The 115272-nt window shown below is 41.6% G+C and overlaps 1 protein-coding gene across 1 annotated transcript; it reads right to left on the bottom strand.

The window, feature by feature from the left end:
• Window positions 1–4030: 4030 nt before the first annotated feature.
• AGPAT4 (1-acylglycerol-3-phosphate O-acyltransferase 4) lies at window positions 4031–85397 on the bottom strand (the record flags this gene model as incomplete). Its single annotated transcript, XM_080616305.1, has 9 exons — window positions 85392–85397; window positions 75569–75799; window positions 38994–39163; window positions 28397–28558; window positions 26029–26182; window positions 19288–19390; window positions 17071–17146; window positions 11994–12192; window positions 4031–4122 (listed from the first exon to the last, which is right to left on the bottom strand). Exons 2-9 carry the CDS (start codon window positions 75744–75746, stop codon window positions 4031–4033), a joined length of 1134 nt encoding a protein of 377 aa, XP_080472431.1. The 5' UTR covers window positions 75747–75799; window positions 85392–85397.
• Window positions 85398–115272: the final 29875 nt, after the last annotated feature.

The following is a 115272-nucleotide window of genomic DNA, read 5'->3' as shown; positions in this document are numbered from 1 at the left end:
CTCTTTAGGTTCAGAAAAAAGCTGTAGTGTTATCAGGCGTTATGGACCTTGTTTTTTAATCTGTTTGTTGAGTGCACTGACTGTGAACTTTTACTGGGATTTTTGTTTATTTGTTTTTTGGCAAGCTTCAGATTTGTTATGCAAAAGGCTGATTAATGAAATTTTAAAAGAGGTTTTTTCTCAATAAATGGTTTATTTTAGGAGTTGTTGGTGAAGGGGTTTTCTTCTGAAAATAAGCATGTGGGGTTGTGTCACATTTTACACTTATTTTTTAACGCCTGTTTGAGACTGCTAAGCTAACCCAACTGGAATAAGCTTCTTTTATATTGCAGTGGTCACGTTTTGTCAAGTTCAAAATATGCTTCTTACATAGGTGATAACAGAATTAAGGTGTTGTGTCCCCACCCCTTTGTCCTCTTCTGAGGAAATAAGGTGATGTACAATTCCTGATACTATGTAGTATCTAAGGGGAAGGGTCATGGTCTGAAGTAACTTTCTTCTGGAATGAAAGTACTGTGAAGAGAGCATTTCTGTGGCCAAGGAATCAGTTAAGGTTATTCCTGTGGTTCGTGTGGCAAAACCAAGAACTTACTGTTAGCTTTTTAAAACTGATTTCTGATCCTGGACTTTGGCCCCACCATCCCCCAGCTGTTATTGGTGTGAGAAAATGCAGAGAGGTTAGAAGTGGTTAACAACTGGAAGAAACAGTCTGTAACACTGGATCTAGTTAGATTATTTTGTTTGACTTGCTAGTACAGACAGATGACTTACTTAAAACTTACTTGTTACTTGTAAGTATTAGTGTAAGTTTCCATATTCCTGTTCAGTTTTAGACCTTAAAATGGGTAACGTGCTTATAAAACAGAGAACTTACTTCCTTGGCTTTATTCTAAAGTCCTGTTTCTCCTCTTAACCCACAGCACCTTGGTTTGTTTCAGGTGTGCAGTAGTTTTTAGCAGGTGGGTGACCTGTTGCTAAGGTACTGTGAAATCTGACATTTAAATCTATAAAAGGATTAGTCTCACTGTGCAGGTCACCACTGAGGTAAAGACTCTCCCTTCCCTTCAGGTCTCTGTTTTCAGTTATGACGGGAGAAAGTACGTTGTCATCCTCAGCAACAGACTATGACCAGAGGTAAAAGTCACCTCTCCCGCCTGCTGTGTGCTTCCCTCTGCGGTGTATCAGAAGTGACCAAGTGGTTTGTGTCCTTATCTGCCTTGTTTCAGGTGCCCCTGTACAGAAATAGGAACTGTGGCTAGCTCTCAGGAGTCAAGAGAAAGGTGAAAAGTAAACTCTTAACTAGTTCCTTGTTGCCAACCAAAAGAAAACTCATTCACGCCACTGAAAAGTTAGCTTTTTATACTTTTATTTTTGTATAAACAAATGTTAAGACTACTTTTGTTAAGGCAGTTGTAGAACATATAGTTGCTTGTGGGGACATGGGGCAAACACTGCTTTCTGATGACATACGTCATTCTTCTAATACAGTGAACTGGACTAGTAACTACTTTGGCAAGTTCCAGTACTCTTGCTCTGTTTGCCAGTGGACGCTGGCAGGGCCCAATGCTGCAGTCCTCAGGTGCTGGGACTGCCACAAGTGCTTAGGAGGACGGATCCAGGAGCGACATGTCCCAGGGAACTGAATAAGGAATAGCCTAAATACTTTCTCAGAAGTATTTACATGGTTGGTATTTTCCTCTGGGAGAAGTGGCACTACATGTGGTTGGAGAGGAAGGGACTAAGAGTCATAAGGAATGTTCAATGTCACCCTGCCAGCATGTTTCACCAGTGGCTCTTGAAAAAGGCAAAAAAGCTAGTCTCTGTCACTGCATGAATATGTATTTGCTGCTCAGAATTACTCGCCCTGCATACAGGGTCATTCTTTAACCCTGATCCAAGTCCACTGTATCTGCCAGGTAAGAGTTATAGTAAAACACTAGCTTGGAGAATGCTCTTCTCTCCCATCCCACCCATGTTCAGTGTCTTGTGTACGGTGTCTTCAGGCCTGGCTCTGTAACATGGCCTGCTGTATTACTGTGGGATAAATGGATTGTCAGACACTACTACAGGCTGTAATACTCAGTTTTCCACTGTTAGGATTAGAAGAACAGCTTTATAAGCATGGCAGTATTTTCTGATTTTGGGCTCTATCGCCTGTGTTGGAAAAACTACACTAAAGCCCATGTTTATGTTCGTGACCTCATACACTTCTTCCAGAAAGCTTCAGAGCATAGGGGACAGGTGTGTACACAAGACGGGGAAAAAGCCCCCAGAACGAGTCCCTCACATGTCCCAAGGCCTGTTCCTTCCTTCACATTATACTTTTTATTGCCTCCACTATCAAAAATCTTTACTTTCTGCCCCATGCTAAAAGCACTACTGCACCTGCTCTTTAGGTGCTGCGTATTAAAGACAGTAGTTTCAAGATGGTCTGACATCTGAAGAGCAAATGCGTATTTCATGGAATGATTCATATGCTGTTGTATTAGCCCCCATTTCTTCTGGCCTGAGTTTTACTGTAGGGAAAGACAAATGGTTTTAGTATCAGCTCCTAGAACTAAGACTTTCTTCTCTGGACTCACACAGGCTGTTCACTTCTAGTCTATCACGGTTTAGTCCTATGCACAATGAAAATGTACCATCATTGAAAGTGCCAATCCTAACTGTCCCTGCTCAGCATCTGTATCTTTAGATTTCAGAGATATGGGGGGTTTTAAATCATAATTGCCAGTAGCTGAAGTCTGCTCTTTTCCTTTTTTCTTTTTTTTTAAATGAGTTCTTTTTAGTAACTTGTATACCCTTGACTCCTAAAGTTCAAAAACAGGAGAAGGCTGCCCTGGGATGTCAGAGCAACACAGGTTTCCCAAGGAGCTCGATTATAGTTTTACTTAATTGAGAAGGGTGTCAAAGTCCAGACAGCCATAAAAAGTCCCAAGCACTGCCATTGTCCTAGGTCTGTCTCCTACTTCCCCTCTTCTCTCAAAAAGAAAAGCAGAAGATAATTTAGTTATTACCTCAGGCTGACTGTTATGAGGCACTGTGTAAGCTAACTTACCAGAAATGACAGACAAGCAGATTAATTGGGATCACAACAGTAGTAGGGGTGTGGGGCATAACTTTTAATGTGCTTTGCATTACTTAGTTACAGCATACTCAGTTGTTCTGTTTCCACCACTGTTAAAAAGGCCTAGAATTTTAATCAGTGTTTAAAGATGAAAAGAATTTTAGTACCTCTGTTTTTCCAAACTATAAATGGCATTTATTTACTCGCAAAAGAATTACAGGTTTCAGCTGTCCCTCTGATGTATCGCCTGGGGAAAGATGTGGCAGTAGGTAACTCTTAGCTCTGCAAATGGCCCCAAGGCTAAATGCCACTCCAGGTTATGCCACTGCAGGACTCTGATGTTGGGATGTCTGGAGTCTGGCTGAGGTTTCAAAGGCCCCGTGTAGTGCCCACTATGGGAGTAAGTTCTAGATGCAGAAAAACCTCTACTTGCAATTCTTTCAGTTCAGTAGAGCTGCTTCAGTCCAGTACTGGTATAACCAAGCAGAGCCTCTTACTGTATTTAAACACTGACAGATTATGGTTGTTAAACTGTTAACGTGTGATCTAGACAACTACCAATTTTAATCATCTTGTAACAATCTTCTGACATTTGTCCATTCCTTAGAGCAAGTTAGGAAAGATAAAGCCTGCACCTCTGGTTAGTTTCCAGGTAATCTCTCATCATACAAGTACACTGGAATTACTTTTGTTTCTTCTTCTTCAAAACTTATGACAGTTTATAGGGAAACAAACCAACCAAACAAATGCAAACTCACTGTGACAAGTAGACAAAGGAGTGCATCTTTCAAGTGTGTCATCCAGCCCAAACCCCCAGAGAAAAATAACACGAGCACAAATTCAGATATGCATGGCAATTGCTCATCCTACCCTTCCTCTGCTCTCACTTGAAGGACCATGATACACACTTAAGAGTTTTCAGAAGTTGGATTTGTCCCCTTTGGATTGAAGCAGTCTCTGAAGATACTACTTTCGTTTCTGCTTGTTGTCATTGTTGCCATAGGTGGAACCCCTGTTAATTTCTGTAACGCCTATCATCCATCTGACACCGACAGAAGCTGCAAAAGAAGTAACAAAAAATTAGAAGCTGCTTGCAGACAAAGACTGAAGACCTGAACACATGTAGCATTTTGAACAAGACTGTTAGTGTTCTAAGCCTTACAGCAGCACAGCATTAAAGGTAACTACCCCTACTTGACCTTTGATGAAAGGTACAGCGCCACTCCTCACCGTCAAGTAGTTTGCCTACAGTATTTCATTAAGGAAGGTCCTAGGTTCCTACACACATCCTCTCCCCCAGCAGAGAAGAGGCTACATGGACCAACATGGGTGTGAGAGGCACACGCATGGTATGCTCAGCCCTGTTAAACCCTGGACAAGGCTGGCTGTGAAATGGGGCTGTTGCAGTTACCTGGCTCCTCAGTCAAGTGTCAAAATGTACTAATGTGTCTGCATGCGAGGTGTGACGGGGAAGGGAACTCTTGCTTGCCTTCAACAGCCCTCATGCCTGGAAGAGTAGGAGCAAGTGCAAGGATGCTTCAGATCTTGATGAACAAAAGAATTGTTGCAATTTTAGCTACAGCTCATGAAACAGTCCATTATAAGAGGCCAGGCTAATTTATAGTCCATTTAGTGATCGCTGAAAAGACAGAGGTGCAGTGGGGAAGCGGGGCTGCCCGCGGGGCTGCCCTCGGGTCTTCTGGATGCCAGACAACAGGAAAGCAGGGCCCTCTCAGAGGCAGACCAGAGAGTGTAAACAGAAAGAGAGATGGCACTCTCACACTCCACTGTTAGTCCATGAATGGAGATACACACAGCTGGGACAAGTGAAGGGTTTCACTCTTAAAAATAGACTAGAAAAAAACATTCCTGACATTTAACTGGCCATGAGTTAAGGAAGACAAGAGGAAGATCCAAAATGACCTGCAGTCTGGGATCATAGCATAATAGTAAGCATGAAATCATTAAGATTTTAACCACAAGGGATAGAAACAGCATCTGGATATGGACACAGAGCATAAATAAAGAGCAGCTGTTACAGCAACCACACAGCACATTGGGGATTTCATCCACTTCCAAGAATGCCACTGCCTGGACACCAAAAAATACATGGTTCAACAATTCAGATGTATTGTTTTTTATTTCTCCTTTGCTCCCCAATAGAAGCTGCTACCGCCTCTCTGTACTCATTTCACCCTGAGCCCTCAGTGGTTTCTCCCTGCACTGCTAGCCTCCTCTTCACAGCTATCCTGGAGCCTTAGAGCATACCCATGTGATACTGTTGCGATTAAGGTATCTTAAGCACACAAAACAGCAGTTCAAGGACGTTTAACTGCTCCACAGCAAACCACAGAAGGTAACTGAGCTCCTGCCATCTTTCTGCCCACCATTACCCACCAGCCAAAAGAAGCAGGAGGCTGGACCTGCTCTGCCTGCCAGAGTGCTGGGGCTGAGGGAGGGATGAGCTAACACAAATTGACAGAGCCAGTAATGCTCCAAGAAAACCACCATATCCACAGATAGTACCACATTCCTCAGCAAAACCAGGTCTCAGAGCAGAGGATTTCCACCTTTTCTCTCAGTCCTCAGGACTTCTCATCTGTAACCTGGGGTTTGCACCACACAGCAAGTGCTATAAACAGCACAGCAGGTAGGGGCATAAGAATTTTCTCTATATAGTCTGCTGTACACCTGATTTATATAAGTGACACACTGAAATGCAGATTTGTACAACTAAGGCTTATATGAATGGTTGAAATTTCCATTGAGACCCTATTTTGCCTACTATGATGGAGAAGAAACAAGCAAGTAACAAAAAACAAATAAATGGTTTAAGCACCAGGTTGAAAGGCCAACAGGCAGAATCAACACAGCAGGGTCCTGCTCACTGTTTGTATCCAGCTGTACAACTAAAATGCTGCTGGCTCATGCTCTCTTCACCTTCCACTCAGCCTACAGGCATCAACAGCCTTAGAATCACAGAATCAGCTAGGTTGGAAAAGACCTTTAAGATCACTAGCAACCATTACCCCGGGACTGCCAAGACCACCACTAAATCACATCACTAAGGGCCTTGTCTATGCATTTTTTGAACACCTCCAGGGACAGTGATTCCACCACTTTCCCGGGCAGCCTGTTCCAATACCTGACCATGCTCTCCATGAACAGATTTTTCCTAATATCCAGTCTAAAACTCCCCTGGCACACCCAGATACCTCTTGTCCAGCCTTGCTACCCGGATCACACCATGCTCCAACCCATCAGTCCACACTAGGCACTTGGACGCTGTCAAGTCACCAAGGACTCACACCTTGCATTGTGATCCATGGAAACAGTTTTTCTAATAGCACCGTGCACACACTGTATAGCAGACACACAACTCCTGCAGAATCAAAGCTGGCTCATTACTACTTACACTTGGTTCAAATGAAATACTTCTCTCGCCTATAACTGACACTTAATGGCTGGCCCCATGCCATAAGCCCAGATGCCATTATGCTTTTAGCATTAGATGCATAAGAGCTACTTTTAAAAGCCAAGAGAAGCCCTCTCATCTTTTGCACGCAGAGCCAACATTTCCCTTTTAACTGCTGCTGACAGCTCTATAATAAAATACTTCTGGAGCATGAAGGTTGTCCTCTTTCACACACATTACCAAAACATGAAAGGCAACTTAACACTGGGTTCTTTGAAGCTGAATGAAACTGAGGAACAGGAGGGGGAAAAAACACAGAAGCTGCTGTCAAGTACTGGCATTTGACAGACTCGCTCACTACTTCAACACCAAAATATCAGCCCCAAGTTTTAAACAGCAGTTGTGAGCTAAGTACATAAATGTCTTGCCATGCATTCTATGAAACCAAAGCCAGTTTTCAAAAGAGACTTTTGGCCCTCAAACTACTTCAGTATTTCTCCTCTGGAGCAAGGATGGCCTTGTGTTGGTTCAAGGAGTATCATAAAGGGCTCCTGGTTCCAGACCAGTAGTTCGATATTTGCACAATGCGGTGATTATTAGGAGTATAAATAGCCAAACTGCTGCATGGCAAAGCAAGAGAGGATGGCTCAGCATTCTCAGTATAAAGAGGAGACATCGTTTATTTAGGTCTGATAGTGTTTGAGCTGAACAAGCAGAGCTATATATACATTGGTTATTCATTCCTTGGATCCAAGAGTTAGGGTCTGAGGGATCACAGTGCTTTCACTCCAGCTTGACCACCATCAGGCATTCCTCTTACAGCTCCTTCCACCTCAACAGCCAGTTACTTACAAGTAACAGTATTTTACTGGAGTCCAGTATTTTGCAAGTCCAGTGTTTTATTGGAGAGCACAATTGGCAGACACTCTCCAAAAGACAAATGTCACTTTCGAAACAAAGTAGAGGGTACCAGATAAAAGGACTTCCTAGTTTTTCCCCTCTTCACTATCACAGGAGGTGTACGCATATCTTGTGCTGTAACAAAGTTTATCAGGTACTAAAATCTGCTCCTAGAAACAGCCGCTTACTTATAATAGGCTGTTAGGGACTGCAGTAAGCTTCCTGATTCTGGAGTAATCAGGTGAGCTGTCAAATTACCATATAAAAAGCAACATCCCAAACACTACCTGTGCTGCTTCAGTTAAACTGCAGGAAGAAGTCTGCTAAGAACAATGTGAAACAGCATTTTCATCATCTGACCCCGATGCTAAATAAATCCCTCTGGTTCACAGAAAAAACTTCCTTTTGCACTGTTAAGCCACCAGGTACCAATTACTGCTCACCCTGCAAAAGACCGTGAGTATAGTGCTCCCTGCTTTGCTACAAACCAGCTCTGCCAGAGAGACAGATCCAGCTGGCACCAAGACTCACAACCTCCAAGGTATGTTTGTGTTCACATACCACTACTGCCCAGCCACTGCAGAATTCACTTCTGAGACCTTGCCTAAAGCTGGAGATGAACTGCAAAATAACATACCGGTTACTCCTCTGTCAGCAGGTGGCTGCATCTGGTCCAAGACATCCATGACAGAGATACGCCTTGGGATATAAAACACAGTCTGGGGAGAATGGCCTTGCTACAGAAACTCAGCTATAGGCTAGAAATGTCAATGTGGCAGCTTGGGTTAAGTTTTGAGATGTTTCCACAGAAAGAGAGCAATGATTCCCAACCATGTCATGGTTTAAGCCCAGCCGGTAACTCAGAACCATGCATTAGGATTGCTTTTAAAGGGATACAGTAAAACAGAAACAGGCTATAACATACAAAGTGAACTGTTGCTCTTTTGGCAAGTTATGACACATCCACTTTTAAGTGACCAGGACAAACCAGCTCTGCTTTCTGTTTGTTTTTACTGAAGGCTGAGCTTCCTTCCACTCACACAGATTTTCCTCCTTCCACAGCTTCACAGTGGCTGCTCTCTGCTAATAAGTGACAACAGCATCTTTCTTTTTAATCTGCTTGTAAGCAAGAGGTGGCTGGCTGAGTCTGATCAGGCGACAAGCCTCTACTACAAGCCGTGCAGTGTCTTCCACTGTGCTGCAAATCCTGGCCAGTTACAAGCACTTTGGGTTGATCACACCAGGTATTCAGAGTGAGAACAGAGCTATTGCTAAGCACAGAGGTTTTCCAAAGGTTATGGAGGACTGCAACCTGCACCATCCCACAAATGTGGCAGGTATGTATGGGGCAGCAATGCACATCACACAGTGGGCCATTAATTTCACCATTCTTAATGCATTCTTCAGCTGTGCTTTTGCAGCCTGAGAGCTCATATGTTCATTCTGGCAGCAGACTGCTTGCTGCTGTAGTTCTCTGTTAGCTCCACCGTTACTGATAACCTGCAAACTAGTCCTTTGGATTATCACTGCATTCAAAGAAGATTCATAGCAGCTTGCTTACTAATCTTTCCTTGTGTCTAGAAGCAGAAAAAATCTAAGTGGGGAGTAATACAGCAAGGAAATAATAGAGGTTCTTTCCCTCACTTCCTGATAGAGAAGATGTGACCTAGTTGTAAGGGTCCTTAGCAGCAAGATGGTATTGGACTTGGTGGGGGGGGGTGGTGAGGGTTGTGGTGTCACTTAAATTAATAAGGACTATATCCAAAGACATCACAGATGCCACAATGCCAAGCATTAAAGCATCCAGCTCTAAGGTTTAAATCCAGAAACATGAATTATGCAGCAAGGCTCCCTGTGGAGGGTACACAAGGCATAAGACACTTTGGAACAGCACCCAGACAACCAGCCCACTGAGTGGAGAAACTGAATTAAGAAGAAAATGCTGAAGGAAGGATGAGAAAATAAAAATAAATTTGCAGTGGCTAAGCTTCAGTGCCCCATTAGGCCATCGTTTCATAGCCAAGTACCAAACATAGACTATGCCGGTATTTCTTCCAAAGGCAGAACAAATGCCCTATTTGCCAGTTTGTATTTATAATTTGTAATTTGTATTTATATATAATTTGTATTAATATTTTGTATATATAATATATATATAATTTGTATTTATATTTGTCATATGAGTGCTATTGCCAGGGACGTAGTATTTGCAGTGGTGTCGTACCTCATCCTGCCCACTGCTGTGTACCCATTTTGACCTAGAGCACAGGGGAGACCAACTGACCTTTCTCTGCAACTGAAGGGGATCTGAACCTAACATCGCCCGTTCCTGAGGGGCACACCACAACCATGGTGCTTACTCTTCACTTCCACCCTATTCACTGGTCAGAGAAGGGGAGGGGAGAGCACAAGTGGGTGATTCACTGCTCCAAGAAATTCTTACACATTTGAGCAACCTGGTCTTGTGGAAGGTGTCCCTGCCCATGGCAGGGGGATTAGAACTAGGTGATCTTTAAGGTCCCCCCTAACCCAAACCAGTTTGTGATTCTATGATTTTACATAAAACATCGCCAGGGTAAAAAGCACCAACAATTTCTCCAGGTGTGAAGAGCAGCACAGGATTCCCCTCCTTTTCCCTCTACTTTGCCCATATTAAAGTACCAACTACTATGTTACTTGCTCTTGTTTTCCTTCCTCTGGTCCAAAGCATCATGGAGCAAACTGCCTGTGTGTGTCTATACACATACAAATTCTTCCTTCTCCAATTATTTTATAAACAGCTTCCACAGCATCTTATGTAGAGTTTGATCTGGTGGGCACCTTCTGAAAAAGAATACCATGTGCCTACCATACCAAGCTCTTCACTGAAACAAAGGGGGCCATAAAATCATAAAATAGAATATATAAACTTTTAGAATTAGTTTTAAGTAATGCTAAGTGTAATGGCTTTGTAACAGTAGCAGTGGAAAATTACTGAGGGACATGATATGTAGAGGGAAAAATAAGAGTACAGCTAGAGAAAACACTGAGAATTCTTGTGCAAGATAAGTTGTTATAGTTGACATAGTTTTAAGAAAAATAGTCTAGAATAATGAGACATAGGGATAAGGAGTATCCGGGAATGGCAGGTGTCCAGGATGGGCTACAGTTAAACTAACTGATAAGTAGGAAGCTAGAAGGATTATTATGTCTTTGGTGTTAACGATCCAATTAAGCTGGTATGAGCATTTACTGCGCATGCGTCAAAGGCAGCCAGAAGTGATGAAGATTGCTGGAAGAAGTAAACGACCCTTGCAGACCCCTACCACAATTTTGTACGCATGCGGGGAACTCTCTGGAAAATTATGTAATCCATACGTAACCTCATGAATATGTATGTATGCCCAACATATATATATAAGGCAGCGTATGGAGCAATAGAGGGAGACACACGTTAGGAGGAGCTATCCCCCGTGTCTCCCGGCGCCGCAATAAAGAATACCTGCTTGTCAGCTTGAAAACTTTGTTGGCAAGTTTGTTCCTGGAGTTTCCTCCGAATCATCACAGATGGACAAAAGGACAGTAGGTAATTCACCCTGAGCAGACTAGCATGGGACCTGCTCAAGATTCAGACTTCTGAGAATGCAAAGAAATATAATGTGTTAGGAGCAATCTCCTAGGTAGAGAGCAAAGGATGCATTCCTGAGACAAGAAAATGTGCAATGTTTTCCTATTTCCTTTGTGTTGCTATTTCAGACATGGCTTTTTAAGCCATCTCTAATATCTCTGCATCCAAGTTCACCCAGAACCAGAAGGCTAGTGAAGTTCTGTTTCTTTTTCAAAGGATGTTTGCAGTACCCATAGGCATTAAGATGGTGAAGCCATAAATACATGTGATGGTCAGTGCAGCCATAGAAAATATCTGCTTTATAAATATATGGGTTATTCTGGAAGTTACTCTTCAAACAGCACCCAATATACCAAAAAGCACAGACACCCAGATACGATGAAATTTGCCAAACTGACCTGGTTCCTGCTTCTGTGAAAGACACCAAATAAGACCTTCTTCACTTTCTGCTGGTCAGCTCCTCATTTTGTTTTCCTTCCACCTCTTAAAGAACATACTAGTTTAAACCCAAACCAAGGCAGTCCAGAACTACCACAGGAACTGTAGGAGTCACCTGTGATAGTCTATGTCCTGCTGCTGCATAAAGTCAGAGTAGATGGCCGTAACAGCTTGTCCTTAAATCACAAATTCATGGATTTCCAGTGGACAACACATCAGACTATGATTAGCTGAAGGAATTCTCAACAGAATAAATTATCAATGAGCACCTCTTCTAGGCATTCAAAGTGCAACTCAGCAACACACAACACAAAAAAAGAAAGCCTTTTGTAGGCAACCCACTGGAAAGTTACTGGTTTGATTTCTACAGGAAGACAAAATTTTGTATGCAGCTCCTACAAAAAACAATACAACTATTCAAAAGCAAAGAAACAACCAAAAATAATCTATTTAACCTATTCCAAGCTAAAGTGGATGTAGTATCAGCTGGTTTATTGAATTCACATGTTTATATTTAGTAAGCCTCAACAGTTACTCTGGAAGTAATCTTTCTCTCTCAGAAAACTTACCCATTACAATGACAAATGCAAAACTAGCCAGTGTCAGTGATGATCCACTGCTGATCATGTTGATGAGTAGCTTGAATAAGGGATATAGCAGCAATAAGGCCCAGAAAAGCCAGTTCAAAAGTGTCCATGGTCGTCGAGGTGGTACTATAGGGACTGCTGGGTAGGCTCCTGTTCGGTAGTATTCTTCCTGGAATGCATCCTAGTAGGACAAAGGAAGGCAACAATTAAATCCCCATTTTCCAACAAAACTAGCCGTTCCTGACTTTGATGTTCCTCTTTTTGCAGGCTTGTAACTATAGGGGACAGATCAAAGACCAAATCATGGCTGGAAAGCTTGTACTTTGAAGTCAATGAACATACAGTCAAAATAAAAGAGCTTACATTGATGTGCGCATCCTTTCCTTCTCTTACACAAAGAAGACTGAAAAGTAGTGTGCCTGGAGAGTATAACAAGACCAGTAAAACATGAAGGGTGAGGGATGTACATTCCTGCAGCAATGCAGACATCACCCTTGAACCTCCTGCAAGAGCCACAGCCACTGGCCAAATACTGTCAGTAAGACAGAAAGGCTTTCTGGCTACATGTTCTGCAGCCGACCCTCTGTTCTATGATGTTTTCTCCAACCACTGCCCTAAAATAGCATCCACACCCCTGTCAGAAAAGTGAGCACACACCATCTTGTCCCATACTCCGAAGAACACCACTCTCTCCTGTCTGCTTTGTCCCATAGATGCAGTCTCGTTCATCTTGTTCCCATGAAGCTTACGGGAAGAAAGTGTGGGGGCTGCACCTCTCTACAGACACTTGAGCATGCAAACAGGTTAGAATCTCTCACTGTTTTTGACCAAAGGACTATCCTTTTTGATATAATATGAGGAAGATAATGGGGCATGGTTTGGAGTTTTTTTGTATTGTGGTGTGTGTTCTTTAAAGCACAGAACTGAGTATCCTCCTCTAGAGGGCATATGGGTGAACAGCAATGCCTTCAGTGATGTGACCAATACAAGATACCAGAGTAGGTGGGGAAAAAAACTTCCTACTGGTTCAAAAGCAAACATTAATCTGTGTTATCAAATAAAACTGGTTAATTAATGAATTCAGAATTAGATAGACATAAAAAGGAGCCTCGATTTAGTCAGAATGAAGTATTACATTTCTTCAAAGAAAGGAATATTTCACAACGGTTTCCAAAAATTCTGGTAAAGCCAAGATTCCCTTAATCAACCATAAGATTATTTCTACTGTGCTATGATTTTACATTTACTTACACTCCAGCTGACAATTCTTTACTTATTTAATGGCAACTTGAGCAATTACAGGCTGCTACCATTTTATCTATTTCAAAGGGAACATTCAGCTTTTAAGAGATTACACAGTAATTAAAGCATTGCACTGTGTTTTTTGAGATTAGAAAGATTATGAGTGTTTTGCACATGTGAGCTAGACTATAGTGGGATCACTATGGCACATTAATTAGCTGTCTTCAACAAATCACTGTGTATGAAGTTTTCTTTACAGTGTCTCGAGGATTTTGTTCTATGACTGGTTTAACACAGAGCTACTAATCATCAGTAAATTGAATTCTACTATATACAATTAGGTTTCTAAACACCAGTATTACCCAGGAAAGTTAAGAACTACCAACTATTATTGGTATCACCATTAGGGGGCCTCTTACTACAGAGAGCAAGGCAACCTAGCTTCAAACAAGCAGCAGTTTTCTTTGTTGGCTCTGCACAGCATTAGAAGCAACAAAACAATTGACCACATCTCACCAAGAGGTTTAAGCCAGGAGCAAAATAATGTCAGTGCCATCACCTCCTCTACATGTTTTACATTGTGGGGAATAGCTCTTCAATTCAGTTATGATTCCTTACCCTTAAAAACATTCCTATTTTTCTCAGAAGAGATCTGTGAGTTGATCAGTCTTCTAAGCTTTTGCAAGAATGCCTATGGTTCCCATCAACAGCTCAAGTCAGCATTTAAACTCATGATGGATCTCAAAATTTCCCTTGGCCACCTTGCTCACATCAAGTTCATTTAATTTCGGCACACAGAACTTGTTTTGAGTTTGTAATAAATCCCAACCAACCAAGTATCATATCTGGACATCAAAACATGCTCACTCTAATGCCCCCACCAAATCTGTGTTACTTCAGACAGGTGTGTAAGGCAGGTGTGCGGAAACTGGGAAACATACATCACCTTGTGAGAAGCTATCTGGATTCTTCCTCCCTCCTCCCACCAGGGAGGTCTGACTGCAGAGGTATGCCACTGCTCTTTCATAAGGAAGCCCATGAAGAATGTAGTATCCAAAAATACATCCTTTGTTCCCAAACACAGGCATTCTGTGCACTTCCCCTCTTCAGTTGTGCTTTGCTAGTTCCCTGGGGCATTTCAGCATATATTTTCATGCCCTGCTTTCTATGCTTCTTTTACAAGTGACATGAGTTTAGAAGCTCGATTTCTTTCTAATGGAAATTAAGGTTCTCAAGCAGAACTTCTATTTCAGGTGCTGAGGTTGAAAGGAGGTGAAAAAAAGAAAACAAACATGCAAGGGCTTGCCAGGTTTTGGCTATTATACAGTACCTCTTCAGAGGAGGCACTAAGATGCTCAGCCTGGTCCTTGTTACAAAGGGAATCTTTCTAACAATGGCAGCTCAAAAAAACAACATTAAAAGAAATAAAACCCCAAGAAAAGGCAATGTGCAACTCAAATCGCACCTCTGTCATAATCTGGCATTAACTGATACAGCGCTGGCCATCTGTGGAAGGTTAAATTACAAAATTCACCCAAGGTGAGGAAGAAGTACGTGGACATGTTTGGTTTAGAGCAGCACAGTGCCATTGTTACCCGGCAAAGCCCTTGTTCACTACATTTTCATCAGTGGCTAAAGCAGAAGAAAGTGAAGGTAAGTAGCAAGGACATAAACACACCAGATTCCCACAGAGCAGCATCTCAGATTGAGGTACATGCAACTAAGATCAGGCAATGAGGTAAAACCAACCGAACAAGGTTTTCTCAGACTCTCACTCCTTTAGTCATGCTAGTTTAAAAAAAAAATAAAAGTAATGTCCCTTCATGTCCACTAAACTGCTGATTTCATTACTCATTCAAACAGCACTGTGGCCCTGTCACCACAAGTACACAGCACTCCAGCCTTGACCTCCCTACCTTTGGCACAATCCTGCTACTAAACCATGGTACTAGAGCATAACTCAGCACACAGTATGTAAGTCTTGAGAAGGTACTGGAAAATTATAAAAACTACTGAGAATAAGCAGTGGTACATGCAACCATAATGCAAGATAAAACAGGGGCTGTTTTTTCAGTAGTGTGCATACTTGTCTTTGAGACAAGAAAATGGAGTGTTACAACCAAAACACACAAAGCAGGGGATGAGGGTGTATGTTGTAATTAATTACTGCCCTTTGAAGACAGCTTTGTTACATTTTATCACAAATATTTACTGACTCTGAAGACATTAGCCTGAAACAGATTTCATTTTTGGAAACAACACGTAGGTGGCAATGCTGCTTGCTATCCAACCTAAGACCAATTATCTTTTTAGAGATGCATTGCAGAAAGGTGAAACAGAACTGCAGTATTACCCTGCAGATGGGCTTTCATAATCTTGGAACTCTTGATGAAGTTGTCCCTGCTCTATATTCTCCCAGTCTGATTTTATAGAGACATGGGCTTGCATAGAGTGGGAATGACTGCAATGAAATAACAGTTTCACTAATGTAAAACAGCTGAAGAGGAACATACCACCTTCAGAAAGAAAAAAAAACCAAAACCATCAAACAAAAAAACCCCAAGCATTAAAAAAAATGCCACATCTAAAAAGGTTTTAATGGAGAGGAAAACTGAACACACATTCCTTCCTCCTATACTAAATAGGAAATTACAGATTTAACCAACCAGCAAACACAATTGGTATGAAGAAAGCAGGACAGTTGTACCCTCTGTACTAGGAATAACTGAGTGTTCACCAAAAAGGGAATAACAGAAAAAACTTGAAAGTAATTACTGCAAACTATGTAATAGGAGACTCAGGAAAACAATCACTGCATTCTCATTTGATATGTTCTTGTCTTGCAAAGGTCTAAACAGCCCTCTGGAAAATGAAGCAGGGTTACAGATCAAGTCACAGTAGCAGAAAGTGGACATTTTGCAACATCCAGCCACGTTCCGGGTAGAGTACAGCAAACGGCACAGCAGAAACCTTGCCACCCCACTGAGAGGAAACCAGAGTAGCTATATTCTATCACTTCTAAATCCAAAGCACTGCTATATTCCAGTCTGAATACATAAGTTAGATCAATTTATTGAAACAAATGGAGCTGCCAGGCCCTCATGCCTTGCATACCCATGACTCCCACTGACTGAAATGGGAGTGCTGCATGTAGTCAGTTGCATCCCCCAACCATTATCTCCCATGTTCATAAAAACAAAAGTCAAGAGAAACAGATTCTGAAAGTCTGAAGGATGCATATGGAAGTATTTGGAAAATAAAAATCAAAATCAGCAGCATCTACAAACACACAGTCATTATTATTCTGCCTCCATCTTATGTAATTAGGAATCTTAGATGCATGCCTTCTATGCACACAATGTGAAAGCAATTTATCAGCCTGTCCTATTACTGTTGAAGCTTTGCTTTGGTAAAAGGGCAGGGAAAAACAAGGGACAAAAATTCTAATACACTCAAGCAAAATACACCTCATTTATCCCACAAATTACTTCTTGATTTAGGAGGTGCCTTTCAGTGGAAGGGAGGCCTTCTATCAACCAGGAGGTAGTTGTGGTTTTATGTATCCTAATGCAACTTTCTAAATAAGAGTTTTAAAACTATTCTATCAAGGCTTGCTTAAGTTTTCTTTTTATTGCAAAATAAAAGCAATCACAACCGACAGTGCAACACCAGTTTGCCTGGAGAAACAGAGCACTTCTCCTGAAAGACAAACAAACCAGCCCCAACCCCCTAAAGCAGGACCACCACACATGTACACCAGCAGTACAAACAACTGAACACTAGTGGCTCACAAGTGCTGTCTAGACAAAAAACCAACCTTTTCTTGATACAGTTTGTGAAGCCAGTTAGAACATTCCTGCTCGTCTTCTGGGACTTCCTCTAGCGGAATCCGCCTGCCAATGGTAAACAAGAGAAATTGAATACTTCGGCTCCCACAAACAGCACTTACATTACACAGATTATCCATCTGACAGGAGACTCAACTCCATATTCCACCTTTTTTCAGTCTGTGGTAACAGCTTCCACATCAGCAAAGCACAGTTTGCTTCTAGAAACCTTCAGTTTTCAGACGTATCTGAAATTGAGAGATTTAGATTTCTGAAACAGTAATGCATATGTCTGTGCTCACTAGAGCCACTTTCCAGATAAAGGTTTGCAATTTTCTGCTTCCAAACAAAGGTTTTGAATTAATTAATTTCTTACCCCACCTGTGGAGTTCAAGGCTGTGTTTAATCAGCTAGACATCAGAGATTAAAACCAAACTATTCTTATACCTAGGGTAAAGCAATCTAGTACTAACATTTCCCGTTCCTATAATTTTTGTTACGTACAGCTTGGTCGGAAAATTTCCAGCAAAACAGCTCCTATCACTGAAAAACCCTCTCTTAACAAAACGATTTCATTACATTACATGAATTTTGGTCACTAATCCTGCAACAGAAAAAAAAAAAATCCCCTTGTCATCCTCATTTAGGTATGCTAATAGCAATACTTAACAATTTCACATTTTTCAATATAGCATATATGGTAACTAATATCCATTATCCAATTAAGAGCAACATCAAATTAACCTCCTTCAGCACAGGAGAGAGCACTTTTACAGTCAGGACACTCCTGTTTGCAGTTAATAAATTAAGAGGTATAATAATACTGGTTTCTTCCTTTATTTAAGAAAGTCATAAGATTACAAACATTAGACATCAACACAATTTAAGCAGAGACTAACAAGAGCATCCAAATTTTGCCAACTTCTCCTGAGTGCAACACCTGCAGAACTTCAAAAACCAAATATGGAGGACTGTGGGCCCCAATTAATTGCCAAAACAAATTTTGCCATGAGGTTTACCATTTACCATGTCTGTAAGAGCTTTTCAGGAAGCTCAGAAGGACAGAAGAGCAAATAGCTGACCTGAGTTGTGAACAGCCATTTCCATGCTCTGCCAGACTGACTTGCAGCAGGCTGCAAGGGCGTAAAGGGAGACATAGTAAGATGCACACCTCTGCAATGTTGGAGGAATGGCCCAGGCAGGTAGGGCCAGTTACTTCTCCATGAACACATGGCCAGCCAGGCCATGTACACCAAACAAAAGGCTACTAGGCTGATCTACCTATGAGACCCAAGTGTGGATGCAACTTCATGTTGCATCCATGAGGAGTCAAAAGAAAATTTCCTTTAATTGTTGGGCAAAATAGTTCTGAAGAAAATGGGTTTTTTTCAAACAGGCAGAAGAACAAAAGGTCACCCTACTCCACTTGATGTTGGCACCCAAGATAAAACAGTTGGACTAGCCAATTACAGCTATAAAGTAGTTATGATGAACTTATGGGATCACTTCTAGGCTCCTATGCTCCAACCCTAAACCATCACATACCCTTGAGTGCCTTCAGCATGGGTGCTGCTGGTAGAACCTAGCATGGGAATAAGGGCTTTGGAACTGGCCCTTTTCCATGAGGATTATGGGAAACTGTTGGGGTATTCATCACTTATAGAAACATTTATGATACAGAATCCAGGTAATTTTCTTTTCATTAAAAAAACCCCTTCTTGGCAGGGAGGAAACAGCAGTCAAATACATTAATAACTACATCAAGCAGAGATAGGAACAGTCCTGAGCCTGACCTCCACCTGAGTGGGAACTGTTGTGGCAGACAGCTGTAAAGCCACTCCATCTGAACACTTAGTAGGTATTTGGTATTCTGGCTAAGTGAGTGAAAAGCGGCCCCACTGTTGCTGCTGAGCTGACAAAAAGACACAAAAGTGAATAAAAAAATAACAAAAAAATCTTGTATACATTCACAGGGTATGACATATTTATAGTCATATTGTCATACAAATACGACATATTTATAGTCACAGAACTCTACAGGAAACCCTTCCCATCCCATATGAGTTTTTATCTGCAGTTGTGTGAAGCCAGGTTGGTAGAGATTTGCTATCCATTACCTACTCAAAAATACTTCCTTATTTGTGCAATTGTGATTGCAAGTACACACTCCTGTATGGCAAAAAGGAATTAAAATACGGATTACTTGCCTTACATATAAATCTGCATGATATTTCTTTCCATTTAGAACTCCCAGCAATGTTGGATTCTCATTATTTCTAAAATTGAGGGTAGAATCATAGACTGCAGAAACTACAAGAAGAGAAACAGGTTATGTTATTACTGTAGAATGGAAATAAGTCATTCTCTCTCAGACAAGAAGCATATTTCAATATGAAGTCATTAACAATAGCACCATAGTTTGAGCTGTCAGCAAAGCAATGACAATGGAATATTCAACATTGCAGTTTTTATGAAGCCAAATAATCAGCGACCCTTTCAGGAACTGCACCAATAGAATACAATGGTTTGCTCTCCACCCTTCTCTACCATCAGGTGCAGGATGTTGGGAAACAGGAAGCACAGGTACAGTTTCTGCAGTTAATATACCTAGGACATCCTACGAACCAAATGGCTTAAAAACTATTAAGCATTCTCAACTTACTGTGAATGACACAACTCCCCTCCAAATCTGCGTAAATAATCAGGCACACACACACTTTAATGTTGACTAAGAATGCATAAAGTGCAGGAGGCACATCCCACAGCAAGAGTGCTTAATGCAACTATGAATCACAGTGGCTCAAAACAACCTCCCCTTCATGTTCATTACTTGATAACTGAGGCACTTGCTATACAGCAAAGGCAGAGACACAGTAACAGATCACATCCTGTGTGAGCTGGGCTGCTGCTATGAAGACACACAGCAGTGAGGGATATAACATACAAGTTCCACAGAACAAAACTACAACCAAGCTTTAAGTCTTGAGAAAACACTTTCTGCAGTTCAGGACTGCGTGTAACAGTGAAAGTATTTGCAATGGTTGTTCAGAGTTTAACTAGACAACATTAACAAGTAGTTTCTACAGAAAAGTGTTCACTGTTTTAAACCACATAAAGTGTTTCAAAAAAGTTTCTCTGAAGACATCCTGAGAGATACGGTTTTCCTGATGTCACAAAATTACTAGATAGCAATTCATTCTCTTGACACTGAAACCAATTGCATATCATGGTATGAACACTACGAACAATGCCAGCCACAAAACTTTGATTTATTTGTTTTTTGATCATAAAAGTGACTAACATACACTTCACATGTAGCCTGCTACATTTTAGGTTTTCTGCCCTGAAGTTTTGCAGTAACAAACACTGAGATAGATGAACTATTGTGAGAGCTCTTGACCCACCTAGGAAAGCCTTTTATTAGACAGAACAGATTTGCTTTTCATTTTGAAACCTCTTTAGCTACAAGAGATAAATATAGCTTGGTCACAACATTCACCCCCAGAAACTCACCACATCATTTGTTATTGCAAAACAGAATTCATAGCGCAAAACAGAATAGCCTGGCTTCAATTTTGCATGGAAATCCTGAAAGCAGAGGCCAAAACACTGTCGCTGATGCAGAATGTATCCTTCATTAACAATTCTACTCTCTTTCTACTACAGTTGGGTTTTTAGCCCAAACTCAAAACTACAACACATAAGTGAAAATCTGCTTCAGGCACACTACTCTTGCTGTGCAATACAAGTAGTAAACTGTATTTTGAATAAACTACTCCCACCATTTTTAAGCTGCTTAATGTAGAAGGATTTTACTAATCTACTCTAATTTACTAATCCTATGTAATTGAAAGAAGATGAGCTTAATTTGACTTACACAGGGTAAGCTTCTCAGTTTATTCTTTAATAGCCTGAGTTTATTCTAATGACAAAAGGAACGCGATAAAGGAAAATATGATGTACACAGCACTTGTAAGACGTCTGCATTTGAATTTTTATGTAGATTGGGTGCTTGTTCAGACATACTGGAAGATGCTTCTCTTGTTCTGAAAAAACTTCTGCAGAATTGGTCAGGAACATCTGTATGTGCTGATGACTTAATACAAGAGTTTTTCTTCACTCCAAGGCAAAAAAAAAACCCCAAAATCCAATCCAGTTTTTAACCAGTCTGTAGTTTGATATTCAGTCCAGTTCTTTTTTAATATCACACTGAAATCTTTTGGTGCGGAGCAGTGCTAAATCCAAGACTATAATAGCATATGCAGGAGTAAACAGACTTCTGTCATATCCAGACAGAAAACAAATTAAGACTTAAGCTTTTTCATTTTGAAAGTGCAGAAGAACAACAGTAGAAGTGTCAAAGAAAAAGACTGCACGGAATTAAAACCTGCCAGAAAGCTTCCACAGCCAAAGCAGCACTAGCATGCTGTGTGACACACTGGGGTTGTTTTTCATTAAATGTGTATTTCGTAATTACATAATTAGAACTGCGTATCTCATGACTGTCTCATCCAAAAGCTGAAGAGTCCAGAAACTTCACGCTCTAAACCAAGTAAAAAACCCAACTCTACAGTACCTTGACAGCATCACAACTGTCTCACTCTCAGACTAATTTAGGCCATGTTGGAGAAGTTTTGCTTCAATTGCAAAATCAAATGTTTTCTCAAAGAAGTTATCTTGAAACATCTTTTTAATTAAAACCCAAACACAGTTCAGTATTTGGAAGCCTTTTCAAAGGCTCAGAACAGATCCTAACTGAAAACAACATTTTTCCAGCTAAACTGCTATTTTCTGACAAAAAAGGCTGGGGCTTTTGTTCTGTTTTCTAATATCTGACCAGCTTTTTTTTTTTTTAATATATCTTCAACTTTTGGTTCCTCGTACAGCATTCTGACAGAGAGCTATGTATCTGAGAATTTAAGATTTAATTTCTTAATTTCAACCCAAGAAATTAACTCTCTGGAGAGGATTTTTCTTACTTCATCTGTCCTCTTGAATTTCATACATTATTTTGTGGGCATGGTGGATTATGCCAGAACAATCATCTGACAAATGGGCAACAAGTATGCCCACAGATTCATACTAGCCCCTCATTATCTGAAGTGAAGACTGCTCGGAAAGGGAGAGGAAGAGACAGTGGAATTCACTGTGCTGCTGGTTCAACAGCCACCTTGACACAATCTTTCAACATTTAATTGCTCTTGGTCAAAAAAAATCACTCATCCTCTTAAACTTGGTACCTTGCTCAGGAGGATGACCAGGAACCTCAGTAAACACTGAAAAAAATTCAGGACTAAAGTGCAGTTCACAGGGAAAAATCCCCATCATTGCAAAACCCCCAAACACTGTCATATTGAACTACATGAGCACATCATCCTGGAATTTATTCTCACACCTTGCCTCTTGGACAGTAGTTCCCAGCAGACACAATTGGAGGAAAAGGTTGGCAACTTGGAGTTATCTACAACCCATCATGAGGCATATTTTTAAATACACGTCTTAACTAAATAAAAACAGCTGAAAGGAACTGCCTGATATACAGCGAGGCAATAAAAGTAACACTTAAATATATCTTCTGCAATATTTATGACATTTATTTTTAATGTAAATAATGGATGAGAGTTTTAGAAACAGATCCGTATTTTCCTTTGCTTCCATGAACAGTATAGACAGCAAACTCTGAAACCTAACACCAAGTTATTAAGACAGCAAACGGCTTCTAGAAATGAAGTTCCTGGGGACGCTATCTGTACTAACAAACTGGTAGAGACAGTCACTGATAAAAATATCAAAACAAGTTAAAAAAAAATATCAAGAGCACTCCTTTCAGAATCAAACTGTGTGAAGAGATCTGAATTTGTGAAAGTAAGTCTCTGAAGAGAAAATAACTCCATTATCACTTATAAAAGAAGCTAGTTAGGAGGGAAGGTTCTTTTCTTGTTATTTTGTGTGAAAGATATTTTTATCTTGTGCTTATTCTGACAATATGGAAGCAGTTTCCCATGTATGCACATTAAACTCCTTCTGAAGCTAAGTTTTTCAAAACAGATGGACTTGTCAGATTGTCACCAATGCCTGTTTCCAACATACAGAACTAGTCCATCAGGTAGCATCAAGAGTTGACACAAAGTTTTGAAAAGAACCATTCTGTGCTTAAATTACAGCTACTGCCACAGGAACCAGCATTCATCCATCCTGTAGTACTAAAGCCTCACAGGTAGAATCACACCCTTGTCAGAAAGGAGGAACAAATAACAGAGGAAAACGAAAAGCTGACCTCTTTGTCACACCCAGCTTGGAACTGGATCCAAACCATTTGGTTTGCCTTCAATGCTATGTCACGCTGCAGCTACCTCCCTTAGTGAGGCATTCCAGCCAGGCCCACCACCCCTTGTGGAAGAGCAGAAGTGCATTAGCCTAAGTGGGAGGCCCCAAAATAGGCTCAGGCAGCACTCAGCACCAGTCTCTCACTTTCAGAGACATGTAGGAATACCCCATTGCAGACATGGCCACCAAAATGGGTGTGAATAGTGTCACAAGGGCTAGGTCAGCCTGCAAGAGTCATTCTTGTAGGTCATTACTGATGTCACTGAAGTTATGAACATCTGCTTGTTGCCATTGCTGCTTCTGCAGAACAGGAATTCAGCAGTCACACCAATGCTGTTTGTTAGAAGTAATTTGAGGCTGTAATAGAGGGACACAGTCACTGGTAGGTCTGCATTATAAGGCACAGCATAACAATAAAACTTAGGGGATTTGCAGTGAACAAGTCAAAGAGTACTTTGTACAAGGAAATATTCAAAACAAAAATCTGCCCAAATTATTACAGCACACAGCCTCTGCATATATTGATACCTGCATGTAACTGCTTATAATGTGGGTATCAAATGTTCATGCAGGTTAACGGAGATAAGTGGTCAAACCCTATCAGTATACATGCAAGAAAGGAGCAATTTCTAGACAGAACTTACATTTCTAGATTATGGACTTTCAAAACAGACTTTCATCACATTCTCTATTCAAAAAACATTTCTGGACTTCCTTGTTACCTGTACATATGAATGTTACAAGGAGCTCTGTTTACAAAGGCCTTTCAAATACTCTTCACATGTACCCCTTGTCTCTAAAGAAGACAAACATTATTGTAACCCACACAGTAGCTCTTATTATCTCACTCTCATTGCAAAAAGTGACAAGGCAAATAAAGCAACATACTTAGTAGATTCTGCAACACCAATCTGGGGTCATCATCTGTTTCCCTCAGGTATGTTTTTTCAACAAAAACTATGAGAAGCTATGACTCTGTGCTTCTCCTTGAACCCTCACAGGGAAATATTACCTTCTTATTAGCTGTACCCTGTCTGGTCTAGCAAGTCACAGCTTCTGGACTGATAGCAACATACACTTCTCTAAGTATGTAAGTAATCCAGAAATCTCAGGCTTCTTTTTCTGAAGGTATTTCAAATACTCAGGATCCTAAGAAGCCCATGAATGCCCAAAACTTTTTATAAAGGTCACTCGTGTTCCCTAAAAATGTTTCCTTTTGAGACATTTTCCCATGAATCAACTACTTGTCCACAATCATACCATGTTTTGCTTGCTTTACTAACAGTAGTGAAAAGAAAAAAAGTACCAAAATAACCTGTCCCTGATTCCCAGCTCAGGCATTGAAGGTCACAGAGTTTTGACTCAGCTGTTCTTCAGTGTCTCAAGTCTACCTCCCCCCCACCCTCAGCAAAAGAGTCGCCTATATTCAAAAGGGAAGGTTAAACTGTGCCTCTAAGGGCATTGCTGGATGCTGCAAATAACTTACCTCTTTTCCACATATCAGAAAAGATCCAACCTATACTATCCATTCTAGGGACGGGAAGTTGTGGATGCCTGACAAGCTACAATAGTGATACCATCTACCTGACTTGCAAGAGGACATGTAGAATCAAAATAACAGAGAGCAAGACAGCTGACTTCAAAGCCTTTTTTTTTTTTTAAAGCAGCTATCCCAGATATGCCACATGAAAACATGCCTTCAAAGACAAAAGAGGTTTTGACATTAACTTCTGTCAAACTAGAACATTCTCTTCTAAACCACTAATCACTTTGTCTTTCTTACATATCAGCCTTCTAAACAACACACAAATCTACCAAAGATACTGTAGCACTATGGCTAATTAGCATTGTCTTTCCTTTGCCCATGAAGTATACAGCAGAAGACTGGTGGATTTTATTAGTCAAAGAAAATCACTTCAAAGGTATGTGTGCCATGTTCTTACTGATGTGACTTTACAGCTGGCAAATGCAAGTACTCTTACCCAGCTCCACAAATAAACTAAAGAGTACATCTACACAGAAATTTAAAGCAGAATAGGTTTTGATTTTAAAATGGTGCTGAGGCAGACATTTACCAGAAGAGAATATTTAAGACACACTGCCTCAGATTCTCTAATGATGGGTTAGCTTCATTTAGAACAGGATTGCTTAATAAATACTAAGAAATACTGCCCTTTGACAAGAGGTACAAAATATGCAACCTGAGGTCCCCTGATACAGAGTCACAGTAACATAAACCAAAACAAAAACAGGGAAAAAAAATCCCAAACCAAAGCAAAAAAACCCCAAAACCCTAACAAAAAACCAAAACCCCAACAAAAAACCAACATACACACACAAAAAACCCCAACCAAACAAACAGAAAAACAAACCACCAAACCACAACAACAACAAAAGCCACACACAAAAAAACCCCAACACAACAACCAAAGAAACCACCAAGGTGCCCCAGGACTTTGTTAGTAAAACCTAATCTTTAATTTTTGCAGGCTACTGGAAGAAAAGTCAGAGAGGCTTCCAGGGCTTTTCTGTTATGACACACGCTACAGGGAAAAGAAGAGCAAAGTGACAGCAGTTACATGAAATAACCATTTAGCATTGTTCCGTGTGACTTTCCTTACCTACATTTCTCAAACACTGCACGGTGACTGCAAATCCTTTCGTTCGTGGCAGTAGGTGGTATTTGAGCTTGGGCAGGCCTTTGGCTTCAGCTACCTGCATGCTAATCTGGTGCTTCTGTTCTGTGAACCTTGTGCCCTCGCAATGAATTAGGAACTAAAACCAAGAGAGAACTACAGTTAGACAGCAGCTCACATCTTCTGCACCTGTGTGACCAGAGGAGCCTCTAATTCCCACCAACACAGCCCAAATGAACACTGCTATCAGCGACACTTCTAGCCAAAAACACAGTTAGCCAATTTAATTGCCCTGGAGTCTCAACTGCCCTCACCCACTCAACTTGCCATCCTCTGGTTTAAACTCTAGCCTTTAGGCTTTATCATCTGCTCTGCTACTTGCTCTCAGAATGACTTGATTTCTCTAAATGAGTCATTCCATCTTTAATAAGAGATTAGAAAACACTCAAAACATACCTCCTGTTGCAAATCTCTCACTGATGGTGTAGTGTTTGAGTGTCATGGTATCTAAAACTTGGTAACTGCCTAAACCAAACATATTTCTAAGAAATGCTTTGTGCTCAGCTTGCTTCCCATCACTTCAACCTGCTTGCTGTCACTATGGCATCAGGACTGCTGACAATTGCAGACAGTAACTATGATGCCAGTGACAGAACTGGTAAGAGATGCATGGCAGTAGATGCAGGACAACTGAAAGCCTTATCCCCTTATGAGTGGAAGTGCTCAGACATGAACAATTATAATTTTGCCACTGGCAGGCAAGGGAGAAGAACAGACAGATCTTTGGAGATTTACCACTTGTTCATCTGTTTTCTGCCAAGCCTGAATGTAAACTAACATGTCAGACAGCACTGCCAAATTGCACAAGCTAAGTCTTCATAACCCACAGCAAAGATTTAGCCAACAAAGAAAGACTTAAGAAAACTAGCCAAGCAGCCAGCTTCAGTTCCAGCTCATCAGTAAAAGAACAGTTTTACTCATGTATCACATGCATAATGTTGAATAGGTAGATGAAACATACAGAAACTGATGAGACAACCCTTCTGCTCTGTCTTTCTACCTTCCCAGGTGCTATTGCTGTGCATTTTGACATGATGTCACCATACAAAGGCAAATTATATCTCCACACTGCAGTAATGCCAGATGTACATTAACAACTGTTATGTCTCTCATTACAGATATAGATCCTTCTTAGTAATCCCTCTACAACAGTATAGAAAGAATGACGGTAGTTTGTGCTCACCAATTAAAACTGAACTGCCTAGGTGTGCAGAAGGGCATTCACACCGTCGAAGAGTCACAGAACACCGGCTTTGTGAGTTCTCTCCCTATGAGACAGATTGGAACTAGAAACTAAGAATCGTCCCTTTGCTGAACAGCCTCCTGCCTGGAAGTCACTTAATCGTTATGGAAGCACAGAGCTGTGTTTCGGTTGCTTAGTGCTCATCTAAATCAATGACAATTAAAAAGAAAAAAAAAAAGGGCAAAACAAAACCTAAAAAAGGTTTTGTTTCAAAGAATGAAAGAATATCTCTATCTTTACCAGGAAACTGCTTCTTAAGCAATAGTTTCTGTAGGCCCTCGTAAAGCTGCTTAAGATATCATTTCTTTAACTGAATCCCTCTCTTACTATCCAGCTCACAAGAAGTAGGACTTTTCTGAATATTAAGAAGTGAAAAAATTCAAAGGCTTTTCATTCCCTCTAGGACTAGGAAATGCCAGACAGGCTCCATGCTAAAAAATGGTGATGCAAAACATAGCACTTTCCTGTTACTGGAACGTGACCTCAATCTTCTCCTTGTAACACACCCAACGGCCCCAAGGGCCACTTCTCTGACAGGTACTTAGCTGTGGCTTCCACTTCTACTGGGCCATGTCTGACCTACCACCTTCACAGGAATGGAAGAATCACAGAGAAATGGAAGGAGAAGATAATAGTTTGAACTCTGCAATCTAAGGTGAGAGGGAAGCTTAGGTAAAGAATACAGCTAATGTGTCTCGATACAACATTGTCGCATGCATCTGATACACTGCTATGAACCCCTGCATCTACCGCTCTCCAGCTCCTGTACTTAGAGGACTACAGAGTTTACTGAATGACTGCACTGGAGGTATTTTTGCAATAACATCTGTAGGCTCCATACTACAGAGGAAGAAAACAGACAAGACAGACTATCACACAGAAAATTCAAGAGAAAATTCAATTCTTAGAGAACACTCTCCTGATACTGCCAGGAAGCTTATGAATCAGAGTTCTCAGGAGCAAACTGGTGACTGTCACATATTGTCTATGCCCTTCATACTACACCAAGCACTACAGCACTTCACACTCCACTTGTTAGTCATCACTCACCCAAAAGTTTTCAGGGTAGTCCCGGAGATTCAGCAACTTCTGTATGACTGTTTTCCGATCTTCCTCCCACTTACGCTTGCAGAAGACTATCTCTAGGAAATACCACATCCAGCCAATGATGGGCATGTAGGAGAGCTCCTTTTTTGCAAGCACTTTGGCACTCTGCAAGACAGAGTTAAAGCAAATGAAGCAGTTACACCAATTATGGTTCTTCGTGGGTATGACACATGAACACTTAGACACTAATACATTGATTCATATTGACCAGTCCCAGTTTTAACAGCAGCAAAACAAAGAAAAAAAGTTTTCTCAAATGACAGAATAGTGAAATCTAATCTCAGATATCAGCATAAAAGAAAACGGTAAGAATTAAATACACATATGCGTGTGTTCATGCGTTTGTCTATGCTACCCGAACACTAAAACTCAAAACACAAGGCAAATTCCTTCAAACACCGAGAAATCCATGCAAAAGACCCAAACCATATAGAATGAAATTCTTAATTCAAGCAGACCCTCGTCAGTAGCCCAGTCTTAAAGGACTCAAGTTTTTTTAAGATCTGTTGCAGCTAAGCTTGTCCCCAAAGCTGGTACATGTCATCATGATGAAAAACCCCACTATTCTGAATGAGAAGCAGAGCCACAGAGCCATTGCTGAACAACAATATATTGATGCATACACATGGTTTACCAACAGAAGAAAACATAACCACTAGAAACAACAGCAATAGAAATACTTTATTTGTGTTTTGGTTTGTTTATGGAAGTGCATTAATACTTACACTAGCTATCTGCCTTACATTTCACTTTGTTATTTAATGAATAAAATGGCACACGTGTGCGTGTGTATATAGAAATTGTTGTTTTGGCATTTCCTGCAAAACAGTGACATTTTCTTAGGGGACAGATGGAGCAATTACAGTCCAGTTTCTATCCATGATATCATTATAAGCTATACCATCAAAGTGCTCTGCAGATGGGTTCCAGGACATCACATTTGATTAGTAGGAATTATTTAATGGTAGAAATTAACATCAATAGAAATTATTTACTTCTATTTTTTTGGTCACTGCTGTTCATTTGTTTTCTAGTTGAAGAGAGTTGACCTAATTCTTTATCTCAGCACATTTCTCTCATCTGTTTTTCTCCCTTGAGAAAGAAAATACCTTAAATAATTGAGCTATCTAAAAGCTCCTAAAACTGGAAGGCAAGTGCATGTCACATAGCTTCACTAGCAACTGTTACACGGAATCAGACTGGAAGATGACATGAGACAATTCCTTTTCTAAGAATGCAGGAACCATCGTTGTCAAATGATTAAATATTTTGTAATAAAGTGCTGCCTCTTGATCATTTGAGAATTTCAGTGATGGGATGGCAGCAACACTGAGCCCAGCCTCCTCTTCCAGCCCCCAGACCAGTTCATATGTTCTTCCATTCTTCTCCCCCATACATGCCTGAGGAAGACGGCTGAGCCAAGAAACTCTTAACTGATGCAAAGTGGTTTTAGCTGAGCAGGGAGGCCTAAAACCTTAGGGAACCACTGCCCACCTCAGCAACAACCAGGCCACCCATCAGCCACAGCCTAGTGTAAGCCACTGCACAGTGAGGCAAACAGCAACAGTGTCAGCCCCCCAAAATAGGAAAAAACCCATGCTTTTAAAAGTTTATTTACAGTAAGTACTCAATATCGTAAGACCTACCATAAGTGTGCTCTTCATAGAATGTACAAGGCCTCTAGACCACAGAGGCAGACTATTATTCCTCCCTCCTAGACTTTAGAACACAGGAATCCTAGTCCAAAAACCAAGCTAAAGTAACTATTTCACCATAGCTGCTTTCTAATGTTGGGTATATTTTTAAAAGCATGTGAGTTAAACAAAGGGCCACTGTTGTTATTCTTTCCTCAGTGAAACAAAGAAATGATGCTGTGAGCTAAGGTGTCGCATAGCGCAAGTATAACCACAACAGCAGAATAAATGTTTGAATTCTTCCCCAGGGCACATTCTTACTCATTTTCAGTGCCAACTAGTTTTTAAAATTTAAAAGTACTCTTCTAAACACGTGACAGTATGGCTCCTTAGATGCACATAAAAAGAAACTAAATCACCTTATGCTATTTTGTGCATCTCATCTATCCTAGGAGTAGAAGGAAGGCTAATGACATAGGACTAATTAGAGAAAGGAAACTCCTCAGTGCATTATACTGGCAAGACTGCTCTGGTGTGGGAGGAATACATTAGGCCTCCCCTCAGAAGCTATCATCTCTCTTACAATAACCAGAGCCACAATCTGTTCTGTCTTAGTCATCTACCCACGCACAGCTCCCGTGTAAATATCTGAAGGGGAAAATGCAGCTTCAGTTGACTTTGGCCACTAGGTTCTTCTTTACCAATGTGCTTTGGCAAAAATGTGTCAATCACCTCTAACCTTCAACTTCAGCTTGCGCGAGACTAAATTTCATTTTAAAGTGCCTTACGTCTTCCATGTAAATTGTCTTCTTGAAGGAAGTAAAATATTTTCAGTGCTCAGAACTGTGCAATTCCAACAGATGTTTAATGAAATTACCACTGGATGGGGACAATCTGTCTACAGTTTTAGTATTTTAATCCAGGTTAATTTCTTCTGTGCAAGTTTGTTCAGATGAAAATACCCATGAAGGTCTCCTTTCGTGAATGACTGCACTAACCTCACATTAAAAAATGTATTATTACAAACTTACTTTAGAGGCACTTGCACAGCTATGCTGTCACAGAAAGAAAATCTTGATTTATACATCCAACCTCAGTTATTCAATACTTCCTGATCACAGAATGCAGCAAACAGCATTAAATCAACCTGCAAGCTGAGGATGTCTAAGAAAATTTGTTCTACAGTTTCAAAACAAATTCATTGCAGTTGTAAACCATTACAGTAACAATCTGCCTTGCGAGTGATTTGCTCCCCAGGCTGCCCTCAGCACTGGCATACTTTTGATAATTCTGTTTGCTCTATTTTTGAAATACAGAATTCATTCACATTATACTTTCTGGGACATCAGGATGGAAAGATGTTTCTTTACTCCCTCAAAGCCATTGTTTCAGAAATTTACTTAGGATCCTACTTTCTAATGCTTCATATTGAATAAAACTCTTCCATGATGGAAAGGTGACACAACAGTATTTTAGAGCATGTATGCCCAAGCATATGGTAAAATGCCATGTTAAATACAAATAATAATGTAGTTTTGGCTGCCTACATGAACAACTACATAATTTAGAATCATTTAGGTTGGAAAAGACCTTTAAGATCAGAGCCCAACCTTTAACCTGTCACTGCCAAGTCCACCACTAAACAATGTCCCTAAGCACCTCATCTACATGTCTTTTAAATACCTCCAGGGATGGTGACTCAACCACTTCCCTGGGCAGCCTGTTCTAGTACTTGACAACCCTTTCAGTGAGGAAATTTTTCCTAGCATCCAGTCTAAACCTTCCCTGACACAACTGGAGGCCATTTCCTCTTGTCCTATTGCTTGTTACTTGGGGAAAGAGACCAACACTTGCTTCACTACAACCTCCTTTCTGGTAGTTGTAGAGAATCGTAGGGTCTCTTCTGAGTCTCTTCGCCATGCTACACAACCCCAGTTCCCTCAGCTGCTCCTTATCGGACTTGTGCTTCAGACCCTTCACCAGCTTTCTTGCTCTTCTTTGGATATGCTCCAGCACCTCAACGTCTCTCTTTTAGTGAGGGGCTCAAAACTGAACACAGTATTTCAGATTCAGTCTCACTTGTGCCGAGTACAGAGGGATGATAACTTCCCTGGTGCTGCTGGCCACATTATTTCTGATGGAGGCCAGGATGCTGTTGGCCTTGGCCACCTGGGCACAAACTGGCTCATGTTCAGTCACCTGTTGACCAACACCCTCAGGTCCTTTTCCACTAAGCCACTTTCAAGCTACTCTTCCCCAAACTGTAGTGTTGCATGGTGCAAAGGACTGTTTTGACCCAAATGCAGGACCTCGCACTTCGCCTGTTGAACCTCAAAAGGCTCAGTCCATCAATTCAGCCTGTCCGAATCCCCCTGTAGAGCCTTCCTACCCTCAAGCAGATCAACAGTTCCACCCAACTTGGTGTCATCTGCAAGCTTACAGAGGGTGCCCTCAATCCCCTTGTCCAAATCATTAACAAAAGATATTAAACAAAACTGGCCCTAGCAATGAGCCCTGGGGAGCACCACTTGTGACCAGCCACCAACTGGATTTAGCTCCATTCACCACCACTCCTTGGGCTTGGCCATTCAGTCAGTTCTTTTACCCAGTGAATAGCACACCCGTCCAAGCCATGAATGCTGCAGGAAATAGTGTCAAAGGCTCTACTTAAGTCTCAGAATACAACATCCACAGGCTTTCCCTCATCCACTAGGTGGATCACCTTGTCATTGATGGGGATCAGATTAGTCAAGCAGGACCTGCCTTTCACAAACCCATGCTGACTGAGCCTGATCATTTCATTGTCCTGTACGTGCCACGTGATGGCAGTCAAGGTGATCTGTTCTTCCCTGGCACCAAAATCAGCCTGACAGGACTGTAGTTCCCTGGGTCCTCCTTCCAGCCCTTCTTATAGAAAGACATCACATTTGCTAACCTCTATTCAACAAGGAACTCTCCAATTAGCCAGGACTGCTGATAAATTAATTGGTGAGCACTTCTGCCAGCTTCCTCAGTACCCTTGGGTGAATACTGTGTGGCCCCATAGACTTGCATGCGTCTAAGTGGTGTAGCAGGTCACTGACTTCGATTATGGGGCCTTCATTCTGCTTCTCATCCCTGTCTTCCAGCTTAGGGGGCTGGGTACCCCAAAAACAACTGGTCTTACTATTAAAGACTGAAGCAAAGAAGGCATCAAATACCTCAGCCTTTTCCACATCCTTTGTTACTGTGTTTCCCCCTTCATCCAATAAAGGATGGAAATTCTCCTTAGACCCTCTTTTGTTCCTAATGTATATATAGAAACATATTTTATGACAGTAGACAGATTAAGTTCTACTTGGGCTTTGGCTCTTCCAATTTTCTCCCTGCCAACAACCAACCTTACAACATCCTTGTCCTCCTGAGTTGCCTGTCCCTTCTTCCAAAGGTCATAAACTCTTTTTTAACAAGAGTTCCAGCCAAAACTCTCCATTCAGCCAGGCCAGTCATCTCCCCATTGGCTCATCTTTTGGCACATGGGGCCAGCCTGCTCCCATGTCTTTAAGATTTCCTTATTGAAGAATGTCTAGCCTTCCTGGACTCCTTTGCCCTTCAGGACTGCCTCCCATCAGACTTTGTGTACCTTAAACAGGTCAAAGTCTGCTCTCTGGAAGTCCAAGGCAGCAGTTCTGATGACCCCCCCCCCCCTTACTTCACGAAGAATCATCTGTAAACGCTATAATTTTGTGATCGTTATGCCCAAGTTGGCCTCTAACTGTCACATCATCCACAAGCCCTCTATTCACAAATGACAGGTCCAGCCGTACACATTTCCCAGTTGGCTCACTCACCAGCTGTGACAGGAAACTATCTTCCATACACTTCAGGAACCTCCTAGACCATTTCCTCTCTGGTGTATTGCATTTCCAATGGACATCTGGTAAGCTGAAGTCCCCCACAAGAACAAGGGTTAGCGATTATGAGACTTCTCTCAGATGCTTATAGAATACTTCGTCTGCCTCCATTCTGGTTGGATGGTTTATAACAGACTGCCACCATGATGTCTGCCTTGCTGGCCTTCCTCCAATTCTTATCCATAAACAACCCTATCGTCATTATCATTAAGGTCTAAACAGCCAAAACACTCCCTAACATACATGGCTACCCCACCACCTCTCCTTTCTTGCCTGTCCCTTCTGAAAGATCTATAGCCACCCACTGCAGAACTCCAGTTGCGAGAAATCCCACCATGTTTCTGTGACTGCAGCTATGTCATAGCCTTCCTGCTGCACAACAGCTTCCAGCTCCTCCATTTGTTGCCTATGCTGTGTGCACTGGTGCAGATGCACTTCAGCTGGGCTATTGATCCCACCACCTTTATGGGGGGAGAAGCCGCAATTCCTACATGACCGTTCTCAGGCACTTCCATGGTTTCTAATACATCAGTAATCCTGACATCTTTGCTGCTGCATGGATCTCCAACCCCTACCTTGACTGAGATGCCAGACTGAAGGACCTCGCAAGTACACTGTCCCTCAAACTTCTGCCTGCCATACCCAAGGCTTATTTCTACATGGTTTTATCCCTTTTACCACTAGAATCTAGTTTAAATCTACTAACACATATTAAAATGTACAAGAACTATTGGGTTCACATAGCTATCAGTCCCATATCAAAACCTACAAAAATTGCTCACACCTATATTTAAAGCCATACTCAAGTTTTTCCAACAGCAAGCTTCAACGTAAACAGCTTTTAAATAAAATTTAGGTTTCCTGGCACATAGAACAGACAGAGTTAAAAATTATTACACGTGCTTGGCAATTTTTTATGAGAAACTAAAAGCCAAGTAGTTAACAACTAGTTTTTCATAATGGTTTTCTGCCTTGTTTACCCTGCCAAGGAATATAAAGTATGGTCTCTTTTAGAAATGCACAGATTTTGATGCCAATACACTGAGCCGCTCAGAATAACGTTTATGTTTTGCCAAGGTAGAAAGACCACTCACATTAATGACTTAAAACTCAAAGACAGCCGAAGATGAACAGATAAGGCAGCACGTTCAGTTTTAAAGAACACACAAATGTTGCTAATATAACTGACTTCATGTCAGAAAAAAGGGTTACTAAAATTAAAGAGCTGTTTTATCACTGCTGGGTCAGATCAACCAATGATGCAGAAGAGTAAAGTGAATCCTGGCAAGGAGTGTATTAATGTGCTTTTGGTCTAAATGCTGAAGAACACCTCCCTGCTCAGAACATGCCTATGTCTTGGCTGCAAGTTCTTGGTGTCCAGTGGGTCTGTTTTAAAGAGATTCTTAGCCTACACCTTGAAGAAACTAAATGCTACTTATGTGTTTAAATGCTTATACAGTAGCTAGGCTGTCCATCACTACGAAGGTGGTAAGTCCTATGACTAGAATGATACAAAAAGGAAAAGGGAAGAGCACAGTAGAGTTCAAGGACCTGTCACCAAGACCACATCTCTATTTACACAACAGAACAACACACAGACACCAGAGTCAGCATCTCCCCCAGCCACTGCACCAAGCATGAGCTGGAAAAGCAGAGCATCCACAACATAATCATCACAGTCATCCTGGCTCAGGATCATAACAGACATGTCCTTTTATTATGAAATGTGTGTGAACAAAGCTCTGTCTGTTGGGGCTATGCTACTTCCAACCCTACAGAAAGCCAAGTCAGAAGTGCAGCTCCTCCTTCCCTCACAGCTTGCTGCATACACCTCTGAGGAGCTGGGACTCCACCATCCCTGTGGACATCCATGCTGCCCACAGCAGCATGATGCTGACTTGTCATCAAGTACCCCTGCATTCTCTACCTTCTGCACAAATCACTGAGGACTGGCAGCACAAGGAGGTGGGTATGTGTGGCTGATGGGTGTCAAAGACAAAACAGGAGGACCCCTTTACAAAGGAAAAAAACCAAGCCACATGTGGAATACAAATGTAAGTGATTAATAGTTTGGGCTGAACAACAGGTTTGCCTGAAATCCCTGTTGACTTCTAGGTTTTCTGAAGTTTACTTCCTTCTAATTTCCAACAATAACCAAAAAATCTTCTAAGGCTTGGTTCTGCAAACAATTACACACCAGTAAGTTCTGCTGCACAGAATCCACCTGCAGCTAGTGAGACAATCTCAGTGGCTACAATACCTTGTAAAAGTGAGCACAGAATTGCTGCTTCATGTGGTTTTCTTCTCCACTATAAATGAATAGGTCTCTGTCTCTCAGCACTTTCAGCCCATTGCCTCCAAGTATTTTCAATGGGTACTCCAGAAGTATCATATTAAAGAAAAATATTTAAAAGTAGCATCAATGTTAGCATTGCCTATTCCCCTCACCCACCTCCCGAAATTCTCTACCCCATCCCACTGGGGACAGTGCAGGGGACTTAGGAAGTGGCTGTGAGGTGTTTAGCTGTCTGCTGGGTTAAACTGGGATGGCCAAGTAAAAAACAACAGCATTTAATAGCTTCATTTAATAAAAGTTCAAGCTGCAAAATACTGAGTTTGGACACATGCTTGTGACACAGTTAAAAGCACTGGTGGTGTCTGCTGGGGCCACAGGGTACAGCTGGATGTCACAACAAAGCCATTCTGTCTGCCTGCTGCAGCCAAACACAATCAGTCCCAGCTCCTTTGCCCCTAAATTGTCTTCACCTTCACCCTTTTCTCTGATCCCAGTCATCTCACCTTTCTTCATTGTATTAGTTAAGGCAGGAGAGAGAAGGGGTGTCTGAAACAGGCCAAAATAGAGCAGACAGGCACCAGAACAGATGCAGGAGATAGGATGACATGTGCAAAATTTTCTTTTCAGTAGCAGTGGACACAAGATCAGCTTAGTAAGGTATTGGTAGATACCTAAAGCTTGCATAGAAACTTCATGAAGTATAAAATCAAAGAGCATTAAATATAAAACACCACTGGAGCACAAATTCCCTAAGCCACAAAATGCTGGAGGCTGGGATGCCACTTAGGAATGTCTCTGGACACTTGTCTTTTTCTTTTAACTCCTTTTCCCAACCATCATCCCTCAGGATAATGGTTCCTACATTCCTAATTGTGCTGCCACACCAAACCCTGAAGCTTCACACAGTGCAAACTCACGTAAGGTAGCACAAAGGCAAGCCAAGCTACACTCCAATCAGGAAACCAATTGTGCATAATTTGCAATTTAAAATGGATTAAGATTAATCTCAACTGGTTGCCCCAATAGCGAAATGCACTGCTTTGGTGGGTAAAGACATCTATGCAAATGACAGCACATGGGAACTATTTCTTCCTGGAGCAGTTTCTGGGAAGTAAAACCACATTACTCAAGTACAAAAGTACATTACTCAAGACTGAAATAGTTTAAAAAAATAAAAATAGGAAAAAAAATTAAAAAGCACATAGCAATTTCTAAAACCCCTAAGATTAGCAAAAAAAACAAATTGAGAAATGACTGTAAGCATCTAAAAAAACCCAAAAATTATTTTCAGTTAGTGCAGCACAGTAATTGTTCAACATCTATGCTTCTACACGGTGGTTTTCTTATGCATAGGGAACAATATAAAAAAATAAAACATGATCCTGATTACCTTGGGAAACTATTAAAAAAATAATGATTAAAGCTAATGAGATTCAATCCAATCACACAGCATCAATGTAAAACAGGAGATTTTGACCTTGTGGGTCCCTATTAGTTTGTACAGAAATAATCCTTTAATTTTCTACAACAGTGCTTTCTGAAGCACCACCTGATCCTCTAAAACACAGTTTTATTTAAAGAACTGTAGCCATTTGGCTTACAAAATTAGATAGGCTATACTCAAGAACCCCTCTATAACAAGCACACAGAAGAGAGAATGTTTTTGCCATGCACATCTGCCTGCTAGGATAGGTTTCCCCACATCTCCGGCTGCCTTATGCTATCCTCCAGCTCTGTTATCAAGTCCTAGACATTATGGTAGAACTGTTCCTCAGTGATCAGGACCCAACAGCCATTTTGGCAATATGCAGGGCCTGTAATGTTTAGGTTCATTTTTCTCCAGTTTTAAGGATCCTTTCTTATTTAAGTAGGCTGTCATTATTGTAATTTGCAAATTACTGGAATGGTGCCTAAATGTCCAGGAAATGCAAAGTCCAAAGGAAAGGCCACAAGATGTCTTAGGTTCACACAGTCCAAGGTCAAGACTTGATAGCAGCCAGCAGCAAAGCTGGAAGAGAATGCTGCAGATATGCCAAAATGAGGTATTAGTCTGCTTTCTTAGGAGAAGAAACTCTTATCTAAATTCCTTGTAGGCAGGGAATGTCATCACCACCAAATAATTAAGTCAAGCTGTCTTAGGAGGGATGCTTGAATCATCCCCGAGCTGACAGGGGAGACAAAAACCACCCTGAAAACAAATGCACATGTACTCCTAGCCTAACTTAATAGTGTATTTAACCACGACTAAATCATTCCTCCCCCATCGTGTACTAGCTATAACCTGGTTAATGCTTTCACTTGAGATGACAGCTCATTCAAACTAGCTGTGGGTTTGTAAGACTACACTGGAGAAAGCAAACAAAGTCTACGATTTACTGGGAAAGAATCTCAGAACAGCTCATCCTTCTGCAGCACAATGAACCGTAATAGTTATCTAGCAAGCACATAGAAAGAAACAACTGTAATGACCTCCTCAGGTTAAAATAATAGCTCCACCAGCTTTAACTGCAATGCTTTTAACATTTCCGTGAACGCTCAAGCAATCCTGTCTCAGTATTCCATACTTGCACTGCACTGCTTTACGTTCACCTCTCTAATTCTAGACAGGGAAATTTGAGCACAGATCCATTACCTTTCAAAAACACAAGAAATCATTGTGGGTTTTTTTCCTGCATTTAAGAACAGGAAGTTTATTTTAAATGCTAAAGAAAACTCACCCCCAAGACCCCAAATCTTTCACAAAAGTTCCAACCACAGAGAAAGTCGATTTCAAAGTTGTGATTAAGGATTACGATGGCATTTTCCTTCCCATACTTGGGGTAACTTTGTGGGTCAGTGTAGAGGGTGCAGTTGGTGCCTGACCACCATTCCAGTAACATCACCATCTCTGGAATAAAGAACAAGAAATATATGAATGTACATAGTATATGCAAAGCCACAAGTTAGTAACATGTTAAAAAGCATCAGTCACCTCAACCAGCACATAGCAAAAAAGGGCTGTAATGAAGCTGAAATGCTGAACATAAACCAGACAGTCACACATCTTGGTACAGCAAGGCAGGGACAGAAGAGAGAAGGAAAATAAGGATATTGCATGGAAAGAGGGAGCAGAAAATTTCCACAGCAATACTGAGGAAAATGAGTTCCTCTTATTTGAAAACTGCAAATTCAGTGCTTCAAAAATCAATAATTTGAATTCAAAATTCAAATTATCAAAAGACATGTAAAATCAGCATTTACTAGTACAACAAAATTACATGAAGAACAGAAAAAGCTTTTAGGAGGAAGAAACACAACTATTCCTGCCATATACAGGTCATCACGCTCCTCTAAAAACTGTACAGTTTTAGACCACAGAGCAGTTTGGACAAAACATGTGCAACCAGCTCTGTTACATGTACACCTTATGCATCATCCTGTTAACTTGTCAGAAGTAACCGTCATACGACCTGCTACAATTGATGCCCTCTACATTTGGCAGGGGTATATGAATCCTCCAGAGCAAAGCCAATAGCTCAGACTGGACAAAGAACATTCATACCCAGACCAAAGGTGAGTGGCTGGCAAAGTGTGCAGAGCCAAGGATAGTTATTAATAGCATAACTATCTGTGTATCCTTTAGTTGATGAACTGATGAAGTAAGCTGGGGGGTGGGAGGGAGGGAACAGGGGAGGAGAGAAAACAGGGAAATGACTGTTAAATACCTCAAAACCACTCTGGATTTGCACACAGATTTGCAAAAACCTAACTGTAAGAAATGATAAAAGGATTGGGAGGACAGTGAGAGCTGCTTAAAACACAGGTGTACGTAGAAGCTGGAGTTTGGTTTCTCAGCAGTTTCCTAGTGACTATCATATAACTGCCACCTTCCTATTTGCTTATCCCATTATCAAGCACAGGCAAGAAGCAGGCTTTCACAGAATCACAGAATGGAATGGGTTGGAAGGGAGCTTCCTTGTTTAGAGACAAGGACACCGTGTAGAAGAGTGTCAAATGCTTTGTACAAGCCCAGGCAGATGATTTGCTATTTCCTTTTCTACCAACGCTGTAGCCCCATCACAGAAGGCCACCAAATTTGTTGGGCAGGATTTGCCCTTAGTGAAGCCATGTTTGCTGTCACCAGTCGCCTCCTTATCTTCCATGTGCCTTGGCATAGTTTCCAGGAGAACCTGCTCCATGATCTTGCCAGGCACAGAGATGAGACTGACTAGCCTGTGGTTCCCTGGGTCTTCAATTTTCCCTTTTTTAGAAATAGGAATTATGTTTCCCCTTTTCCAGTCAGTGGCAACTTCACCAGACTGCCACGACTTCTCAACTATTATGGACGGTGGCTTAGCCACTTCATCTGTCAGTTCCCTCAGGACCCACAGATGCATCTCATCAGGTCCCATTGATTTGTGCACCTTCAAGTTCCTTAGATGATCTTGAACCTGATTCTCTCCTATAGTGGCCAGTTCTTCATCTCCCAGTCCCTGCCTTTGCTTTCTGTGACTAGGGCAGTAGTCAACATTCTCCATGTTCCAGGTAACCAGGCCTCCCCTTTCCTTTTGGAGACAATTCACCTTTTCCCTAATCTTCCTTTTATCACCAATGTATCTACAGAAGCTTTACTTGTTGCCCTTGATGTCCTTGGACATAATTCTATCAGGGTTTTATTTTTCCTAACATATCCCTATCTGCTCAGACAATTTCTCTGCATTCCTCCCATGCTGCCTGTCCTTGCTTCTACCTTCTGTAGGTCTCCTTTTTATGATGGAGTTTGTTCAGGAGCTCCTTGATCATCCACACAGGCCTTCCAGCATTCCTATCCAACTTACTCTTTGTCAGGTTGCATCAGTCCTGAGCTTGGAGGAGGTGATCCTTGACTATTAACCAGTTTTCTTGGGACCCTCTTCCCTCCAGGATTTTATCCCATAGTACTCTACCAAGAAGATCCCTCAAGAGGCCAAAGTGCGCTTTCCTGAGGTCCAGGGCAGGAAGCTTGCTGCACATACTCCTCACCACCCTAAATGTCTTGAATTCCACCATTTCATGGTCACTGAAACTACGACTGCCCTCCAGCTTCACATTCTCCACCAGCCACTCCTTGGTGGTGAGAAGGAGGTCCAGCATGGCACCTCTCCTCACTGGCTCCTCTATCACTTCGAGGAAGAAGTTATCATCAATATACTCTAGGAACCTGCTGGATTGCTTATGCCCTTCAACAGATATTGGTGTGGTTGAAGTCACTCATGAGGACCAGAACTTGTGAATGTGAGGCTGCTCCTGTCTGTATGGAGCCTCATCCACTCGGTTCTCTTGGTCAGGCAGCATGTAGCAGACCCCCACTGTAATACCACTTGTCCCTCCCCTCCCTTTAATCCTGACCCATAAGCTCTTGGTCAGCTTCTCATTCATCCCCAGGCAGAGCTCCATCTGGTCATGACATCTGACCAGATGGTCACTGACATAGAGGGTGACACCCCCACCTCGTCTTACCCATCTGTCCTTCCTCAAGGGCCTGTATCCCTCCATTCCAACACTCCACTTGGAAGAGCCATCCCACCATGTCTCCATGATGCCAATAAGATCATAGCCCTGCAGGGGTGTGCATGTCTTTAACTCCTCTTGTTTATTCCCCATGCTACATGCGTTTGCACGGGGGCATTTCAGTTGGGCCCCCAGTGAACCCGACTGACTGGCCAGAGTGGCAGGAATTCCTTTATGATGCTCTTCAGGTGCTCTCCTGCTGACCTGTGATCCCTCTCCAGGCTCTAGGCATCTCTTGCTGTCTTTGGCACCAAACCGGTAGGAGTGGGATGGATTGAGGATTCTCTCCCCCCGCTGCTTAAGTTTAAAGCCCTCTTCACTGGCTTGGCAAGCCTATGACCAAAGATGCTCTTCCCCTTCCCTGACAGATGGACCCTAGTAGACCACACTTCTCAAAGCAAGTCCCATGGCCTAAGTAGCTGAACCCCTGGCTGTGGCACCAGTCCTATAGTTTTGTATTGGTTTTTCTTTTAACTATAAGCCTGACGACAAGACTTGTCAATCAAACCTTTATTTACCAAAGTCCTTCCAGTCTGAGGTTTGGAATTTGAGATGAGTCAGTAAAGCCAGTAAGCTTGGAGAGCTCTATCTCCATGGAGATAGAAAATCTAAAAGCAGTGGCTCTCCTCAAGCAACCTATGTCCTGAGCTGGGGTTCCATGGGACTAAATCTGTCAAGATGGAAAAGGAGTTAAGAGACATGTTTGCTTTATGTTAAAGCTACCACAAAACTTCTGCACCTGAGCAAAGGTCTAATGTGAGAAGCTGTTCTTTGCTAAGTGAAACATATCTCCTTCTCAGAGCCTATCTGTGCCATCTGAATGTCTCTGCTGGAAGGATATCTGAGATGCTCCAAAAGCATCACAAAACCTCATTCACCTCAGGGAAGATCAAAACCAGATCAGTCTTTGAACCTTTCAGTTTTGGTCCTCTACTGGCCTCAACTAGTGATCGATAACAGAAAACAGCTTGGAACACGTCATCTACATTTTCAAGGCATCATCAGTGAAATTAATTGGCTGAAGCTTCTGGATGACATTGTGCTGTACACTGGAGAATAGGCATTAGTGACATGAATAAATTTTATCTAACAGTGTTACAGCCAGGCTAATAACAATCTATTCAAATAACATTACGTTAATATGATAAAACCATGTTTATAGTACAGATAAATGACTTGTCCATCCATCTGCTTATTTCTAACCAGTGCAGGTAACTACTACAATGGCCAGAGGACATAATATTCAATACATGCTATTAGGCATCAAAACAATAGTCTGAGATACACAGGGAGACCTAAACTGTCATATGTTATTCGAACAACAACTTCACTGGTTGGAAACTGACTTCCCAACAAAAGCCAAAAGATGGCCATATCTCAGCAAGAGAGCTGTGGAGATACTAAAATGTATATACATGGCTGTGCTTCTAGACTTTCCCTGCTAAGATCTGATCCTTACGACACACATTCACAATTTTACATCTTTTCAAGCATGTATTAAGATTTGCATTGGAAATAAAAGCTCTCTGCTCCCAAAACACAGCAAAATTGAACAATGACTGGGGGAGGGGGACACTAACCCAAACACAGTCATTTGCAAACTTTCAGAATCTGGCCCATAGCAAGGGGGTTGGAACTAGATGATCTTAAGGTCCTTTCCAACCCTAACTATTCTACGATTCTATGATCTCAAGGCAGAACACAATCACAGAAAAGAAAGGAAGTTAGTGACAGGATTAATTTGTCTTTTGCTTAAATGGGAACCTAACTAAGAGAAGAAATGACTGCCAGCTGGGATTTTCCCTTTTTTAACCTCTACTGCCCGAGACCTATTGCCTAATACAAACAAGTAGAGATGATGACTATAAGGCCAGCCCTTTTGAAGAAAAAGCCAACTTTATGCCAGAAAAAAACCCCACTTCAAAGCCATCCCTCTTCAAGTGTGTTGGGTTTATTTTTGTCTTTTGCTAATAAATTTCAACAAAACTAACACTACATCACGACTCTCACTAGACAGGCATGACACATTCACCGAGCTCTTTGGTTATATATTTTCAGTCTCAAATACATTCCAAAAAAAGCATAGACAAAAATATTCCTATATGTGCTTTGATACTTTAGGTTTCATATAAGCAGGGTTTTGCTTGAATAAATATTGCAGAAATAGGTCCCTGCCCATGCCTGGAGGGTTGGAACTAGATGATTTTAAGGTCCTTTCCAACCCAAACCATTCTATGGTTCTGTGATTCTATTCCTGACCTTTCATGCCCATTGGTCAGCGATACGCTCAGGCAGCTGCTGCAGAAATATAAAGCAGGCAGTAAACACCTCTGTAGTAAATACAATAAATACAAACTTTCAGCCTTTAAGTTCTTAGCCTGTTTCTTCCTCTCATATTCCCTACTCTTTCTTTCCCCTTCTTCCCTGCCTCCATCCTCTTTGTGGGTCTCAAGCAGTGATTAGCAGTCTCAGTTTGCACTACTGTTGCATCATGTCCCCAGCTTACTTCCACCACCTGCCTCAGAAATTTATCACCCAGCAACTTGCTGTGGTGGCTCAGCAGCACCAGGTCACTCATACATACCCTCTTTTCTTCCTCCACAGTGTAGACGATCAGTGCAAGTTTCCTCCTCTTTGTACACCAATCAGAATGTGTAACTAAAAATCAATTTATAGAGGGAAAAAAAGGATTCTCCTGATCCCAAGTCAGGGCTAGTCCAAGATTTCCAAGGCTTCTCTCCACTCCCTTTCATGAGGTTTTGGAGTTTGAACATCACAACCAAGCTGGTAAATTCACATTCACCCATAAGGGTCATAAGGGTTCCTACCTTTTGTCGTAGTTTAAACCCAGGCCGTAAATTAGAACCATGCATTCTACTTCCACCCTCCCACCCCCACCCTTCTTCCCTCCGCTTCTGGAGGGACGGGGAGGAGAATCAAAAGAATGCAACTCCCACGGGTTGAGATAAGAACAGTCCAGTAACTAAGGTATAACACAAATCACTACTGCTATCACCAATAATAATAATGATAAAGGAAATAACAAGAGAAGAGAATACAACCGCTCACCGACTGGTACCTCACCCCCACCCCGCAGTGCTCCAGCCCTTCCGGGGACATTCAGTTCTACATCCTGGGCATGATGTGCTGTGGTATGGAATACCTCTTTGGCTAGTTTGGGTCAGGTGTCCTGTCTCTGCTTCATCCCGGCTTCCCCTACTCCCTGGCAGAGCATGAGACTCACAAAGTCCTTGGTCAGAGTAAACATTTTGACCAGCAGCTGAAAACATCGGCTTTATCAGTATTATTCCCAGGCTGAAAGTCAAAACCACAGCGCTGCACCAGCTACTAAGAAGGAGAAAAAGTGACTGCGGCTGCTGAACCCAGGACACCTTTCAAAGCAACTCTTCCAGCGACATTGCACACGTTTAAAAGGAAGTAGAAAACTCAAAAGAACTTGAAATTTCTCATCACTGGTTTGAAGGTAGAGTCCTTGCAGTACCTTACAACTAGCTTCAGGAGAGACTGATGGTAGGGAGAAAACATGCCTTCAAATGTCCAATACAGGTAGTCTGTCAGTTTAAGAATTCTTGAGGCTTTCTAACTTTCTGGAACTAAAAACCCTGCATCCTGCTGTACAAAATAGCGCCTACCTCCTGTGAGACTACACTGTTTTCTACCCCTTCACTGCAGAAACCTGAACTGCCTCAATGCCTCAACAGAACAAATAATGAATGAGAAAACATCTCCAAGGCAGACCTGAACTAGTTATATGAAAAACATTTAAGCGAAGAAACACACAGAGTTCACTTAGACTTGTTATTTCCCACCTCAAAGTTTTGCAAGAATGAGTCATTAAAACAGTTAACACTTAGAAGTTGTTAGTAATTCCTTTAGCTAACTATTCTTGTTAAGCCATGGAAACGTTTGTTTACAAGATTAACCATAAAATGCCTATTTTAAAGTGCAACTAGAAGCATTACTATGTATTGTCTCTGTAAGTACAATAATTTTAAGATCTCAAGTAAGTACCTAAGCTGTTTTGAAGAGCAACAGAACTGTTTTCCTCTACGACATTCTTAATTTTCTTTAACCTATTTTTAAAGGCAACACCAAGAAAGAGAAAATTCTACTGAGAATATATGATACAAGCATAGTAAACTCTTCAGTTTTAAAAGCAAGACAAGTGGGCAAGCTGTGATCACCATCCCAAAGACCTGACAGGGTAAATGACTCCATGACGAATGACTCCGTGATGACTACACAGAACACCAAGGAAAGCCTTAAAAAAATGGGAACAAAAAAAACCCCAAATACAAGTGAAAATAAGGCTAAAGACAGACTGACAGGCATTGCAGACTGGTCCATGCCTGTCTGTGGAAGAATGACTTACAGTAATAACTTACTATCATTCCAAATTTTCAGACCACACCTACTAGGTGCACCTCCTAAACATTTTGCATAGAATGAATTAAAGTCTACAGGTAACTAAGACTTTCATTCATTCTATAGAAAACAAATTCTGTAACTAAGAAAAGCAAGTCTATTATCTTCTCTGGACTGCTCAAAAGCCCTCTGTGTACCACAGACAGGGTTAAACCCCTGAATAATATCTACTATATTAACTGTGAAAGAGGTTTTCAAAACATTTCTAAGCATTGATGACCCCACTGCCTCCTTACAAAGGCCATTCTAGTGCTTCACTGTGGAATCTAACCTGACCGGAAATTTTATTTATTTTATTTATTTTATTTTATATTTTATTTATTTTATTTCTGGTTTCTACTCCCTTCTTCTCTGCAGGAGCTACAAGTAATTATGAGAAAAACTGGAAGGCAAGAGTTCTTTTAAGCTTGAGCTGATTAGATATATGAAACAATTGGAGCTCAGAGCTGGAACATGATTACACGTCTGCAAGAAAAAAAAATAAAATAACTTGGTATTATAAAAAAAAGCATGTATGTATTTTCTGTGAGGAGAAAAAAACCTGGTTCCTGGGAAACAACCTGGAGCTAGAACATAAAGCAATGCCTTCTCCCTTTCCCCAAGATGAGGGGGAGGTCATTCACAGACTCAGACAAGCATCAGCTCTCCAGCTTCAAGCAGATTCTCTTCCATTCTTTATTCTGCATGAGCAGCATATGTAGTTATAAATGTGAGCACCAAGGAGGTGTAATGGAGAAACCTGGTCCACCCTGAGACAAAGATCCTGGTCTTCAACCTGTAGGAAAATGCTTAAGACAACTGGTTTAAACTGAAGAGAAACCCAAAATCCAGTCCCCTCTTGCCTCAGCACCACCACACATTACCTACACCACACACATTTACTCTAGCTGGTGATACAATCACTGCTGTCTTTGGACTTCTTTTCCCCTCCTTTACAGCTGTTTTGCAGCAAAACATGTGAGGCTGATGTGGGGAAAAACATAGAATCATAGAATAGTTAGGGTTAGAAAGGACCTTAAGATCATCTAGTTCCAACCCCTCCTCCCATGGGCAGGGACACCTCACACTAAACCATGCCACCCAAGGCCTCATCCAATCTGGCCTTGAACACCGCCAAGGATGGAGCATTCACAGCCTCCCTCGGCAACCCATTCCAGTGCCTCACCACCCTCTCAGTAAAGAATTTCTTCCTTATATCCAATCCAAACTTCCCCTGTTGTTTAAGTTTTAACCCATTACCCCTTTCTTGTCACTACAGTCCCTGATGAACAGTCCATCCCCAGCATCCCTGTAGGCCCCCTTCAGATACTGGAAGGCTGCTATGAGGTCTCCACACAGCCTTCTCTTCTCCAGGCTGAACAGCCCCAACTTTCTCAGCCTATCTTCATACGGGAGGTGCTCCAGTCCCCTGATCATCCTCGTGGCCCTCCTCTAGACTTGTTCCAACAGTTTCATGTCCTTTTTATGTTGAGGACACCAGAACTGCACACAATACTCAAGTGAGGTCTCACGAGAGCAGAGTAGAGGGACAGGATCACCTCCTTCGACCTGCTGGTCATGCTCCTCTTGATGCAGCCCAGCATACGGTTGGCTTTCTGGGCTGCGAGCGCACACTGAAGCCGGCTCATGTCCATTTTCTCATCAGCCAACACCCCCAAGTCGTTCTCTGCAGGGCTGCTCTGAATCTCTTCTCTGACCAACCTGTAGCAGTGCCTGGGATTGCTCTGACCCAGGTGTAGGACCTTGCACTTGGCATGGTTAAACTTCATAAAGTTGGCATCAGCCCACCTCACAAGCGTGTTGAGGTCCCTCTGGATGGCATCCCTTCCCTCCAGCGTATCAACCGAACCACACAGCTTGGTGTCATCGGCAAACTTGCTGAGGGCGCACTCAATCCCCCTGTCCATGTCACCGACAAAGATGTTGAACAAGACCGGTCCCAACACCGATCCCTGAGGGACACCACTCCTTACTGGTCTCCAGTCGGACATCGAGCCATTGACCACCACTCTTTGCGTGCAGCCATCCAGCCAGTTCTTTATCCACTGAGTGGTCCACCCATCAAATTGATGTCTCTCCAATTTAGAGACAAGGATGTCATGTGGGACAGTGTCGAATGCTTTGCACAAGTCCAGGTAGATGACGTCAACTGCTCTGCCCCTGTCCATCAGTTTTGTAACCCCATTATAGAAGGCCACCAAATTTATGCACACAAATTTAAAACCAGAACCAAATGAAACCTTTCTCTAGTGGCTGCAACTCTGCTTTTGGAGGTTTTTGCCCCAGTCTCCACAGAAGATCCTGTAAGCAACTGCCTTGGGTAACACTTCAATGAATTACATGACTAGGTTTTTAGGGACAGAAATCACCAGAAGAGAGAAATGATGACTCAATTCCCCACCCATCACACTAAGTTTCTGGATGCGCTTGCACAGAAAAAGACAAACACAGCCCATCCCTTTCATACATTCAAGCTCTGAAACATGTTTCTTTCAACATCTGCTTTCAAGAAATTCATTTAACCTACTTTACTTCAATAATCTTATATTCCAACAAAGACAATGTGCTGCTTTTGCCACAAATGACTGAAGTCAGTACAGCATGCACAGATGAAAGGAGTTAGTACCTACGAACAGTGAAAGAAAACATGCCACTTGGCAAGTTCCTATGAGACCAACATTTGCTTTGTATAGGCATGAAACCAGGCAAATACATCTCTTCCAGATGTGGTTTCTTGTTGCACAAAACACCACTGGATTTTTCCTACTGCGCACAGAAGCACCACTACAGAGGAGCTGCTTAGCAAAGAAAATGGTTTCAGTGTGTCCACTGCAGGTCACTATGCAAAAAGAACATCAGTCTTGTTTCAATACTTTCTTTGAAGCAACTTCTTATTATCATGGTTCAACCTCAGCCAGCAGCCAAGCACCATGCAGCCACTTGCTCACTGCTCTCCCCACCACCACCAGAAAAGCAAAAGATTTCTCCCTGCATCCCTGGCCTACTTGTAGCTTTTATTATTTTTAAGCCTGCATATCTTTAAGAAATACTGTGCCTACCTACTAAACCCTTTCACTGTTAAGAAAGGTGCATTATGACCACTAGATTTATTATAACGACCTCAGCATTGAGCTCCTCGTGGGAACTGGTTATCAGAGGAAAGAGATAACAACCCGAAACAAAGTCCAAAAGCTACCAACTCCAGCTTGCAAGCAATCCCCAAAAAATTTTGGGAAGTTCCTGATTCTCTTACAAGGGAAGGTTGAGAAGAAGAAACCACATACATCTGTCTTGGGCACACATGCATGTTTTCCATGTTGATGGATTCAAATGAGTGGCTTCCGCTTCCTCTCAAAAAAAGCCTAGTCTATCTATAATATACTAAAACCAGTCAGAAGATGGCTGGAAAGAATGGTTATAAAGTCATGGTTTCTGTCACCTCCACAATGCCTGTGTACCTCCAACTAACATCAGTGTTCCACAAACTGTTCCATTTTTCTCTGTCCTGTATTCCTACTTTCCCCAAGTCCATAGGTACCAACCCTTCCTTCTTTCACAGGCTAATGGGTGAATAGATATATGTTAACCTTTGATTAACTGTTCTCAATCTGAATTTAACCTCAAGATTGAAATTTCTCTTTTAAGCTTGAATAAGGCTTTCTGCATGTAAATTCTTTTCAGCTTTCCAGGTAAGTCAACTAGTCTAAGAACCAATACTTTTAACTGCCAATCATTTATATTACCCATTTTTCTTAACTCTGTCTTCAGCCAATCAAACAACATCATTCAAAACAGTAAAGACTAGATACACTACAGCCTCCTGTTATTCATATGGGCAGGCATTATCTGTCATGGTACTTCATGATTCTGTGATATGATTTTATGATGCCTAACAAATAGCACTTTGTCTAACAAATAGCACTTTACACAAGTAATCTCCACCGCCCCCAAGAAAAGCAGGTTGGGCTCCAGATGTCAGTACTGATTTAACAGTACTAACCTACTCTTCTGTCTATTTTAAGCAACCAGCATCATCAACTACCTTAACTGCTATATGCAACTATTTCTAAAGCAAATTTTAATTGCACAATAATGGATTTACATACTACGCATCATCTTCTTGAAGTTTAACATAGGTTTCTGGCATGCACTTCAATAATATGTTCTGCTGAGGTGGCCTGTTAGGATGCAGTAGACATTCTGGAAAAGCATGCTCACAGTGGTTCTCTTCCAACTGCTATGCAAGGTCTGTACTATGAAGCAGCCTTCCTGAATAAGAAACTTATATAAGGAGTATCAGGAAAAGTTTTGCTCTCTCCTTACTAGAAGGAAGCATTTTATCTCAGCAAGCAGGAGCTGAGGTCAGGTTTCCATGAATATTAGATTATGCTTTTTATTAAATTATTCAGTGTTCTCATGTTCTCGAACCAGGAAGTCTAGTATATTCATCTGTACAAGCACTGACTGGTATAAGAGATGATTGGTGGGAGAGGAAACATGAAAAGACTAGGTAAGAAACAACTTACAAGAAGGTGCGATGTGTTCGACGGTGATCAGTAATACAGCGTTTGATAGCCCTCATCAGTTAGTTTAGCTTGGGCTTGCACATCAACTGCTTTCTGAAGAGGTAACCAAACAGCTTTCATACTCTGGCACACAGTCCCATCCTGGGACAAAACAAAATACTACCTGATCCATCACACATCCCTCTCCTGGTGTGCCTTGATCAAGTATTGACCCTGCATCATGCCTTACTCAGGAGAGTGTGCAAGGACTAAATTTTGTGTCCCACTGAAGCTGTTGCAGCAACGACAGCTTGTTTGAGCAGTATATATGAGGTTACTCCAGATCTCGTTTCGATGGCTAGGGTGCATATTACTGTCTAAATCCCAAAATAGAAGTTTAAATGAGAACAAGGTGACCTATATTAAGTGCCAACTTAAATTGACAGACTCAAAAAATCAAATCCAATAATTATGCAGTGGTCACAAATCTGTCCCCAAACTTTTATAAAACACCAAATGCACAGTCCTTGCAACCAGGCATTTGAATCTCTAGTTTCTTTTCAAGCTCTTTCCTGTTATCAGAAGAGCTAGGAGCAACTTGCTCTAGAGATTGAGAATCTGATGTAACTTAATAAGCTTTCATAAGAAACATCAGCTATTTACAGTACTTACAGCGTGTACAGACAGAGGAAAGAAAAACAAATAATTGAGGATGCAAAACACACATAAAAAATATCACTGGGTAATATGAAAAAATTACAAATACTGTTAAACACAGGAGCCACTACATGGGCATAGTCAGTCAAATAATTTTATAGTTTTGACCAGGATTTCAGAGATCAGACAGAAACATCTGACATATTTGTAAACTTTTTCATGGTACAAGCCAAACCAGAACCTACCTGCTCATACAGAAAAGGCTAGGAGAAATAAAGTAGATGTGGAAGTCAGGACTGCAACCCAAGTTTTAAACAAAGTATCTTTTTGCTTCTTGTTCCTCAATAACTGAGGCCATGATACTTCTTTTTGTGAAAAGACAGCAGGAGTAAGTCAGGTTAGTTTGGATTTAAGTGAATGGGAGAGGAGAGGAATGGATAAATAACCCATTTCACTGGGACAGACCCAGAAGTCTGATGGAGGAGCCCCCTGCTGCATTTAATTATAGGATTTTTTTTTGTTTCACATTATTTGAAAAAACATACATTATGGGTTAACCCAAGTCAGCACCTAAAGCCAAGGAGCAAGGAGGAGCTATGCTTCTGTACCAACTATTTTTGAAGTAGCTCAACCCTGCCCTACATATGTTGCTAATATCTATTTCATTCAGGGTCTGCGGGCCTCAGATCCTCTATACCCCCAGAGGTCTGGCATGTCCACCTTGATGTATTACTCCCCAAAACCCCATCTCTCTTTATTTTGAAATCAGCTTTCAAACAATCTAGATTATTCTCTTCCCTTTCTCAAACACTTCCTCAGCTGTGTTGCCCCAAACTAGGTGTGAAAAAGGACTGCTGTGGGTTAACCCCGATCAGCAGCTAAGCGCCACACAGACACTTCCTCACTCCCCCTATCCCCAGTGGGACAGGGGAGAGAATATAAAAAGCAGATGCAAGAAAATTCATGGGCTGATACAACCAAAGTTTAACAAACAAAAACAAAGAAAAGAGGAATTAGAAAAAAGAGGAGAAACCCAAAGCAAGTGACACAAAAGCAATCACCTCCCACAGGCAAACTGAGGCCCAGCCCTGTCTCCAAGAAATGCCTGCCTTCAAAAAAAAAAAACTGCCCTCCCCTCAGCTTTTACTGCAGTGCATGCCATTATATGGCACAGAATATGGCCTTGGTCAGTTTGGGTCAGCTGTTGTGGTTGCATCCCCTCCTGACTTCTTGTGAACAACTTCTTGCTAGGGGGAGAACAGACAAGAGTGGCAAAAAGAGAAAGCCTTGATGCTGTGCAAGCACTGCTCACCTATAGCCAAAACACTGGTGTGTTACCAGCACTGGTTTAGTTACAGATCCAAAACACAGCACCATAGAGACCAAGTACAATTATAAAGAATTCACTCTTTATGATTAAATTCTTTCTTTGAATGGTGGGCAGACTAATGACTACAGTTAATGATCTAGTCATGCAGTCATTCCCAGCCACCATGAGAGAAATATTTTTAGTTAAGTATGAGTGCCCCAACAACAAAGCAAACATTTTTGCCCCCGAATCATAGAATCATAGAATAGTTAGGGTTAGAAAGGACCTTAAGATCATCTAGTTCCAACCCCCCTGCCATGGGCAGGGACACCTCACACTAAACCATGCCACCCAAGGCCTCATCCGATCTGGCCTTGAACACCGCCAAGGATGGAGCATTCACAGCCTCCCTCGGCAACCCATTCCAGTGCCTCACCACCCTCTCAGTAAAGAATTTCTTCCTTATATCCAATCCAAACTTCCCCTGTTGTTTAAGTTTTAACCCATTACCCCTTTCTTGTCACTACAGTCCCTGATGAACAGTCCATCCCCAGCATCCCTGTAGGCCCCCTTCAGATACTGGAAGGCTGCTATGAGGTCTCCACGCAGCCTTCTCTTCTCCAGGCTGAACAGCCCCAACTTTCTCAGCCTATCTTCATACGGGAGGTGCTCCAGTCCCCTGATCATCCTCGTGGCCCTCCTCTAGACTTGTTCCAACAGTTCCATGTCCTTTTTATGTTGAGGACACCAGAACTGTGCACAATACTCAAGTGAGGTCTCATGAGAGCAGAGTAGAGGGACAGGATCACCTCCTTCGACCTGCTGGTCATGCTCCTCTTGATGCAGCCCAGGACATGGTTGGCTTTCTGGGCCGCGAGCGCACACTGAAGCCGGCTCATGTCCATTTTCTCATCAGCCAACACCCCCAAGTCGTTCTCTGCAGGGCTGCTCTGAATCTCTTCTCTGACCAACCTGTAGCAGTGCCTGGGATTGCTCTGACCCAGGTGTAGGACCTTGCACTTGGCATGGTTAAACTTCATAAAGTTGGCATCAGCCCACCTCACAAGCGTGTTGAGGTCCCTCTGGATGGCATCCCTTCCCTCCAGCGTATCAGCCGAACCACACAGCTTGGTGTCATCAGCAAACTTGCTGAGGGTGCACTCAATCCCACTGTCCATGTCATCGACACCAGTGAGAAAGCAACAAGGGAGACTGCTGGCAAGGAAGCAGTGCAAAAATAGAGGTATTGCAAAACTATCTAACAAATTTCAGCTTGGGGAGACCCAGATGACCTCCCAGAACACTGAATCAGAGAAGAAATGACGTTTTGTCAAAAAAATAGTTTCTGACTGAACATGGCACCATGTTTTTAAAAATAGAAAAGAGCAGAAAGCACTAATAATTAGACTGGTAAGTAGATAAATGATTGGGCTAACAACAGAAATAGTAATCAAACAACAGAAATAGTAATCAGACCCCACTACCACACAGGGATGAAAACAAAACAAAATCACAGACTTATTCAGAAGAGACGTCTGCAGGAGCTAGAATTTAGGAAAACAAACTCTGATTTTTCAGAGGAAGGTCTATTTGTCACTATCTCATAACTCTGATTTCATTGACAAAAGACAGACTTCAAATCTAACAAACCAAGGCTATATTAAGCCATTCATTTAATGCAATAAAAGAAACTGCTATTAAACTGAAGGGAAACTGAAGATTAGTAAACAGCTGTAAAAAAGGACCAAACTGAGAAGTGGGACTATCTGGTTTTGTTGTCTTTCTGGTCAATCTGGATAAAGAAAAATCTCCTTGAAGTGTTTCTGAGGACTAAGACATTCAACGCAAACTAATAAATTTTGTGGATAATACAAAGTCAGAACACACTTTAAGAATTAGATGACCTTGAAAGGTAAGGTAGCAGAAATGGAATTAATTTTGATAGGACAGCTCCTTGCGTGATGCCTTGCAGAACTAATAAAAGGTCTCATAATTTCAAAATGACAGAGGAGAAAGATATCTGGGAACATCAGCTTGCCACTGAAAGTTTCTCTTCTGCTCATAATATGCAGCTCTAAGAAAGAAAAAAAACGACATTAGGATGTTTGTTCCTAAAAGGGAATAGTGCATTGCACCACTGAGTTAATCTCCAGACCAGCACATCAGTACCAGACATTCATGCCCAGGAATTAAAAGCTGAGACAAAGCAGATACTGACCAGGGCTATCAGGGTGGCTGGAAAATAGAAAAGCTTGGCTTCCTCAAGCCATCAAACAAATGCTGAAAGAGGATTGGGTTGCTCCCCACAAAGATGGCTTAAGGATGCAGAAGGTTAGCAGTGCATAAAAAGCACAATTTAAGCAAAATACCACCAGGACTGTAACAACTGTCTGAAGTGACTGAAAATACAGGTATCTGATATTCTGAAGCATCTTCTCATTGCTTTGGCAGATTAAAAATACCTATCAGCTTTACAAATTGAAAAAGATTCATCTTAAGAAGAGAACATCATAATGCTGATAGCAACAGCATGACTTTACTTCAGAGACAGGAACTCTGTTCTAGTCCTATTTCCTGCCACTGGGAAAAAAAAGTAAGATTTTCCAAACAGACAGTCTTACAGGCCAATAAGGCCCTTCCATCACTGCTCAAGAAATACACTGCAGAGGTATGCTACACAGGCTGCTTTGAGCATCCACTGTACAAGGAGGAAGCCAGTACCTTGCAGCAATATGCAAAGGCTGTTTAAGCAGGGTAGCACCAGCCAGAAACCTTTCCCAGATTTCCCAGATTTTCTCAGCTGAAAATCACTTGCCAGGGTCTAAGGATCTGAAAATTCGAGTACATACAAATGCAAATAACCAAGTTAATACATGTCATAATTAACTTGTAGTACTTATTCAATCTCAATTGATTCCTTTGACGTAATGAATCATTAGTGTTTCCTTAATTGTAGGGCGATCAACATTATCCATACTTAGGACTCATACTTCGACTCAGAACAACAGCCCACACACTCATGTGACTGTGTTTTTTTGCCATATGTATTGCTTCTATGTACTAATTAGACCACCTAAAGACTAGAGAAGTTATTTGACCCTTAACTGAATCTTTCATGTTTAATCCATGTATTTAGGGAGGTAAACTATTTTCACATAATTTCTCTCCTTCTAGCACATATTCTTACAATAGTCTTAATTTCTATATATAGCAAGTTTACCTTCTCTAGCTTCAAATCAAACAAAAATTCAGACTTTGGAATAAAAGCACTTCAGGGAAAAAATGACACATGAAGACAGAAGATCCACTATTTTTGTTGCTCTAAATCCATGCTGTCAACATGTTTAACCTGCATTCTCAGTTACTAATGAGAAAATATGTGAATTTATTTCAGAGAAAAAAGACTGATGAGAAAAGAGACCACCAGATGCCAAAGGAAAGCCATCTCTAGCACAAATTGGAAAAGTGAATTTAATTAGGAAACTGAGCAAAAGCTAATTTAAATCTTAAGAAAATCTGCACTGCTTTTAAATAAAGTTTCTAGTTACCAGTGTCATATTTCACAGAGGTGTAAACATACACAAGAAAGAAGGAATTATCATCTCTGCAGAACAGCAGAATAATAAAACTAGAGGTAATGGCATCTAAGTTTTCTGTACTTTCCCAGTAGTATCTGTGTTAGGCTTTTGATTTCATATAACTACTGCACTCATAAGAAATATTACCAGAAATAATATGGTAGAACTTATTTTTAGACATAAAGCAGGTAACTTCTACTTAGACCTCTCATGCACAAGATTCTACCCGAATTGCAGGACTGGAAACAAAAAGCTGACCGAGTACCTGTATTACATCATGGGAGTTCATGCTGAATAGCCACAGAACCTCTATCACTTTGAGAACACTGTTCAGAACAAAACCATTATTCATTTTTCACTGGCATTCCATGAATTCCCTGTCTCTGCCTGTAATCTTAAAGCATCTCATCACGTGAGGCCTTGAGAGACAAGAACTATGTCCCAGTGCTTATTTTAGCTTCTTTATCCCTAACAGTGACTTTCACAGTGTTCTTTAAAGGGACAATAAGGTCAGAAACTACAAATCAAACAAATGGCTCTCATGAATTAATAATAAAGTACTACAGATCAAATATACCTATCAAGTATACATAAACCTGCAATTTTTGTACCAGGTACAGTGTGTAACCCCTCTGCTGAAGTTATCCAAATAAATTAATATACAAAAATCCCCACTTTTCTTACCAAAGAATGAAATACACATCAGAAATAGTACATTCTCTTAAGAAAAACAGGCACACAAAGTATACAACAGTATTATACCGCAAGTCAGGACACCAGTGCCTCTCAATTCACATCTAGTCTGATTGTGCTTGCATTAATATCTCTTCAAAGCTTAAGTGCGGTGAGGCACTTAGAAACCAAACCCACAAGCATAACATGATGACCTGCTCAGACAGCCTGCAGGTCGTGTGCTCCAGCAAGTGAAAATGCCAAGATACCACTAACCTGCCTAACCTCTCACTGCTCAAACTAAAAAGGTCTCCACAAAAAAAAGGTTATTGGTTTCCTGCTTCGTTGTCCCAGTGGCTTAATATAATACTGCAGAAATAATGCACACAGTAGTAATTAGCTTATTGCTTTTGCATCTGATACATCAGTGTTGTACTCTTAGAATTATTTGTGTTGAATAGTTTTCTTAGGAAACACAGGTTTAGTTTACATGGTACCTGGCAACCCTGCATAATCAACACACTCCAAGCTTACACTCTTCTATTCAGTTTCCAAAAAGATAGCCTCAGCCAGTTACAAAAGGCAGGCTGTGCTTCTCTGGTAACCTGTAATATTTTCCTGTTCAATGCTTTCCCAATTATCACAGAATGGTTGGGGTTGGAAAAGATGAGCAGAGGTCATCTATTCCAACCTCCGTGCTCAAGCAGAGTCACCTAGAGCATGCTACTCAGGACTGTGTCCAGACGGCTTTTGAGTATCTCCAGGGAAGGAGACTCCACAACATCTCTGGGCAACTTACTCCAATGCTCAGTCACCCTCACAGTAAAGTTTTTCCTCATGTTCAAGTGGAATTTCCTGTGTTTCAGTTTGTCTGTTGCCTCTCATCCTACCGCCTGGCACTACCATCTTGACACTCTTCCCTTCAGACACTTGTATGTATTGATCAGATTCCTCCTGAGCCTTCTGTTCTCTAGGCTGAATAGGCCAAGCTCTCTCAACATTTCCTCATAAGAGATGCTTCCAGACTCCTAATCATCTTGACAGCATGCCACTAGACCCTTTCCAGTAGTTCTTTCTCCCTCTTGTACCAGGGAGCCCAGAAGAGGACTTAGTACTCCAGATGCAGCCTCACCAGGGCAGAGTAGAGGTGGGGGATAACCTTCCTCAACCTGCTAGCTATGGTCTTCCTGATGCACGCCAGGATATCACTGGCCTTCTTGCCCACAACGGCATATTGCTGTCTCAAGGACAAGCTGCTGTCCACCAGGACCCCTGCTTTTCAGCAGGTCAACCCCCAGCCTGTACTGGTGCATGGGGTTATTCCTCTCCAGGTGCAGGAAAAGGTGCAGGTACCTTTGCTGAATTTCAAAGGGTTCCTCTCTGCCTATCTCTCCAGCCTGTCTAGATCCTTCAGAATGACAGCACAGCACTCTGGGATATCAGCCACTTCTCCCAGTTTCGTATTGTCAGCAAACTTGCTGAGGAGGTACTCTTATCTCTTCATTCAGATCACTGAGGAATGAGTTAAACAATACTGACCCCAGTACTGACCCTTGGGAGACACTGCTAGTTACAATGTTACTGTTCACCATGCTCTGAGACCTGCTATTCAGCCAAGATCTCAATCCACCTCACTCTCCAGTACCCCAGCCCACTCCTCCTGAGCTTGTCTATGAGGATGCCATAGGACAAAGTGTTAAAAGCCTTGCTAAAGTCCAAGAAGACAATACCTACTGCTCTCCCCGCATCTATCCAGCCAGTTGTCCCATTGTAGAAGGCAATTCAGGTAGTGAATCCATGCTGACTACACCTGATCACCTTCTGGACTTCCACATGTTTAGAGATGGCCTCCAGAATGAGCTCACCTTTCCAGGGATCGAGATGAGACTGACTGGACGGTAGTTCCCAGTGTCCTCCTTCTCGCCCTTTTTGAAGACTGGGATAACATTTGCTTTCTTTCAATCCTCAGTCACCTTTCCTGATTGCCATGACCTTTCAAAGATGATTGAGAGTGGCCTAGCAACAATGTCTGCTAACTTCCTCAGCACTTGTGGGTGCATCCCGACAGGGCCCATGGACTTCCAGTTGTCAAGTTTGTCGAAATGATCTCTAACCAAATCCTCTTCAGCCAAGGGAAAGACTTTTGTTTCTCCAAACCTTCCCCCTGGTTTCCTGAATCACGTCCTGTAGGCTCTTCCTTGGCTGCATGGAGCAAAAAAGTTGTTCTGCTGTGTGCAAGGTCCCTATAAACCTCCCCTTCCTCCACCTTTCCTAGTTTAATGTTCTCCCTACCAGGGTGGCCAGTCTGTTGGCAAAGGCATGGGTGTCCCATTGAGTGAGGTGATCCCATCTCAGTCAGTTGTCAATCTTCAGAAAGGGTCCCATGATTATAGAAACCAAGACCCTGTTGTCAACACCAGCAACACAGCCAATTTTTAATTGGTGAATTCATCTACTCCTCCCCTTACAGTTCACCCAAATGGGTAAGATCAAACAGAAAACTACCTAGGAGCACAGACCCTTGACCACCATCCCCAGAGATCTGAAACCTCATTTGATAGTTCCCAAGTTATCCTTGGTATCATTGGTGCCCACTTGAAATATCAGTGGGGGGTAATAGTCGGATGTGTGGACAAGCCTTGGTAGTCTTTCCATGGCATCTTTGAGACCCCAGCAGACAACAAAGCTCTCTAGAAACGCGGTCAGGTTGGCAGACAGGTACGTCTGTCCCCTGAAGCAGACAGTAACAATCGCTGGTTCCTTCAGGTGACCCTGCATGGCACGGGTCCAGCATCATAGTTGCTTCATATTGAAAAAGAGGAAAAACTTCAATATTTAAGCAGGTAATATAATATTACACTAAGTATATGAGGTACCAGAATTTTCTCCCATGATAAACTGATCAGAACTGTACAGAAATGCCAGAACAAAGAAGGCATCCTATTGCAAGAGTCAGTGATTTCCTTGAACTTAGCTAGAGAATTTCTTTCTGAATTATCTCTACAAACTTCGTTGTCCCTATTTTCTCAAAATTAGAGATACACAGGACCCATATGACTCAAACTCTTATGCAGCATTTACCACCTTGCAAGGTGATAGAAACAAAGTTATCCTCTTCCCAGTCTCTAGGCCATACACACTACTGACGTACAATTGATTGAAGTACTGTGCTTTAATTCATGCAAACTGCCGTTTCCTCTTTGCATTAGGAAGACTTACAGCTTTTTAAGATTAACCCTTCTCAATGGTTATATGGTCTTTTCACAGGACTCCAGCCACTTGAAATTAAGAGAAGCACAGGAGTAGCATCAGTTCCAGTTGCTATATCAGACACACCAAAGGCAGACTTAAGAGTTGTTAGGTTGCCAGCTGGCGCTGTGCCTGAGGCCTCCGAGGTTCTGTGCAGGCCATCTGGATCTTCTCTAAAAGTCTTGCCTAAAAAGCTGGAAAGTGAAAAGCCAGTGCAAACAAACATTATTAGCATTTCAATTTACTGGCGTTATTTGAAGGTTTAAACAATAACCTCCTGTGATATCAACACTGCTGCTTTAATTCTTTGCAACAGCTTGCATCACAACAGGACCAAGAAGAAGGGACAGGAAGAGTATAAAGGTACTCCAGTCCTCTCTCATTACAGGCCTGTTCTGGGTTCAGCAGTAGCAGTCATTTTTCTCCTTAGTAGCTGATGCAGTGCTGTGTTTTTGACTTTCAGCCTAGGAACAGTGCTGATAACACCGATGTTTTTAGTTGCTAGTCAGAATGTTTACTCTGACCAAGGACTTTGTGAGTCTCACAGTTTGCCAGGGAGAAGGGGAAGCCAGGAGGAAGCAGAAACAGGACACCTGACCCAAACTAGCCAAAGAGGTATTCCATACCACAGCACGTCATGCCCAGCATGTAGAACTGGGGGCAGTTACCCGGCAGGGCTAGATCACTGCTTGGGTCAGGCTGGGTATCAGTCACTGGGTGGTGAGAGGTTGTATTCTCTTCCCTTGTTATTTCCCTTTTCATTATTATTATTGGTGTTAGCAGTAGTGATTTCTGTTATACCTTGGTTACTGGACTCTTCTTATCTCAACCCGTGGGAGTTACATTCTTTCAATTCTCCTCCTCATCCCTCCAGAAGGGAAGGGGAGGAAGGGAGGAAATGAGAGAGAGACTGCGTGGCTGACTGAGTTTAAACCACAACAAGGCCTGTTATTTGAAACTGTAATTTTTTCCAGTTCAGGTATTTCTCCAACTGGAATTGCCATGTAGGCTGATAGTAGTGGAAGAAGCAATGTCAGCAAGATCAGCTGAAGTACGGAAATCACTTATGACCTAGGCTGATGTGAGCATCATTCCTTCCAATGTTTTTCTCACTGCCATGGTGTGACTGAGAAGCTTGTGAAAAAAACAGCACAGGAGCAGAGGAAAACACCCCAGTCAGATGGCATGCAAAGGCTCCTCCAACAGCCTGGCTCCATGGGATGAAGCTTTCATGGAGGCTTCCACAAGGAAGAACTGAACCAGGGTCCTCCATATCCAGGCATTGCAGCACATCAGATCACTCCCTGACACAGTACACCAGTGGTCCAAGTAAGGGATCAAGTAAAGTTCAGCAAGGAAAACTTTGATTTATGAACTTTGTGCAAGAGGTACATCCTCTTGCAGAAAAAGATGCACGGAAAGGAGTAGAGCTTCTTTTACAGAAAAAGGGGCAAGACCCAAACCTGAAGAGGAAGTCCCTCTCTGCTCTTAGCTGAGAAAATATAGCTTAAACAGCAAATGAAAAATAAATCTAAAACAAGATGCAAAACCCTGCTTTAAAATACACTTCAATTTTCAAACCAAAGCTGGCCATTTATAAAAAGAAGCCCACAAACTCAACAAGGAATGCGAACAGGAAGCAAGGTTTCATTTAACATCACTAGATGGGGGCCACAAAAGGAGCCCTAAGATGGCCACAAAGTACACTGCTATTTCTTATCTTTTAAATGTAGTGAGCTGTCAGGGTATGCAGTGTATAGAAACAGCCCCCAGGCAAGCGTATAAGGTGGGTTCTTTTATAGGGCACGCACATGCTGCTTAAAGCAGAGCTCACTGATAACTGCTTAAAGGCATGTTCTAGGCAGAGATAGCCCGTGACTGGCAAAGAATAATATGCTAAAAGGAACACTTCATAAGTGTGTCATCTGGGATATTAAAGTACAAACAAAGCTACCACTTTAAAGTGATTAACAACCACCTCTTCCTAACACTTAGTAATTTGTCAACATAACTTCAAGATAAAAATCAGATTAGGAGAAAGAATAATATACCATGTTGTTAAAAAACAAACCAAACTGAAGAATGATAATACAATGATTTTTTTTCCCTACTTCCCACCCCTCCCCCCCCCCAAATATGCACCGACATTTATTTAACTTGGCCTCAACTGGCACAAAAATAATCCTCAGCTCCAGTACAGTCACTGTCACACCAAGCTGAGTTACACAAAATAAGGATTAGATTCATCACACCCATTTCAAAGCTAAAGCTCTATCTGTGGTTTAATCTTCTTGGCAATTTAACCTCAATGCTTGCTTAGTCACAGAATTAAAACCTGCATGTACACATTCATGAACTGACTTGTGTAATAAAGGAAAAATATGTTGGTCTATTGAAACATTATGGCTGTAATTTTGATGGCCGACATTACACAACGGTACTTCTGGCGCTTGCTGTGCCTCAGCTCCATGAACACAATCCACTTCATTTTCTCACAGAATGAAGACAACAAAGACTTTATTGATATAAAGTGGTTCACCCTTTTTGATGAGTGTCATCAGTGTTTTCTCAGATGAAACTTATCAAATGAGATAAACTACAGACAGTTTAATATGGTCAAGCTTATGTTCTTGTAACACAGCCAAGATATAATTGCTTTGGGAACCAAAATCACAATCAGATTTATGCAAGACCTTAAATGCACAAGTCTTCAACATACCCTGCAAGTTGGAGTATTTCAGATCCTCACAGGGACTACGACAGGAACTGAGAACTCATGGTTAAAACCTGTACTGTAAGGCACACCTCTATTATTTGAGCCAGCAGCCTCATCTGGGCACAAGCCTTGCACAGGACCCTTACAGTTACTGCACGTGTACTGGCACACCACCTCACTTCCCAGTTTTCCCCAAGCTACAATTCCCATCTTGCCTTCCTTCTCAAAATGCATGCTGATCATTCAGGTTTGACCAACTAGCTTCTCTCTTTCTAATGTAACACCCACAAAATGTAAACCACAATTTTATTTCAGGTGAAGAAGGAATTTTAAGTCATCATACGTATTCATGAAATAAGGTTTCAATTGATGCTGCCCCCTCCAGTGCAGTCTTTAGCTAGAGGGGAAGAGGAACAGGAAAACAAATTATCGTCATTTCTTTACCCAATGTTCCTTTTAAACTATCTCCATGCTGAAAATTAAAGGCAACCCTCCCTTCAGAAAAAACAGCTGCACACTTCAAACATTTCAAAGCTTTTTTCTTTCTTTTATCCTTACACAATCTGCCTACAAAACAGCTTCTTCTCTCCAAGTTACACAGTGTGTGGAACAAAGCCAGCTTCACAACTACAATGCGCTTAACACACAGATCTGCAGTAGTCAGTGTTTTGAAATGCTTTTTCCAAACCCTTTGGGGAAATTAATTATTTAACAGCCACGTGCCAGAGATATCTGTCTCACATTTGAAGGCTCCTCTTATTCCTCTTCCCCAAGGAATTTAGCAATATTCCTACATTTCAACAAGCTAGCAGTTCCTTGCGGCAACAGTCACTGCAGATAACAATCAAATATTTCCTCCTACTCTTCCATCCACCAGGACTGCCCCCAAAGGCCAGCACAACTCCTTGCTGAAGACCTAATGGGACACTGAAGACAGCAGCAGGATTGACCTTCCAATTGTAATACCAGAATTCAGTAAAGTGCCCTTCCAGACAGACAAGTTGGTCCCACAGGTTTCTTCTACTAGCATTTTTTTTTCATATCTCAATTTTATTTTGTAGAATTCATATCATCCTGCAAAAGTATCTCTCTTTACCAGGCACTGCTCCTAGCCCTTTTTTGGTGCTCCCTGTTCAAAAATGCGATCATGATTACAGGACTTTCCTACAGCAACAAATCAATGACACAAGCTGGAAATAAAGGAGCATTCAGACTCTCTGTATGAAGGTCAGGGACAGCATTATCATTCCCATCCCATTTGAGCCTAATTCCCAACAGTATTTTCAACCTTCGCATATTGTTCACAAGAACCACCTTTGAAAAACAGTCCTTAAGTCCTGAGTCTTATGGCACCGCAATATCCTACCTAACACAGGAAGAACCTAGTGTACCACCTTTCTTAACAGAGATCCAACATAGAAACACAACTTTTTAAGTTTATACTCGATGTATGTGCCATGTTTATTTACATGGCACATACATCGAGTAGCAGCACATATCAGGTCCTGTCCTTCCCATTAAGTCATTAAGTCCAACACTGTAACCCACAGAGTTTGGGATGCTCCTGAGACATTGTTTGCCTTTCTGTTCACCTGCACAACAGTGTATATATCAACCAACATTTGCTTTCCAAATGAAAAAAATCTATGACTTCTTAACAGAGTGAAGTTCACATCTCAAACACTCATGGATCTGCCATTCCAGCCTAATTCTCACCTGAGGACTGTGTGCACCTACAGAAAGCTGTAAGCTGTTGTCTTACAACTAAGAAAATGTAAGTCACCTAGAAATGCAGATTTTTAGCACTGAGTCAGAGCCTATGAAGACACATAAAAGACAAACTCCATGGTAAGTCTCAATCCAACTAGAAATTTTCTAAACTCTAAGTGTTTAAAAAAATACTGAAAATCTAGTGCCATAGGAAAATGTACTGTAGTCCCAATTTTAAACTCTAAATAGACTAAAAACCTCTGGAAACTAAGAGGTATGTCATCTATTTTGCCCATCTATCTTCCTTCTCCTTTATGAGCACAAAGGCAATACATGTTCAAGTAATACAACTCTGATATATTTTGGTGGGTAGGACAACTCATTGATGTTACAAATTCGGCTGAGATCAGTTTGCATTTAATTTCTGAAAACATCACCCAATCCAGACAATGAATGCACTTTCCTGAATACTGCAAGGTTAACATCCTATTTTTTGCCTTTGTACAAAAAATAGCATTACAGAAGTCTATCACATAGGCCCTACATATAAATGCTTTGAGTTTGAACGAAGTAATAGATTCTTCAGTTTTCTATGGCTAGCTTACCAATATAGAGTCCTCATCAACGCAGAGTATTAACACATTGCACATCTTTAGATGAGACACCATATGTGGTAGGGGAAAAGCCTGGAAAATGTCAGAGAATGGTATGAGTTTGTTTGATTTAGTAAAAAAAAAAAAAAAACAAAAAAAAAAAAAACCAAAAACAAAGACAAAAAAAAAAGAAAGAAAAAACTAAAAAAAGCCAATAAAAGACTCTCCACAGCATTCAAGGGTGGTGCAGGAAAAGAGCTTTACAGCAGCAAAGCTGTATTACTGAGAGCCCCTGTAAAAAGACCCATAGCTGCACATCTCCCACGCTTTCCCAAAAACCAAGGGTAAGCTTCTTTAGAAGTGACAGCAAGAAATTAAATGTGTACAATCATTCTCTATATTCCCTTGCCTTACACAGGCAGCAGATACATTCATTCATCAAAATCTTTCATTAGCAGTACATATTGATTCCTGGATTTTTTCTGTGTTTTAACAAAGCCACATAAATACTGATGAGCAGTAAGAAATCCATGTACAATGAAAAAAATCCCTTTTTCCTATGTATAAGGAAGCTCACTTGTTTTTTAACTTTCAAAGAAAACCCCACACTTGGAGTTGCAATATACTGGAGGTTCAATTTAGAAACACAGCTAAGTGAATTGAAGAATAATCACACTGAAGTGTACTTCCCGCTTCTTTAAAACCATAAGAGAAAAGAAATGTTAGTTATTGACACTCCAATACAATTTGCTTGAGTACAGAAAAAGCACACAGATGTAAAATGCTAATAAAAATGGGTTAAAAAAAGAGCAAAACAAACTACCCACAAACAATTGCACTGTAATCTCTTTTTGGTTCGTTATTTTGGCAAGGACCAAAATGAGTCTGGCAAAAGAGTAACTGCCTCCCCAAAACCAAGCAGATGAAAATTGTTTTGCACATATTTCTATTTTGTTTCTTATTCTAGAGTTAAAGGATTCCTACTTCTGAACACAGTGTTGGAAGAAACATGCTTAAAAATTCAGCAACATATATTTAGATTGCCTAACAAGACCCTGCTACCTTACAACAGTCTCCAAAGTGAGAAAACATAACCCTGAAGTAAGAAACCTTAACCTGAAGGTCACAAACAAGTTACAGGAAACAGCCACCTAGCCACAGAGTACAACTGTGTGCACTCAGCAGCTCTTTCACCTCAAGTGTCACACTGAGAAACCTCAAGTACCTGCTCAAATACGATACTGCTTCCTACTAGTTTGGAAATCCTCCTGCACAAAGTTAATCAGACACCAAATACTTTCACTGGACCAGCTACTGAAATCCTTGCTGCAGGATGAGCTTGAAAACCTACTCCACAACTTGCTGCTATGCGACTTTCATCTTTTGGGAGAGGAGGAATTGCCAAGCTGTACGCTTTCAGTGGTGAACATTGCTCAGAAGGAAGTATAGGGGTATAAGATGTAGCCAACCAACAACAGAAGAAACAAGGCACACTGCATCTCACTTGCACATTACACCAGTGCATCTATTCCCTGACCAAACACAGGAGAATTCAGATTTCCCCCAGCAGCATTGCCTATGAAGGTACTGTTCTTCCCCAGACATGGCTGGATTACTGCTAGCTTGTATTTGCTTGGAACTGGTGATGGTGACCAGTGAGCTATTCCTCATCGTTGCAGGAAGGTAACATAGGATCAAGAGGCTATCCTCCAGTTTTAGTACCATTTTAGCAATTAAAATTTGGCTTACAACTAAAATGGGGTTTCTACAAATATACAATGTCTCTTAAGAATAATTTGATACCCTATAATATTTACCCTTAATGAATAAATAACGGCAGCACCAAACTCATGCAAACATTAATGTCTTCATATTCTGTGCTATGGCTTAGATCACTACATATCATGCTCCTGATGTATGTTGTGTCAGGTGGAAGTACTTTCATAGAAACATTTCAGATTTACCCCAGGTCAGAAATCTAGGAATCTTACTGGCCAGGCCTAATGCCTAACAAGAGGTGCTAGAAACTTTGTGATGTGAGATGCCAGACACCAAACAGAATGTGGTTCACCTTCTATTGCTTCCCTGCCATCCCTCTCTCCAGTCTGCAGGCTATCACCATCACCCTTCTTCAGATCAGGAATCTGAGGCAAAAAAAAAAAAAAAAAAAGGGAAAATGAAGACAAGTAACCTCTACAAAGGCTCTAGCAACAGCAAAATAGTATCAGTGACAGTGAAGATGCTCTTTTCATTAAAGATTGGACTACGTGCCTCTCTAGCTCTTCAGTCTTTGGCAGAAAGCATCAGTATCAAAAGTTTTTGATCCACACACATCCATTTTCCCAGAAAGCAGTCCCTTTCTAAACTAAGAGCTGGTCATAACAGACCGTATCTCTTTTTGGTTGAATTATGAACTCTACTAAAAATCATGCACAAATGTCATTCAATTACACCCTCGTGAATAGAACAGCACTAAGCTCACACAGCATGCCTGCAAGTGGCATAGTCTTGTTTGATCCACTAAAGCTCACTGTCAATACCTAAACCACTATGAAAACTAGGTAACAACGCCTGCAAGTGGCATAAAACGAGAGGGAGTGAAACAACATTAGTTGACACAGCAAGTTACTGGTAGTAGGAAAAATAGAGAGGCATTTGCTAGGCATTGCAGAGGACTTATTCACAGATGAATATAATTCCGCTAATGCAGTCTGGAAAAAAGGCAGCTCAAGCTGTGATGTATGCAGAGAACAAAAACATTATCTTACTCTACCAGCAAAATAATGGAGAACCTGCTGCAATGATTGGCTCCTCCAGTCTTTCCAAATTAAAGCAGAGAAGTTCAAGGTTTGGTCTCAGTGGGGAACTGTACAAGTCACCAGCAGCATTCCCGCAAGTATGTAACAGGTATAGAATCATAGAATCATAGAATAGTTAGGGTTGGAAAGGACCTTAAGATCATCTAGTTCCAACCCCCCTGCCATGGGCAGGGACACCTCACACTAAACCATGACACCCAAGGCCTCATCCAACCTGGCCTTGAACACCGCCAAGGATGGAGCATTCACAACCTCCCTCGGCAACCCATTCCAGTGCCTCACCGCCCTCTCAGTAAAGAATTTCTTCCTTATATCCAATCTAAACTTCCCCTGTTTAAGTTTGAACCCGTTACCCCTTTCTTGTCACTACAGACCCTGATGAATAGTCCCTCCCCAGCATCCTTGTAGGCCCCCTTCAGATACTGGAAGGCTGCTAAGAGGTCTCCACGCAGCCTTCTCTTCTCCAGGCTGAACAGCCCCAACTTTCTCAGCCTATAAAAGGGTATTAGGAAGCAGACTGGAGGAAGGCATTAACAAATTAGAGTAGATGACACTTCAGAGCATATTTCTACTCTAACAAAACATCTACATTGTCAAAGCAAAAGAAACTAAAACTTTGGAGAACAAAAATCATTTTGGGGTGATGGAGATCTAACTGGACCCTTTGGAAGGCTTCAAAAGGGAAATTAACCATAACAGAGAATCTGATCTACCAGAAGGAAACTGTGTATGCTCATATGTGGACATGCACACACAGACTTGCAGGACAGCAATTCAGACAACTAAACAGAAGGATACTGGGGCACATGCCAACATATAACAAGAGAATGCTCCACAACAGAGAGAAAACATTTCAAAAATCACATTCACAAACAAACATGGTATGATCTCCCTGCTACCCCCAGAATAGATCCTGACAGATTTTATGAATGGCATTACAGAGCCTATCACTTGAAGAGTCAAGAGGTTCATATTTCAGTATTATGGCACACACCCATAGGTCTACTTTTGGCCCTCCTGCCCCTAGAAGGCGGCTCACACCCCAGAATGAAGCAAGCAAGAGCTGGAAAACACACCAATATGGGCTGCAGTGTATTTCATACCTGGAAACATTTAATCTACTGATCTCTCAGCATTATTTTGTGAACAAATACTGATCCTGCACCAGCTACTAAGAAGGAGAAAAATGACTGCTACAGCTGAACCCAGGACATTTACCATGTTTTCAGGAGAGGGACAATCCAGGGAGCTCTTTGCAAGACTGCTGACCACCAGTATGTTTTGAACAAACAAGACCCAAACCTTGAAGTCATAAAATTTAGATACACAGACTGTTTAAAATTGAAGCATACTTTTGCCCCACATTAATGGAATTATTATTTTTTTTAAACAATAAAATGCAATCTAGATGTAGAAGCTATGAAAGCTATGCTTTTGCTATGGAGTTAATAACTTGTTGTACATTATTTTTAAATCGGAGGAATACCTCCTGCTGCCCTTACTTCGATGGCTTCAGTGAATCAGACACTACTTTCTGATTCTATTGTCCTTGCTAGCAATGAAAGGTGAGATCATTCCTGTCACTTTGGTCATTTTCACTACATCTGTTTTAATGTAAGTTACTACATCACTTGTAAGGGAGGGAAGACAAAGCAAGTTAGAAAATTATCATATGATGATACATATACACACTCTCCTCTGCTCCAAGCATATTTTGTATTTAACAATATCTGTCACACACCATTTACCCCTATGAATTATATTTTTGAGAGCAAAAGAATCCAAAGATCCAATAATATTCATCATTCTAACAAAAGTAAATTTTAAAGAAAGCTAATCACCTAACTTCTTGTACACAGCTCAATGGTCAACACTGACAACGAGAACTCACAAGCAGAACACTCTCTTAGTCTGACATGCAAATCCCTACTTCAGATTTGCAGGGAATATGGGAGGAAACCTCAAAGCTATGGTACAAAAAAGAGGTATGGCAAAGGTTTGTTTAGATCTACCAAAGGAGCCTGAGTGCTGAGAATGAAAGTGCCACAGCAGCATGGAACCCAATGCAGGCTGTAACAAACACTTCACTGTCCAGACAGGTACTTGGACACCTGTCTACTCAGATCTTCACGCTACCATTAACTATCCTGCCATCAGGAGCTGAGTTTAACTAGGTTAAAATTAACATAGACATTTTCTTAGTACGCTCTATTTCTACAGTCATCTCCATGGCGTGGGGCTTGAGAGAAACCAGAAAGCTAAGGTGAGAATTCCAAAGCCTGAGCTAAGAACTCCAAAGGTTCAAATCAACATTTTCTTTTTGCATGACTATCAAATCCGGCCTCCAATTTGCCATCAGTGTTTGCTGTAAACTTTTCCTAGTGTTTACCAGTGAATGTGGTATGTGGAACTAAGGTAACAAAGGCTTATGCATACAAGTAGCACTTGAGAAAAAGTAATTTCACACAGATTACTCAAATCAGTGTTGCAAACTGGCTAAGAAAACAGTTCCACAGTGCTCTATGAAAGCTTTTTGCTATATCTCCCGTGACATGCATAACTGTTTGCCTTATAAATAAAATATATTAAGGGCACTGTGGCATACCTTGAACGGCAGCAGACTGCTTTCTCTGCAATGCAAGATGGCAGGAGAGGAAAGTGGAGGAAGATGAGCACCCTGCCTCTCCAGGACCCTCTAGCTTCCCACCTGCCCAACCGCATCAAAAAGAATTCTCTCTGCCCCTACCACCTTGGTACAAACAACAAGCAAAATGGCCAAGGGCTCCTCTGATCTCCAAGTGGGCGGTAGGCTGCATGGGCAGTGGGCTGCATGGAGGGAAACAATAGCTTGAGGATTAACATGGCCCCAATACTACCACAGAGCCTTATTTGCATGCCCAGTTCTCACATTGCAAAGCCTACAGTTTTATACATGGAAGGAATTATTAGCTTTACTGTCTCATAACAGTCAGCCAAGATGACGAACTTGAAGCAGTTCTCAATTTCCTCTGGTTTTGTTTCTAGAAAGCTCAGTCATAAGAATAATCAGTTTCCATCTCGGTTTTGCTGCAATAAGCAGGCATCAGGGTGCCTCTTTCAATGCAAAGAACGGCCTTCCCCTCAGAGGGATTTGTAAACTGCAGTCCACGTAGTGTAACTTTACCCAGAGGTGTAATAACACCCCTTTCATAGCACAAGAATAGGTATTAGTACTACTGTAATTTATTTATGAAGACAGAATAGAAGTTAAGTCAATTTATTTTAAGGCCCTTATGCACCTGCCCACACCACTGTGCCCTTGTTGCCAGATCTTTTCTTTATGCAAAGCTCACCTCAAAGTGCAACAAATCAGCAGGAGGGCAGTTTGCCACTCACCCTGGGAGCACAAGGTGGATCTCAGCACAAGAAGTTAGTTTTCCCCAACACTGTGGCAGCAACAGGACAAGCTATCAACAACTGCACCGCTTATAAGCAAGTACCTTCCTGAGTATAAAGACCCAGCACTACTAAAGAAACCATTTGTCCTCTGTGTGTACGTTCCATTCTCACAGTCTTCACCCATGGCAGAGCTATGTCCCAAACAGCCTGCAAAAGCCGAGCATTCTCTGCTCACCCCAGGTTAGCACTGTACCAGCCTACCAAGCACAAATTGGTTCATGAAGTAAAAACCAGTTTCTCACTGACCCAGCAAGCTACACAACCATGTGCGCACATGTCACTAATACCCAAGACAATCTGTTCCCCTAAGTGTTCAGCCAACTTTTTAAGATAGTGCAGGAAAGCTGTGCATACCCTTTTTGGTGGTTTGCTGTTCTCAGATAAGGAGGGCAGAGGAAAATGTATTCCAACCTCTTCCAATTCAGGCACAAATGGCATCCATAAGAACTGTGATGTATTCCGCACTAAGTGCTTCCTTTCTTGGCATACATTTTGGCTCTCAGTCTTTTGGAAAAAGAGACTGAGGACAAGATGACCCTAAATTATTTAAACATAAAAAAAAACATTGATTGCTTGCTCAACCTTTGTTCTGATGCCATCTTCCAAGCACACTTCTAAATTTTTTACTGTTACTACCTTGTTGAGCTTTGCAGTGTTCAATTTCTTTGCTAGAGGTACAATCTGGAGTTCATTATTTAAAGAGAGTTTATCAGGGCTGTCATTTTACAAAAGGGGGATTAACAGGCAGTTGAACCAGGCACTGAATACGTACTTGGAGCCAGAAAATATTTTCTGAAAGTTAGAAGTCCAAAGGCTTTGGGGTTTTGTTTGGTTTCATTTTGTTTCTGTAAATGTAAAACAGAGTGTTTGTAACCCTTACTAGTCTTTTAACTTATTTCAAGACCAACACAGACAAAAGTCTATTCAAGTTAAATGTCCACTCTCTGCAAATAACACTCTTCAGTAAGGTGTTCTTTTGTTCTGCATGTCTCAGAAGAACACTTTCTTCTGACACACACAGAGGAAGAAGGACTAGAACTAACCATTACCTTGTAGATATTTGTCAAATGGGATAATGGGATCAAACAGGATGCGTGTATTTATAGTAAAACATGAGAAATATCTTGGAGATTTAAAAGCAACCCAACTCCAATCTGGTGAATGGCTAACAGCCTTTGGGGAGCAGGAGACTTGAGCTGAATAAGGCTTCCAATCTGCAATTAAAGAACATTTGCCCAATTAAAATTTCATTAAAACTTGGCAGTTTATCAGATCCAGTATTTTTTAATTTTTTCAACACTGTCATTAGAAAGTTCTCCCCAAAGCTAATGCACAATGAAGCAGGTCACTAGAGAAGCTAAACTCACCCTATTTGACCAATCCAGGATTCACAACTGGTTTGAAGAAAAACAACAAATTCTCAATACCAATTATTGAAGGTAACTTGGTGCGTGCCATTACACCTCCTGTGTTCCACTAAAAGCAAGTTGTTGCACCCCCAACTCTAGCAGAACTACTGAAGCGAGAATAAGTCATTAACCACAACAGCGATTTAGCTTTCCATATGCAGTATGGCAGCAGACATTGCATGTGAAGTGAGAATATTTCGTTCTTGTACTAGAAAGGAGGTAGGAAGAAGAGGGGTAGAAGAAAACACAACCACTACTTGAAACACAGAATATCTTAAAGAGCATAGTTTCAGAGATTAAACACTTTCCCTGATTTTATGGAATCATTTATCTCTACCTTTGACATCTAATGGAAACTCATCGAACTTTCAAGTTTTAAAGGCAGCTGTAGCATCATTCCATTCTTAAGTTAAACCATGCTGCTCCATTCCACTCCTTGGTTGACTTGGGGACTCCAGCTGTACCACTCAAAGCAACATGATGCCCGTCACCAATGCAAAGCACATGTGTCTCTACATTTGCCAAGGCTAAACTTCATTCCCTCAAACTGGAGGCTGCTTCCATGATTTTCAGCAGAACCCATACTGATCCAAGTTACTACTCAACACACCAATGGCCTTGCTCTATTTTAAAGCTTGAGTAATTGTCTTTTACCTAAATACAGTTTGTTCTGAGCATGGCTGGGTAAAATTCTCACAACACAACCTTTTCCACTGGCATCAACACTGAACGCTAGATAAGCAAACCCTGAGTACAAAGCCATCTGCCCAACCAAGGACAAGCATGCATTTGCTCTTGAACAGTGACTAGCCCCTGTGAGACTACACTGAGGGCAGCTGAAGAATTCAGTCTGGAAACTTGAGTAGCTCATGTCTCTGCTCTAAGAAGCCAAAAGGAAGAATGGGGCAGAAGATACTGCATGAAAAATAATAATAATATACCTGTACATACCTGTATACAGCTGTACATTTTACATGTTCAGCTGTATCTTCTACATTGCATGGCTTCAAACATATACTATGCTACCAAGCAGAAGGCAAAAACCTGGCCATATTCATGCCACTGTTTGTACATACAAATGAATATTACTTGCAAACTCCTTACTTCAGGGGCATACACATGAACACAATTAAATCTTTCAGCAGGAACATCCTGTCTTTATTACAGAAATAATAAAACAGCACCCATAATTTACTTGGGCCTATACGTGCTGATGCAGCTTTGACATTTAAGTCAAAATGCATTTAAAAAAATGCTTTGAATATTTGCACATCAGAGTCACTGATGAGAGATAAATAATCCCTAGTGGACTCCAATTTGTGGCAGGTATCTCCCTCAAGCAGTTCATTATGAATTCTAATAAATGCTTTCCCTTTTCAGGTTCCTACTAGCAGAACAAGTGACCTGAAAGAAACCATTCTGTGGCAGTTCTGCAACACAACTCTTAAACGCTACACTGGAGGGCTGTATCTGCCCCATATGAAACCATCCATAACTCAGTTGGCATTGACAGTGACATCACACTTGAATAATCTTTAGGGAGCCTCAAAAGGCAGGCACTTTACAACAGTCTGCTGTTTAGAAAGCACTTTCGAGTTTCAGAAAGATCCAAGGGAATCTCTCTGGGAGGTGGACACTTTTATTACCAAGCACTCAGCAACTGAACAAAAGCACCATGTTTCTTTACAGCTTCTGCAGGGAATGCTCTCTGCTTTAAGTTGAGAGCAATTATGTGGAAGTCAGAAGTTGCACTGCAATAAATCACTACTGAAACTGTTGCCACTGTTCTTTAAAAAGCAATACGTAAGTAGACTGGTGAGCGATATCAACTACACATGCTCTGATAATTCAGTGTTGATGGGTAGAGATTCTACCAGCCTCCTGCTAACAAAGAAGAAATGAATGGATACAGGTGTCATTCATTCCACTGGAATTACCTGTTCAGTCAAGCATCAGTGAATTGTCATGTACCAGCGGTTATAAAGATCTGGTTTTTCTACATGTAGTATCCTACTCTTATGTTCCTATCTCCCCCAGAAAATAAAAGTAACTGCAACCTCTGCTTCTCTCAATGCTTACACATTACGCTGTATTCTACATTATAACCATATGAATATAGTGAATAGCCACAGATGCAGCATAAAGTCCGAAATGTCTACTCAAAGAAACAACAGTTTACAACTGGCTTAAGAAAGAAGCACATGGAATGAAAGATTTTTCCTTATTTTACTGTTCTCAGTCCTGAACAGTATTCACACATGAAAAACTTAAACCAAGACCATAAACAAAATCATGTTAAAAAGATTGAAAGCATTGAAAGTGACTTGTTAACACTGTAAGCCTACAGATAATGCATCTCAGCAAGTCCAGATATTATTTGGTCAATATTTCTCATTTGGCTTAATGGAACATGATGGATAGCCAAACGAGAGGCAGTCTTTCTTCAACATCCTGAGTCAAGCAAGTATCCAATATAAAAGAGCAAAACATTTCAGAAGAATAGGACATTTCAACAAAGCATACACCTTTTCATGTAAACAAGTGCTGTAGGAAGCAGTAATGACCTTTACATATGTCACTTTCAAATCTGTTTCAGAACTTTCCTACCAGTTCTCTCAAGACAAAATACGAAATACTCTTTAAAAACAAAATGAAATCTTACGGCTTGAAATGCAGTAAGACAGCCTGCAGTTGATCCTCCTGAATAGTTGCTTGTTGATTGGCCAAAGTATAAGTGTAAAAAGTTGAATGAAGTTAATGATCAGTCCTGACACTATAAATATGTAGCAGATCAGAAGGTGGCAAATGAACTGAGACTTCAGAAAGCCAACGATGTCCATGATTTGCTGAGAAAGCAAGAGGGTACCTTCAGACCCAAAATCCAGAAGACAACCTGCAAAACCAAACAGTATCAGTGGTTACAGTGTGCATTTATTTAAGACAGAGTTCCCCATTTTACACTTAAATACACTAAATACACAATATGAAAGTTAAATTCTATTGTGGTAAAATGCCTGATGACAATATTTGCAAAATTAAGCATGGAAAGAGAACACCATATTTCTGAATCAATTTACTTTCAGCTTTGGAAATAAAATTTCACATTCTGCAAAACCCAAGAGCATATGACTGTTCCGTGGATCACAATACTCCTCTATCAGCTCCTCATTGATAAAATACAAGGAAAATAATCCTCTTATATTTGGATATGAATTTTCTGCACTTCATAAGACATATACTGTGGCCTGTGTTATCTTCAGAGCAGATAGCAGAGCAGCTCCAAAGTAAACACAATCTTCAGAGTTTTCTTAGAAGTTGTGCCTTCCTCTACAGGCTATGCCAGCATGCTCCCCATGAAGTAGCTGAAGCCCCTTAATTCTAGCTTTGTTGTCTTGTTCCCTTGTCACATTCAAATATCAGTTGACTTTGGCAAGAAAATAAAAGCTTGGCTACGCGCAATGCACACAATTTGTTCAATTATGCCTTGACACTAATTCTGTCAGTTACACTACCTAAGCCCAGAAAGGAAACATCAGTAACAGTACTAACACATGACCCAGAGTGTTTTCAGGAAAAAAATCAACTCTTAGGTTGCTGAAGAAAAGTTTGTATAATTTTGGAAAGGACTGGTACAACCTTAGCAGCTGAGCATTCAGAGGAAGTGTTCTCTGCCAAGTATACTGACCTACCAAATACTGTACTGACCTCCCCCACCATCCCTACCACCACCACCAGTCCCATTTGTTAGCAGAAAAAACGTGAAGACTTGGTTTATCAGTAAACAACACACCACTACTTTAAATACAGTTAAGCAGGAGGTGCTGCCATCCTGCTCCATTCCTCCACTGTTTCTCCCTCCAAGGCATAGGTGAGCTTGCCCAGGGAGGAAGTCTGGAGACACTATTTCTGAATGTGCCAGTCATAGGCAATAACAAAATGGCAGCTGTCAGCATCTCAGGGAATTAACTGATCAAAAAAATCTTTATACCTACCCTTTTAGTTGATATGAGACCCATTACATGAACCATTGAGTCTAGATCAGTGTCCTGAAACATTTGTTTTACTGACCTTGCTGACTATGCTTACCACAGTGAAGAGCACACACAAGAATTGCTGCAAAGTGCTAGGAAGTTATTTAGCCAGGTTTTCAACCACAAAGAAGATAAAAAAAAATTTAAGAAAGATAATATGCATTGTTGTATAGAGAGTTTATGGCAGTCCCAAGCCTATTATTAGCAGCGAAAATGTGCCCTTTGTGTATCACAGGCTTTGTTCCCTTTAATCTTGCAGTACTATTCAGTACCAAAGGAGACACCATCTGTAGCTCAGAACCGCAGAACAGGCCTCTGTTCATTGTAATAACTGCTGTCGTGATACTTGCAAAAAGCTTTCCCAACCAACCATTCTATTAAACATACATTTCTGAGGGTGGCACACAACTTATTAGCATGGGCTTTGACCAAAGGCTTTGTTTTTGTTGAAGGCTAAGTAGAATTGAGAAATCTTGCCTAGTAGGAACCATTGCAGTGATTCATGTCCCAGCTCCTCCACTGCACACTCTGAAGACAGAGACAAACAAAAACAAACTAAACAAAAGAGAGTAAAAGAGTAAACCCAAGTTTTGAATGAATTTACAGTGAAAGATACGAGATTTCACTTCCCTAATTCAGACTACCATACTTCACAAGTAGCAGGATTAGATTACTTCTTACTTAATACTGAATGGCTTAAAAGACTGTGCAGCGCACCCAACCCCACTGATGACTGGGTTTATCCTATTGTTCTTATCATAAGATTAAAGCACTGTCTACTTACAGTGGAGACCTGGAAAGTCACTACTTGATATAATCAACAGATATAATCAACAGAAATCTACTGTAATAAGCAGTTGATCGACAGGCTTTGTGGACTAATTCCTGCATTAAAATGCTATGCTTAAGTGAATCATTTACTCCACACTGGGTCTTTAAAACAAAACTTCACAGAATTAAAATAAACAAAGATGAGATGACCCTGATAAAACATAATTACTCTTACAATTTTATGAAGCCACAATGGAATGTTCAGAAGTAATTTACTCCTTTCACACCTCAATCATCAAATTTCAATTCTGCAAAGTCTGTAAGACACGTTTTACAGGCAAACTAAATCTATCTAAGCCATACCACTGAAATGCATCTAACCTAACTCCCATGTGAAAGGAACAAGAAATAGAGCCACTGCTTGTATTTTGCTTCTGTAAAAAACAGGGAGACTAGAAAGATTAATTTTTTCTTCTGATTAAATGCAAGCTGTTTTCCCTGCAAAATTTGCAAACATTGCATACAGAGTGCTAGCTAAGTGTTCTTTCTCAGGCATAAGCATAAGCTCATTCTTGCAAGATATTTTTATTATGATACTGTTTGGACTGTTTTCATTACCCACACTCCAAAAAACACAGTTTGTCCTTGGTACAAGCAACAGAAAAAAACCTGAATTTTATTTTCAAGAATCCATTCTGAGATTATTAAACAGGTCCAGAAACTTGCTTTTTAAGAATTCTTAGGAGCTTCTTCCACATGCTCTTTGTCTTACTGAAGTTCCTCATGGGTAATATCAACATAACACCAGTTTAAATGATAAAAGAATCAGGTCTTTAATTCTTAATCCACGATGCTGGTTTAATAAATTACACTGATTTCCTTATAGATAATGACTGAAAATCACAGCAATCTTTTGAAAACAAAAGGGCCAATCAATGCATTTTCTCAGAAGCTATTAACATCAGAGAGCTGCCAAGAAGCTCTCTATCAAACACCCCTTAAAACGAATTAGGAGAAAATGGCCAGCCAGAACATCAAAAACAGATAGGGTCATTCTTTAATAACAGTTTTCCTCTGGATGTAAAACACTCAAACCTCAAATGTCTGCCTAGGGAGCAAGTCAACAAGCATCTATTCATGCGACTAAGATCACAGGATGGATCAGATTTAAAAGCTAAATCCACAGCTATTCATTCTACCTTTTTTTTGTCCAAGTTTCATTCTTCAGCAAGATCCACTGTGCTTTCTACTTCAACTACTCTCTGCATTTCCTTCTGCTTAGAATAACTGACCGAGACACAGAAGTGATATGCAATGTGAACACCTCTCTCCAGGAGAGGCTGCTGCCAATTAAAAATACTATTTCGTACTTCAAAGTCTGTAAGAGTTTCAAGGCTACAACTAGTGATCTTGTAAAGAACACAATTGTTTGCACTTTAATAAAAAGCACAATGAAGCAAAGAATTGTCACCCACCTTGTCCAAAGTTTACGTAGTAAACGAGTCCTCGGAGTGTGGAAAGCAATGCAGAATCACGGAATGCTTAGGGTGGGAAAGGATCTTAAGATCATCCAGTTCCAACCCCCTTGCCACAAGCAGAGACACCTTCCACTAAACCAGGTTGCTCGAGACCCTGTCCAACCTGGCCTTGAACATGGTACCTACCTGACAGATACTAGACTAAGCTAGTACTGTCCATACTTACACATAGAGGCAAAACAGCACTATACCCGTATTTTCAGGACAGTATGTTTCAAGTCTATGCAAAGGTTTGCACTTATGTCAACAATTTGATACAGTCCTTAAAAGTTTTGCTGCAAGTTAAGAATAACCAAGCACATGATGATGCTGCTCATTCTTTCATTTTCTCATCTAAACCAGATTCTTGGCTGGATGTGTTACAGAGATTACAACTATGAAAATATGCTCAGGTTATATTACAGCAGCTTCAGCAGTGAATTTCTTTAAGTGAATTTCAGTTGCCATCAGAATAGCACAGACAGCAGCACTGTATTTCATATTGGACTCCATTTAACACCTCTTCTGCATATCAAACATATATGTAAGGCAAGTTACAGGAAGCACTTTCTGTCACTGAGCATCAAATGTTAGCAAAAGTGAGGTTGTGTTCATGTATGTATTCATTTTCAAGGAGAATGTATCTGTACATGCCACACAAAAGAAACCCTCGGTCTGTGGGAAGAATTATCCATCTATCTGCCTCATGCTTCATTATGGTTTGAACTGCTTCTCACTTTCCCCAAGAAACACCACAGCATTACCTCCTGTGTCTGATGTACATGGCAAGGTTGTTGGTTGGTTTGGTTTTGTTTGTTTGGGTTTGTTGTTTGGCACTTTTTTTGGGGGGGGCTGGGGGTGGGAAGGGGCAGGGACTGCTCTTGTGAGAAGACACCAGGAGCATCAGAGCCAATTCCAGACACCTCCAGAAAGGACTAGCCACTGGCCAAAGCTGAACCCATCAGCAACACTGATGCCACTGTTGTGGAAGCATATTTAAGGGTAAAAAATACTGCACAGCAGCTGTGAATGAGGAGTGAGAAAAAGGTGACAAACAGCCCTGCAGACACCAAGGTCAGTAAAGAAGCAGGAAGAAGACATACCCCAGGTGCCAGAGCAGATATTCTCATGCAGCCTGTGAGGAAGACTATGGTGAAGCAGGTTGTCCCAGTGCATCCCATGGAGGAGCATGGTGGAACACACATCCTGCAGCCTATGGAGGAGCCCATGATGCAGCAGGTGCCCTGAAGGAAGCTGAAACTCAGGAGCAGGTTTCCTAGCAGAAACTGCAGTCTGTGGGGGACCCAGGCTGCAGCAGTTTGTTCCTGAAGGACTGTACCTTGTAGAAGGGACCCCATCAAGAGCAAGGCGTCAGTGCAAGAAAGAAGGAAAGGCAGAGGGGAAACTGTTTTGGACTGACTGCATCCCCCATTCCTCTGCACGACTCGGGGTGCAGCAGAGGCAGGGCATCAAGTTGAGCCTGGGAAGAAAAGGCTTGAGGGGAAAGTGGTTTTAGTTTTGTCTCTGTTTTTTCACTGCCCTACTCTATTATTAATCATCAATAAATTAATCTTCCCCAAGATGAGTCTGTTTTGCCTGTGATGGAAACTGGTCAGTGATCTCTACCCGTCCTTATCTCAACCCATGAGCCTTTTCATCTTATTTGCTTCCCCTGCCTGGCTGAGGAAGCAGAGCAAGAAAGTAGTTTGATATGCACCTGGCAGCCAGCCAAGGTCAACCCACCACACCTCCTCAGAAAAGTTCCAAATGGGGGAAGAATTTGAGCATATCTTAAGACCCTTCCCTAAAGTGAAGGGAACTTAAGAATGTTTTCAGGTTTTCATGAGGAGTCATGCATTCCTGGACTGCATGTTTTGTAACACAGTCCACTACAAAGGAGAGACTGGTCAGTTTGGCTGTTTCAAAGGCTAAAGAATGAGTAATACCTACCAGCAACTTCGAAGATTTCAAATTTACAGACTTGCTGTGAAACTTTTTTATTTTCTGTTGAGCACAGAGATAATTAGAATAACAGTATAACCGGACAAAATGAAAGTAACACAGGAGTTTTTTAAACGGTCACCATATCATAATGCTTTCCCCTTTTCTCTTTTCTTCCTGCTGTGATCTAAGACAGCTACACAAACCCTGCATGCCTGCATGTCTGCCAGGAGACAAGCTTTCTATCTGTGTATGCATACTCTCTGCTGGTCTGGGAAGGAGCAGGAAAGATGGGGAGGTGCTGCCCAAGTTCTGGTAAGAAGCAGTTTAGCCTTGCTCATTCTTCCAGGAGCATGAAATGTACAGGGATGAGAGAGCTGCACAAGGAAGCCATAGGGAGCTGGGCTTCAACACAAGGCAATACAGAACCCCTTGGAAGTGTTTAGGCACTGCAGGCTTGATGCTGAGGGAAGCATTTCTTTTAAGAGGGTAAACCCCTTGAAGTTAAGCACTTCTGTTCCAAGCTCCTAGAAAGATCCTCAAAAACTATGTCAGGGTAAAGTACAGCAAATACCTCAGGTGCAGAACACCAAGTTCACAAAAACAGCAGTGGAAGGCAAGTTGCTTCTTCCCAGCATGTCAAGCATTGCTCTTCAACTGTTTCCCACTCAAGTTTCTGTATTTTAATAAACTCATATATATATATATAAAATACATATATATATATTTCCAAAGCACAATTATCTGCAATTTGCTTGGGAAAAATAAAAAGAGCTGCATGAAGATACTTAAGACCTGGAGGAGTCTATCAGAGATCAGCCCCAGTGTTCAGTCCTGGGCATCAGAGTCCCTCTGTTTCCTCATTTACTTTATGTGAGTTCATTAATCTTGTAAGTTACTTGTGCTGCCAACAATGGCAACATAACCAAAACAAGTCAAACTTAGGGACTAGGCAAGTGAGTAGGACTAAACGGCAAAAAAAAATTTACCAGAAAGTATACTGAGAATCTAAGCAGGATGTGGGCTAGCCTGTCACACAAATATAAGCAACCTGGATAGTTCCTCAAAAATAACCAGAGTAAGCAACAGCAATGAGCCTAGGACAAGCAACTGTATCATGCTCATAGCCAACTCAATATTTGCTTTCATAGGCAATATTAAGTGCTTAGTCAAAGGTAATAAAGCCCACACATTACTGTCATCTAGCATCCTCCTCTATAAAAAAAACAAAACCTCAAAAATGTTTCTACAAACTCACTTCAGTGGATTATCTGGCTTGCTGCAAAAGTACAGATGGCTTATCAAATAACAGAATCTGCATGTCTGCAATAAATAAACCTTCTCAAATATAAATATAAATATGTATGTGCACAAGTACAGATCCTTTTGTGTTTATGATACATGAAATTGTGTACAGAACAGTCATGGACCATTTAAGGCAACTGTACCATTTGAGGAACAGGGATCAGAGTCTGCCTAGTTAAGCCACTGGTCATTAATGCACGGCCTGTGAGAAATCTCTCAATGGTGAGATCCACACCATCACTCCTGTGCACAGGAAATTAACACATTAAAAACTACATATGCAGCAGGGACAGTGAAGCAGGATGCTGCCACCTGTACCATGGTATTTACCCAGCATCAAAGGCATACAGCAGTATGGCTGATCATCACTGCACAGGGCATTTCAGGAGGAGATCCAACACAGGAACAGATACAGAGTTCTCCAGTGGTTATTATTAAAACATATTTTAGAAGATCCCAAAGAAATAGGGGAAGGAAGGAAGGCAAAGAATTATTAAGGAGCTGATATAAAACCAGGGTTGTGTCTTTTTTTTTTTTTCTTTTAATTGTGCTGGGAGTTCAAACATTCTCTTGATAATAGGGAAGCTTTGGGGATAGGAGGTGCCTCCTATGAAGACTCATGCTTCATGCTTGCCAAACACTCATCACTCTCATCTTGTTTTAAAGAACTATAAATTACATTCACAGCAACACAAGGGTCAGAACAAGGTACAGGAACTGCCTATCTCTCAACAGACAAAATACTTTCCCCGCATCCAAACCAGCTTTATGTGTGAGGCAATAAGGAAACATGGACGACACGTTTAATTCAAAGCTTTAAATATTTAATCCTCCTATTCTTACCCACAATGAGTTAGTTACAAAGTTAGACTATCATAGACTATCAAAGTTAGAATTACCATCTTCTAACTCCAGTTCTGTGATAGACAGCTTTCCACACCACTAACACATGTAAGGAGTTGTATCCAGGCACAGGAGTTTCACATCCCCTCAGGAGACTTAGTAGCATGAGCAAGTCCATTTCTGTATGCAAGATCAAACCCTTTATGGATAGGATTAGAAAAGCGTGTAGATTTTTGTCAATTCTTTCCTGGATTTATCCATCCCTCTCATGTGGAAACCTATAGCCATTTAGAAGAGGCTAGTGAAGTCAGCCTAACAAGATCTGTCTTGCTGTCCCCATCTCACACATGGGGAACTCAGAACAACACTTCAAGAGCTTGTGACGGTCACATGGCAAATCCATGGCACACCCAACTCCAGAACTGTAACCTGCCAGTTACCCAGGCTCCAGCTTTCAACACAGACCAGCACTTTTCATCCTCCTTTATTTCCCTTCTTGTCCATGTTCAAGTTTCCCTTGCAACAGCTTCTGACAGGCCAGTATAGAGAGCAGAGAGTGAATGGGTGTATCCCACAAGGACCTTCAGTGGCAGCACATAATGCAACAGGTATAAATGCAGGAGATGGTTCAAACCAGATGTGCTGTTCTAACAAACTCTACTTTCCCTTCCCTTCTCCATTCCTCAAGAAATGAAAATCAAGTATTCACCAACTTGAATGGCTCTGTACTATAAACCAGAAGCTACAAGTTTAGTATCAAACTGACAGTATCCTTGTGAGCATGTGCACACAAGCATACATCTCTCATTGCTCCTACCAAAGAAAGAATTAAAGGCATTGCTAGGTGCTTCAAGGACAACAATCATCAGCACTGGGAAAAAGGTAATTTTCTTTCCTCTGTATTCTCAACCTCTTTATATTTTCTGGAACTGTGATTTACATTTTAGTAATTCTGGATAGCCTCTTTCAGCTTTTTCCTAGAAGTCTAATTCTTAACCCATGTGGTTTTGTTGTTTCGTTTACTTAAGAAAGCCATAAAATGCAACTAATGAATAATACAGAATTGTATGGCAGCAAAAATCTTAATAAAAAGATCCGAAAATTGGCAGAGATCAGGCATAAATCAGTGAACTGAAAAAAACACCATGGTGGCAGTACTACTGGTTTACAAGTGAGACTTCCACCATCAGCCTGTGAACTGGTAACAAATTTTCTACTGTCCCCCCAAAAAACAGTATGAATACTTTAAACATAGTGTCTCTCACTGAGCAGCTCTATGGCGTGTTGGCAACAACCATGTTCTCCCACTTGGTAGATTCTGAGCCCCACTGACAGTACTGCCTCAGACACAGCGGGGTGCATGGGACAGACCACATCCTCCATGCTTCTGAATCACAGGGATATGAGGGAACAGTGCTGACCTGTGAGGGGACAGAGCAAAAGCTTCCAGTACAAATCATAAGATGTTGTTGATAGTGCCGGAAACAAAAAGTGCCATCTACCTGATTACTATTCCAAGTAAGCTATTAGGTTTTTTGATCTTCTATTACAGTAGACTGCCTCCTTCAGCTCATCCATTTGCATATTTTTAACTTACATGAAATAACATTCATTAGCATGCTCTTTGAATATTGAGTAAATGTTACAGAAAAACACAAGATTTTTTTTTTAGCCTCCAAGTATTAATTTAATTTGGCTGAATGCTATCATATGACACTTCAGAGTATGAACAAGATGTAACCACACCAAGACGGGATAAGCAGAATACTAATATTTATTCATTAAATGTTTTCTAATGCTCCTTTCTGTAGAAAATAGTTTAGCTGGAGAATAAATGGGAAGCTTCCAGATTTATTCAAAGAAAACCAACTCCTGCCTTAAAGAGGTAACACCTAATACTTAGGAAAACATACGTCTTACAGCTGAGATGTGGTTGATATGGTTCCAAAAATAAATGCTGGCTTCAGTGTAAGGCTCAGCTGCACCAGAAATCGAGATGCCAGGCAAAAATCTAAATAAACATGGTGGCTGCCTCACCACATTTCAGTGGTCCCATTCTACACCAGTTTTGACTCACCTCTGCCTTTCAGCCTCATTTTCCCGACCATCAGCCCCCGAACAGCCTTATTTAATTTGAGAACTTCAGAGAACAGAAGCCTTCATCACAATCTCTGGATTTATCAAGTCCAATAATAAAGGGATGTTTCATTTTGGATCCTATTCAAATCCTGTTGAAGCCAAAAGAAACCTCCTGATAAGCTTCAACAGTTCTTGTTGTTTGGAAAACATTATCCCTCAAAACCAGTCAAATAAAATACAACTAATTAATGGACTTGTATTCTCAGCACCTTAGCCAGGTCTAAGGTGGCAAAACCACCTTAAACTTCCAGCAAAATCATTCAGACATAGTGCTTGATCCAACAGCATTTAACCTTACTGGACGGCAAGTGTGCATATGTTAGTTCCTAAACATGCTGGGTAAGAATCCAGTAACATTTTTATAAATTTTGCACTAAATTAAGCATCAGGTGCTTCAACACATACCTGGATTTTTTACATCTCTGCATCATTTCAGGTGCCTAAGTCCTTTTAAAAGCCTTGCTTTGAGCATTTGTCCTGCTAACTTCAAATAAATTTGAGACATTTTGCAAGGCTTAAATTCAGAATAAATCCTTTCTTTGCCTCCATCTTAGGTGAAATGTAGTATTTATGCACACCTTCAGAAGTACAGGCATAGGCATGTGAAAACCAGTCAGTGACACACTGAAGGCTCAATATAAAAATAAAAAATGTAAATGTCTGTGCAATTTTAAGCACTGCTTAAGCATACCCTCAACTGTAAAATAAACTAAAGCCTTTGTGACTTAAAGGAGGGAAATCTCATACATGATTCAAGTGCAGGTGTAGGCTGTTGCAGACAGAATGCTTCCAGACCTTCCAGAAGAGTAAAAGCAACATCTGTAGTAATGGTATTTTCTGAAATGCTGAAAAACATGATTAAGAGGCAAACTGTGATGTGTAAAGAGAGGCATAACATGGAGACAGGGAAAAACAGGGCACAGTTTAACTTTCACACAGTAGTTGACATTTTAAATTGATTAAAAGTCACATGCCAATTCTACACACAGAATTCCCAAAAATATATTCTTTCCTCATCTTTAACAGCAGGGTTTAAGTCAGGTCTTCCCCTTTTCCTGATAGATAAAAAAAAATTGCATAATCTGCTAACTGAATTGCACAAGCAAACCTTTTTGTTCACCTGAATCCTGCTGCGAAAATATGATTGAAATTTAACTTTTGTTGGTCAGATTAAAAAGAAATCCGGTGCACGTCAGAAATTTTTCAGGCATTAATAAACAGTTACAGATACATGTGAAATCAGTGTGCTTGTCCCTGCCTGCAGCTCCTTCTGCCAAGTGACCTTTACCTCTGACTTTCCAGCCTAGAACTGGTTAATTGTCTTTCTCTGTTCCTGTTATTTATGCTACAGCAGAAAACTCAAGCCAGGTCAGCCCTTCTGCAAGTAGCAGAAAATGACTTAAGTGTTAAGCTCTTCATGGCAGAATATAACCAGACAGACAGAAGGGCTGAAAGTGCAAACAGAGGCAAAGGAGTAAAAAGGCTTTATATTCAAAATGAAGAGCATACCACTAAAAGGACCATAACCCAGCATCTCCCAATTGTGGGCTCACGACAGTTGTTCGACTGCTTTGCCCAGATCCTAACATATGGTTTATTATGTACCTTTTCAGGAAATCCATTACAGCCATCATCTTTTTCTTATGTTACCAAAGAAGGTTTTTTCAGCATCTTCATCCTTGCCACACCACATAGTTATTCTCATTAATTTCTATTTCCTCTTCCCCTGACCTTACCTTGACCCTACCACATCTCTAGTCCAAGGCTCTGGAGGAAGACAGGGGAAAAGTATGAAAATTAAATGAGTCAGCAGTTTCTGTGCAGCACACAAGCATTAGTCAGAGGTGCTCAGGGTACTCACCACACAGTCAGATGTGAATGAGTTTAAAACCACCAAACAACAGATTGGTGGGCAAACTTTCCCGAACACCTGAAAATGAATCACTGGGCAAAGCCAGCCTGTGGACAAAGCACTTGGGGAAAAAACACATACTGGGCTGCCACATACCAGTGCCAAAACACAACGGAGCGCACAGGGTATTGCTCTCAGTCATATTTCTAGTTTCTTCACAAAAAAAGCCCACTGCATTCAGTACAGCTAAATCAAACACACCTCAGAAGAAAGTTGCCTTGACTCACATAACATTTTCACTAACAAAGGAGGCCCACAGTTGCAAAAGCTTTCACTGACTAAATCATATGCACACTGCACTACAATGCATTGTTGCCCTCTTGTTCATCTGCTCCCTTCCCTGGGCATATCAACAGCAGTAGTAGTGACACAATTAGTTAGTGAAGTGCTCTTCTACATCATGCAATGGATATTTGACTTTTTAAAATTTAAACCCAAATTGCTAATACAAGTTCTAAGGTCCACAAGTGCATATCTGTGATACAAGAATATCATCTTGGTAACCTCACCACAGCTGTGACAGTGTCTTCCTGCACTGAAGACATTTCAAGGGGTGTTACTCCCGGCCTTCACCTTCCAACAATAAAATTAGGGTATACAACTGAGAACAGTAAGCTGCTTCTTTTCAGCAGGGCAGAGCACAGGCATAGGATTCTCATTCAGTTCCTGTAAGCGAACCTTCCTCCTACACAGGTCTTCTCTGTTATGGAACAGTAAGTGCACTAAACTGTAAATGATGTACAACCATTATTCCAGGAAAGTATGCCTCATTCCAAAGAGCAGTGCCCCTGGATTTTGGATGGACAGAACAAGACTTGCTAAAAGAAAACAACCTCCCCACCAAACTGACACCTCCTGGGTCTCAGCACACTTCATTCCCATGCTCTGGGCATAGTGTTCTCTGTTCTGCGACTCTGGGCAAGCATTAACCTCACTGTATAGTTTCTCCACTTCTAAAATATACTAAAAATCTGTTAAAAGTGCTTGCCAAAAACACAACCAAACTTTGCTCCAAAGCAACCTTTATCCGTCAGCAGCTTACAATATTTCCTCTGTTCATTGCAGGCTTTCTGATTTATTCTTCCACATAAATCGTGGCCCTCTTGTCTTCCAGAAAATGCAGCTGAAGCTACATTTTTAGACACAGTTTATTTAGACATTGTTATGCAAAACATTAATAGAAAAGAGAAAAGCTATACATAATATTTACACAAATTCCTAAAACGGATCAAAATGTATTTTAAACCACTGTATTTGAAAAAACACAGCATTAGATCAGATAACAGCTTAAGAAAGCTGTTGGTCAGTAAATGACAGGAAACATCTACAGCACCTCAACTGCTTTAGTGATCCGCCCAGTCAGTATTTATACAGAGCTAGGCCTTGTATATTACGAACAGACCTCTGTATGTCTACAGTAATCTTATCATTCACGTGAGAAGTTAGAGAAGATGGCTGCAATAGTGTCTCTACTCCATCAGCTTTTAATTCTTTTGCAATTTAGAGTGAGGTGATTATCGGTACAAGCTGAGGCTACAATCACTTGGCACAACTTCCTGGGCTGGACACATCACTGGTTTCAACAAAATGCTTGGGGGTGCGGGGGGGGTGTTTAGTGGGTTGTGGTTTTTTTTGGTTTTTGTTGTTGTTGGTTTGGTTTGGTGTTTTTTTTTTTTTTTTTGAGAATGTTTCTTGTATCCTTCCACTTCTTGTATTTTCAGTTTTGACATAGCAGCAAGGCTGACCTCCAACACAAGTACGTGCATAAGGTACATCATTCTTAAACGTCTGCACATGGTCCAGAAACGCTTACAACTCTTAGAAATGCATAACAAAGATACAGATGAGAAGTTTCCATATGACATTGTTCAAACAGATGCTTTTCTTGGTTGCTTCTTTTTAGCTATGCAAGTGCTCACTTGTTGAAACAAATGCTACAAAGGGTACTTCGTATTTAAACAACACCCCCTTCAGAGTTCTCCTTTCACTACATGGTATCGGTCGACATACCTTAAATCAGTTTGTGGTCGTTATCTAATTCGGCTTAAATATCTCTAAGAGACACAGGGAGATGAAAGGCTCCTACAACACGTGAACACATCACCAGAGAGGCAGTCCCCCCAATCCTCCGCCCAGCCACCGCTCACGCTACCTCACCTCATCAGCACAATTTTCGGTGCCACGTTAAAATCAGCCACCGCGACCTGTGACTGTGCACTGCACGCCCATCCACACGACCCCCTCCCGCCGCGAACAAGCGCCTTCGGCGAGAAGGCAGTGAACAGGCGGCCGCACCGGACCGTTTCCACAGCAACCGCCCTGCCCGCACCCTCCTCCCGCCACCGCCAGCCCCGCCAGGGCAAGACCGAAAGGAAAGTGGAAGGGGCCGCCGTGACCGCCCGACCCGGCCAGGCCCGACCGTCAGAGGGGCCCCCAGCGTGCAAAGGCCGCCGCCGCAGCTCCTCCGTTTCCACGGAAACACCGGCGCGGGCCGCGCTCGCCACACAAAGGGGGCCCGCGGACAGCAGGAAAATTCTCGGCGGCAGCGGGAGAATCAGCGCTACGGGGCCAGGCGACGGCGGTGGCTGAGGAGACCCGGCCCAGCGGCGAATAAATCAGGGAACTTCTGTCCGCAGCCCGCCTCCCGCCCCGCCGCGCCCCGCCTCGCTCGCACATCCTGCCGGCGGCTGCCGGCCCTTCGGCTTGCCACTCCAGCGCGCCGGGAGGTGGCTGTTTTAGGAAGGGGATGCTTCAGGGCTGCTTTTTCCGAACGAGGTACCAGAGCGGGTGGAGAAAGGCGGCCCCACACCTGAGGAGCTCGCTGGCCGCCAGGGAAAGAGCACGTACCTGGCGCCGCGGGACCTTGGCATGCGCGCCGCGCTGAGGCGCCGGGAGCGACAGGGCGGCAGCCGAGCCGCACCAACTGCCACTAGTTTGCACGCGCCGGGAGGCGGCCGGCTCGGGCGGGGCCGCCAGGCTCCACCCGCCGGGCGGCTCCAGGAAGAAAAGGGCGCCCCTCGCCTTTCCTCCCCACTGGCGCTGCCATGTCACTTCCTCCCGGGGCGGTGGGAAAGGGGTGACAGCTGCCCCGCACCGCCTCCCTCTGCCCTGCGGAGCGCCGCCCGACAGCGAGTGGAGCGAAGCAGGAGGGCTCTGCCGCTGAGGAGCGCGAGGGGACGGCGGAAGGGCGGCTCTGAGGGGGAAGCGGCGGCCCCAGTCCCCAAATGGACTCGTCATCCCTTTTACGGGGGTAAAGGCGGAGGGGGCTAGCTGGGCCGTGGCCGCAGCGGAGTACCGCTGTAGGGCAGACTGTTGCGGGGTGAGGGGCACCTGTGAGTGCCTGCCACTTCCAGCAGCACCTGAAGAACAGTACCAAGGCCATGGTCAGAGCGCTGCGGAGAAAAATGGCACATGGCAGTCATCCAAGCACCGTGTACCCTTACTCACAATATTCCCTCTCTGAAAATGCAAATATCTGCTGTGGAGCTCTGGCTGTGGAGTGAAAAGCAGCTTCCCTGAATAGAGAATAGCAAGAACCGAGCCTATTAAACACCCCAAGCACTAGAAGGTGATAATGGCTGGGATGACGTAGCGCCAGGACGGCACTGTCACCTCTGCAGGGTGTGCGATTGCACTGGGCCAGGAGGGCTCCAGAGGCTGGGGAACCAAGAGGGGAGTACTGGGTGCGCTGGCCAGAGCAGAGCCCTATAGTCCTGGTCCGTAACAGCCACGCCGCATCACTGTTTACCCTCAGTGTAAATTGGTTTTGTTTTTTTAAAAGGACTTGAAGCAAACACTAAACAATGGGAGTTGTACTATGCATTAAGGAGGGGAGAAAGAGGGTATACACAAGACTTCCCAGACTAGTTGCTGCAAGAAAAAGGTGTCCTGACTATCACATTTGGGAGGAACAAGAAGCTACAACTCTTCTTGGTGAGCAGCAACAGCAAGGCTGCTTGCTGCCCAAGGGAAGACAAGCCTAGAGCTGAGGGTGACCCCTGGACAGGCAGTATCCTTACCAGCCAGATCACTGCCCCACAACACCAAAACAGAGCAGTCACAGCAGAGTGCAGGGTCCATTGACAGTCCTAGACAAGATGAAGCAATGAATCAGGTGCAGAGTTTGTATAAACGGAATCCAGTCACACCACAGCTGGAGATGGGGCTACAACATAGATCCATCCAGGAAACAAGGCAGGAGACTAAACTGAAGGCACATCCATCTACTAGATAGGTCAGGCAAGGACTGAAGTCCTAGACATGGGCTTAAAAGAAGCCATGGTCCATATGCAGGGTGCTTGGATGGGGAACCTAGATGAAGCTGGTCAGGGCCATTAAGAGGTATCAGGGCCCTGACAGGTTACTGCTGGTGGAGTGGGTGAGTGTGCTGTTTAGGAGGTTGAGATTTAGCAACCTACCTCCCATTTGGTCATGAAGGAGTTGAATCCAGCTCACTCGACATCCTCAGGCCAGTGGTATAACTGCTGAACAGTTACATAGAGAAAGATAGGTAGAGGGCATTTCTGCAGCCATACTTCGAAAGACTGACCTCGTGGCTGCATTTGGAAAAAGGGACAGTTCCAGGCAGAGGGAGAAGACTTACAATCCCTTACAATTCCTCTACTTGATTCTGGAGAGTGGCTGGGAGTAGCACACCTCTGTCCTAAGCATCTCCTATCAGCTACTTGAAGCTGATTTGTGTACTACACATACAGATTTTTTGGGTATTATTCCAAGACATCTCACTCAGAGTACAGGTGTTATCCTGAGAGCCAAAGGTCCAAAAGTCAGGCCCCCTGATGCTGTGTGTGGTCATGCCTGAACACCTTTTACATATCTAGCCTTGAGACAAAACTCTCTGTGGCTGCTTGTTTGTATGTTCCCCATTTTCTGGGAAGCCATATTAAAAATCTGGCTTCTTGCTTTCATTAGTATTAAGCTGCAGCTGAATATAATAGGATTTATGGATGCTTTACACTTGAGAAAACTCTCCAGTGAAGAGATAAATCACAGTTTTGATGCAGCACATCTAGTTCTCAAACGTCTAACCAGAGAAATGTGAATAATAAACCCCTCCTAATTAAATAGGGGTTTAAAAGGTAAATGTATTAATCTTATGGAGCTGTTAGATACCGTGGTAAAAGTTGAGACTAGAAAGCCCATAGAAAAAAAAACCACTTCTGTCTTAAGAGCAAGGTTTGCAAGGTCCTCACTGTGTATTTCTTTAGGTGCTACAAGCAAGGAGGATGAAAAGGAATCGAATTATCTTCCCTTAAACTCTACCCTCCAGAGCACTGAATAGAGAATATTATGATTTGTGCAGCTAATTAAAAACAAACAAGCAAACAAAACCACAACAAAAACCCCAACAAGCTTGTATGAACACAGGCAGCTAAATTGTTTCATCAGGTCTCAGTTTTGGAATTTCCTTGTTCTGAGTACTTGAGTTTGCAACCTCATTGAAGTTCTTTCCTTGTTGCCTGTGGGCATGCAAATTGCTTTTTTGCATTGGGGCAGACTGAAGAGTTGAGTCAGGAACTTAGATCAGGCAATGATCCCAGCACTCCAAGGGTGATTTCTCACTGTGTGTGAAATGGATGACTTTCAGTGAGTTTCCCTATAAGATTCCTGCTGGGCAGAGCACACACTCCAATCAGTAAGGAACACAGGTATTTCTCATGGCCGAAGTTAACTGCTTGCTGGTTCTAACAGCTGGACCCCAGTCCTGCTCACCACATGCACTTATAAGTGCCTTGTGAATTCGATTTCACAAATTTAATTGCAGGCCAAAGCTTCTCTGATCTGGAAAGTTCTTCAGTTCTAGCTATGCCAGCCTAGAGGAAGAGGCAGCACTGCTAGTGTTGATGCTGCTAGACTGATAGGCTGGATACGCTATGATACACTGCCGTGCACAGCTAGACTCTTGAAGCCCTGTTTGCTCTTGCTGCATGTCTTACAGTTAGATTGTCTAATATCCAATAAGGTGCAGATTATAAAAGGTATTTAAAAGCATTCATAATGTTCCTCTTCTGTGTAGGCTAAGTGTAATAAAGGCTGAACTGCAGGCTGTCCCTCCATGCAGGCAATAACAGGAAGCCTTTCCTGTACTTGTCGTATCCATCTTTATGAAATCTGTGGGAAAGTAATTGTGTCTGAGATTTCTGCTGCTTTCTTGGGCTTGACTAAATTCAGCTAACAAGTTCAGGAATTATTGTAGGGATTGATGCATGTAGCATGACTGCAGTTTTTTTTTTTAGGAAGCCAGATGAAAGTACATGTACATGGGTAAATATATGCTAATGGTGTAGTTAAATATGGAAACCAAAAATGAAAGGTACTGATACAATGCTTTGTTGTAATGATAAAAGCCCTAATACAGATGCAGGTGTACCAGTTTAAATAGGCCAAGGTGGGGAGTGGTGGTGAAAACCACATACTTGCAGCCCATGTAAGTATCTTTTGTGGGCAAATTTTTCTAGTGTGGACTAGCCCTAACTTCTCCAGCGTTTTGTTTACCTCAGCTATACAGTGGATCCACTGTTTTTAATCAAAAACCCCAATTCCCTGCAAAGAAGCCACCTGGTACCCACAAATGGAAGCATCCTCTTAAAACTAAACCCTGGGGCCACAGTTAATTTTAGAAGAGACTCATTCTTTAATTGAGTACACATTAGCAAAAGCGTCTGTGGTATGAGGAAATCTTGCAGCTCTGATCAAACATAGTTCAGAGAGTGACAATGATGAGGGCTTCAGTGGCACCTTGGAAACACAGAGATCCTACGTCTGTTACTGTCATGGTCATGGGTGTGTGTGGGAGAGTGAAATTCCTCCAAGATCTTAGAGGAAAGATCACTTTGGAGCTGTAAAGGTGAGTGCAGTTTAGAAACCAGGACACTTAGGAAACTGCCACTCTTCCAGAAGAAGAGATAAGAAACTGTAAAACAAAATGTTTGCCTGAACGACTTGGAACTTGAAGTAGCTCAGATCTTGTAATAACAAATGCTGCTTTTGCATATCTCTGTTTACATCAAGTTTACTGGGGAAGAGTCACACTGGCTGCTCTCCAGGTCTTCAAGGGCAATACATAATCTGCATATATAGTTACACATACATTAACAGAAACAAATCACACAACTATTAATTTTGATTATATATGTATATTTCTGCCCATAGAAGAGGTAATAATGATTTCAATATGATAAGGAGGAGGCTGCTTTGTTGCAATATGTGTAGAGACAAACTATGCAAGCCTTGCATTTTGAGCTTTTACACACTTACAGAAAATGGCAATCCCTGCAATAAGTGTGTGCTGCTTGGTCTAGTTCCTAGTGAATTCTGTAGCAGTTTCATCACGCTGCGAATGGCTGCATACTTACCCTGCCCATAAAAAGACAGCAGCTTTAAGCCACACTTAAAGCATTCATCTACATTCTGCCAGGGAGCAACATTAGTTCACTTGACAAATTTACATGGAAGTTAGCATTTGATTATCTGTTTGTTTAATTATACAGATTTGGAAAGGTCATGAAGAAAAAAAACCCAACAAACTTTTGAGAAGTGGCATTCAAAATACTCATCCTTAGACATTGGTCACTGAAGCACGTGTTGTCTGCTGTAGCTCCTCCAACCCTGCACCACTACGTCCGTACTGGAAGCACAAGACGGGACACAACTCTTGTCTTAATCAGCTGTTGCAGTCTGTATCTAGTGTTGTCATATGTGCTACTTCTGTAAAGACTGCTTTATCTGAAGGGAACATCAGGGAGCCATCTGTTTCCCAATAAATTTATGGGATAAATCCTGGCTATGTAGCAGGAAATATCCACTATACAGCAGTCTTCGTATGGATGGTGTGTGTATATATATATATATTATTATTTCTGTGCAGTCTGATCTATTTGAAGAACAGATTTGTGTCAAATTTTATTGTGTATACTTTAATAGAGCCCACTGATTATTCATAAAGACCCCACGCTTTTAGAGACATTCTGGGAAGTACGGCTCCTGAAGACTTAAGGGTTAAATTAGTAGTCCACTTTGTAGACTGAGATACTTGGTGTGAGCAAATTTGACCCCTCAAAAATGGAGATAACTGGCATTCTGTACTGTTGCTTTCTTTCTTAAAAGGAGCCAGTGGTTGATGAAATAGATTTTTAAATAAAAAGGCATTAGCTAAAAGCTAATTGGGTAAAAGCTGGATACTTGCAGTTCTTGTAAATGTCTGTTATGCACATTAAGGAATGAAAAAAATTGGGACAACATCTTTGATACTAAATTGCTGAAACAGATTGCATAAGATGTGCTAACAGGGAATAGAGAGGGAAAAAAAAACATTAGAAGCTCAGGACTTAGAGAAAAGGGGTGAAAGAGTCAAATAAATTTTGTACTGGTATTGCCTTGGTCTGCGAGATACCTGTGATACCACTGAAAAAAATACAGTACACTGTACATTTAGAATGCCTTATCCCATTAAGTAGAGCAAATCTGTGTCCTGTGTGAAAAGCATACAGGACACTGTTTTTCCTCTAATATCTCCCAGTTAATCTTGCTCCCCCTCTGTAGATTTGGTCTGGGAATCTAAATATTTCCAGTGTCACAGCAGGAGACAGGTCTCTTCCTTTGACCCCTTAGTTCTCAGTTTTCTATTGTTTGGCCTGATCTTGCTCCCAGTGGCATTTCCTTGATTTCAGTGGATGCAGACACAGCTCCAGAACTAGCTGTTGCATAAGGATGCTGTATTAAGAAAAAATAAAGTTCCAGAGAAAAATAAAATAGTTCCTGAATATAAAACTCTTAAGTGATCATGAAAACCTTAAAAAGAGGGATGTTTTTACATGAAATAGCTGGAAATCTAATGAAGACATCTGATCATTCTTCGGCAGCAGTCACTCAAAAAGGAAAGGAGCCAGGAAACAGCAGGTTGGACACCTGTGACAAAAATGACAGAGTAATTCTCAGAAGCCCAGGCCTCATAGTGCTTAGGCTATTTCAAACACCACACTGCTCTTAGGCTGTAATGAAAAGAAACCATTGTTGAAAGGGTGATGTTATACATTCTGAAGTGAAATTGCTTCAGTGTGAAAGATTTTCTGGGTGCCTTGCTGGCATCTACTAATTATTTACCTTTGAATCCTTAACTCTAGTATTAGAGACATGTTTGGTTCCAGTTCTCTAACATGCCCTGCTGTCCTGCTGCCTGTGCATGGGGCAAAACTTAAAAGGATTTGCCAGAGATGTAATCTGGCAAACAAGACAGCATGTAATACAGGGGTGCTTTTTGGTAGGTGCAAATCAGTGATGATGCCATACCTTTTCCCTTCCCAAACAGTCTCAGCCATGGCTCTGCCATGGCAGAGCCTCTCCCTAACCATTATCAGACACAAAAGATCACACTATTTCTGTAAAAGCTTACTTTTGCCTCCAGCTGCCCCCATGTGTCTTATATTCTTGTCCACCTCAGTCTCAAGTGTGGCCTCATGCACACATCAGAGCAACTCCCAAGACTGTCTCTGTGTAAGGGCCCTGATTCTCTTCATACATGAGAAATCAACCCTTCCATCTTTGCTTCATGGCGCAGGCTGCCCCATTGTATCATCCTCCCTTCTGTTCTTTGATTCTGTGAAAAGGTCTGGGCCTAGGGAATAGTGAGGGGGGTGGCAGCAGGGTATGGAGCTAGTCAACAAAGCTGAATCCAGCTTTTTTTTGATGGTGAATCAAAGGCTGTTTATTCAGACTTCTCCTTTGTGGTCTATGTGAAATTGCAATTGTGAATTTGCAATTGCAATCCACTTCCTTTGGAAAAATCACTGCAATTGATAATAATTAGCAACCTCTTACAAACCATTGGCAGGCTGTCCTGAAACCAATGCTCAAGTTCCTTAGGCATTGCATTGTCTGAGACTGCCAAGTCCCTTGTCAACAATTTAATACATTCCTTTGCTGGAGGGAAAGGCCCTGCTCCAAATACCTCTTCAGTAGGAAACTGTGCTAAGCGACCTTATGGCTAAGTGCCCAAAAGGCTCAGCCAGAAATTGGGCAATTCTCTCACTTGGCCCTGCAGGGGTGAACCTCCTGGAGATGGCCACCTAAAGCTGGTACTAAGGTACTAAGGGAGTACCTGAGAAGAGTCACTATGCAAGACCTCCTCAGAGAGCTGCCTGCTTCACAAACGGGTCTCAAACACCCAGCACCTTGTGTCAGATGAGTGTCAAAATCACAAGTTTAGATAATCCTTCATGTAAACTGTTACATACAGTACTCTGAATGGACTGTTTTCTGAGAAAAGACTCACTCTATAGCCCAGCATCAGGATTACTTTGACGAGGCATGTGTTTGTATTAGAAGAAGGCTTAAAAACATCAACAATGGAGTTTTATAGAAAATGCAGTAGGAAGTATAGAAGCACTAAAGCTGAGTGCCATACATGTCAGATGTTTTTCTCTGTGATATGTTAAAAACTGGGCTGAGATGCCCGGATTGCTATTGAGACACCTCTTGCTCTGCAGAGAATCCTCAATGCCATCCTAGTAGCTGTCATTTATTGCAGGAGTTCAGGTGCTCCTAAGCTCAAGCCACAAATGTTAGCAAACAAAGGCTTGTTGTGCATACTTACAGCCTGGTAAGCCCATGTCCTTTTTCCAATCTGATTAACACAGCTAATGTCATTTCCTACTCACCAACTCTAGATGACTAATAATCACTAGCCCAGGAAACTCTGAGCTGTGGGATCTGTCAGTCAGTTACCTGGCAATTCAACCACAAAAGTCTACGTAAGCACTCTGAATCTAGTGCTTTTCACACCTTCTTTAAAACACAGGTGTCCCAAGTATTATCAGTACTACCAACAAAGCCTGCTGCCTCTCAGGCACAGTAGCTGTAATGGTAGCATGAATCAGAATTGGCTACACTAGCTGCAGTAAATGGACAGCAGTGAGCAATCCCGTTTCATTAATAACAGCATCTCATCACCAGCTGCTCCTTGGAGACAGATGGCTGCAGCTGATTCCCTAAGCATCACTTTTTCTTTCCCCCTCCAATGAGTTGTAGCATTTGAGACATAAGTGACCTAGAAGTCTGAGTTTGTTTATACACTGGAAATGTGTTTTCTGTTCTGTTATCTTCTTTTCCTGTCCATTTTATTTCATGAGGAGAATCACAATTTAAAAAAATATAGAAAAAAAAAAACCCAGTATTTCTTTCAACACAGATAATAGAATTGCAAAACCCTTGGCTTAAAAATCTCCACCTCACACTAGCACTGATACAACACCTACATCAGGCAGTGCGGTAACATCATGACAACTAATTAAAGAGTTTCCCTCTTTTGCCAGAGGGAAAACTTTGTACCTGACAGGTATGAAATGCTTTTTTGTCTCTTAATACAAGTACCTTATTTAGGCAAATAAATGAACTCTGAAAACAAATCCTATGCAGTGGCACTGGTCAAACAGTTGCAAACCTAACTGGACCCTCCCTCCTGCACTGAGCTGTGCCAAGGGGAATATCTCAAAGTCCATTTGAAATTAATAAAGCTTCTACAAAGACAAGGGGATTTGCTAGTGCTCAGTTTAGTGCAGCATAAGGATCTTATAGCCAGTGTTACATTCACTCACCAAGATATCTGGACTTCCAAACAGCAATGCCCTGTGTGTGCAGGAATCTCCATCATACAAGAAAACAAGGGAAGTTTGCACAACTCCATAGTAAAGAGTTCTGCACAGCGTGGTATGCGTCATCCGACAGCCAAAAGAAATTCCTGGGCTTGCGTGGTGAATCACTGTGTTTCATAGCTGGAGGGGTCCAGCTGCCTTCATAGCATTTTGTGGATTTTGCCATCAAGTTTGAGCTCTTCTTCTCTTAATGGAGTGGGACCTTGTGGGAATATGATGTGTCTTGCCCTCTGACTGTTGCTCTGCTACTACAATACTGCTCAGAAGAGGGGGTGGGAGGGAGGAAATACCAACCATCTGGGTTGTGACACCTTAGGGGCACAAAAAGTCATCTTTTGCCATAGTGCTAGACAATATGAAGCACAGTAAAGCTTTGTAAGAACTGCTAAAGGTAGTTCTTGGAGGCAAGAAGTGACAGGCTGGGGTAGCAGAAGTTGTTTAATATTAGAGATAAGCTATTTTATTATAAATAGCTTTGGGAATCTAAAAGCCATTTCTGAATTCAAAAAAGAAGGCAAGCAACTAGAGAATACCCATTTTCCCACAAGAAAGTAGCTCTTGAAAACCTTATTTCCAAAATTTTTTCACTTAAAAGCAATTCAAGCTTGTTCCTTTTTTTTTTTTTTTTTTTCTTTTAGTTTCCTGTATCCTAAAATTGTGCCTAGAAGCTGGTTACTAAGAGTGTATTTTTGGAAGCGTGGCCGTCAGTACTTTTAAAGTAATTTAGAGCAAATGACTTTATATTGGATGCTAGCAGCAAATGGGATCCAGCACAGTAATGGCAGAGGGAGTGGGTTAGCAGAGGGCAAATGCTCATAAAGGAAAATACAGTAAGCGAAAACTTCCCTGACTTCAAATATCAGCACTAATGATCACCTCGCACGACTGTGTCTGGCACTCAAGCTGATAAAAATAGAGTTATTAATAAGATCCTTAAGTGTTTATGGATCAGTTGATTGCATCATCTTAATTAGACAAGAGTTGAATTCCTTAAAGTTGCATTCAACTCTCTACCTGAGTGCAAATCACTGTGGAGAAAGCTTTGGCATCTGTGAAGTGATGTGTGGGCAGGTGGGAATGGGAAGGACTTGCAGCTGTGTAGAGGAAGCTGTACCCTAACCTGACACACATCTGGTCAGTTTAGACTGTAGGGAGCCTTGGCTTCTGCTGCCTAAATATTTATCAGGGCATGAACTATGAACGAGTATAGGTGCTTAACTGGTGTAAGTCTGGTGTAGCTGCATGGGTTTAAATGACACTAGGTTTGCACTAGAGGAGACTGCGGCCTTTCATGCTTTACTAACATAGCCAAGGGGCTTTTTAGCAGACAGACTGGCAAATCTTGCAGGAGCACTTTCAGATGTTATTAGTCTCCTAGCTGTCCTTCCCACCCTCTTGGGTTATCGATTCTGTAGAAGACAAAAGAGCAACATGTGTTTGTGTCTTAACTGCTCCAAGGCATAGCCCAACTTTTCAACAATATCCTCTCCAAAGGTGAACTGCTTAATGCTAACTGTTCATTGGTACAAGGCAAGTAACAGAAGAAGGGCAGGGCACACAGACGGGCATAGTAGCATCTTCAGCTACTTCAGCAAAATCCTCCAGAGGACATTTGCCAGGGTCCTTGCTTACATCAGGTCTATGCAGAAAGATATGGGAACAGGGGGAGTATGTGGGTTCTTCTTGCTTTCCAGGTTAAACCACAGCAGGAAGGTAGAGTGACTTGCTTCCCATAGTTAGCTCTAAGAAGAGGGAAGAGGGCACAGACATACAACAGATCTTGAAATGAGTCTTGAGTAGCAAAATGTGGCTACAGCATAAGATTTCAAGCCTTACAGAGCTAATAAGTTGGTGGTTTTAATGCACCATTTCAGTTTAGATTTATATGCTACACACATAAACAGCAAACAGTATGCTGAAAAGTCAACCACTCACATATGGAAGTGTCAGAATGAAAGTGACTGGTGCACATTTACTGCCTCCTCTGTGGGTCTTCATATGTCACGTAGGTTTCAACGGACATGGCTGCCCCAGTTCTTTTTCCACAGACCCCTTCCCATATTCAGAGCAAAGACCAAGGAGGCCTCATTTAATGAGAAGTTATTCAAAACTTTTATCTTTTTTGTTCAATGTGTGCGGCAACAACACAGGCTAATATTTATTGCATGCTGTTTCAACACTTGTGGGAATTTTTAATTGAACTGACTGATACAGTGTTTATTTTCAGAACTCATCTGTGAAGTGAGGCTAGGGGCATGAATCTGATTCTGCCCCCTTTACCCTAAGTGGTGAGTAACTTCCTTCACGATTACTGGTGCTGGTCTTCAGAAAAAAGAAAGAAAATTCAGGCCTGATTCACAGTCAGTGTAGTTGTGCTTTTCTTAATGACCTCTTTACCAGAAAGTTCTGTGGGAACATGATAGTCATCATCTGGGATGAGTTAGGTTCTTTGTTCTGAAAATGCAGTTTTTCCATTACCTTATGTACAGTTCCTCATGCGCAGCCTCCTTCAGTCACGGTGCATGGCACTCCTGGCTGGAAGAGACTGAAATATGCAGAGGCAGTCTGAAAGAGCAGTGAAGGAAAGAGGATGAAATTGTTTTATCATCCTACTTAACAACTTCCAAGACATTTGATAACCCAGCTGCTTGTGTGTACAGGGTCAAAACATTGTCCCCGGGATAAAATAGTTATTATTGTAATTAATGAAAACTACAGAGTTGGGATATAAGAGATTATAACAGCAAAAATGAAAAGCATGCCTAATACTTTATAGCAAAGCTCTTCCAATGGCATATGGCCCTAGAAAACTTTTGGCTTTCAAATCAAAATTCCCTACCAGTGCTCACTCTTCAAACTCTATTCTTGGTGAAATGACAAGGTATTTGCTTTGTTCTTTTGAGATAATAAGAAGCCAAACCTGAAGCAAAAGCACCTATTATTATTTTGTCTGTTTGTTTGTTTGGGGCTTTTTTTTAAATACTAAATGAGAACTATTGAGTAATATTTGGAGAAACTGTTGCTCTTCATCAGTTTACTACAGAAGGAGGTATTTTGTCACAGAATAATTCTACCAGAAAGTTATGCAAGTACACATTAATGCATTTTGCTCAAGGCCAGACAAGTTATCAGCGGCAGGTCAGGAGGCATTTTCCAGTGTTCCTGACTTGTTGGCTAACATGTTTAAAACAAAGGTCATTTGTTGATGCAAAGACTGCTTGGTTTTTTTATTTTTAAATGAATCCTGACCTCAAGTGTTGCTCCTGTAATTGTGATGTTCAGCAGGCAGTTCAGTACAGTACCACCTTTTATGAAGTTTGCAATGCAAGATTCACAATGTTTGTAACTAGGAAGTAACAAAGGAATAAGGTTGTACATAAAATGTTAGTTTTTTCCTTTCTCACTTAAGTAGGATATGAACCACACAGGAGCTATAGCTACATGAGGAGGTTTTAATATTATATTTGCTTTCAGAGTATGGAAGTTTCAGGGTCTCCACAAACATTAAACTGTATTTTGCTGAAATGGTTTCTGACAAGCCATTGCTCTCTGCAGAGAGGGTGCACTGAGGCCGCTTACCCAGTGGTGCTGGCATTTGCTGCTGGGTTTTCCACTAAGCAGTTTGCTAAAATGTTCTGTGTGTATTTGAACAATTTGCTGGCCAGTGAAGTGTTTTATTTTTGGTTTCTTTCAGCAAAAAAGAAAAAATCCTGTGAAAGAGTTCAGTTTTTTTCAATTCCTTCCTACAGATATAAATAAAAATTCTGTACATGCTGTAGAGTAGTATATATTCCAGCTAGCTTATATAGGAGATAAAATCATACCTGCTATGTGGTATACCTTCTTATTACCTACTCAGTGGCTATGGGATGTGATTTATTTAGAATTTATTTAGTCCCTATTAGGTGGTATAAGACAAAACAAATTCTGGGGAAAAATGTTTAAAAGTGCATAAATGGCAGAGAAGACAAAATCCTATTTTAAAATTAGGCTTCTTAGCTACTGTGATAAAGAGTGGAAAAAAAGCTCTTTAAAAATGTGTCCCATTTAAATCTTTTTTAAAAAGTTATTATCTAGCAATACAGTTTATATTCTGCCAATCACCAAAGTACAATGAGTTCAATAAAAAAAGAAGCTAAACGTACTTTTAAAGTCCCCCATGAGTTGTTAAACTAAGCAGGAAAATAAAAGGATGTGATTATGTGGCATTATTTCAAACACTGGTACTTAGTGATAAAGAGCCATTATAATCCCTTCTGGAAAACTCTTCCTGTTCTCTCCTTACAGATAAACTGGGCCCAGCCTGGAATCTGGCCGACCAAAGACCAAGATTGCTGAAAGCCACCTAATGTCTCTCCTGCTCTCGTCTCTCCCTGAAGTGTTGCTTGCTTTGAAGCTGCAAGAAGTGAGAAAGTTGGTTCCATAATCCGTGTACCACTGGACTACTGCCACACAGAAAAAAGTTTGACTGTAATCAGCTGTGACTTGAATGTCCTCTCTAGTGAGCTGGGAGTTGTGCTGCTTGTGTCCTGGTGATCTTTAAATAGTAGCCAAAAGCAGGCTGTCTGCAGCTAGTGTCATCCCACCAATTTGAGATATTTAATAGAGATACCCCAATTAGGAGCATGGTTGCTCCAAACGTCATTTTCAAGAGAGAGACACTTGGGAAAATGAATCAGATAATTTCTGTAATTTTCATAGAATCATAGAATCATAGAACAGTTAGGGTTGGAAAGGACCTTAAGATCATCTAGTTCCAACCCCCCTGCCATGGGCAGGGACACCCCACACTAAACCATGTCACCCAAGGCCTCATCCAACCTGGCCTTGAACACCGCCAAGGATGGAGCATTCACAACCTCCCTGGGCAACCCATTGCAGTGCCTCACCACCCTCACAGTAAAGAATTTCTTCCTTATATCCAATCTAAACTTCCCCTGTTTAAGTTTGAACCCGTTACCCCTTGTCCTGTCACTACGGTCCCTGATGAATAGTCCCTCCCTAGAATCCTTGTAGCCCCCCTTCAGATACTGGAAGGCTGCTATGAGGTCTCCACGCAGCCTTCTCTTCTCCAGGCTGAACAGCCCCAACTTTCTCAGCCTATCTTCATACAGGAAGTGCTCCACTCCCCTGATCATCCTCGTGGCCCTCCTCTGGACTTGTTCCAACAGTTCCATGTCCTTTTTATGTTGAGGACACCAGAACTGCACACAATACTCAAGTGAGGTCTCACGAGAGCAGAGTAGAGGGGCAGGATCACCTCCTTCAACCTGCTGGTCATGCTCCTTTTGATGCAGCCCAGGACATGGTTGGCTTTCTGGGCTGCGAGCGCACACTGAAGCCGGCTCGTGTTCATTTTCTCATCAGCCAACACCCCCAAGTCCTTCTCTGCAGGGCTGCTCTGAATCTCTTCTCTGCCCAACCTGTAGCTGTGCCTGGGATTGCTCCGACCCAGGTGTAGGACCTTGCACTTGGCATGGTTAAACTTCATAAGGTTGGCATCAGCCCACCTCACAAGTGTGTTGAGGTCCCTCTGGATGGCATCCCTTCCCTCCAGTGTTATCAACCGAACCACACAGCTTGGTGTCATCGGCAAACTTGCTGAAGGCGCACTCAATCCCACTGTCCATGTCACCAACAAAGATGCTGAACAAGACCGGTCCCAACACCGATCCCTGAGGGACACCACTCCTTACTGGTCTCCAGCAGGACGTGGAGCCATTGACCACAACTCTTTGCGTGCAGCCACCCAGCCAGTTCTTTATCCACCGAGTGGTCCACCCGTCAAATTGATGTCTCTCCAATTTAGAGACAAGGATGTCATGTGGGACAGTGTCGAATGCTTTGCACAAGTCCAGGTAGATGACGTCAACTGCTCTGCCCCTGTCCATCAGTTCCGTAGCCCCATCATAGAAGGCCATCAAATTGGTCAGGCAGGATTTCCCCTTAGTGAAGCCATGCTGGCTGTCACCAACCACCACCTTGTTTTTCAAGTGCCTTAGCATGCCTTCCAGGAGAATCTGCTCCAAGACTTTGCCAGGCACAGAGGTGAGACTGACTGGTCTGTAATTCCCTGAGCCATCCATTTTGCCCTTCTTGAAAATGGGGGTTATATTTCCCTTTTTCCAGTCATCGGGAACCTCACCTGACTGCCATGATTTTTCAAACATGATGGACAGTGGCTTAGCAACTTCATTCGCCAGCTCCTTCAGGACCCGTGGATGGATGTCGTCAGGTCCCATGGTCTTGTGTACGTTTAGGTTTTTAAGACGGTCTCGAACCAGATCCTCTCCTACAGTGGGCCTCAGGTCTTCATTCTCACAGTCCCTGCGTTCGCCTTCCAAGACTTGGGTGGTGTGGTCAGAGCCTTTGCCAGTGAAGACCGAGGCAAAGAAGTCATTAAGAACCTCAGCCTTCTCCAAATCCCGGGTAGCCAGTTCTCCTGATATCTTCTGGAGGGGGCCTACATTGTCCCTAGTCTGTCTTTTATTCGCTACGTACCTATAGGATCCCTTCCTGTTATCTTTAACATCCCTAGCCAAGTTCAATTCTAACTGGGCCTTAGCCTTCCTCACCTGGTCCCTAGCTTCCCGGACAGCATCCCTGTATTCTTCCCAGGCCGCCTGTCCTTGCTTCCACCTTCTAGAAGCCTCTTTTTTCCTTTGAATTTTCCTGAGCAGCTCCTTATCCATCCAAGGAGGTCTCCTGGCCCTCCTGCTGCACTTCCTTCTAGTTGGGATGCAACACTCCTGAGCTTGGAGCAGGTGATCCTTGAATATCACTCAACAGTCTTGGGCCCCCCTGCCCTCTAGGGCTGTATCCCATGGAACCTTACTAAGCAGGCTCCTGAAGAGGCCAAAGTCCAGGGCAGTGAGTTTGCTGCACGCTCTTCTCACTGTCCCAAGGATCTTGAATTCGACCATCTCATGATTGCTGCATCCAAGGCTGCCCTGGAGCGTCACATTTCCAACCAGCCCTTCCCTGTTGGTGAGCACGAGGTCAAGCATGGCACCTCTCCTTGTCGGCTCCTCTATTACTTACAGAAGGAAGTTGTCTTCCACACAATCGAGGAACCTCCTGGATTGCTTGTGCCAGGCCGTACCTTCACTCCAACAGATGTCAGGGTGGTTGAAGTCTCCCATGAGAACAAGGGCCTGTGAGCGTGAGGCTGTTCCTATCTGTCTGTAGAGCACTTCATCCACAGATTCCTCTTGATCAGGCGATCTGTAACAGATCCCCACAGTAATGTCTCCCATCGCTGTTCTCCCTTTAACCCTGACCCACAAGCTCTCTGTCAACTGCTCTCCTGTCCCCAGACAGAGTTCCATACTCTCCAGCCTATCCCTAACATAAATAGCAACTCCCCCTCCCCGCCTGCCAGGCACTAAAGAGTGCCTGTAACCTAAAGTTAGCAACTAACATAAATAGCAACTAACCCTCCCCGCCTGCACTCTAAAGAGCCTGTAACCTTCCATTCCAACACTCCAGTCGTGGACATCATTGATGTGTTCTAATTAATGCCAACCTCATTCTCCCCATGAGTTAGTAGAAACAACATCCAACTTCTTCATGCTTCCTGTATAGCCCCAAAAGGCAGGATTGGTGGGCAGTGGGGAGTTAATCCATTTATCACAGCCACCTGTCCAAATCTATGCAATAGTTTTCCCCTTAAGTTAATGAGGAAACTTCTGATCTCAATTTAAAATAGAAATTAAGACTGGACTGGGGAATGCTGAATGCTTTGTGTAGCCATCATTTAATGATATACTGAGGCTGTTTAGCCTCCTTAGCTTAATTTCTCTGACTTTACTGCACACGTGCCAGTAGCTCAGCGAGAATTTCATACAGCTCTCTGGGTTTCAGCCTAGCTTCCTTACTGTCCAAATCTGTCTGTCTCTGCAGCTGTCTGTCAGTCCTCCTACAGAAGCTTTTCAATGTTAGCCTATTTCAACCAGATTTTGTCAAAGGAAAAATTTATAAAAATAGGCTGCCAGTCACATACAGAAAACCTGTCAATACTCACACTCAGAAAAAAACTTCATCACTAGTTTAACCCTTGTCAAGCATCAGATCACTTAGGGACACCAAGGCAGGAGGTAATTCATGCTGCCATGACCACATATACAGCAGTATCCTGTGTCAGCTAAAGCAAGCTCTTTGTACTGGGTCTGGCTGGTACAGACAATTTTCTTCATAGCAGCCTGTATGGTGCTGTGTTTTGGATTTGTAACTGTGTTGCTAACACCCCGTGTTTTATCTGTTGCTGAAAAGGGCTGTCATGGCATCAAGGCTTTCTGTATTTCCCACTCTGCCCCCTCAGTGAGTAGGTAGGGGTTGGGCAAGATGCTTGGAGCAGACACAGCTGGGCCAGCTGACCCAAACTGGTCAAGGCAATATTCTGTGACATGTAACATCATGCCCAGCAATAAAACCTGGGAGGGTGTCTTTCTAAAATAGCTGTTGCCTGGAGACTGGCTGGGCATCTCTCTGCTTGTGGGACGTGGTGAGTGATTGCTTTTGTATCACTATTTTTTTTCCTCTTTCCTTCAGTTATTAAACTATTTTTATCTTGAGCCATGAGTTTTGTCTTGCTTTTGCTCTTCCTGGTTTCTCCCCCATCTTGCCGGGTAGGGGAGTGTGTATTTGGTGGTTACTTAGCTGCTGGACAGAGTCAACCCACTACATTAATCTACCTCTACATGAGGTCTAACAGAGGCAGTATAGATAAACCTTGAGGATAAAGAACTGAAACACATTTGGCAAACAAGTAAATAAGTTACCAAACTGGAAGTATTCAAACCCATCAAGCTCCCAGATTCATTGAACATACCAGATTTACAGTAGTGTAAAGTAGTAAAAAATGCTCTTTTAGCACTTGGGAAAAAAATTAATCATAACAGAATACAAACGTGTACAGGGGTGATTACCAAAAGTACCTGCTCACTTTGCAGTAACTTACTTGTCCTGAGATGCACAGCAGCAGGAACATCTGCATAAATGCAGAAACTGAGACAAATAAAGTCCGAAGGAAAGTGTAGACACCTCATAAATTGGAAGTGCATCATTTGAAAACAAGGTGAAGAAGGTTTTGGGTGAAGCAAATTATGGATGATTATGAATTGCCAGCATGATGTGTCTGTGAACAATGTGTTGTGACCTGGCATGTGTCAGAAGTGTTTCCAATAAAGACATGGAGGCCTGAATGCCACAAAAGGTGGCGATGCAACCACACCTGCCATGGTATCCAAAAGTCCATCACTTGTGCTTGAAAAAAGTACATCTCCGGGATGTTTTAGAGAAATGCTGATTCAGCTTTTAAGCTTGGCCTCTTAAGCTTAATGAAACAAATGGAGTGGAAATATGATTGCTGTCTACCCCACCCAATCAGGAAACAAAGGGAACAGGAAAAATAAACAGGAAAAAGAAAACGTTAAGCTTAGAAATGCTATCGATATAATGATAAGTAATTATAGAGTGGCCACTAATATCTTGGACTGAAAAGGTTTCTCAATACTAGCATCTGAAATCAGGTTCCAGAATTGCATCGCCATGAAAGGAAAGCCACAGCTTTCTGTGAATTTATGGAGACTTGCGTAACAAGCTGACTGTGATGGTAGGCTGGACACAAAAGCTAACAATACCTTATTACTACATAATGCATGAAAGGGAAAGAAACTAGGTGGCATGAAGTATCAGAAAAACCTCCTAGTATAGAGATCTATCTAGTAATGCCATTGACTAGCAAAGGATCTGAGACAATGACCACATGAATAAGAAAGGCTTCTGGATGTCTCTCTCTTCCTGCAAGCAATTAAATAATTGATTGAATAGTTCTCAAAGTTGGAATTATCATTTGGGATTAGGCCCACACAATGCTGCAGGAATATATATGAAGTGACCTCTAAAGGACATCTTACCTGTCAAGGCCTACTGATTGTAAAAATAGTGCTCTCTTCCATAGCGGGGTGAAGGCAATAAGAAACACCATTTTTCTTTGCACAAAGCAGTGCTGCATAAAAATAAGTACAAATAATTTATCTAAGACTTGTTAAATCTCTGCTAAGGCCTTTTACAATCTAGTACAAATGGTTAAATAAACACAACTAGCAAAACAGCATGATGCATATATTATTTACTGGAAATGTAACAGAAAAGCGACACTGAGGACACTCATTACAAAGGGGTTTGCATTGTGGGCTTTTTCGGTTTTTGAAGAAGCAAACTTACTGATTCAGGTTTTCTCAAGGCCAGATTTTTCCATACTGATCAGCATCCACAATCACAGAAAAGGTCTCAACTGTTCTTTTAAGTATGTGCACTACCTTTGCGTAGACACCAAAAGAAGGTGTTTTTGTCAAAGTACATCTGGTGGTGACCTTTGACAGCCTGGCCTCTTTTGGGTTCCTGTGTGGGAGCTGAGTGCTTACAAATAGGAAACTCCAAGCATGAGAGCAGGCTGTACCCCAGCTCACCTAGATGACAATACAGTTTATGTGCTAGCAGTTGGACTACCCCAGTCATTGCTCATTGCAGGGATACATCGGAAAGGGCCCTAACTGAGGAGGGAAGGGGCTTACAGGTTTTCTAGACTTGCAAAGATCTTAAAAAAATAGTGCAATATAATGGCATAAATAAATATGTAAATTTGCTGATCTACAGTTTCTTTTGTATACCGCACTGGTCTACCAAGCTGATATACTATATCGGGTAGGTCTGTGGTATAGCTATGCTGAAACAGCAAGAAAAGTAGGACTTCTGTCGTATAGACTTGGCTTTATATTTTTATTTATTCAATTCTACCCTGAAGCTTACACAGTAAAGAGGACTAAAGATGAAATGTCACTGATTGTTTTTAATTTGTGCACAGTAAATGTCACACGAGAAGAGATTACTAGTTCAGGAGAAGATATCCTACCACACAGGAACTTATTGCTAGCACTGGTTTGAAGCCTGTGTTTGCTTCCTGCAAAATCCAACAGAATGAGGCAATAGGAATAGCCTTGATCATTGTACTTCGAAATAAAATAAGGACCTGAGTGATTGCAACTCAGCACCTTAATATTTGCTAAGCAAAGCTCGCGTAACATTTTGGTATAGTGTTAGATTCAGTTACATCACCACTAAAACTTACAAGCTCCAATCAGAATTGATTTCTGCTTCATTAACTGACTGATTTTAATGTAAATATCACAGTCATTTTTGCCTTTGAGAAGCAGATTTAAAAAAAAAGCAAACCTGGCATTTGCTGTGTCACTGAGCATTTGAAAAATGTCAGTGTAGCTCAGTGAGGTGGTTTGGTTTTTCTGGTTTTTAATTCCATCAGCTCCAGAACACATGGACTTCAGCTATTCATTAAAAATATTTCAAACCCTTTTACCATATTGTGATCTCTTTATTTTGGAAAAGCACAGTCCAAGGCTTTCCAGGTTTAGCTTCCAGGCATAAACAAACTCAGTTGGGTGAACCTATTCAGGAGCATTTAGCATCCATTCCAAGAAAAACATTATATTGGCCCTAACAAAAGTAGTGCCTGAATACTATTTCATTTTATTGATTGCTTCTTTTCATTTTAGCACTATCTTTTGATCGTTACTTAAGGCCTCCATCCAACAAGTTTTTGGCCTGGTAACCAGCAAATGAAGTTGGAAAACTGCCTGAGATTATGAAGCAGACAATACAATCATGTACCAAGTAAGAATGAGTGTCCAATATGTTGCTTCAGCTGTACTTAACTGAAGGTTTTTAAAGCGACTCTGACATCAGTGCTTGATGGATTTTAGTTTACACTAAAACGAGGTGGAAAGAGTGGGCATGAATGTGCTTTGTAGATAAAATATTCAACTAACAAAGAGACAAAGAGGAAACTGGGACATCAAATTCTTCCAGAGATGTCCTATGTACTGCTAAGAAGTCAAACTAAATGGTGTTTTCAAAGTCTCTGTATTAGCCTTCTCTTAGTGATGTCAGTGGTAAAACTCCCAGTGGTTGCAAAGGACATCAGGTTAGGTCACTGTTCTTTAGGTGACTGAAAATGCTACCTTTTATTTTATTTCTTTGTGTCCCTAGTGTCATACTGGTGTCCTCTGGGCCTTAAAATTCAAACTTGCTTCCTGCTTCCCTGAGCTTGTCTCATCACTGTGCTGGCATGCAGGTGGACTCCACTTTGATGCAGCCACAGAATTCCCCAGTTGTGACAAAAGGGCTGCTGTACGTTTGAGCTGTTGCCTCCATGTAGTCTGGTTATGCTTTCTGGACTAATTCCTTGACTGTAAAATACAGATAATGGCACTTCCCTGCCTACATGGGTTATGTGGATTCCTCAAGCTTTCTAGGGATAAAAGCCAAAAAGTAATGTAACAGGTGATGTCTTGCTGCATATTTTATCTACTGGCATAGAAGCATTACTCCATTATTCAGAAAGATGGAGACACAGACAAGAAAAACAAATTAAAAGCAAAGAAAAAAGCACTATTAATAATAATGAAGAAAAAAGAAATGGCATATGACCTGATTTCTAAAAAAACAATAAAAATCCCTGTAGATACACAAGCCACTACATTAAATATGATTCTCCATATGATTAAATGAGCTTCTGTCAGCTTGCCTACCTTACTGCTTGCTTAAAGCCATTTACATTTTTTTCTGGTCTGCACATACTTACCCAGAATATGAGAAAGACTACTCGGTGCATGTATTCTAGTAGTTCCCAGACAACCAAGTTGCAAACTTCTGGAGCATTAACTATCTGAAGAGGAGACATATTTGGCAATCAGTAGGTGATACACAAGGGTAATCACATGGGCACACATGCACAAATAAACATAATAGGAATCAGTAGAGAAACATTTTTGAAAACAAAGAGAGAGGCATTTTTCTAAATTTGCTGATTAGAGATAGAAATATTTCCTTACAAACTGTAATCAAGTATGATAAAATGGAAAGTGGTAAATTTGTCTCTTTTTTGCTGAATCACTGTCAGTGCTGTTCTGTCAGATATATCTGGGTGAAGTTGCTGAAGAACCATCAGGAGCATTTAGACATGGGGTTTCCTTCTGGCAGGTTTGGACCAGTGCTGTCTTCTTCAGGCTTTTCTGTTGCTTGAAGGGGAAAGGAAGGAAGCACAAGAATTTTGCCTGGGAAGAAAATCCACCTGTTAAGAGCTATGCTGCAGCTCTTTACCTCTGTGTAGAGTTTCTCTAGATCAGCCATCACAATACTAGTCAAATGCTAAACCAGATAAATTAAGTCAGCATGGAGTGAACCAGTCTTTGGAGTTGACAGTATGCTTTATCCTTATCTTGCTGCAAGTGTTGCTTATTGAGCTTACTGCACTACTTGTGTAGTGGTTTGAGCAGCGCTGTGAACATGAGGAACATAGCAGTTGTTACCTCAAAGTGTGAGAAAATTTGGCACAGAAGGATAAATCTTCTCAGTCTTCCAGGGCAGAAGAATCTCTTGGAATCTGGCCTCTCAGCTCCAAGTGCCCCAGGTTCTCCCCTATAAACACAAATTTTACTGCCATTTACATAATCTACAAGATGTGTAGGCAAAAGGCTTTGCTACCGTACTGGTTTGCACTATAGGTGGTACCTTACTAGTTGTATGCAAAAAGCGAACCCCACTGCTTGCTGTCCTTTGAAAGCATGGCTTTTATTTCCCCACAGTGGCGTAATGTTTCTTCTGGAGTGCCATTTACTGAATCTTTTTTAAGTGTACATTTTTAAATGAAATTATTTGGTGTGCAGTTTGTGACAAGATAAGGCAGACATATAAATGATATTTTACTCAGAGTCACAGCTCCCAGAGTTTTATTTATGCTGAGCTTTGAGATATGTTTTTTCCTGAGGGAGCCAAGCTGTTACATATTATCTTCTTAATCTACTCGGTATTCATATTTCACTGCCAGCTGTAATTAGATATTAGACATTTTCATTGTTGTTATAGAGCTGAATTATTATAAAAATAATTATTATTGAATATTTCAGCATACATACTGTACTTTATCCATTTAACACACACTAAAAGAAGCCCAGACTGCAGTACCAAGATCAACTCTATTTTAATCTGAAAGATGAAGACAATTCAAGGTAAAGAGAATTCAATTAACAAAGGCAAACATAGATGTAAAAATATGCAGACTTCTTTTTTGCTTTGTATCACCATAATAAATAATCTTCTTGGAACATATAGTTAAATTTTAGTGTTTACAGAGTATATTGCTAGTAGAGAACATAAACGCACAAGCTCTTGGAAACTTATGCCCTCAGGTTGGTTTCCCACTTGTTTTGTGCTTGGGTCCTGTTTCTCTTCATTACTTCCATAGGTGCCTGGGACAACTTGCAGAGATACACACATGCCCATGCAGAGGAAATGTTTGCCAAGGCTGGCTTCATGGACGCTAAAGCAAGCAAAGCCAGTTCATAAGCTTCAAAAGAGGAAGGCTTCCTTCTACACACAAGCAACAGAGCCAAGAGCGTGTGGAAGTTCTGCAGTCCTGTTCGTCCTGCCAGGAGCTGCATCCTGTCTCTGGCAACGATGCTGCCATCACACTTCTACCCATAACCAAGTTTACTTAAAACTCTGCAGGTCCCATCATACACATGCACAACAGGTCTCTGCTCAAGCCTCTGAGGCTATCGAACCAACTAGGTAGCTAAAGTTGGGTGAGATGAATTCCACTCTGATGTTTCACAGCTGAAATAAGAGTAGCAGTCTGAATAGACACTGCAGACTTGGTTGGTTCTGTTTTGTTTCATTTCAAATTACAATATTAATTAGATTTTTTTTAAAGTTTTAGATTTTTTTCAAAAAAGGCATTTTCCAGTTTAGGAAATCTTAGATCCAATTCACACATCTCTATAGGAATTCCAGCATTCTTACAGTGTCATCCGAGGATTAAAACTGATTTTTCATGTCCTGTAAATTGTGCAAACTAAGAGAATCTCACTGTAAACAGAAATCAGGTTTACAGTCTATACTATCTCAAACTTTGTGTATGTATGCATACAGATGTATATGCATTAAATGAGAGATGTATATGCATTAAATGAGAGAAGATCAGGATGTGTTCTATTAAAATCTGAAGGATTCACACTTTTATTTTACTGGCAGGATGTAAATCTATGCTGAGTGAAGCAAACATACGTGACAAAGGCCTGTCAAGTCAGTCTCTAGAAGTGGATAATCTTGAGTCAATGCTGGAACTCCTTTCTTTATTCTCCTTCCATGCCCTTGCTTATGTCTTAGATGAATGCTCATAATCCCATTCTCTGACAAGTTCTTCCCAAGAAAGAAATGTTTTGATTTTAGCCGTATGACTCACGCCTGCCATGCCCTGTCCAGGCCAGAAAGAAATACAGGAGCTGATCTATAGTCCATTGACTTCAAAAGACCTCGATCCAGGGGCATAAATTACATGTTTCTACATGACAATTAAAACATTAACTTGTTAGGGCAGACTTTAACTCAGTGAAACTGCCTTACAGTGAACAAGTTTTTCTTCCTCTATAAGAAAGACATAAAAATACCAAAAAAAAAAAAAAAAAAAAAAAAAAAAGGGAAAGATTCAGACTTCTTTTATTCCCAGTGTTCGTGGATATGAAATATAGTGATGAGCTCCCAAGTAACACACTATCAAAGTAAAATTAAGCGTTGTGATTATGTCCCTAGCCTGTTGGCAACAAGCCATATAAATTATAAAAGAGACCCAGGTATAAGAAATCAAATCATTAAATAAGCAGGGCTCACAGTAAAATACTGCTATTAAGATAATGTACTTAAATGAGCTACATTGACTCATTCTGTTGCATCCCTGCACTTTAATGTAGCTAGCCACTTCTGCATACATATTAGTTCACCAGTTCCAAAAAGAAAAATGACCTTTAAGAAATAGCCATTGTCCTCTCATTGCCACTTCCTTTCCTCTCATTTTCTTAATTCTGCCTGATCACTCTCTCATTTTTGGTACCTCATGCCTTTATCCTTTTGTTTCCTCAGACTTTTAATGTCATTCCTAGCTGAGATAGTTGAATACTCCACTTCTTTGCAATTGGACATTTTTGTAGTAAGCCTGGACTTCTTTTTACCTCAAGCTTCTTGCTCTGCACTGATACCAGGCACATCCATATTTTCAGGACTCTACAGTCATGCCATACAAAATATTAATTCAAAGTTGGTAAAAGAAGTCCATGGCCCTGGACTTGATTGTGTGCTAATAGTATGTTTTAATCAAAGGGCTA

Source organism: Psittacula echo (genome assembly GCF_963264785.1).
Source record: "Psittacula echo genome assembly, chromosome: 4".
Taxonomy (NCBI): Eukaryota; Metazoa; Chordata; class Aves; order Psittaciformes; family Psittacidae; genus Psittacula; species Psittacula echo.
This window is presented reverse-complemented; position numbering and strand designations above follow the sequence as displayed.